This window comes from Aulonocara stuartgranti (assembly GCF_965226115.1).
Source record: "Aulonocara stuartgranti genome assembly, chromosome: 10".
NCBI classification, from domain to species: Eukaryota; Metazoa; Chordata; class Actinopteri; order Cichliformes; family Cichlidae; genus Aulonocara; species Aulonocara stuartgranti.
In genome coordinates, this window is record NC_138946.1 from 13,030,575 (window position 1) to 13,152,470 (window position 121,896).

The window sequence follows — 121,896 nt, forward strand, 5'->3', positions numbered from 1 at the left end:
TATACATTCCCTGTGGGTATGGGTGTCAAAACTGTTGTCCTTAAAATTAAGGAGTAGAGGTTGAAAGACTGAGATTAGTCGAGTTGCGTAATATTACTTTCTACTGAAATGATAGAAGCATTCCTCTGGCACACTGTCTATTAAATCAACATTCAGTCTTAACTGTTGAGCTTATTTCCTCACTACTGGAGTCCTTTACGAACACGAGGGAAGTGACCTTCACTGACTATTGTAATGGTGTGCATGGGTGATAAACCACTTGACAATTTAATGGAAATAAACAACACTATAAAGTCTCTCTTCTCTTCTCAGGTCTGTCAACTTGATAGCAGTCTAATGAATCTTTGAGTTACAGCTAAGACCGTAACCGTGATGAGAAGATTACGATAATCAAAGGTCGTTAGCTCTTACGGTGCTACATGACTTGCAAATAAAACGGTTTGGACAGGATATGAATTTGCTGCACATTTGCGCTCATTACGAGGGGGCTAAATTGTTAAGTGTGCCGTGGTTGCCTGTGGGCCAAATCATGATGGGTATATTCACATGCATCTTCTGGTTGGCAGCAGCTGTCTTCTGCCAATTAGACACTTTGTCTGTGTGTGTGTGTGTGTGTGTGTGTGTGTGTGTGTGTGTGTGTGTGTGTGTGTGTGTGTGTGTGTGTGTGTGTGTGTGTGTGTGTGTGTGCATCCTTAGATTCATCGCCAAACACACCCCAGTTCCCTTTGCCCCACAGGCACATGCTGCCTGAGCCCTGGCAACCCTGACGGTGTTCATACACAAACACACACTAACCATTAGATCCCGCAGTTTCCCCATACCCTGCCCCCACTACACCCTGGGTTTCTGTGAGGTAGACAAACACGCACTCTCTCTTTCTCGTCAATCCAGATCTAATACTGTCTAAATATGGAACAAAACTGGGTGAGGACAAAGGGGAGAAAGAGCAGAGCACGGGAAGGCTAAGATGTTATTGAAAATGAAAGAAAACACAGCAGGAAAGGATTTCATATCAGTATAACAGCACGCCTGTGTTGAATTACAACAGATATGATCTCAATATTACGTTGTCAGACATCATTCGTGGTTTGACATCAACGATTTTAATTGTGACTCACTTGGCGACACATGACACGAAACAAACTGTAGGTTTTTCGTAAGCCAAGTCAGGAAATAATTTTCCTTTTTCTCTCATTCTGCAAGTTACTATTATCTGATTTTATGCTGCACACAGCATGAGCATGCAAACAGCAGGGCACAGGAGAAGGAATTGGTTACCTTGCTGAGATTTTGGAGGTGTGCAGCCGGCCACCCGGCGCTCTTCATTTAACACTTCACTATGGTTGCACCTCCTTGATCTGCTACACACTGCAACATTTCAAACCGATCCATTGTCAAAAAATGGCAGAAGTACAGTAACTGATGTCTTATTTTATATATTTATTTTTGGTGAAACAGACAGATAAGCTAAGTTCACAGACATAACACATGATATTTCCCTTCTCAATAAAAATCACCAGTTAAATGCTTTTAATGTGAAGCACAGCTGTAGGAAATGCTCAGTTTGTATTGGCATTTTTTTAGGAATGTGACCGCAAGCATAACATTTGTTATATTGCAAAGAAATACAAAGACACGATTTTTCCATATTGGTTGAAAAGCTACCAAATCTTAAGAAAATCCCCTTAAATTTGAAGTTCCACTGATGCTCACACGGTTCTGGTTGGGATCATTCTCAAAGTGGGTGGTGAACCAAAAACCTTCTTGTAATTCCTTTGGTTCCTAGCAGATTGCCGAATTTTACCTATAGTTTGCATGGAAGATACCGACTTGTCTGCAAGCAGTTGAGAAACTTGAAAAAGTGTGACACAAACTGGAAACATAGACAATTTGCCTTTTAAAAAAGTGTACTTTACCAATAAGACTAGCACATTTTTCAAGGTGCAACTTTATTTTGAGCATGAACAGTCTGTTTCCTGTTTGCATAGTGCTCTTAAGTTAAAAAAAACTGCTGAGTGCTTGTAGACAAGTCATCTACAAGATAACTTCCATATAAACTATGGGCAACTGTAGAAATCTGATAGCTACTATACCAAAGCAAGTGCAATGGGGTTTTCGGTGCAGCACCTTCACTGAAACCAATTTCACCTAGCAACAGGGAGGAACTTTAACCAACCATTCGCTAATTGAGGAATACACTTTTTCTTTACTAACCAGTGGTAACAATGTAATCACTCATTAGTTATTTTTCCCCAGCCATGTGGTTGCCAACCGGTCTCTGTGGCTGTGTGAATGGGGCCTAACTGTGGAAAGTGATACATTATAATAGTCTTGATGACCTTTATTGTTGTGGACATGGCGCAATTCAGTTCTCGGCTTAAACTGGCTTTCTTCACTATTAAATGGTCTTCAACAAACATAATGTAACCACAAACGTATGGACAGTGCTATAGGACATGAATCAATTGGGTTTTAAATATAAACTTTCCAGAGCACATGGAGTCTAATTCAGGGGTCTTATTATGTCTAAAAGCTTTTCATAAAATAGTCGGATATGACGGCAGTGTTATTTTACCTGCTGCTGCGGGGGGTGGGGGGGGGGGGGGGGGGAGCTTTGTTTACCTCACCTTTAAATGGAAAGAAAATTAGTTTCAAATTTGGAGACAGTGAAGCGCTAAAAGCTATTTACAGACCCTTATCACATACACTCTGTGCAAGAGTACTCACTAATGGTTTTAGTCCATTTTATATGACTATAAAACAAAAAAACAAAGAATTGTAGGTAAACATTCATCAATCCATCAAAAGTAAATGCTTATCGTTTAACCAGGCTGACATTGGGCAGAGTACAGCCTTGACAGGTTGCCAGACAATCGCAGGTCTGACACCCTGAGAGAGACAACCTTTCACACTCACATTCACACCTACAGGCAATTTATAGTAGCCAATTAATCTCAACTGGATGTCTTTGGAGTTATAGCACCAACAGGAAATCCACAGAGGTGAAGCTGAAACTTCACAAAGACAGGCCATTGTTTTTCTTACATGCATACAAAGTAGCAGTGCCATTAATGCCAGGGGTCATTTGTAGCAACAATAAATGTTTGGCATTGTTAAAAAGGAAATCATGAATTGCAGCGAAAAACCACTGTCGTTTCTGCCCTTTTTCTGTATATGGACAAAAAGTATTTGATGCCCAATACACTTGACTTTTAACCCCAAAGAAGAAATAATGGATGGATAAAAGCTTGAGTGCTCCTGAGTCGGCTTGCCAGAATACACTCTTAATCCCAAGGCGAACCATCAGTTGGACAAAACTCACACAAGCAAATGTGTGTGCACTAATAAAGATTGTGTGCCAGTTTTGACAGCTGTGTTTGTGTGAAACCTTTGGGCACTGGGACCTTAACAAGGCTGCCTGCCCATCCCTGCTGTTGGTCTGGTTCAAACTGATGCCACGCATGCATCCAAAAAAGAAAATGAACACGAAAAACAACTCAAACAACACCGAAATTTTGGACAGAGTCAAAAATTATGACATTTTCTGCTTCTTAAAACGCCGTTATTCCCCCATAACAGAAAAAGGTGACCACCAACCAACCAAAAACCGCCATCTCACAAGAAAGAGAGACCCAAAAATGACAGCAGTCGGTTGGAAGGTCACAGTCTGTGCACTACATATCCATTTGAGCTTTTTGGCATGGCGATCTGCTATGATAATGGCTGCCCGGAGGGGGAACTGGCTGGATGGATGGAGCTGTTTTAATCTCAGAGTGGTAGACCTCTGTGACCTTGTCAGGAGGTGTCCTAGGTCTGGGTGACTGACGAGACTCCCCACAGGCATGGCACATAGCAGGGAGCGTGACTCGGTACCCTCATGCAGTAGAGACTGGTGTTAAGAGAAAGATGAGAGGCAGAGTGTGCAGAGCTCATGTCTCAGGCTTAGTTACAAGACAGTGAGGAGCAGCTGCAGAAAGTTACAAGATAAGGTCAGTATGTGTCATGAGGAAGAACAAAAAAAGAAGAAGAAAGGTACTTCTTGGAACGCATCTTTTCTTTTAGCAGTTACTTGCAAGAAAAAATCCAACATATATTTTTTTACCAACAAGACTGATTTCTCAGCAACAGGCACTTCAAACCTGAGAGACTACAAGACCGAAAATGGAGATTGTGCTGTAGCCAAGCCACAGTCTTTGAAAAAACAAGCCAACATGGAAGTGGTAACAACTCTAATAACCACTTGAGGTCAACTTCCAAACAGAGTAAACCTTAAAGCAGAAATAAAGATGTTCCTAGCCTGGTACAAAAATTGGTCTCTATGTATGTTTACCTTTCATATGGTTTTTTTTTATTTTAATATAGCTCACCCTTTTTAAGTTCAATGATTGCTATAATTTATGCATGATCAAAGGCATGGCATTTTGGGTGCTAGCACAGACAGCTAAAGCATCACCTTAGGCCTGTTTCGCAGGGCTAGAGTGACCCCCTAGCAGAAAGTGTGTACTTCATTGTGATCAGTTTCACCTACCCAGTGACAGCTAGAGACCTTCCTCAGTCAATCGCCAAACAGTCAGAGAGTAAACATTTTTCCCATCAATTGGTTGTTACCAGGGGGTCACTAGCCCACCTTTAGGCCTGCATGATTGGGGTTTTATAAATTGATTTAACGGCAACTACCAGCAACCTCCAGCAGCCACAACCAGTCATTGAATAAAAAAAAGCGATTGGTGGTTGCCGGTTTTGATACTTGTCAAGAAAGGGAGGCATCAGCTTTACATCCAGCCCATGAGTTTCTAACCCCAAACAGCTTGAGATATTTTTGTAGATCCAGCTTTTTGGAAAACAAGAAGTCTTCATTTAGGAGTGCAAAGTCTAAAAGGTCACGAAATTATTTTTGTTGTTGCAAAATTGAGACTGATTACTCTGAGCTACATAAGTTGTGACAGGAAATGTTCAATTCTCAATCATTTTATTTGGCTCAGTAGCCCCTTTATCTGTTTGTACAGAGTTTATTATCTTTTGTGTTTCTTGCTGTTTAATATGCCAAAACAGCAACCTTGCTTTTTCACCCAGCTCTTAGTAAAATTGTCTTAGTTTCATCGATTTTCTGTTGCATTCTCTTTCAAAAAACAACAGTTGATAGGGATTTTCAAAGAAATCTGTCTCAGTCTACCTTGTTCTGTTTCGTGTGGCTTTTTTTGTTTGTTTTTTACTGTTCCACCTACAGTCTGGAACATTTGTGCTTAAAACTTACAAGGCTGTCATCTAACCTCTTTTAAATGATAACTTTCCCAGTGCAAAGCAGCAACTAACAGGTCTGTGTTATTTTCAAAATAATAATCAAGTCATGCCCCCAATTAATTTCATGAATTCTGGATTTTTAAGCCAGAGTGGTAGGTGATGGCATCTTGGAGGATAATGCAAGGGTATAGGTATGTTCACAATGAGGGAAACCAGGGAATCATCTTTAATCATTGTACTATCATACCAGCAGTGTATAATTGTAGACATTAAGGTTGAAGTGACCAGGCATTAGTCAATTCTGGAAAATGTATAGTAATTAATGAGAGTAATAACAAAAGGTTTTCCTCTCACCAAGCATCAGTTAACTCCTTAATATAGTTTACTAACTAGTTTCAAGTCTACTGATAAAAAAAATTGCTTTTCCTGTAGCTTTATATCAGAGTGAAGTCTTAGATTAAAATAGTCCCCTTTAATAAAGTTTGGGGCAAGGTAGCGAGATAAAAGAACAGTTGTTTGAAAAAGGAGGGGTTGTCTTATTAGGTCTATACATATTGACCAGATTCAACCTGAGAGAATTTCACACTGAATAATCAGATAACTACCAAATCAATTCTCCTTAATGCTGATAAGGTGAAACGGTAGCGAGTTATGTATGAGAGTAATTATCCCACATGAGTGTAACGTAAAAGAAGCTGGGAATACTTGGTCCGACCATCACGTCGTCATTCTACTGATGGGTATCTTGGAGATAGATTATTTTAATATTTAGTTGGCTTATTCTGCTCATGAATTGCTTTAGCTTGACAAGTTTGATTAAACCTCTTGTATTTCATGAGGTGAACTGAAGTTCAGAGGACACCTGATTTATTCACGTGATATTAACCGAGTTAAGTGGAAACAAAAAAATTAAAGAGAACAAAAAGAACAACACTGACAGCCATCAGCTGCTACCCCTCAGCATCCTAGCACATATGGTATACATTTGAAACTCCTATGTTGCTTTGTTCTCATGTTATCACATTCACAAACTTGGGTGTCCATGCCACCTGCATGCCTGGTGGTGTGATGACAATAAAAATGACATACCATACAACACTGAAAATATAACTGAGTATACTTTCCCAACTTAAATGGACCTTTTCTTTCTGGAATAAAAGTATCCAAAAAGCCTTTTAAAAAGAGCCATCCATGCCATCATCACAGTATGCCCTAACAATATGGACATCCAGGATGGAAAGTGTGGCCAATTTTCTTCACTTCATTAAAGATTTCCTTACATTTTATCAGTGCAGCTGACACAATGGGTGCCCAATGAATGAAACCAGTCGTAGATATTTGTTTAATATGCACACTGACATTCTGGTTAAAAATGACTCCAAGATTCCTCACATTGTTACTGGAGGCCAAGGTAATGGCTTCCAGTAATATGTCTTTAAGACATGCATGTAGATTACCTCATTGATCAGTATCGTCTGGCTTCATAGATGAATCAAGCTGGGTATCATCTGCATAGCAATGACAATATATGCAGTGTTCTAACAATATCGTCTAAAGAATGTTTGTATAATGTAAAAAGTATTGGTCCTTGCACAGAACCCTGTGGAACTCTGACTAACCCTTGTGTGCAAACATGCACAAACTGGAAGCAGATATGGTTCAAACTAGGGCTGGGCCATATCATACCGTTCCCGGTAATACCGGTATAATGTTGGGCAACGATTAGAAAATGAAATATCGCGATGGAATATTGGTAAAACGCGCATGCGCAGTGCTTTTATTTTCATACGCACATGGCGGAAAAAGCATGGCAGCGACGCAGAATGAGAAGAGCGAAAGCGGATCGTTGAATGAAACGGATGAACCAGAATTGGTTTGTAAAAATGCTGCAACTTCAGTGGTGTGGAACTGGTTTGGCTTTTATCCATCAGATACACAATAAAGCACTATTTTTGGTAGCGCATGCTAGCGGGCTGTCGTTATTTGGAAAATACGGAACACTTAAAAATCAATCCTTTGACAGTGCCCCTTATTATCCCGTGTGCCTTATGTATGGATTCTGGTTGTTTACTGACCTCGAAACGATTTATGTGGTACACAGCACTCGAAAATCTGTCATATGTTTTAGTACGACTTTGCTAAGCTACGAACCCGCACCGCTTGATGGATTGTCGGAGCATTACGGCTATCGTAGGCAGGAGCCTCGTGGAGTGATACGTACTGTGCTTCAACATAATATTACCGTATTGTGTGTGTATAACCTCTTTTTAAGTTTTGTGGATATTATACATGGTTATGCTGAGGATATGTCGGCCAATTTCCACTGGAAATGTCTTTTGGTTAAACTGTCAGCAAGGATTTGCATTTGCACTGTTAAGTTTTTATATAACTTTAATGCACATAAAAAACAGTTGCTTGTTTAAGTGAAATACATTGATGTTTGTTTGGTTTGTTTGACTGCTACTCTTTCACCCATTTTTAATATAAATCAAAAGTTAGAAATCAGTATAGAATCAGTTGACACAGCTGGATCAGTTAAGTGCATTTAAGTAATGGTGCCTTAAGAAAGGTAGATTAATCACATTTAAAATTGAAGTGTTAACTAATGGAGAAACTTTTTTGAGTAGCCTTGTAGGAATGGGGTCTCAAACATGGTGAAGATATTGACTATCTATCTATGGAGCTATGTGTGAAGCCAGTATTTTTTGAATGTTAAATACAAACTTATTTTGGTGCCACATCACAGTGACTAATGACAATATACAATCAGTCAGCTTGTAGCAAAGAAATGGCTCTAACGAAGGTAACGAAAATATGACACAGACAGCAAGGCAGAATATTTTTATTCATACAAGCACACAAAGAGAAGGCACACAGAGTGCTCTTTTTAATTTCTGAACTACACTTTCCCCAAAAGACTGAACCTGCAATGCGAAAACAACCTTTCATAACCCCAAAGCATATTCATGCAGTGCAAAAAGCAATGTCTGTCTGGTAACCTGGCAACTCTCAGCAAGCAAGGCAGGGTGATAAGACTGAATCTACTGAAAAAAAAAAGAAAAACAAAAAAAAAAAAAACTTAATTTCCCTCTACACACTCATGAGCCAAAAGATATGCATATTAAACTATTTTGGACACACTTAACCTGTAAAGGAACCACAAAAACAATGTCAAATCCACTGCTGAGACCATATTATAGCATTGCCAGCTCTTATAGTATGGTCTCAGGCTATTTCTTTAGAAAATGAGTTTTGGGAGCGCAGGATGGATGGAAAAGTCAATTATTAAATAACTGAATGATGGATGTGGCGTACAACAGCTCAGTTTGGCAAAGCAGTAACACATCACATCCTCTCACTATTAATGTAATGTCAAACACACTTCCATGTGTCTTCACATTTTTGTGCAGGAAAGTTGGTCAGCAGACAGGAGAGCCTTGAGACTCATGTCTGCTCTATTCAGCCACTCAAGTGCTGGTTACGCTGTGCTGTCTTTGTCCCCTGGCACAGCTGTTGCATCACAGCACTGGCAGAGGATGGGTTGTAAGGATGGGTAGTGAGTGCTGTTACTGTCTCCCACCTGTGTCTGTACTGGCAGGTTGGTTTTGGCATACATTATAATTTTGCCTCTCCTCTGGTTCATGTTTTACACTGAAAAATCTTGCTCTCAATTTGTTCCAAATGTGCAGATTGAGCAAGTTGTTTTAAGCTGTTCCAGTCTGCTTCCACGGTACTACAGTCAAGCCCATGCTGTACTGTGAAGAGGCATCTAAATGACGTTGACAAGATTTTATAACGCCGCACTGGATTGGCAGCAGGTAAACAGAAATGTGAGACAGGAAATGATGAGACAGGAAAGTAGATTATATGCCAAATTAATATCAATCACAAGATCCTCAGGTTGCACACCAATACCTGGACCCCTGTAGAAAACCAAGAAAATGCAGCAGGCATTCGAATTACTCGAATTTGAGAACTACCTTTCTATGAGACATTCATTGGGATAACACTGGTGTTACTGCTGATTATTGAAAACTGAAAGCAGTCAGGGTTTGGCTTAACACGTGCTTACACAATTGACTCAGGCCAACAAAATAAAGGAAATCCTTTTCAAACAGCTATCAACAATTCAGCAGCTCTGGTGATTTAATATGATGTTTATGTCTATAATACTGAGATAATTACATGGCACTGTGTCATTCACGATTGTGAGGCATGAAATTTTTCTTTGCATTTAGAGATAATTACAAGAGCAGTGAACAAACGATAATGCATAACGAATAATGAGAAATCAAGTCACAACTGCTGCTGAATGTTAATCTGATCCAGGCGCTTAACTTCACCTACACATTCACTCATGCCTAATCTCCATGTTTGCAGAAGAGGAACAAGAGTAGGCAGCTGCATGGAGCTTTTATCGGCTCTTTGAAAGTGACTAAGCTTGTTACAGCAGGGCCAGGAAAGCACAGCTTGAATTGCTTCTAAATAAATAGATGTACAAACAATGCTGACATTGAACATACTGCTACGATTTTGGAGTAATTTTGGCCAGATTGCACCGACCAATATAAAACGAGTTTGGTTGTTTAGACCAAAATATTCTTTGCTAAAAGCAGTTGCATAACTGCAGATATATTTTTTCCATTCCTATTCATTATGTGTGTTTATATAAGTTATTATATAAGATTTCTATTTTTTAGCAATTTAATTCTCTTCATTCTTTTCAAGCTCAGGTATATTTCTGCATAAACTGAGAGAAAATCATGTTCCCACTGTGGGCAGGCAGCAGGGGCAACACATTTAGAAACCCCATTCACACCTGTGAGCAATTAAATCTGTGGGACGAACACTTCAGTGAAGAAACCACCGTGACAAAGTTGAGAGTTAAAACTGCAATTAAACGGCTCCTGTTGCTCCTTCGGTAAAAGCCAGATCTAAACCACATTTTTAATGATGCTCCCGAGTCCCGAGCACAACAGCAAAACACACTCAACCAAACATGCATGGTCACGCAGATGTAAGAGAGCAAATTACCGGCAAATCCCTTAATAACACTTAATAAGTCTCAGTTTATATTATCACCTACCGGGAATGTAACGGTTCTCCAAATCTACGGTTTGATTCAGTCGGTTTTGTTTTTGTTTGCTTGGGTTTCTTAAGTTGTTTTGCTTTAGGAGACAAACCCATCATGCAGTTCCATAATGAAGGGCATTGGGCATTAAAAAAATATAAAGCTAATAATACTTATATTTTGGCTAAGTATCATTCAGCTAACTTAGTCCTTAACTGGTATTCTTCACCCTATATTAGCACACATGCTATATACACACACCACAGAAAAGCTCATAATTTATAAACAAAAAATTAAAAAGTATGTTTATTGAAAAATTGTATCTCAAAGAAGGTATGTTAAGCGATGTAAGTGCAAATAACCATGTGGGCAGAGAATGTTTTCACTTTTCTGGCACATTTCACATAATGTAAGTTGCTTCCAGTAACTTCAGGACAGTTTTAATGTCCATGTTTAGTTTAAGACCAATTCACACTTATTCAAATCACTTGGATCCACTTCACAGTAGACGAACACACTGTCGTCATTCGACGTTACTAAAATATGAGTGGGTTCCATCTGCAGGGCAGGATGCCCCGTCAAATCAATGAATTGACGCAGCACATTATTACACAAAACATTTTGAACGCAAGCTTTCACACTATCAACAAGCTAATGTGAGTCATTGGGGTATGACGCACAATAACTTGCTGGTATAAAACACCGTTCCATATTAAAGTGATGGTTTCCAGCTTCCTTGGGAAGATAAAAAAAAAAAAAAGACAATTTTCACACCATCCTGTTTAGACCAACCTAACTATTTTTCTTGTGTCAGGCTGACAGTTTCTCCTCCCCCCTTTTTCCCCACAGCTACCCACTTGTCTCTCATTTCATCTTCGTCTCTCTGCATTTTTCTTTTCTTGTTTTGTTTTATCTACAAAAACTACAGTAACGTTTACATCTCGTGGATGATTTGGATCAACTGAGCCCATTAAGCTGAAGTTAGTCTTATAATGACTGATAGGTCAAGGCATTTAGACATTTTGTAATACAACTCTTCAGCTTTTGCACTAGTACCATTGTGCAACCAAATTTCAGTTTTCCTAATGCATTTATCAGCCTTCCATAATTTCTTACTTTACAAAGTGACTCAAAACTTGATATTTGCAATATTTATTGATTTCAATATGAAGTTTTCCATGAACAATGACTTACAATTTAAAAAGAAGACTACTAGACCTCGGGGGACACGAGTACCTAGGTTGGCTAACCATTTGACCTTGACCTTTGACCTTGATTTTTTTTTTTTTTTCGAGAAATCATATTGAGTAATATGTCATATGAAAGAGGATGGAGAGAGCTGTGCAACACTTTTTTTTCTCCAGGGTCACAGTGACACCATAACAGGCTGACATCAGCATGTTGCAATCAAAACATCAAAGTTTTAGTATAACCCTTGCCCTTCAGGTGGAGTTGTGCTCTTGTTTACACTGCCAACAAGTTATTCATTGGGGTATTAGCTTGTTGGGATGCAACATGGTCCATATTAAATGGATGGCTTACAGGAGCTGACTTTTTTGCTTTCAAACCATCCAGTTTAAAAAAAAACCAACTCTATTTTTCTTGCGTCGAGCTGACAGTTCCTCCTCCACCCCTTTTTTCCCCACATCTGCACTTGTCTCCTGTTTCACCTCTGTCCCTTTGTTTTTTCTTTAAGCATCTCATGGGGAGCTGATGAAGCTTAAAGTGACAATGACACCGCCCTGTCTCATCCCTCAGAGTTCAACTTCTGTTCCTCTACCCAGGCCACAAAAACTCACTTTAATCTGACAATCGAGTTTGATGTTATTAATCTAAATCCATAATGCTTTCCACCTAATATAATTTTTTAATCTTCATTTGACTTGAAGCACAGATCACAATCAGTTATTTAAGTTCAAAATATAATTAACAAAGCATAAATATAGCTAGTGTGATGTACAGCATATTCATCTGATACAAAACGCAGTGATCGAGGTCAGCAATCAGCATATGACTCATACATAAATCCTGGCTGAGAATAGAAGCACTGAATACTTTCTGGAACAGTTAAAGCCTTGATATTTATGCAAACATGTGGCACAGCTTCATATCTATACATTATATACACGTCACTAACGAGCAACAGCAGGACCCCCCTACTCTGTATGCACCGTTCAGTGCTTGGCTACCAGATTTCATTCATTGTGCTCAAGGTTAATTGTTTTCTAGGGGAAACACAAATGACTTGTAAGTAGCATGTTCATGCAGCTGTTGGTACATGTTTGGGTTTGTGTGATGCACATTTCCGTGTGCACCAGTGTCAGAATGATTTAGCATCACAATTAACAAGCAATTGTGAATAAACAGACATGCATATGTTTACCCATCTCTTATGAATATATATAATATGTGGCAAAAAATAAATAGTAGATGCCCAGCTGTGTTTTCACGTGAATAAACAATCATCCATGTCAGCCACTCACATATCTGCACAAACAAGAAGAAAAAAAAAAAAAAGAAGCACAAGCGCAAATCAGGAGGGATTATGTCACTGTGAAACCAGTGATGAGAATTTCAAGGTTAAGGTCCAAATTATGAGGTGGCAGTTTGCCCACTCAGTGACCTAACAGCCTACCTGGCACATTAAATTATTTTTATGAAACATAAAATCTTAACTAGCAAACATCTGTCTATGCATTCTTGGTTCTTGTAGTCCCTGGAATTACTGAGCAGTGAATAATGAATGCATATACTAGGCTTTTTATAGTAAGAATATTTATATTTTATTATTTTATTGTTTTAAAATGATACAAGAAAATGTAGTTTTGAGTTTGGGTAAGCTAAAAAAAAAAAACTGATAAGATGTATATGAGGCATAACAGCAGATCTGAATTTTGCAGAACTCCTCTTTCCGTGAGTCTCCTTGGACAAACAGCTGCTACCTTTTCGCTCGATAAAGTCTTGTTCTGACCAATCGCAGTTGTGCATATGTAGTGCCCTTGATCTCAACTGAACAATATCCTTCCAGTAGACATCTGCATTGTTAATCTGACTATGGAGGTCACTTTACTGTGCAAAACCCTTTGAATCCGGAAAAAAGAAAAAACAACAAACGTATTTCTGATTGTACTCCTGACCAAGCACCAACTTTCATCTTGGACACTGTAGACAGCTGAAAACCGCTGTTTGGATGGCGAGTCATAGCTGAAGAGCAGGTTGTCATGACAATGATTGCTGCCATGGGAAACCCAGCTGAGTTTGACACAGACACAGAAGTTGTGCAAGATTTGCTTTTAGAAAACAGACATTTTACGCCTGTTTTTACACCTCTGCATGTTATATTTTTGCTTAAATCAAACTCAAGGAGCAAACTCAACAAAACCATCAGCTGTTGTTTTAACTGTCTTGCATATTTGTCTCATGAACAGAGACTTCAGTGAAGCACAGATAAGTCATTTTCTTTGCAGGGAGCAAAGGTGATTGAGTGACTGACGGATTGACGCAGGTTAGAGCGGCTGAATGTGTTTGCAAGTTGGGATCTAGGCGACCGTGTTTATAAGACGGCCTCCAAACACATAAATAGGAAGGTGATGGACAAACTGGGTTATGTAGTAAAACTAGCAGATAACAAGGAGGGCCTGATTACCACCATGATAGTGAAAATGATGTGGCAGAGAACAGCTGCAACATCCAGCCTTTAAATACCCAGAGCTTGATTAGTCAACTCGGAACAGCTGTGGAAAGGACAGCCCAAGCTGGAAGCCTCCACCAGAAGGTGGGCCTGCAAACGACTCCACCTGAGACTTAAAGAGGAAGATTAAAGGAGGAGAGAAAGAAGGAAAAAAGGGGGAACCAAACCCCATCCCTGCCTCATTTTGCCAGTTAGTGGAACAAAAGTTTTCACATTTGCAATGCTGCCTTGTGGTTCACTGTGAACAAGAACAAGATTATTTCTGTGATGGAAAAAGCAGAATTTGTTGAACTACAGAGCAAAAGGTAATAACTGAGTGTAAAACAGCTCTATATTCCATGTGTGTTGCTACACATCCACGTTGCATTTGTACTGCTGAAGGTTAATTGCAATCCAGGGAAGGCACAAGTGGTTTTGTAACAGCGATGTCTTGCAGGTTGCAATTTTGTGTGCGTGTGTTTTTGGGTGTATGAGTGTCACACTAAATCACCATCACAATTAATATCCAGTTGGAAGTAAACCTGACATCTAAGTGTATGTTCTTCTCCTGCAAGTAGACACGCACACAAAAACAAACCCACGGTTTTACCATCAGCAGTGCTGCCCGAAGCAATTATGAAGGTTATTATGGCCCAGTTGCGAGTGGCACGGTGGTGCTTGTGTTTGGAGGCTGACTCGACAGGTGAATTCTTTATTATTTTGACTGCTGGCTACTGGAGTCGAACAAATAAATACACAAGGCGCACACAGGCAAGCACGCACACTCACACATGCCCAGACTGCCGGGCCTGACCTGACAGCCGCCTACCCTGTGGTTCCCCGCCAGGTCAGACTCGTTAACTGTATTCCATAGCCATTTAGAGCCACTTAGTGCAGGAAACTGCTCCCTCACTTTCTCTCCATCTCGGGTGTACCGCACTCCGCCACTGACTCACTAACTCTCTTGCTCTCTCTAACACTCTTGTTTATGACAGGCTTTTCCCCTACCATGAGTTTCTCCCCCATTGACCAAGTTCTGGCCATTTAGCAAAGCCTATTAGGGCCCATTGTCTTTCGTGTGCAATGGCCAGTCAAACCATCTCAGCCTAATCAGAGCACAGGGAATTCATCTCAATCTTAAGTGGAGAGAAGTGTTTGTTTTTCTCTCAGACTGTCCAAGAGGCAAAAAACACACACCACTCAGCTAAACAGCTCCACAGAGACAGTGATAGGACACTAAATTGTCAGCTTTCAGTCCATTATATTCAGACAATCATAAATATACAACTGTCACACTCCAACAGCCTGCAATCAATCACATTTAAGCTGTTAGAATATTATAAGCAATTGTTACAGAGTTGCTCAATGATATGCAGGTCACAGCGGGATGTGTTAGCATATGTGAGTGTAGCTGTCAAAATTAAGCCGTATTTTGTCACTGCTAACTGCCACATCTGTCACGCACACACTTAAATTGAATTGATCATGCCAATCAGTCAATCAGGCAGTCAGTCATTTAGAAGGATAAACTGCCGGGAAGCCAGCCCAAAAATAAATAAATAAATAAATCAGGTCAGTAAAGTGCCAAGTCGGCACACAAGACTGAGCAGTGCCACAAAACAAACCAATGCAAAAAGTGAATAATGAGTTAACAAAAATATAAAGAGAAACATGCGGAAATCAATTATGTTAATCAAGTAGACAGTGATTTCCTAAATTAGCCCTCCAGACATCCATTTAATCGATGACAATAATTGAGATCCGTAACTTCTTTACAGCTTCTACATATTCCAAATTCTACGCTGGCCTCGAAGGTTTGACAAATGGAGGAATTAAAACTTAAATATGGCCAAATGCTGAATAAAAGTGGAGATGACAAGCCCGTTTGTCTTGGGATTAATTACAGGATGCTCAATTACTTTTCATTAGTCATGTAATTTGGTTAAATGGCCTTGGGAGTGGAAACCTTTTTATTTAATTGTCTACAAAAACTAGAGAAACATTTAAATTTTGTGATCTGGACCAGCTGAATTCAAAAAGCTGAGATTATTTGTCTCATATTGGCTTGTACATGTAGGTATTCAGAGATTTTGTGACATTGCGCCACAATAACCTTTCCAGTGGTGACACTGGTGCAGCCCGCGTTCAGTTTTGCTAGAGCATTTATTTATTAACCTTTCATTGGGTCTTACTTTATAAAGGCTGACGGTGACTAAAGACTTGATATTTGCTAGATAGATCGATAGATATTTCAACATTAAGTTTGGAGTGAGCATTAACTAACAAATTTGAAATACAGCATATGACAATATTTATTCAATAATAGCAAAATGGAGTATTTATGTTTCTAACTGCTGTAAGGTAGACTAGGCTAGTATTAAATGGATAGGCTGGGGGGTCTGCAATTACTAGAAACAGTTGGCACCTCTTTTGCTGTGAGTACTCTCTTAATTCTTTATGATTTAGGTTCAATGACATGCTGGAAATATTCCTTATAGATTTGAATCCATATTGATGTAATAGCATCACACAGTTGCTGCAGATTCTCCTCACCACATTCAAAGGTGCTCTGCTGAATGGAGATGAACAACACTCAGCTAGGTCGTAGTATTTAATCCAGGGGTCTCAAACTCCAGTCCTCCAGGGCCGGTGTCCTGAAACTTTTCCCGTGTGTCTCTGTTGCAATACAATTAGTAGGTCATTAGTGAGACTGTATAGAAGTTGAATGCATGCTGAGGTGGCAATTCAGCCATTGGATTCATGTTATAGCAGCTCATGAGTGAATGAACATGGTGCAATAAAAGTACTTTTAGAAGTACATTTTTCCACTTAAATTTACTGAAGTAGCGTTAGTGGTTGCCACTTCAGTATGCAGTCAAGTTCTACACGCTTGCTAATGACCTAATTTTATTCAGGTGTGTTGCAACAGGGACATGTGGAAAAGTCTCAGGACACTGTCCCTCGAGGACTGGAGTTCCCTGATTTAATTGATGCTCATTTGGTGCTAAGGGGCTTACCCAAAGAAATATCACCTGCACCATTACACCGACACCAGCAACCAGAACAAATCCATGCTTTCACACCAAATTCTGACCCTACCATCCTAATGCTCCGAGTTGTCAAACCAGGCAATGTTTTTTTCAATCTTCTCTTCTTCAATTTTCATGAGCTCGTAAACTGTAGCTTTAGTTTCCTGTTCTTGGCTGTGTGGAGTGACATTGAGTGTAGTCTTCTGCTCCCATCTGCATCAAGGTTTGAAGTGTTGCTCCGAGATGCAATCATGCCTTGTTCAGTGTCACTCAAATCACCTTTCTTCCCGAATCTAATGCTTGATTTGAACTTCAGCAGGTCATCTTGACCCAGTCTATTTCTGCTAACAAGCAGTCGGACAGCAGCCAAAAACTGTATATTTTCCAGTAATTGGTAGCCTTTCTGTCAGACGTTAAGGTGCACAAGGGAACAGCAACAGGGGATGCAAAATTTGTAACAAATGCAAGCAACAGCTTCTGTTATGGGGCTATGAGAAATTTACTAAAATAATTCATACTAAAGTAGACAAAACAAAAACAGTAGTCCTCCACTGAAATTCATGCAGTTTTGCTGTTACAGCACAACAGTCATAAAGAAACAAACCACATCCAAGATCGTATAGTCTGATACAGCAAGAAAGTCAGGAAACTGTAATGCAGAATAAAGACAATTGATTATATTTGATCACAAGACAATAAAATTCCTATGAATGAAAAAATAAAATAATGGTCAAATTTAAGTCATTTTTTTTAGTTGTTTACACTTGCAACCAATCAGTTTCTTCTCCTATAATAATCTTATTTGTACAGTTTCATCAAACCATGGAGCTAGAAATGCATGACGAATATGTTAAAGGGACATGCTGAATTCTCCTTCTAACCTATTATTTAATAAGCCCCAGAGCAATTAATTATTTTTTCTTGCTGTTATCATCACATCACAGGCCCTGTGCTGTCTTTATTGTGTTCATCATTGTTTATGGGCAGTGACAGGAAATGTCACATCTGTCACCTATTATGAGGCGCTAATAAAATTTGTGTGAATTATTCTCTCCCACTGAAGCTGTACCTCTCTAAAATAAGTTCAGGTGTGCTAAAGAATGGCACATAATCATGCAGTATTCACTCCATTTTTTTTTTCTTATCATCATAGCCTCTCCAATCACAAACAGTTCCTCCCTTATTAATGCAACAGTCATAACTGAGCTTCATTCATTTTGAACAAATCACAGCATTCTCAAGAATTTTCTAAACTTCCCAAATGTTACCGGCATCAGACCTACGGGAATCTGGACCGGCAGCAAGTGGCACACAGGCTAGAGAGCAAACAAACTGGATTAACAGAGAAAACACCGAAGTAAGCGTCTTGCTCAGGCCGCAGTTCATTTATTTCTGCAACATATACACAATACAAATCACACTAAACCATGGATTCTTCCCATAAAATAACATATTTCATAAACAAAAACAAAGTTACAAAAGGTATCCTCTCAAAAGCAAAATAAATACAAACTAATTCAAAATAACTTTACATACAACTTAATCGAAACACTTACGGCTAAAGCATAACAACATACCAAAATAACCCACCTTCACACAACCTTTCCCCACATTCGCGCCATATACTTTTGAACATGGCGTCCCCCGAACGCAGCACAACATAGCGGCAGACGACTTCAAATGTTGTTTCATCAACTTACAACTTTCCCCTTAACACATGTACTCAGTACTGCTTGGCTAACACTAAAACAAACACTACAACACATTTTCTGAAGTCGCAGGTTGCCACTGTCATAGCATATACTTATAGTGCTACGTAACATAATAGCATTATGCCGATGATACACTAATGCTCATTACAACAAAATACCACAAAACGACATCATCACAATCATCTCAAAATATGGCCGAACAGTTGTTACTCAACTTACATGACATTCAGAACCAGTTCGGTAACATAAAAGTTTGTTTGTCAGTACTTGTGTTTTAATAGAGAGGACACCGAAGTTAGCGTCTTGCTCAGGACGGAGCTCACTTATTCCTGAGCTGCGCATGCGCAGAGCCTATAGCGAGTCTCTGGTAGTTCCACAGCAGTGCAAGAGCACCATCTACTGGCATAATGAGATATAACCTTGGTCTGGCAACGCATAACAATGTCAAAATAAGTCACAATAATAAACCAAAAAATAAGGGGGTATTTGGTTTCCTTACAAAACTAAACATGTAGCCTTTTCCAACCTGCTACACAAACATAAATCCCCCCACAAAAACAGCATTGCTGATTAGGTTCACCTACAAAGTCAGGCAGTCTATAATAGTTAAATTACAAGCATCAATTAGTATGTCAATCTACCCATCCATTACTATTCAATTCATCCAAATCATTGAAATTTAATCTTTTATTAGGTGAATATTAAAATGCAGCAGGTTCACATTTGGCATTCAGTTTCTGACAGAGCACTGTGACACAGCAACTGAGATAAACTGAGGAACATATATAAATCCATGACTAAAAGTACAGTATATTGTCAGAGCCAAACAGCCTCCAATGATAGTGTGGTATAGTGAACAGAGATATGCAGCAGGAGGCCTGCACCGGGATGACTATGTATAAATTAAACCCAATTTCAAACCCAAACTATTCCCCGTTCCCAATCTCATTTTAACCCAATTTTAGTGCAGGGTTGCATGTTGAACCACAACTGAGGAGGTCATAATGCATGATTACCTGTCGAAACAATCTGGTTCTAGTGCCAGTGTCCGATATGTTGTCCAAAAACAAATGCTGAATACATTTAGAGTTTGAACTATAAACAGTTTCCTAACTTTCAAAAGAAATGGCAGTCTATTCCTAATGCCTCACAGTCAGCAACAGCAGAGCGTAACCTTTTTACTTGCGCTTTTATACCTTAAATGTCTTGGTAAAATCTGTTTTGGTGATTTATATTTACAAAATAATAACCATATAACCCTCCATATTTTTTAATTTGTTCATCAAGGCTGTGGAAATCAATCTTTCTCAATCAAAGAAAGAAACTCCACCCTTGTGAAAGCATTGAAGTAAAAATTTTGGTCAAATCTCTCTTAGCTCGATTCATCTGTATAGTGTAAATAGAGACATTGTGCTGCGGAAACATTAAGTAATGTGTAGTGTTCAATGCTGGCAAGCAGACATGTACAAACCGAGCGTCAGAATAGGGGAAGAAAAGTGATTTAAGTGATTTTGAACATGGCGTGTGGTTGTTTGTGCTAGACGGCCCAGTCTGAGTATTTTAGAAAAGGCTGAACTGCCAAAGGAAACTTCAAATAACTATTCTTTACAATCAAGGTATGCAAAAGAGCATCTATGAATGCACAGCATTCATTTCATATCGTATTGTGGATGTGCCATATTTTCAATGTACGACTAATAAAATGGCCACTTACTAAAGAGAGCTGATTTTTCCAGAGACTTCCTATGAAGAAATGATCACGTGTGTCACGTGATTAACCTAAAGCCTGTGTGAATCCTCAGATACATTGTCAAACAGGAAACCATCCATTAAAAATAAGCGCAACAACCATAGAGCTAACATTATTTTTTACAAGTGTTTAGCTGTCAGTTCAGTTTTAAAACTATGAAAGCATCATAACACAGTTGTCAAACCATCGCTAAAACAAAAGTTAGCTAAGCCGCTACAAGGACTTAATTGGCCAGGCTCGCATCAGACACCCTGACATGTTGAAGCAGGAAAAGCAGCGGTGTAATTAATAGGGCCTCGGCGGCTGTACTTCTACACTGGCACACACAGAATAATAAACATCATTGTGGTTATTAATTACATCTGCTCTTTTCCTGCTGTAAGTCAACATGCCTGAAGTGAGAAAGACAATTTGCTGGCATTATAAATATACATGTCACAAAATACATTAATTAGAAGGCAGCTTGTGAACCTGTTAGCACAAGAGGCAACTAACGCCAAGCAGTAGGCAGTGATGGGATGATTACTGTCGTCTCAACCAATAATAAATCCTTCTTTGGAAAGAGATCCTGCCCAGAAACATAAAGAAAACGCTGAAGCACTGACAACTAATAAGATATTCACCCCTACTTTACCTAGCTAATTAAGTGGAAGGCAACAAACTATGAGAGGAAAAGTCTGGACAGAGTGCTGACAAGGTCGGAAGTTCATTTTACTCTAACGTTTGATAGCCTTTTTTTTTTTCAGTGGCTGGCCAATGGATGGAGCAAACAATCCAAGGGCTACTTTTTTAAACCTCTGTATTTATATGCTCATTTTTATTATTTATTTAATGGTGGTAAACAACATGGTTTCAAGCAGTTTGTATGAACACTGTAAGTTCAGCGTAGGCATGGGTGTAAAATGATCACTGCTGGCATCAAATAATTAGTGAACTCAATACACAATAATTGCGTTTTTCATTCATGTAATAAATCATATTGTGGTTTGATGGGCTTTGTTGGATATCCCAGAAAACATGGCTGAAACCCCAATATCATCTCCCAGGGTGCAACTGCTGAAACATATCTGAGCGATGTTGACATTGTTTTGCAATGAGGTCTAGTCAGACAATGTTTTACATTTACATTTAAATTAAGCCATTTGCAGTTATGTACACAGGATTTCTGTCTCATTTGTTCCCTATTGTCTGCTGTCCCCAACATCAGCATAATGTAGCTTACACCCAGGGACCAGGACTGAACTGGTAATCAGGTATACTGGGTAGCTTTATTTTTATTTATTTTTTTGAGCAATTATGGTGGGCTGCCTGGATCAACAATGCCATGGCTGATTTCTTTGTCCAGCCCTGCCAGGGACACAACTAAAATGTTAATATTGATGTAAAGTCAAGTATCTCAGTAGGCTCAAAAGCCTGAGATCACAAATATTTTGTTTATTTCATTTTTATTTGATTTGATTTTTTATAAAATCACCAAGTACCTCGAACCAGTAGCAACGTTGTTTAACTGTCATAGATAAGGCAGGTAGACTCAAGATGCTGACTCAGGGGATCAACTTCAGTGTGTTTACTTACACTGAATGTGCAACAATGAATGCAAATGACGGAATTGTGAGTCAGCAGATCATTGGGCTCCAGATCAGGCAGTTCCACAGAAAAATATTCTCTCCCCCTCTCAATAACTTTTGCGGGGTCACCTTCATCAGATGCACAGATGAGAACAAATGGGTAAGAAAGGAGTATAAGCAAACACTATGAAGAGTGGGGCGGCAACAACACTGACTGTTTCCTGCTTAACGATGCAGCATAAATTGAATGTGATCCCTCTCCTTAGGTAGCAGCCAGCTGAGTTAATTGTCAGAGGTGTGCTGGACTGAAGGGCAGGAGGCAAAAGGACCCGCCCCTGCTACAGAAAGTGTGGTTAATCCAAACACACACACATACACACCTTAATACACAGACAGAGGAGAGGAGAGCGAGACTGATAGAAAGATTGAGCCAACACAGGAGGGCTGGAGGACCGTGGCATTAACTTTCCATCCAGCTATTCTCTTCCGCTTCTCCTTGTCATGGTCACAGGGGGGCTGGAGCCTGTCCCAGCTGTCTTAGGGCGAGAGGCAAACACCCTGGACAGGTCGCCAGTCTAACACATAGAGACAGACAACCATTTGCACTATGGGCAATTTAGAGTTACCACTTAACCTAACCTCACTAACTGCATATCTTTGGACTATGGGAGGAAGCAGGTGTATCTGGAGAGAACCCAAGCAGACACAGGAAGAACATGTAAACTCCACACAAAAAGACCCCAGCCTATTGGTGGAATTGAATTGCTGTGAGGCAACAGTGCTAACCACCATGCCACCGTGCTGCCCTGGCTTTAACTTTAATTTTGGAATTGTTTTTCAACAATAGATGTTGACAAAAATCCTTAACTGAACGTTTTCAGTCTCTAAAAGTTCACTGCAGTCCTATTTTAGAGCTTTACCAAGAAAGATTGTCACTAGCAGTAACTACACTGCTGTATAACCAGAATACAACCAGTTGGAGACCAGTTGCATGGAGTCCCCTACTGCAAAGAGACACATCACAGACCAGTTGCATTCATCAAGACAGGCGAGCTCAGAGTGATTGCAATGTTCTGACAATCTCTCTGCAATTATAAATAAAATGCCAATTATTTGCAAGCATTGCCCCCTCTCTCTGAGAGTGATGGATAGTCGTGTGCCACATCTACTTGCAATCAATCTCCAACAGCAAAATTAATCAGTGCAATCATTTCGCATTATTCAAGTATGACTGAGCCCTAAAGCAATCAAATTAGAATTTGAGCATTAGGAGCTTTAAATCTTAATCATCAATACCTTAGACATATAATGTCATATAATCCCTACCTAATCATACATACATACATTATATATTAAGTGGCCAGTAATAAATACCAACAATTCAACTTTTACAAGAAGTTATAATTTGGCTTCACAGAAATTGGGTTAGTCACTATTAAAGCTGGGTTAGTATGAGAACAATTAAATGCTACAGTAGATATGGATATCAACATTAGTATAATGATAATAGTCATATAACTGCTAAATAAATGTGCACTACTACGTAATTAATGATACTTAGAGTAATTAGGTGAGCACTGTTGCAAGTACAACTCAAGTAAAATTGTGGCAGTGGCTGCATTGTTGCACTGCCAGCAACACTTTTATTAGCAGCCACTACACTGATCCAAGTACTTGTGGGTCTCTTTTCATTTCTCATCTTTATAATTTTGTGTTTTTATTGTTGCACAAAAAATGAAAGGTCTAAATAGGATCGTACATCTCTATTTTTAACATCCTTTGGTTTTTTGGAACTTCTGAAGCCAGACAAGTGTGTCCAATTATTTGATTTAAAATGTATTTGAAGGCCAAGAAAGTTTAATAAATAAATCAGATAAATTATGTAATTAATGAAATAGCTCAAAGAAGCTCTTACATTATACAAAAAGCTTATAAGAAATTTTTACTTTGGCGTTTTATTTGAATCAAATTGAATAAAACCCACAGTTAGTAGACAAAATGGTTTAGCGAAATGAATGGTGGAAGACATTTGGCAGCTTACCTCGCTTTGCAGAGCATTAGATAATTGTAAGAGTTTTTCTTCCAAGTGCTTCATGTGGAAACTTTGCTTTCTCCCATATCAACTGATTTATTTAAGCATCCTAGATAGAGATAAATACCACTGGTACCACTGTTGTCTTTGCTGCACCCATAGAAAAACAGGTGAAACGATGCCTTTTTTGGAACAGTGAAGAAAAATCCTCTCTTCACAGAGTTACTGTTCAATCATGTAAGGGGTGAAGAGCCCGTGTGCTTTTCTATTGATTGCCTATTTTCTATACTTTTTTCCACCACTTATTGGCTTCATAGGGAAAGCACATACATTCAGTTTGAAAATGGTGCCCCCTGCAACTTAGGAGAGTTTATTTATAACCACACTAGATTCATTCCCTTAAGCATATTCACAGGGTGGAAACATAGCTTGATCCCTAGACCTGCTGCTAAACAATTGACTTCCCACTCTGTAAGGATGTGTAAATACCCACAAGGAAATGAAAAGAAATAAATTTCCTGTTTACTAAAATAGTAAATGTTTGAACCGATTTCTAATTTTTCTCATATGTTCATATTATTTACTTACAAATGTGATGAGTAAATCGTAGCATTTAGGAAACAAACTGGCTTTTGCCTTTTCTTTTCTATTCATTATACCTTGGTAAGTAGCTGGTTGGTGTTTTTTAGATAAACCTGTCACTTCCATGCAAACTACAGGTGACTGCAGACATTTTCTAGTGACCAGAGTAACCACAAGGAGGTTTTTGCCCACTGGTTAGGGAATACACATTTTTCCCTAGCAACAAGTGGGTCAATGGGAGAAAATGGGGGTCACTGACCATTCTGTAGCCCTGTGAGATTGGGACTAACAATCATTTTCCTTGGAGGTGCCATCGACTTACAGCAACCACCTGTAACCAGATGGGGAATATTAATTTTTCCTTCGCGATTGGTGGTTGCCAGATATCACAGACCAGTCTCTTAGCTCGGGGGCCTTATTCGATTAATCCTGAATTGTCAGCATGACAAAAACTGTTCTGTGTACATTTACACTGTGTGAATGGCCGATTTCTGTGTGTGTGTGAGTTCATGCACGTATTTGTGTGTTTCATTTAGTGTAGAACTATATTTATGCACTGTCAATTAGCATATCTTTCATTTGCAAAGTACTGTACTCCTGAGGCACCAAGCTCCCCAATATTTCACACATGGGACTATATCACAATGATTTAGGAAAAAGGTTCAGTTTTAGAAAACACAAAACTGCAGAGGGGGAGTGTGTGATGCAACAGAAACGTGAACGGCGATGACGCAGGTGGGATGCGGAAGCATTAACTGTGTCAGTGAAGCTATAATTAATCTATTTTAGTGTTGCTTTAAAATCTCTCATTATGAAGATGAAAACAAATGCACAGCAGCAACCCTAAAGCCCGAGGATTTTATTTATGGAGACTAAATCCACCATGTTATACAAGACTTAGGAACCCTTTCAAAAAGGAAATAAATGGAAATCCCATGCAATATTATCAGCATGCACACCCCAGAAAGCTGAATTAACTGGCATCATCTAAAAGTTTTTTCCGGTGCTTTTGGATTGTCACCTTTCATAGTCAAACACATGCAGAGGGGCTCTCAGTAGGTAAACCACAAAGTGATAATCTGTCTTATTTCATTTCAATACTGTAGGTCTAAAGACTTCATGATATTGAAATTATATACTGTAGATGTGAATTCCAGTCAGAAAAAAGCTTAAATGTATATCCAACATGTTTGTTTTTCTTCTTTTTGTTTTAAGGATGCAGGTCCATTTTTCAGTAGAGCACCTGCTCTCAGACTTGACTGGTCAGCCTCAGAGTGTCATGCATGTATGTCAGACATGCAGGAAGGAGCACAATAGCCCCTCGGGGACAGTCTTGTTTTCTATCCTGTTTCCCTCCACACCTTAGACTTCAGACAGTTTATGGCTGACTGCTATCATGGGCTGTATCAGCGGGGACCCGGCTTTGTCGAGTGATGTCGGCTGAACCACCTACAGCTCAGCATCTCTGAGAAAAAAGAAAAAAAAAGCTGGAGTGGAGTTTAGGAGAAAGGAGACCCCCTTTGCACCTGACTTCATGAAAGGAACGGATGCAGAGGTGCTTGAGGACTTAGATACCTGGGAGACCAATGCCTCTCATCTTTTTTAAGCCTCTCTGGATGAACACAGGAGTAACTTTGGCGTCAGACTGTTACCATTAAAGGGCAACACTGAACACTACAGGAGATCCTTCCTCCCAGTGGTCATCAGTCTGCACAGCTCCACTCTCACTGCTGGACTCTGACAAGGATTATTATCTTGCACAGCAATTGCGTGCTTCAAACTCAGTCCAGTGCTGTTAACACTTTCATCTCTCAGATTTATTTATTTTATTTTTTGGCGGGGGAGGGTATCAAATCTACTTGCTGTGTAGTGCATCTATTGTCATAAAGCAGCTCATAACTTAATGATCCTGCTTTTAATTGTTAATACTTCACAGCGTGGCTCACGCTTGTTAAGTGTATAAGGAACATATGTAAACGACGAGGAAGGGAAATGCTGGCGAATGATGGTTGCAAGGAGGGAGGGGCTTCTATCATGGCTTCCTCATGGACTGCTATGCAAAAAGAGAAAGAAATGGTGTGCAGAATTTACCACACACATTTATGTTGACAGAAAGTGCTTGTTGCATGGTTCCTGCATGCTGCAGCTAAATTATTAATACATTTGTAACATTGCAACGTGAGTTTTTGCTCACTGTCTGTGATTTATATCTGACTATAGTAATCTGTACATTGCACTGTCGCTCACACAATCCTCTTCCAGGTTCAATAATACTAAAATCCCTTTTTTCATGTAAAAGAAGGGATTGTAAGAGATTGTAGGGCAGATTGGGGGGCCTCAGACTGAACTACACAGCACACTTGGATTGCACGTCATGTTGTTTTTGATTGATTGACACACAATTTTACACTATTTTTCCAAAAGTATTTGCTCGTCTGCCTTCGCATGCATATGAACTTGACATACATCCCATTCTTAATCCATAGAGTTTAATATGATGTCATCCCACCCTTTCAGCTATAACAGTTACAACTCTTCTGAGAAGGCTTTCCACAAGGTTTAGGAGCATGTTTATGGGAATTTCTGACCATTCTTCCAGAAGCACATTTGTGGTCAGACAATGATGATGGATGAGAAGGCAAAGAACGCAGTCTCAGCTCTAATTCATCCCAAAGGTGTTCTATCGAGTTGAGTCCTGACCTCAACTCCAACGAGTTGAGGGTGAGGCCAGTCAGGTTTTTCCACACTAAACCTGCTCATCCATGTCTTTATGGACCTTGTCATCCCCAAACTGTTTCCACAAAGTCGGGAGCATGAAATTGTTCAAAATGTCTTGGTACAGAAGAAGCTGAAGCATTAAGTTCATTGTACTGGAACTAAGAGGCCAAACCCAATCTCTAAAAAAAACAACCTCAGAAGGCTCTGGTTTAAATTCTTCCACAAATAATGGCATAGTTTTTGTAGGACAGCAGTTCAATGGCAAAATGACAAAGCAACCTTGGTTTTAGATAGGAATATAACCGGAGTACAACCAGTTGGCAACCAGTTGAATCAAGTTTCCTATTACAAAGAGAGATGTTGCAGATGATTTGTGCTCAGAATAACTGTAAAATGTTGGCTGTATGCTTTTATAAATTAGATTGCAATTATTTGAAAACCTTCGCCACTCTCACTGAGATTAATTGCGGTCAGTCTGAGTTGGATTGTGATCATTTTGAGACAGGCCTTCTTCCACCAGGAAGCCTGTGTAATCAACTTCTGATCAAAAGTGGTTTCACAGAGGTTGAGCATGCACAACGTTCAGCCTATGGGCACCCAGTCGATCACTGCAACTACTTGCAATTTGTCTCCAACAGCAAAAAAATTGAAAGCAATCACTTTCAAACCATTTTTTTCCTAGTTGCAAGGAGGCTGTTGTCCTGTTTTTAGTCTAGTATATCTGAGCAAGAAAAGCAACCAAATTAGAATTTAAGTATCAGGAAGTTTACATCTTTGCCATCAGTGTCCTAGGCAAACGAACCTTATCATATATACCAAAAGGCCAAGTCATAATTTAAGTCATAATTTCCCTTTGATAGAAATGAGGCTAGCCATTATTAAAGCCTGGCTTGTATAAGAACAATTTTAAAAAAAGTCACTATGGATATTAACATTAGTATAATGATCTGTATAATTGATCAATAACTGTCCACAACTATAATGCCGATGATAGTTAGCTTAATTAGTAGAGCACTGTTGCAAGTACATCTCAAGTGAAATTATGGCTTCATTGTTTCTCTGCCAGCTTACAGCTTCATGAGGGTGCAGCAGTAAAGACATTTCTGTCACCTGTTTTCTTTTTTTTAATCATACGCGTAATGTTTCAAGGACAGTTGCTTCTTAAGCCTCATTAATTTTGGACTGTCAGCCACAGGGCAATTGTTTTCCCTGCTGAACAGGTCTATTCTGTGACAAGGCAACTTAATATTAAGAGAGTGGAGAGAGTGTTCACTTATTCACAAGGTTTAGAGTAAAACTAGGAGACACGCACACACATTCACACATCAGACGAAGGTGAATGAAGCAGCGTGGCCCATCCACTCTCACAGCAGTAACAGTTTCGGTCCTCCACAACACATATCCATCCACAAGAGCAGTTTGCTCGTGCGTCACACATTTGTCCTTTTTGCATTATTCATTGAAATGTGCTCATCTGTTTTAATATTCTAAGATCTTCCCATAGCTTTTTATTCTCTCCCTGCGTCACTTTAATGACAGCGCCGGTGCTGGAATTGAATGATTTCAAACAAACAAACATTATTATCGCAGCCCAGGCCATTCATTAATTTCTTATTCATATTTATCTGTTTTCAATTGTTCTAGCTAGTAATTGGAAAAAAAATTGCTGTGATGGCAAACACTTTTGAATACAATAACAAATGCGCTCCCATCAGTGGATAAACAGCAACTTGCCAGTCAAATACTGACTGAAAGCCTGTAAATGCTATTAAATTCCAATTCAGACAATACAAAAACATGAATGTTCCATCTAAAAAGCCTGTTACACAGCTATTGCTTGTGATTTCATTTGCAAATTAGAATGAAATGTGGATTTTTTTTTTTAAACTCTGTCATGATCTAAATTTTCATTAACTGGCAGCAAAGCATTACATCAACGCAAATACTCCCTGGTTGCTTTTTTAGAGTACCACAGCATCTCTGCAGCCACCTCCCTGGGGCCGTGGACACCAAGGGAGGGAGTCGTTTAAATCATGGTCTATTTAAAACATAGGCACATAGGAGGCAGGCTGGAGCTCGCTCGCTGGATAGTTGACAAATATTTTCTAAATCTTAAGCAATGACAACAGTGAGCTTGGGGAGGAAGGCAGAAGGAATGAAAGAGAATAAAAATGAGATGAGAACAAAATAGGGAGCCGCCAACCAGCCAAACATGGGAAATGTGCCCATAATTAAGAAATCTAATTTATTTTATCACAGCAAAATGTAATGTTGGAGGTCTGCAGTGTAATAATTCGCTTTAGGGTCTTATATTCCTCACACTCGACATTATCTCATTATTGTGATCTACAATTTGTGTCTTAAACGACATCTTGTCTGGAAAAAGTCTTATTTGAGTGTTTTGAAGAAAAAAAAAACCACCACAAGAAATGAACAGAACAGTTTGAACATAAAAAAAATCCAGTTGCTGAAGTCAATGAATATATAGATTTTACACATGAAATACCTTCTCACTTCAACCTGACAACATCAGCAAAAGCACATCTGTTTATTCGGTTCTTGGGTCAAAACCACCACACGCAACTCCCACCTCCCCCACCCTCTGTACAAGCTGGATTTCTATGCATGGACGGGCTGCAGATGTGTCCAACCAACAAGCCAGTAGCAAGTGAGTAAATTCTCAAACAAGTGTGCAAAGGACAAACGCGGTTCCACTGACACGTTCAGTCAGCGTTGTTGAATAACGGATTCTGGCTCGTGAAACTGAATTGGTCATGTTTTTTTAATGTCAGCGTGAACTTTGACCTTGCATGTGCTTTCCTAAAACACAACAAAACATCCTTCCCAATCAGAACAGAAACAGGCTCTATAATTATCATTGCAACAACAGATAAATGTGTCACCCAAATATTCACTGACTCGTGAATAATGACATGATTTTAATTAACATTTCTGCAAAGCTATAAAGAGTTCACAGTCAAATTATCAGCTACATGTTAGCCCACCATGTATTTCATTTGTTTTCCTCACGCTGTCTTCTTTTGCTGTAACTACAGCGCAATGCACTCAGTTATATAAAGGCAATAAATGCACTTGGTTAACAGTGGCTAGGAGCACAAACACATGGCTGTTTATGCATGCATTTTCTTTACAATGCTTAAAATACTAATATCATAATAAATACAATAGCCACTGTTTGGTCGTCCTTCCACTCTTAGCTGCCGACATCTCCTCCATTTAAAATTCACATCGTCGCTTCATTTGTCAAAGATGAATCTCAAACTCTACCGAGTTACATACAACCAGCTTTTCTTTTGCTGAATACGTTCATGCTTCAAGGTCAATTTTGAGCATTAAAAGGATGGTATAAAATGCTTCAGAGAAAAGGGGAAGAAAATACTCATAAAGCCTTTTTGTTAAATATGGCTATGAGATTTATACATTGGGTGATTGATACGATGTTAGGGAAATAAAGGATCCTCTATAACTGACAGAAAGCTGTATAAGAAAGTGTGCTTAAGGAAGAGTACAGGAAGACGCCAATGTAGACAAGCTTTTTGCTCAAGCTAAGATGGAAGCAAAACAAAAGGTTCATTGGAGAATATATCTTGAAACTGTTATTTTCCCACAATCCTACTGGGGTTAGCGTGAGGACAAATCCAGCAGAAGGCCATATTGAGTTAATGGGCAGAGAAGTCCCTTATCTGTTCAAGTGGGCCAGAAACATTGGATGGATGAATTAAAGCTCAAGCAAAATGGATTTGAAAGTTTAAAAAAAAAAACACTTAAGAGATGTACTGGGACGCTGTTTTGATGCGGAGCGTAGATGAATGTCCACAGACAAAGTCTTAATTTGTCCTGATGCACTGTGATGAACTCTATTTTCAGCATGCACTGCTTACTTCGCTACAGCCTTTTACCATCAAACACAACCCCATCAAGAGCATCTGTTGTTTACTGCAGCGAGGAACATGAGAGACACGTGTTCCCTGCCGCGTTCCATTTTTGATGTGGCCATTACTCTTGGTGCCAAAATATAAGAAACGCTGTGGTACATTTTCACTCCACCTGTGCTGATGCCTCAGTTCTTATCATGTTTGTCACACATGAAAGGCATGCCCGCTCATGCTTCCTCGGAAGCATGAGCGGGCATGCCTTGCACATAAAACTGTAACTTTCCACCTCAAACTTTCCACCTCGAGTCAGGAAAAATGAATCATTACTCTTCACCTCTTCCCCTCTTTTGGTCACATTCACACCCACGCACTTGTCATCATATTGTGATGAGCTGTCTAGCTTGCCTACAGCATTCTGCCACAAGTGTTGGAGAATCTTCAAGAAGAGAAGAAGTGCTGATATTTCACCATTTCTTGACCTTGCTATTTTTGACACATATTCGGTGAGCTGTACAAGCCGCCCCACTGGTGGTAAGGCATTGTGCAGCATATCACATGTCTTTTTAGCTTCAGATTTATTTTCTTGAGCCCTTAACTAAACAGGAAGGGTTTTATGAGACATATGTGCGCAACAACATACAAAAAACAAACATACTATTGATCAAGTAGCTTCCAGCTTCCAGAGTTCTCCTCAGGCAATAATCATATTATATTTTGGCTCACATTACCACATTAGCATCATGCACTTTGTGCACGAATTTGTTGGCCTCACATCTATAATGATATGATGAAGCTCTGGTTCCACCTCATCCAATAGGTGCTCTGCTAGATTTAGATCTGTTAACAGTGGAGACTTTTGAGTACAGTGAACTCACTGTCATGTTCAACAAACCAGTTTGAGATGATTTGAGTTTTGTGACATGGCTGCTTCCAGCAGAAAACCATCAGAGGATGGTCATAACTGGATGGACATGGTCAGTAACAACACTCAGATAGGCTGTTGTGTTTAAATGATGCTTAGTTAGTACTAACAAGCCCAAAATATGCCAAGAAAATGTCCCCCTCATCATCGCACCAGCAGCAGATGCCTAAACCACCGATACAAGGCAGGGCAGAGCCATGCTTTGGTGTTGTTTACTCTAAATTCTGACCCCACCATGCTAATGTCAGAGCAGAAATCGAGACTCATGACAGCAAGTTTTTCCAATATTTTGTTGTCCAATTTTGATGAGCCCGTGCAAATTGTATCCTCAATTTCCTGTTTTTAGGTGAGAGGTGTGGTCTTCTGCTGCTGTAAACCATCTGCTTCAAGGATCACTTCGAAGGTGTTGTGCATTCTGAGACGCTCTTCTGCATACCTTAGTTGTTGTTGTTGTTTTTTTTAGTTATTTTGTCTTCTTCCTATCAGTTCAAAGCAGTCTGGCTAGTCTCTAAACTGCAGAGAACTGCAGCTCACTGGGTATATTGTCTTTTTCAGACCATTTGCTGTAAACCCTTGAAATGATTGCGTGAGAAATCCCAGTAGATCAGTAGTTTCTGAAATACTCAGACCTGCCCGCCTGGTACCAACAACCATGCCATGTTCAAAGTCACATAAATCACCTTTCTTCCTAGTTTTGATCCAGGTTGTCTTTATTGTGTCTACTTGCCTGAATTCACTGGGTTGCTGTCATATGATTAGCCAGTTGATTAGGTGTACCTGATGAAGTAGCCAGTGAGTCTAAATGTTGCTTTTCAAAGTCAGTCTGGACAGCAAAATTCATAAAATCCTCCCAATAAACCTTGTTTGCATACACAGCAGGATATTGACTGATCATAACAGCTTCTGTTTTATCTGCATTTAACCCTCCTTGAACATGAAAATCACATTTGTATGATTATTAAAAATTTCCTTAATGTTGTTAATTTGTAGAGTAAAGACTTCAACATTATCTATAAATTATCAAATACAAGCTAAATTGTTCTCTTGAGGACCTGAGGGTAAAAACATATCTGGTAGAAATGTACTATTGCATACAAATGATCTAATCAATTGTAACATGTTGACTCATGTGTGTATCAGCCACTAGATGGCACTGTGTTGCTGCAATGTGTGTAATTCACTCGCGAGCAAGAAGCTCCAGAGGAAATGGAGAAGTAGACGAAATAAAGTGGAATCGGAGCAGAGATCAGTGTGTGCGTGCAGTTAATAAGAAGCTCGGTATACATACAAAAACAACACATGGTGTCAGAGTAGCGGATTCTACGCAATCCCTCGCCGTCGGACAGCGCAGACATGGAGGCTTACGGCGTTCCCACACCGCGTATGGATTGGGACTCCAGCAACCTGCCCGAGGCATGGCGGCGTTTCAAGCAGCACGCCGAGCTAATGTTCGCTGGTCCTCTTCGGGGGAAGGAGGAGGCAGACAAATGCAGCTACCTTCTTCTATGGGTCGGTGAGAAAGGACGGGACGTCTACAACACGTGGACGCTCACCGCAGACGACTCCCGAAAGCTTCAGACGTACTACGATAAGTACACTGATTACATCATACCGAAAGCTAACCCAATCTACGCCCGATATAAGTTTCATGAAAAGATGCAGGGTGAAAATGAGACATTTGAACAGTTTATTACGGAACTGAAACTACTTGCTAAAGACTGTGGGTACCCAAATACAGATGAAATGGTCAGGGATCGCATTGTATTTGCCACTAACTCGCCACACGTCCGAGAAAAGCTACTCAGCCAAGGCGCAGAGCTCACGCTAGAGAAAGCTATAGATATAGCACGATCACACGAGCTAGCAAAGCAACAGCTAAAAACTATGGGTCACTCCAGGGGCCAAGAAACTGTGCACGCCATCGGCAGGAAATCGCACAGACAAGAATATCAAACAAGAAGCGTGAGACCAAAAGAACACGCTAATGCAACACTAAAAACGTGCAGCTATTGTGCCGGACAACACAGTAATAAAGACACCTGCCCAGCAAAAGGGAAGCAATGTGCAAAATGCAAGAAAATGAACCATTTTGCGAGAGCATGCAGGTCAAGACTCCCTTCGCAGACAAAAGCCCACCTCAAATCAGTACACACTGTGAGAGAGAACATAGAAATGTCAACTATGGACACAGATGAGGACCAAGACTGTTTCTACATTGATAGCATCACCATAGAAAATGAAGGAAGAAATGATGAGCAAGCATATGCAGACATGCAGCTTGGTTCCCCCCCACAGACAGTGAGGTTTAAAGTTGACACTGGGGCGCAAGCAAACACAATTCCAGCTAACATGTTCCAGACACTCTTCCCACACGTGACACTGAAGCCTGTCACACACAAGCTCACAGATTATGGGGGACACTCACTCAGCGTGGAAGGAAAATGCCAGTTAAAATGCAAACACAAAGACAAGACCTGCACGTTGGAATTCCATGTTGTTAACACAAGCGCCCCACCTGTATTAGCAATGAAAGCTTGCCGTGACCTTAACCTGGTAAGGATTGTGATGGCAGTGACGGAGGAAAGAGGCAAGACAACCAACAGTTCACAGGCAATACTAGACGAATATGCAGACGTATTCAAAGGGATAGGAGAATTTCCTGGTGAATGCAGTTTCCATGTAAATCCAGACGTTGCACCCACAGTCAGCCCACCTCGTCGGATTCCCATTGCTTTGCGAGCCCGACTCAAAGACGAGCTCGACAACATGGAAAGGAACCAAATCATATGCAAGGTCACAGATCCTACGGACTGGGTGAATGCACTTGTTGTCGTGGAAAAACCCAAGACAGGCAGACTCAGAGTATGTCTGGACCCCAGACCCCTCAACAAGGCTATACAAAGACCCCATTACCCTCTACCCACCTTAGAGGATGTCACCACAAAACTTGCTGGGGCCAAGTATTTCAGTGTTTTGGACGCCAGATCAGGCTACTGGGCCATTAAGCTAAGCCACGAATCATCTCTGTTAACCACATTTAATACTGTGTTTGGCAGGTACCGCTTCCTCAGGTTGCCATTCGGCATAATCTCAGCTCAGGATGAGTTCCAGCGACGCGTGGACGAGACCTACGAGGGCCTGAGGGGCGTGGCAGCCATTGTGGACGACGTACTGGTCTTCGGAGAAACCAAACAGGAGCATGACGACAACCTGAGGGCCATGCTGCAGCGCAGCAGAGAGAGAGGTGTAAAACTGAACCCTGACAAGTGCACCATCTGCGTCAAAGAGGTCAGTTACTTCGGTCACACATTGTCACACGAAGGGCTGAAACCAGATCCACAAAAAGTAAAAGCAGTCCAAGACATGGCGCCCCCACAGAACAGGGCGGAATTGGAAACAGTGCTGGGGATGGTTAATTATCTAGCAAGATTTGCCCCACACCTGTCAGAGATAAATGCTCCGCCAGCTGTTAAAGCAGGACAGTGAGTTTGTATGGGACAAGAACCATGACAGAGCCTTTCAACGAATGAAGGAGCTGATCACTAAAGAACCAGGCCCAGTTCTCTCCTTCTTCGACCCCAAGAAAGCGCTACGACTGTGATGCTGCAGGACGGCAAGCCAGTTGCCTACGCATCCAAGTCACTTAACAGCACTGAGCAGAACTATGCCCAAATAGAAAAAGAGCTGTATGCTGTTCTCTTTGGTTGCAAGCGGTTCCACGAGTACATGTACGGTCGTCATGTGACCATTGAGTCGGACCACAAGCCACTTGAGTCCATACTCAAAAAAACACTAGCATCAGCACCACCACGGCTACAGAGGATGATAATACAGCTGCAAAAGTACGACATCAGCATCATCCACAAGCCAGGGAAAGACATCCCGGTAGCCGACACGCTCTCCCGGAAATCCATAGAGTTTCACGACAAATCACTATGTGACGGGATGGATGCGCAGATCCACTCAGTCCTCAGCAACATGCCTGTCAGTGATCAGAGACTCTCAGAGATAAGAAACGAAACAGCCCAAGATCCTCAGCTCAACAGCCTGAGACGGACCACATTGAGTGGATGGCCTGATAAACGGTCTCAATGTCCGCCTGACATTCAGGAGTTTTGGAACCACAGGGATGAGATCTCACTGATAGACGGGATCATGTTTAAAGGAGAGAAAATGATCATCCCAAACAGGCTCAGAAAGGACATGATAGAGCGGATTCATTCCAGCCATATGGGTATAGAAAAGAGCAAAAACAGAGCCAGAGACCTTCTGTTTTGGCCAGGCATGGGAAAGCAGATTGAGGAAGCAGTCGGAGCCTGCAGCACATGCCAGGAGAGACAAGCTGCTAACCCCAAGGAACCCCTGTTGTCACATGCAATACCAGAACGACCGTGGCAGGTCATAGCCACCGATCTGCTCACTTGGAACTCGGAAGACTACATCATCATGGTAGATTACTACAGTAGATTCTTCGAGTTGGAAAGACTGCGCAGCTGCACTGCAGAAGCAGTGATCCACAAACTAAAGTCAGCCATGGCTAGGCATGGTATTCCAGAGTCGGTGATTAGTGATAACGGTCCGTGCTATGCTTCCAGTAAGTTTCAACAGTTCGCAAAGTCATGGAGTTTCACCCACACCACTACTAGTCCCCATTACCCACAGAGCAACGGTCTAGCCGAGAAAACAGTCCAGACAGCAAAGAAACTTCTGGACAAGGCCAAAGCGGAACATAAGGATCCCTACTTGAGCCTATTAGAATACCGGAACACCCCCGTGGACAACTTAAAGTCGCCTGCACAACTACTCATGAGCCGGAGACTTCGCTCCATCCTCCCTGCAACACCAAAACAGCTGGAACCCCAAGTAGTTTGCCAGCAAACAGTGCGTGAGAGGAGAGAGGTCTGCCAGCAGCGCCAGCAGACTTATTTCAACAAAGCCGCCCGACCTCTGCCTCAACTATATCCTGGCACACCGGTCCGGTTCCGGCAAAAAGACGGTTCCTGGAAGCCAGCTGTGGTCACAAGTTGTGCCGACACGTCCAGAAGCTACAACATAACCACAGATACAGGACAAGTTTACCGGCGTAACCGCCGACACCTCCGCAGAAGCAGGAACAGCGTAGGAGGTGAGGAGTTCATTCAACCAACAGGCATCAGCGATGACAGCCCTGTGGTATCTCAGCCCCCTGATAAAGACATTACAACACCTGGATACACGACTCGTTATGGGCGTGTTACCAAACCAAGACAGGTCTTGGACCTGTAATATTGTAAAGGGTGCAGGCGGATCGCTGCCCTAAAAAAAAAAAAAAACAAACAAAAAAAACAAAACAAAAGCTGTTTACATGTTTGTTGTTCCAATGATGTCATTATATGCATCTGTTTATTATGTTAATGATGTAGCCAGTATTGAGACGAATGCTACGTTAGTAATGGATGTTGGTCAGGATGTTATTCCTGTAATTTCAGTTGCCTTAGGAGTTTTACAAGCCTGAGTTGTGTTGTGTTTGTTTTTAAGAAGGGAGATGTAACATGTTGACTCATGTGTGTATCAGCCACTAGATGGCACTGTGTTGCTGCAATGTGTGTAATTCACTCGCGAGCAAGAAGCTCCAGAGGAAATGGAGAAGTAGACGAAATAAAGTGGAATCGGAGCAGAGATCAGTGTGTGCGTGCAGTTAATAAGAAGCTCGGTATACATACAAAAACAACACATCAATCAGACTGCACTTGGCTGGAGCAAGCCTGTACATATCACAGTGATTTTCACTATTTGTGCAAAAGAAAGGCTCGTGTCAAATCACTGCTACATATAGATATATATCTATATCTAGATATATATCTATATCTAGATATAGATATATATCTATATCTATCTATATAGATAGATAGATATCTATATAGATATCTATCTATCTATATAGATAGATAGATATCTATATAGATAGATAGAGATAGATATCTATATATATACATACAGTAACTGAAGTTTGGTGCAATAATAGATGTGCTTTGAACTTGGATTTCTTGCAGTGACTGTCATTTATTTGGTTATATGCGTGGTCTCCAGGGAATAACACTCCTTTCGTATTAAGCTCTTCCCCCACTGAGCATCCTTCCTTACGCAGACCTCTGCTCCCTTTTAATTTTCCCTGCTTCCAACCCTTTGAACCAAACGTTGGTTCATTCATTAATATTTATTTCCCTTTACATCACTTTGATGGTGGAGCCTTTTAAATGTTTAATTTGGTTCAGGGCCATTAAACAGTAATGCTGGAGTCTTTTAATTCTAATGTACACATTATGCCACAGACTGAACACAAGCTGTGTGGACATAGCCTCTATACTCTGCATCACTGTGGCCAACTGTTTTTGCCTCAAGTCCATCATATATTGATGTTGGTCAGAACCAGTAGGAAGCACATTTGAATACACTGGATAGTTCTTTAAGACCATTTGCAAATGAGAGCAAGTAACCTTGTAAAAGGTGCTTAATGGTGTGAAGAGGAGTATATTAAATAAAAGTGTTAGTGAAAAGCTAAGACTAATGAGAAATTTAAAACAAAATATAAAATGAAATCAAGTGTGAAAAAAACAGTCTAGTCTGGATTTGAGCCTTCTGGTTGTAAGTCATGTGATTATGCCACCCACCATACCTCAACTCTTAATATTTTGCCTCCAAGGTGCAATAGTCCTCCAAGGCTTCTGACACATTGGCTGCTTTTTCAATCATTTTCATTTCAGTCCTTGTGCCGGAGCACTTTCAGAGGAATGTTTGTTTGATAAGCCATTTAACATTCACAAGCATGAAAAGTCATCTAATTCAAGGGTTGAACCAACATTGTGTCTACACATAACAGACAACTTAGCAAAGAATCGATTCAAACTTTGTCTTTACGCACTTTGTTACTAGCAGAACAACAACTTGGCACATCTGAGGGTGGTGTACAGTGTGTTCCTACAAATGTGAGGAAACCAGATAAGTAGATGGCCAAAAACTACAGCAGGTGAACAGTATCTGAAAATCATGACCCTAAGACATAGGAGGAAAGAAATATCGGCAAGACCTGAAACAGAACCTGGGAGCTGCAAATGTCTCTTTAGTTGATTCATCTACTGTCAAAGAAGCCTCATCGAAAATGGTTTTAGAGGAAAGATGTGCTGTAAAGAAGCAGGGGAGAAAAGGTAGAGGTATGCCAAATTACACAAGAACTGGACTGAAAATTCAGGCACCATCTTATCTTAATGACCTTGTAGTACCATATCACCCTATTAGAGCACTTCGCTCTCGCACTGCAGGCCTACTTGTTGTTCCTAGAGTATTTAAAAGTTTTCAGGCCCCTCTTCTGTGGAACCAGCTTCCATTTTGGATTCGGGAGACAGACACTATCTCTACTTTCAAGATTAGACTTAAATCTTTCCTTTTTGCTAAAGCATATAGTTAGGGCTGGACCAGGTGACCCTGGATCCTCCCTTAGTTATGCTGCAATAGACGTAGGCTGCCGGGGATTCCCATGATGCATTGAGTTTTTCCTTTCCAGTCACCTTTCTCACTCACTATGTATTAACAGACCTCTCTGCATTGAATCATATCTGTTATTAACCTCTGTCTCTCTTCCACAGCATGTCTTTTATCCTGTCTTCCTTCTCTCACCCCAACTGGTCGCAGCAGATGGCCGCCCCTCCCTGAGCCTGGTTCTGCCGGACGTTTCTTCCTGTTAAAAGGGAGTTTTTCCTTCCCACTGTCACCAAAGTGCTTGTTCATAGGGGGTCGTATGATTGTTGGGTTTTTCTCTGTATCTATGAAGCGCCTTGAGGCAACTTTTGTTGTGATTTGGCGCTATATAAATAAAATTGAATTGAATTGAATTGAAAATTAGTGGCCACGTGTCTTTTTTTTTTTCTTTTTCTTTTTTTTTTTTTTTTTGCCTGTCCCGTTTGGCTCTTTTGCCATCAGAATTGTTGTCTAAAGGCAAAGAAAGATGCCCAACGGATTTACTTTACCAAATTGACCATCCCAGCCTTGCCGTAATGGTCCATTTGATTCACCTTTTATTGTTTATTTTATTTTCACTTACTGAATACGGGACAGACTTGACTGGGGGAAAGAAGGGGAGAAAGAAAGAGGGAAAGAGAAACAGCTGAGAAGAGGGACGGGGGAGAAGGGCAAAAGACAAAAACCAACAGAACGGGCAGAAAAAAAATGCATATATCAATCACCTGGGTCACCTGCTGAGAAAGAAAAAAGAAAACAAGCAGAAGAGAACAAGAGTAATAGAATAAACAACATCACAATGATATATGGGAATATGACAGTAAATACTAAATATTAAACATTATTGTGCAGCACATAAGATCAACAGAACACAGTGTGCTTTGAGGTAGGAGCCAAAAAGGGTGTAGTTTGTGGGTGTGATCACCCGTGTGTACACCTGTGAACATGGACGCGCTTGTTTTTTGTTTTTTAAAAGGTTCCTTCATGTAATGATCTGCTAGAGGGTGTGGGGGGGCCACAGCCCCGTCCTCCAGGGCATGAAGCAGGTATGGAGGAGATCAAAACTCCAGACATCCAGAGGCCCCCAGAACACAAGAGACCAAGGAAGACCAACAGAGGGGCAGCTGCGCCACTGTCCCAGAAAGAGCTGAGGAGAGTCCCAGATGAGGGCTCACTCAGCAGCCGCGGAGCAGAAGCCAGGGGGAGTTGCAGTGAGCTCCGCCGGCAGCCAGCCGCGCCTGAGTGACCGAGCCCCAGGCCGAGAGGCCGGGGGCACCCCACCTCCGAAGTGGCCCGAGCGAGCCCCAGGCTCCAGGCCCCGATGAGCGGCCGCCAAGGAGTGAGCCGGTGTGTACCTGGACGCCCATCCCCGGACACAAAGAACCACCAACGCACCGATGTCTGAGGGAGTCCGCCACTGGCAGGGGAAGTGGTGGTAGGGGGAGATAGGCCTCCAAACCTTGGAGGGCCTGAGATGTCCCCAGAGAGGTGGCGCCTGACACCCAACCTGACATATAGACACAGACATACAGGCACACACAGATACAAACATCCATTCCCCCCCTCATGCTCTCATATGCACTTACTCCACACTCAACCAACGTGGAGACAGACATAAAGAGACGCTGTACACACGATCACACTCCCCAAGCGTACTCTACAAACCGGGTCTAGGTACCCTTGCCCCTGGAGGGGGGAACTGCACCCAGACCCAGGTGGTGTTACCCTTTTCCCTGCGGTGGGGGGAGGCAGACCGCCCCAACTCCGCAGCAGCAGGAAGGCCCCACACTCCAGACCGCAGTCAGACGGCCAACTCCTCCTCCTAGCCCCCCCGCTCCAGCAGGTCGCAGAGAATGGGGGTGAGAGAAGACTCCAAACCTCCCTCCACCCGCTCATTGTAGTGTTGATGCATATGTGTTCTAAGGTGCATTTAAAACCCAGGAGTAGGGATGGGTATTGATAAGATTTTAACGATTCCGATTCCATTTTCGATTCTGTTTAACGATTCGATTCCTTATCGATTCTCTTATCGATTCTTTTTTTTTTTTTTTAAAGGAGAACACTAAAGTCGATTAGCTTAGAACTGTGTTTTATATCTTCTCTTTGAACAAGATAGAAATTTAGGAGTAACATGGCCTTACAAACCCAACAGTGAGATCTAAAGAGAGCCACAGCCTACGGCTCTTCAATGGGGTGTCACAGGGTCCCCAGGAAAAAAAATGTATATGTAAAATAATAAAATAAATATTCTCCTGTAGCAATAACAAAGTTTAACATAAATTATTCTGTAGCAATTACACAAGAATATCCAGTAATGTCCTGCCTACAATTAAACACATTCACTTACCAAAGTGAAATCGGGGGCATGTGCTGTGGCAAATGGGTGCAAGCCTTTGACCACAAACTTAGACACTGCTCGGTGACATTCGTCTATCCTGGCCTGAAAGGAGACGCTGCCGGTAGACTGCAGCGACAACTGCCAGCATCTGAGCCAGCCAGACTCTGTCTGTCTCATCATGGTTATCTAAATGCAACGCACAGTAATAGCAGGTTTTGTAATAAGGTAAATCGCGCTAACATAATATGCAATGCTAATTGATTAGTTACCTGCAGTATTAACGGGAGAGGACGTGGAAACGCTACCGCTGCTGCTGGGTTGAGCTTCGCTAGTCCGGAGCGGATCAAAAACACGACATTCGTTGAACGCAATCGCGTGTTTTTTGAGCAAGTGCTTTTGCATATTCGTAGTGTTTCCTCCCTTTGATGAAATCTCTACTTTGCAAGTATTGCACGTTGCCCTGTTGTCATCCTTTCTCATAAAGTGTAACCAAACTTTTGAGCGTTTGTGCCGCTCAGGCGCCGTGTTTCCTACTGGGTAAAAGACGCTACTCAACGTGATGACGTCATTCGGGGCGACTGGAATCGATAAGGGAATCGTTTTTAAAAGTGGCAAACGATTCCAAGGAATTGAAACAGTGGGAACCGGTTCTCAACAAGAACCGGTTTTCGATACCCATCCCTACCCAGGAGGGCATGGAGCTACCTGCCAGAGAGCAGCAGGTAAGCGCATGGTCCCTCCTGTTAGCCCTCAATGTCTACGTGTATTTAAAATTGAGAGGTGGGCAACGACGCCAGGGGTGGGGTGTACACCCTGATGGTACTTTGGATTCCGTGTATCGTGCCCACCCCCAAGATCCTATATGTATGTGTAATGAGAGTGTGAGTAATGTGAATGTCTAAGTTGTGGGATAAAATTGAGGCAGAGGCAGCCAGAAGGGGACAGAGGGGGGGGTAGCCTCCTCTGCACCCTGGTGACATACCCCTACTCCAAGGTCCTGCATGTGTGGGTGGTTGTGGTTGTGAGTGGCCACATGTCTTATGGAGTGATAAATCCAAATGTGAAATTTTTGGTTCAAATTATCCTCAATATGTATCCAGAAGGTCAGGAGAGAGCATTCACAGCTTAGTGGAGGCTGTCTGAAACAGCATTTCAGCCAGTTGTGTTAGGGATCGTCAAAACTGATGGAATTATGAATGCATAAAAGAACCATCAGATTTTGATCCACTATGCAAAACCACCTCGGATTGGCAACGGCTTCATTTGTCAGCATGACAATGATACCAGATACACTGCCAATGCATTAAACATGCACCTGGATAGAAATACACACAATGGAACACTATCAGTGAGCAAAATTCCCCATAACATAAAGTTGAAGACATATAAGGCTTCCAAGTTTGGTTTGTGCTGCATTGCTCTCCTCACTTGTCTGCCTTTATACTGAAATGGAGGTCTTATTAGACCACATCAAACACATGTCCCAGCTCTCTGTTATCCCCACTCACACTCATTTCCATGTCTCTCTAACTGTTGGGCTCAGTTCTTTCCTACTAATGCATCCCCATCTCTTTTTACTTTGTAGTCCAACACATGACACCGACATCAATAGAGGTCCTTTAAAGAAATTACATTAAATAAAATACTGCTCAGAGGGAAGGCAAGAAAGGAGCATCTCACAGGTTGTTTATATATAACACACGTAAAGAATCACAATCAAGTAGTCACACAGTGTTACACAACCTGTGAAATGTGTTGTATAATGTGTCTGGTTGCTTTGGAGGAGCTTTGAAAAGTCATTTCAATAATGTTGTAAGATGTAGGAGTCATGACGCCTGACAAAAGATGTCATCATGTTACATTATGGAAAGTTTAAGACCCAATTTTTTGGAGCTTGAGCTTCAATGGTTTCAACTGTGCTTTTTAAACGTGTCTCTGCAAGTTACTGCACCACTGGAGTACTCGCTTTAAAAGTCTGCTGTGTTTATTCATAAACTTTAGAGACTTTTCAAAGAGCTCTACTTGCAGGGCAAGCGGTGAAAACATGTTATGGATTCTCTTTGACTTCTGTCTGCAGCAGGAAACCTTTATGTCTTTATTTATATTTTACTGGTGATCAATGTTTTGGAAAGGAATGATTTAGCTTTGAAAAACCATAACCATCACTTACGCTTCTGTTGGACCACATGTGTTTTATGACCCGCTGAAAGTCTCAGCTGGCCTGTGCGAATGAAATCTGTATCCAGTAACTGGATGCAGGAGGTGATCTGGTGGGACTCCAAAAAGATGACACAGTTACAGCAAAATCAATGAAGTCTTTAATGAGCTGCAGTTTGAATGAAACAACACATCTGTTAGAAAGTTATATCTATAAAATTCAAATGATTTGTGTAATTACTTCCAATCATTTCACTGTGTGAAATAAACTTACAAATCATCTGATTGATTTTCATTCATGCAGGCCTAAATAAATCTACATGTTTGCAGTTCGTGTGAGGATTTATGCTACCCTGCTTATTAAATGTTTCTTTTTAAAGGGACAGCATACACAGGGTTTCACAGCCTTTTATTTCTTCCCCTCAACTAACCCAGGAAAGCTAAATAAAAATGTAGAGATTACATTAAAATGTTGCCCAGTAACAGCTTATGCAGATATAAGTCAGGTTCAAACCCGTTCACTTTTTATTCACAATTTAAAGTTGAGTTTGAAGATCTTTTAGTATTATGTTTACTTATTATAGGCTCAACATATACACTATATACACATCAATTAAAACTGATATCCAACCCTTCATCCAAAAACACATTATCCTCCAAAAGATTTTTTTAAGTCATTCAAAATTCACTTTGAATGACTTTTAAAATCTATTAAATACAGTAGATGGTATTTTCTTCCTTCATTCTCATTTACCAGCTCTGTGAGTGAATGAATGATAACAGAAGCAAGCTGAAAAAAAGCTGAGGCAGGAATCAATTTAGCGTGGACGAGAGCTGTTAAAGTGCTGTTAGAGGCCACAACACTGTCCACCCATACATCACTTGACAGTATGTGCAGGGTGTGTTTTAAGCTGAGGGTAAGTACCAACAATGTACAGCATACTTTGCTCAGTAACTGTACAACAAGCAAGATTTAACATGCCAAGTTACAAAATTCTATTAGCACTTAAACCGACAACTCCGAGAAAACGTACAATATTAATGCTGGATTAACCTCCGAATATGAAATAGTAATTTTAACATTAAGCAATAAAACAGAGAAATATCCTGTAGGCAAAGTGGTTAGTAAATCTAATAAAGCAGTTGTCTGCTTAAAACTGTACACATAAGCCATTCCAACAATAAAAAAGACGTTGTATAAAGATCTAATAAAGTCAGCTATAAAATAATTCTGAAGAATGGGGGTAAAATCCCATCTCATTAAGTCACAAAAACAAATAAAAATAAAATTTTCATGTAGACACAATGTATCACAGATAAAGTGCACTACGGTGTAATTACTGGAGTAAGCTACGCAGCTGGAACAGATAACATGCATTTTGTTACATCTGTCGATGAATTTTCTCGCAGAAAACAACATAATCCTGATATTACAACTAACCCCACACAGTCTAGCAGCTCAAATTATATTTTCACTGCCAGATTCGACAGTTTTTTAAATATTCTAACTAAAGTTTTATATAATATATGCAAGCAGAAAACAGTAGCTGTGTTATTTTGAGTGGAAGATGTTTATTTTGTTGGTTTTTTGGCAGGTGAAAAATATGGTTATCTCACAGCTGTGGCTCGTTGCTTCGTGTCTTTTCAGTTCATGGTCATTCAGCGTGATTTTGTCACAGAGCAGGTATTCAGGTGTGCGTGCAGACGATACAGTTGTGTATCTGTCTGATGGAACATTTTCATATTCAAAGCTGTTGCGGTACAGATAGTGTTTGACTTAAATACCAGGGGGAGGTTTAGACACATATTTCAGTAATTTCCCTCATGCGAGCCACAGATATGCTTTTCTACGTATCAGTACAGCTGTTTGTACAGGCAGCATAATAAGATGCATTTTACTATACAGGTCTTAGCATGACCTCAAGCATAATTTCATACTTCCCATCTATTTATCCAGCATATATAAATAGTTGAAAATGCATTGTGATGATTGAAGCTCCTACAGTACTGTTTCTGTTTCTTCTTCAAAAAGCTTTCTATTGACACGGGATGAAAGTCAAACTTGAAACAGTCCCTGTATAATGATGAGGTGTGTAGTCAAGGTGGTGGGTGCCTTCAGTTGTAGTTTATACACTTTGGTGCCTTTGTTGTGGTTCATTGCATAGTTGGCTGCAGCTAGATCAAACACCTGGTGGTGGCTGTGGTGGTGGAGTTTCAGGGTGACTGGCTTCTCCGAGTGTGTTACCCTAGTCGTCCTTGAATTCCAAACTCTGAATTGCAGTTTTTCATTCACCCATTGGCCGGTGTTACTCAACAAAACTCATCAAAAGTTATGAATTATATAATGCTCAGTCATTTTAAAATGTAATTTAATCACTCTCTGGAGAAAGTAAGTCGTTACAACATAAAACCCGAGGCTACACTCGCGTACGTTGACATAAATATCTGTAATAATGATGATAGACATATGGGTTTTCTTTTAGCCTTTAACTTTGAAGACTGGCCTAAGCAGACTTCAGTCCAATGACTATTGTGTTTCTACTATAGAAGCATGTATAGGTAGAAATGGAGGCTACAATGCTACAAGCCTGAGAGCTCATCACCTGTAGAAAATCTGGCTGTTGGGCTGGGGTCAACATAAACTCTGTGTTATGTATTTAGTAAAATCAGTTTATAGTTTGTGGCACTACTTTCTGTTATTGAGTGTAGAACACAAAGTGTGGTGTATGCGCGCATTGATATGCCTGCGCCTTGTTTTCCTTAGACTGGTTATTAAAAGTAAATTCCTACGACTAAAGAAGGCGTCGTTACTTACCAGTTAAGTTATAAGAGAACATAACAGACTGGCGACGAGGATTAAAACGGATCCCCGATGTGCATTGGACGACAGAGAGGGGGAAATCCTTGTGAAAGTGGCCAAAAAGACACGAAAAACGGTTAGGGCCAAAACAACTAACCCTCCGTGTGGATGCTAGCTCACCTGCCTGGCTAAAGAGAGGACGTGAGTAACATCAATTATTTTAAGTGAAGGACGCTTATAAAAATACCGAAAAATGTCAGGAGGCGTTGGACAAATGGACGTTTTCGATAATGGCACAGAGGATTGGACAACATACGTAGAGAGAGTTGAACAGTATTGTCGAGCTAATAAAGTAGAGGACGAGAGGAAAGTTGCTGTGTTACTGAGTGTGATGGGAGCGAAAACATACAACTTGTTGCGCAGCCTCATCACACCGATCAAACCAGCTGACAAAAGTTTCAAGGAGATCACAGAAGTGCTCCAAAAACATTTCCAACCGAAGCCACTGGTTATAGCCGAACGTTTCCGATTTCATAAACGAAATCAACTAAAGAATGAGTCCACATCGGAGTACATCGCGGAACTCCGGCGGCTGTCGGAACACTGTCAGTTCGGGGAGGGGCTGTCAGATGCGCTGAGAGACCGTTTCGTCTGCGGCATGAACAATGAAGGCACACAGAAACGACTTCTCACAGAGGATAACCTCACTTTGCACCGTGCATTAGAGACAGCGATATCGATGGAGACAGCAGCAAAAGATGCCGGAGAGCTTCAGGGAAAAGGCACGGAGCCGTGTTCTGTAAACAAAATATATCCGCAGCGCAATAACAAATTACCGATGTGCTTCAGATGCGGCAAGAAGTCGCATGACGCTGCTAATTGCTGGTTTAAAGAGAAAGAATGCCTGCAATGTAACAAAAAGGGGCATATACAGAAAATGTGTAAATCAAAGCAGTATGATAAAAAGAAAAACAAAATGTGGAAAAGAGACAGAAAGCTGCATGAAGTAAACGAGTCAGAGCCAACTGATTCTGAGGAGGATTTGGCATGCCTGGAACTGTACACAATGCAAGAGAAAGATAACGATGCAATATGGCTCACACCTAAAATACAAGGGATTGAGTTACAGATGGAACTGGACACCGGGTCTGCTCTCTCACTGATTTCATATGAAGATTATAGAAGCAAATTCCCCAATCTGAAACTGAAGCACACCTCGGTGAAACTGAAAACGTACACAGGTGAAAGAATAACTCCTCTGGGAAAACTAAAAGTGAAAGTGGAATATGAGAAAAAGAAATGCAACCTGGAACTTTATGTTCTGAAAAATGGAGGTGTGCCATTATTTGGGCGTGACTGGTTGAAACACATCCGCCTCAACTGGAAAGAAATAAAGTCAATGAGACTGGAACGAGGCCTGAGTGCAAATTCTGTAGATGAAAGACTGAAACAGATCCTTAATAACCATGCCCAGGTGTTCAAAGATGGAATCGGCACCCTGAAAAATATTAAAGCACAGATCATACTAGAGGACAATGCAAAACCAAGATTCCACAAGGCACGCCCTGTACCTTATGCTCTACGCCCTAAAGTTGAAGCAGAGCTTCAACGCTTGGAAGAGCAAGGAATACTCACCAAGGTGGAATGGTCAGATTGGGCTACACCAATAGTATCAGTAAGCAAGAAAGCAAGTGACAGTGTGCGGATCTGTGGTGATTTTAAGGTTTCAGTGAACCCAGTTCTCCGCATAGATCAATACCCACTTCCACGGATAGAAGACATATTCACAGCAGTAGCAGGTGGCAAACACTTTTCAAAAATTGACCTTGCCCAGGCTTATCTCCAGATGGAAGTAGAAGAGACATCCAGAAAATATCTGGTAATAAACACTCACAAAGGCCTATATCAGTACAACAGACTGGTATTTGGTATTGCCAGTGCCCCAGCTGTATGGCAACGTGCCATGGATCAGGTCCTACAAGACATTCCAGGAACACAGTGTTTTCTGGATGACATAATCGTCACTGGTGTTGATGAGGAGACTCATCTGGCTAACCTAACAGCAGTCCTGGCCAGGCTAGAAAAATATGGACTGAGAGCAAACAAAAACAAATGTGAGTTCTTTAAGGATGCCATTGAGTATTGTGGACACAAGATCGACAGACATGGGCTCCACAAAACCAAGGACAAAGTTGAAGCAGTCCTGAAGGCACCAGAACCTAAAAATGTGAGTCAGCTGCGCTCTTTCTTGGGCTTAATTAATTATTACCACAAGTTTCTACCAAACCTTTCAACAGTTCTGCACCCGCTGAACTCTCTGCTGCAACAAACTGTCAAATGGAAATGGACAAAAAACTGTGAAGAGGCATTTAATGGCGCTAAGCAGCTCATTACATCAGAGGAGGTTCTGACACACTTTGACTCCAATCTACCACTTCGCCTCGCCTGTGATGCCTCACCATATGGCATTGGTGCTGTGCTATCTCACAAAATGCCTGATGGATCGGAACGCCCAGTTGCCTTTGCTTCAAGGTCCCTAAATGCAGCCGAACGCAACTATGCGCAGATAGACAGAGAAGCACTCCGTCTAGTGTGGGGCGTGAAGAAGTTTAATCAGTATTTATATGGACGACACTTCACCCTGATCACAGACCACCGACCGCTGGTGTCCATCTTTAACCCTCAGAAAGGTATTCCAACCATGGCTGCGGCACGCTTGCAGCGATGGGCCTTGTTCCTAGGAGCACACACCTACACCATTGAGTTCAAAGGGACAAAGTTACATGGAAATGCAGATGGACTTTCACGTCTTCCACACATGCAACCCACTGAAGAACTGACTGATCCAGCTACTGTGTTTCACGTTACACAAATGGAACCCCTACCTGTCACAAGTGCTCAGGTGAAAAGGGAAACGAGCCGAGACACAATCTTGTCCAAAGTATACGATTTTACTGTGAATGGTTGGCCGTCCTGCACTGACACTCAGTTCTCTGCGTACTCCACCCGCAAAGACCAACTATCCGTTTGCCAAGGATGTGTTATGTGGGGAACTCGTGTCATCCTGCCACCCAAACTACGTACAACGGTACTGGACTCACTGCACATTGGACATTTAGGTGTGGTTAAGATGAAATCTCTTGCTAGAAGCTATGTTTGGTGGCCAGGCCTTGACTGTGAAATAGAGAACATGGCAAAATCCTGCACTGGTTGCCAGCAGACGCTGCGTCAACCTCAAACAGCACCTGTACACGCGTGGGAGTGGCCATCCGCTCCATGGCAACGCATCCATATAGACTATGCTGGCCCATTTATGGACCAAATGTTCCTAGTTGTGGTTGATGCTCACTCAAAATGGCCAGAAATCTTCCCCGTAAAGCAAGCAACAGCTGCCAGCACGATCAATAGCCTTCGGTCACTGTTTGCACGCACAGGTCTGCCACAACAGCTCGTAAGTGACAATGGTCGTCAGTTTACTGGAGAGGAGTTCCAGTGTTTCCTTCGGAGTAACGGCATACGACATATCACTTCAGCTCCCCATCATCCTGCAACAAATGGACAAGCCGAACGGTTCATTCAGTCCTTCAAGCGGTCAATGAAAGCCAGTCGCACAGAGGGGAAGCCACTACAACAGAAAATAGACAATTTCTTACTGGCTTACAGGAACGCCACCCATGCAACAACTGGACACACACCTGCAATGCTCTTCATGGGACGAAATCTGAGATCACGTCTAGATTTGCTGAAACCAGACATTCGCAAGAATGTCCAAGACAAACAGTCTTCCATGGTGGACGCAACAAGAAACAAAACTAGATTCTTCAATGCCGGACAAAAAGTTCTCGCCAGGGACTACAGAGACCCAAGTCAGAAATGGCAGCCTGGCACGATCCTGTCACGGACCGGACCACTGACATATACTGTAGATGTTGGAGCCAACTTAGTCTGGCGTAGACATGTTGATCAGATTGTAGATGCGGAAAGCCACATGGTTCCACAGCCACCTGAGAGCACATCTACACACCAAGATTCAGAAGAGTTTGCCCTCGCTCCACCACCTGAGGTTCAGGATTTACGTGAAGCTACCGATGCTCACACACCTGAACTTACCACACAGAGCACTCTGGAGTCTGACCAAATAGGCAGACGGTACCCTGAGAGAAATCGCAGAGCACCTCAGAGACTGAACTTATAGGTTTCACGTTAATTCTGTAAGAAAGCAGTTCAAATGTTTAAGAGGAAACAACCTACCTACATGTTGTAAATCACTGAGTAGGTGTCATATTTCAGTTCAAGTTAAATTATTGGTTTACAACATTATCTGAAATATTTTGATTGTTTGGTACCTATTGTGTTCATCAAGGTTGGATGGGAGGAACTGTTATGTATTTAGTAAAATCAGTTTATAGTTTGTGGCACTACTTTCTGTTATTGAGTGTAGAACACAAAGTGTGGTGTATGCGCGCATTGATATGCCTGCGCCTTGTTTTCCTTAGACTGGTTATTAAAAGTAAATTCCTACGACTAAAGAAGGCGTCGTTACTTACCAGTTAAGTTATAAGAGAACATAACACTCTGCTTTAGTATCATTCCTCACCAGCATCGTCGCAGTCAGAACTCATTCAGTTGAAGACTGTTTGCAGACCGAGTCAACCACATTTCCATTTTATCACCATCTGGACACACCAGAGTGGTTTTGAACGTCACAAATCTGTTCCCCATGTTTTAGGCCATTTCAAGGGCAACAAGATTGCAGACATTTGCAATAATTTGGGTCATCAATAGTTTTATAATGGAGTTGTTTCTGTCCTGAATGCTGTTTGCACTCAAATTGTAGACCATTGTTGAGAGATACGTTTTCAATTCAATTCAATTTTATTTACATAGTGGCAAATCAAAACAACAGTTAACTCAAGACGCTTTATATTGTAAGGTGAAGATCCTACAATAACAGAGAGAAAACCCCATAAATCGGTTGGTGACAGTGGGGAGGAAAAACTCCCTTTTAACCAGGCTCAGGGAGGGGCACCCATCTACTGCGACCAATTGGGGTTGAACTTTTTAACATGTTACACCCAATATTGCCATTCGCACATGCAATGCAAAGCCCTTTACAGTACTGCAATAAGTTTTATAAAATGCTTTATATTTAGTATATTTTTCATTTTTTACTTCTTGCACCAGCAGCAACAAGTGAATTAAGCTCACAAAGTATTTAGTACTCTGAAGCTTTGCCTTTGCCGTGCACTTCAACAAAACAACCTTAAAATCGAATCAACCTAACATGAGTCATTCAAACAAAAAGGACGACACCGTTATCTAATCAGTTTAAGCTCAGGGTGGAGAACAGAGGATTTCTGAAGCAAAGTTATGCTGATGTTATAAGTAAGTTTATTTTACAAAGGGGTGGAGGACCAGACACTAACTCAACAGCTGCTGAAGGAAGCTTCTGATCTGGAACAGTCCTCTGTTTAATGAATTTGCTTTGCTGTGTTTCTATGACTGACAGTAAAATATTACAGTAATAAAACATGACTGCTGTTTGTTTTCTTAATACTGACTTTATCTTTGAGAGACTCCAAGATGATAAAAAGATGCAGGCGAAACAGATGTTAGCATAAACTGACTTTAGTGTGATAATTAGGATCCTGATTGTTGGGGCAGGCATTATTGCACAGCTGTTAACAAAACAACTTGTCTTCATTTAAAAATCGGTTGAATAACAATTATTTGATATGTTGAAGTAAATAAAGAAGAAAGGTCTGCTTACTGTAGATTTCAGTATTTTCTAAGTGTGTGTGTCCATCACTACATTAATGAGCACCTTCCAGGCAGGTTGCTGTGATGAGGAGGTGCTCTCCTTTCCACAGAGATGAGAAATGATGGTGGCAGCCCAAAGTCTAATTATAAAGTGGGTCTAACAAACCAGCCGTTCATATGTCTCTCACAGCTTAATACCTCAGAGGAGGCAAGACAGATTTTTCCTGTAATTTTCATTCTTTGTCTTCTGTGCGTTTTGCTTCCTCAGAAATGTCGGAATGCCGCGTGCCTCCCTCCTCCACCTACACAGTAGCCGCTGCAGCTCCCTCAGTCACTCCCCGAGAAGAAATAGCATCAATAAACAGTTGTTATGGTTTTCAACTCCACCAACAAGACTTGGTGAAATGCTGTTTAATCTATTCTTTAAAATACACGTGGGAGGATGTTTGTGCATTGTGTATTCTGAGTAGTGAGAATGCCTTCAGACATTCATCAAGAGTAAAACATTGTAGTTCCCCAGGGGTCAAAAAGACTTTCTAAACATAGTTTAATCATAGGAAAGAACAAAAATAATTAGAATACAGTTTAGTCCTTCTGTGCTGACAACTCAGTGTGACTGAAACTAAAATGCCTTGATACTTAAGTCTCTGACCCAGCAAACATGCCCATGCAGGCCCAAACCCCTGTTTATAGGGATGCTCACACTTGCAGATGATTAAGACCATATGGTTAGCAGCACCTGGCTGCTACTTGATTTTTTTTATTCCTAGTCCAGCAGTGAGTATCGTAGGTTTTGCACAAAGTTCAGTAAAATTGATAAAATACTCAGAGTTGGTAGAGTTTTACTATTGAAACTGATACTCAAAGTTGGCTACACAAATAGAAAGATGTAGCTTTAGATTGTGGCCCCCCGAGCCTGTATAAAAATGATTTAGTTGGTTCTTAACTGAGCTCAAATGTGAGTGTTTTGTTTTTTTTCCCAGCCCTGAATATTTCACGTGGGTATCAAATGTACTTCAGAAATTGTGAAGACTCAAAAATAAGATATAAAATAATTACGATTTAAAAAGCAGCAAATTTCAATCCTGTCTGGCCCTGCAGCATAGACGATTTTCCTAGTACGAAGGTAAAGCTTTGCATGGCTTCACTGGATGCGCTAAAGTGAATGTACAAGAAAAATCACTTGACTTTGTGGGATCAGGTGGGGACTGGTCACTGATTTGACTGATTTAATATGGAACGAATTTTGGAATAAATTCAAAAATCAGCCTCCTGACATGTTCACATTCTGATATTAAACTGGAGCAACATCATCAAATTCAGAGCCCCTTCTGTTTTCTTTTCTTTCTTTTTCTTTTTTTCTTTTACCGCACAGCTTGTTTCTTTTTTGGTGTGGATGTACAAATTTTTCCAGGTTTTATATACCCCATTAAATGCCCATTATTACTGGGTAATTATTCCCATAGTAGTGCAAGTTAGCAAACTTTGGTTCCCTATACTAGTTATCATTTCATCCATTGTAATCACCAACAAACATCTAGCCAGCTATGTAGCCTAGAATGTCCTTAAGTGACCGGCCGTCGACTGCAAAACAATGTGAGATGAGCGAATCACTTCCTGTGGGTACGCAGCCTGCCTGACCCTCACTATGGTTGCAAACGTCATGCAGGTTTCTGTTTAAATAAACTCAATGACAACAAGGAAAGCCACTAAACAAATATGCGGTGAAGTCAGGCTTCTGAAAGAGGAACTAAGAGGAGAAAAATTCACAAGACAAGTGGAGCAGATAAAAGTAGAAACTACTTTCAGCTCCTAAGGTTTCGCCACCCCAACTGTAGAGGAGAGACACTTGAATAACATAGCCTAGCTAGGAGAGCAGCCTAGCATGTCCAGGTGAGTCGACATGTTTAGCAGAGCATAGTTACCAACCAACCTAACCAATCCAGGGTAATGATTTAACAGTCATTTTATTGGACTGCTTTTCCAGTTGGTGTCACATTATTTATAACAATAATGGCAATGAGCTCTGTGAATTTCTTGCCCAGGGCAATGGCGACTCTAGAATCGCCACTGGCCTGTAAATTTTATGACAATCCAAATTGGTGAACTGACTGACATACAAGTGCTACTTTCCCAGGAGCTTTGCTGCTTACATGGCTAGAAAGTCATGAGATTCTACTTCGAAAGAGCTGTGCCTCACATTTTCGGGGTTGTGAATGAGTGCAGTCGACTCCTTATATAAGATGATGAGGCGAAGCAAGCAGATGAGAAACAGTTGGAGGGGTTTGTGGTGCAGCATGAAAACTCAGCAGCTGCAACTCCTCCTTCACTTCGGCGAAATTAGATCAGAAGGCATTTTGATATTTCGAAATGGATGTACAGCTGCTTTCATAAACCCAAACTACATTATGCATAGAAGTTGCGTGGGGGTGCAACAATGCAGATATCATATATGAATGGATCATTCTGATCGCACGGTTTTATTGTTTAGGGTACTTTATAAAATTGCTAATAATTCCCATAATGAACACAATTGTTCTGCCTAATCTCCACTGAATTCTAGATAACTGTAAAGAATGCCCTTGCAGGTACTACTACATAATGATATGTACAGTGGTGGACAATTAGCTGTGCAATAATGATTATTATACAGTGGGTGGTTTCAGCCAAGCAATCTTGAGCCATAAATTTTAATTTGTTTAATGCCTGAAGTAAACCCGCACTCAATACAGATCACACCAACATTTAATTCTTCACCCGAGGTGCTATGCAACAGAAAAAAAACGATTTAAATGGAAATTTGCTTATTCCATTTTAACTTGCATGAGACTAGTGATTAGAATTTAATTTTAAAGTTAACTGGCATTCAACAAAGGGTTCCACAAGCGCCTCAGCCAGTCAGAAAGAGACTGGAACCAAGTCACTCACACTGAAATTATTCAAATGAGTGAGCGTGATGCTTGATTTGTCTGATTAGGTAAACCTAAATAAACTGCTCTCACTGAGTAAATCATTGACTCTTTGCTTTCAGATTTACCAGCGAGATGCACTTGAGAGTTAAGGACGCGACAATCAAAATATAAAAGGTAAAATAAAATCCACGGCTGGCACTCCAGTCACAGAAGCTAATGCCGAGAGAGAGACACAGAGCAAACACAAACTAAACTGAGCACACATGCTAAAATGAAAAGGTTTGAGCTGGATCAAGGTTGTTTTAACATAAGCCTAAAAGGTGAAAGGCACCAGAAGAATCGGGGATAGAAAACTCATACTTCAACAATGAAAGCTATTGAGTTTCCAGAAATTCCTAGGCGACCGCTGCTCTGCTTCCAAGATGATTTTATTATATAATATTTTCCTCTCTTTGTACTCAAGAGAGCTTTTGTTCACTATCCCTTTTCACTTAAAGCAGCGCAGCCTCTGTGAACCCACACTGCCCCCTATTGATCAAAACCAGCCCCGGCATCAACACTTGGTGCTCTGTGATGAATAACAAAACTGCTTTCTGTGAAGCAACTTTCTCCTCTCCAGTGTTTTACTTCCACAAAAGGAAATGTGACTCACGCTTACCTCTGTAAAAGGACAAAGTGAGAGCCCACCGGAGGACATAATAGTAAAGACTAGATAATATGCAAGTTCAAACAGAAAACTTGTATGCACTCTGCAAAAGTATTCTGCATAAAACTGCACTCTGGTTATACTGCAGTGGGAGTGCACGGAAACAGCTCTGCACAATTTATTTATCAGTCAAGATGCTTGACTCATTTGCATATGCTGAGTTCCTGCATATATTTATGTAGCAATAATAGAAAAGACGGTGACTCAGTCTCTAGTGATTACCTCCTGCTTTTTTTTTTCCTTTTTGAGCAACAAAATTAACGATCGTCACTCAAAGAAAAGAGATTCTATTTGCCGTCTTTGGATTTAAGAAGACACGGACAGGTGATGTAACCTTCCACTGTTTTATTTCCGTCCATTATGTCTCATCAGACACACTGACTGTACAAAGTAATGGGACAACCTGCCACCTCTCCATTAAACAGCCCATGAAATTGATTGAGCTGGCCTCAATGTTATTACCTCGATGTTTTCCATCTTCAGCGTACAACCTTTAATAAAGGCGTAAAGGCAGGGGAGAAAGTAACACAGTGGGGGTTTTTTATTATTCAGATGGAGATGATGGTCAGGCTGTCTTCAACCCTTTCTTCTCTAACGCTTCTCTAACTATATGAAGTATTGCCCTCTTGAAGTTATGCATTAAAGCTGGGGTGAAACCGTACATCAGAGAGCCAATGACAGTAAGGTGCTCCGGAGGAGGAACAAAGAAAGGAATGTACTTTTATTAAAAAAGGTTCATGGAATGGGTGTTCAGTTCGGCATTTGATCTTCGTATCACAGAGATGATGAAGAAAATGAAAGAAAACATGACTGAGGTTAATGAAAATCAGCTGAATGGTGAGACTGCTTGGAACACCTATGAGCTGGCCTCTGTCTCCCCCCAGTGGTGGAGGGAAAATGCAGCGATGTTTGATGGCTCAAGTTAATTTTATGTCAGCTGGCAGGAAGTAAGCCTATTTGCCTTTAGTGATTCCAGCAGCATTTCGATGGCCAGCTTCCATTTACCCTTCTCGTATCTGCACTATGAAAAGTCGATGAATAAGTGCAGAATACACAGTCTGGTCTATTTTACTGGAAGCATTAAATATTCGGCTTGAACTGCTTTACTGTACGCATGTGCACTATGGGAAGTGTTCTATAGATTAATAGTACAGTCAGACTTTGAATACATTCTGCAGCAGAGCAAAATGTCAGATGTTAGCGTTTAAACATCATTAATGCACATTTTTCCTCTTGAAGAGCTTATTTAACTAACGCCTCTTGTTTTTGTTATGTCATATAACTTCAATTAAAGTGAAATGAACATATAATGATGTTGAGATTATGGACTTATATGACATCAATATTCATAATAAGTCATAAAATATGTCATCAAAGGATTAACCGGGTCCATTTATGAGCAAACCATTAAACATGAGACTAACGTTGGTTAAAAAGCTAGTTAAAAAGCTGACTGAGGCCTGTAATAGACTGGGGACCTGTCCAGAGTATACCCTGCCTCTCACCCTGGTATACCCAGCCCCAGGTGGAAAAAAGTGGACGACATTATAACAAACAAATCAAATATTTTCTTGTTTAAGCCTCTCAAATGTGAAGATTTTATACTTTTATCACCTTTATGTCTCTGTAAATTTTATATGCTTTAACCTTGCTGTCCTACCAATAACACCTTGAGTTCTTGGCATTGAGATGGACTTCATATGGACCAAATGATCACCTCGGTCACTAGGTGGATAAAAACAATTTGTTTTTATTAATATGATTTCCATTCCTATCTTCCACAATCTCAGTATTACTTTTTCCTCTCTTTTTTTACTTTACCTCACATTTATGTTTTATTTTCTTCACTCTTTATCACTGTGGTATATATAAAGGACTATTTTTCCACTATCTCATAGTACAAGGCCCTTACTATGCATCTGTGGCACTTTACTTATTTTAGAATACACTGTTTTTATTTTTTATCCTGCTGCTGTAAGACAATAGTTTCCCTTGTGGGATCAATAAAGCATGAAAAATCCTATCCCTTCAACATTTATGAGTGCAATGAATAAAATAAAACATGACGTTGAAGACATAATGTCAGCAAACCAACAAGCCCAGGATGACAGCACTAGAAGGGGGTACTGTGAACCATGCTAGAAAGCTAACGTTCGCTGCTTATCACTAATCTCAAAGAACAGTTGAGGCCAGCGTGAAGGTAATTAGATTTGTAGGTACTGAACTTTAAATGTTAAGGGATTATAAAATGTTTTGCAATTCATTCTCAAGAGGACATTTATGTCTTCACTTAAAGGCAAAAAAAATCAGAGTACCACCAAGGTCAGTATAATTCAGCCTCTGGAGGCTCTGTCTGGGTCGTGCATTCATTAGTTTTTAAGAGATTTTACTTTGGAACAAAATATTGGCCTTAGTAACAACAGTCTGGTTATATACTTAAAACTCATGGTATGAAACTACTGCAGGATGAGATCTGATAATCAGTGATCAATTATTTTCTCATTATCAGCCGCTGTCTGATAACAGCTGTCATCTATGGGGACTTTTTTTTGTACATTATGTCCAAAAAGGGAATTCCCAAAAATCTGGGCATGCCTATGTGAGCTGTAATGTGGAGGTGACGTTGCTCTAGAGGGGCCTCAAAAAGATCAGCCATCTCAGTTTGGCCCCAGCAGTGATCAAAGTCAGAGATCAGATGTGACTTTAGGCATATAATGTGCTCAGCCAAGTGCACAAAGCCTTCCTGACAGGACAGAGATGGCTCGGCGTTGACAATGATTTACGGTGTGGTGTGGAGCATTCTTCGCCTACGAGGGTAGACAGGAGACATAGGAGGTCTGCAGACGTACTGTAAATTCTTGTTAAACTGATCAGAGCAGACAGCACTCAAACATCACCGAAACATCAAGCTAAACATGTAGAGTCTCCTCTGCTTCCCACTTAAGATCCAAGAAGCTGAAGCCAGCGTACCCCTGAGGCTCTGTAAGTGTTTTCAACTCTTGTACAAGCACTCCGGCTTAACTCCCTTGTGATTTTACTATAGCACTGCATAATTACATACGTTCCGTTAAATAAAACTGTGTTAAAGGCAAAAAAAATATTTTACTGGGTTACTCAGATAGCCTAAGGTAAATACTGATGTGGTCTAGGGGAAAAAAATTGTCACTTGACAATTTGGGATTATTGGGTAAATCTAATCTATTTTATTTATTTATTTATGAAGTGAATCTATAGTCTGTTGCAAGAAACAGGAAAATAAATAAGCACAGATATTTTTTAAAGTCCATCTAGAAATGATTTTCACATGCCCAAAAGAAATTATTGGCTCTTTTATATGCAGGCTGTTAAAAAAAAAGACACCTCCTTCCAGACAGGTCTTTAAAAAAAAAAGTAATAAAGTGCAAAAGTTCAAGCAGTCTGAAACTGTGAAATCAAGTGAGTGTCACAAGTTACAGTGGGGCAAAAAAGTATTTAGTCAGCCACCGATTGTGCAAGTTCCCCCACTTAAAATGATGACAGAGGTCAGTAATTTGCACCAGAGGTACACTTCAACTGTGAGAGACAGAATGTGAAAAAAAAATCCATGAATCCACATGGTAGGATTTGTAAAGAATTTATTCGTAAATCAGGGTGGAAAATAAGTATTTGGTCACCTCAAACAAGGAAAATCTCTGGCTCTCACAGACCTGTAACGTCTTCTGTAAGAAGCTTTTCTGTCCCCCACTCGTTACCTGTATGAATGGCACCTGTTTGAACCCATCATCTGTATAAAAGACACCTGTCCACAGCCTCAAACAGTCAGACTCCAAACTCCGCCATGGCCAAGACCAAAGAGCTTTCGAAGGACACCAGGAAAAGTATTGTAGACCTGCACCAGACTGGGAAGAGTGAATCTACAATAGGCAAGCAGCTTGGTGTGAAAAAATCAACTGTGGGAGCAATCATCAGAAAATGGAAGACATACAAGACCACTGATAATCTCCCTCGATCTGGGGCTCCACGCAAGATCTCATCCCGTGGGGTCAAAATGATGATGAGAACGGTGAGCAAAGATCCCAGAACCACACGGGGGGACCTGGTGAATGACCTGCAGAGAGCTGGGACCAAAGTAACAAAGGTCACCATCAGTAACACACTACAACGGCAGGGAATCAAATCCCGCAGTGCCAGACGTGTTCCGCTGCTGAAGCCAGTGCATGTCCAGGCCCGTCTGAAGTTTGCCAGAGAGCACATGGATGATACAGCAGAGGATTGGGAGAATGTCATGTGGTCAGATGAAGCCAAAGTAGAACTTTTTGGTATAAACTCAACTCGTCGTGTTTGGAGGAAGAAGAATACTGAGTTGCATCCCAAGAACACCATACCTACTGTGAAGCATGGGGGTGGAAACATCATGCTATGGGGCTGTTTTTCTGCCAAGGGGACAGGACGACTGATCCGTGTTAAGGACAGAATGAATGGGGCCATGTATCGTGAGATTTTGAGCCAAAACCTCCTTCCATCAGTGAGAACTTTGAAGATGAAACGAGGCTGGGTCTTCCAACATGACAATGATCCAAAACACACCGCCCGGGCAACAAAGGAGTGGCTCCGTAAGAAGCATTTGAAAGTCCTGGAGTGGCCTAGCCAGTCTCCAGACCTCAACCCCATAGAAAATCTGTGGCGGGAGTTGAAAGTCCGTGTTGCTCGGCGACAGCCCCAAAACATCACTGCTCTCGAGAAGATCTGCATGGAGGAATGGGCCAAAATACCAGCTACTGTGTGTGCAAACCTGGTAAAGACCTATAGTAAACGTTTGACCTCTGTTATTGCCAACAAAGGTTATGTTACAAAGTATTGAGTTGTATTTTTGTTACTGACCAAATACTTATTTTCCACCCTGATTTACGAATAAATTCTTTACAAATCCTACCATGTGGATTCATGGATTTTTTTTTTCACATTCTGTCTCTCACAGTTGAAGTGTACCTCTGGTGCAAATGACTGACCTCTGTCATCATTTTAGGTGGGGGAACTTGCACAATCGGTGGCTGACTAAATACTTTTTTGCCCCACTGTATGTGAAGTGATTAAAGCTCCATTGTTCGCTTACTGAGCTGTGACCGATGAAGGGGAAAGGAATTTTGCACAAAAGAAATTAAACTTCATTAGTTTGACATCGATTCCTGAATTTACATATTAACTTGGCTAATACAAGAAACAAACCTTTTGAAACAAACCTTGCAAAAAATCAGTCAGGCATCATGTTTTAGTAACTTAACAAGTGTTAAAAAGGAGTTCAAGCCCATATCAGCTGATAGTTTAGCTGATTCATATAGAGCCTATGATATTTACGCTGCTGTAGCCAGCCTATAGTTAGTATGCATTTGCAAGCCTCTTTGCAACCCTCCTCCATGCTTAAATCTGTCCTATCTTTTCTTGCTGATGCATGCTCTTTTACCTTTCTCCAGTCTTATGTCCTCTATGAATTAATGTGAAACAATGCTGGAGGTCCAAGAAAGGAGATAAAAAGAAAAACTGATTTTAAATATCATTTTCTACGTAGTGCAGAGGTTTATTTTGCTGCCTTGACCAGTTTTACATGCAAAACTATGATAAAACACAAAGTGTCCAATCAAGAGAAGCACTGAAAAAGAATGGTAGCTTTCAGATTCTAGGAAGTGAAGATAATTGGGTAAATAAAGAGAATTACACCATATGAGGGAGATATAAAAAAGTACTGATATGTGCATCCCCAGAATATATGTGTGCATAACCTCTAGATCTTTGCACAAACTCAAACTAGTCTCAGTTTAAACATTCAGAGAATGAGGACAAGCAAGAGATATATGAGACAAACACCTGACTTGATACACTACATACTGTGTTCACTCTGCTAGTTACACTCTGTCAACATGCAGATATGCTGCTTGCTGTGACTGTTGTTTCTTATCAACATTCCTGTCTTGACCTTGGTTCAGACACATTGGTCAACTTTGAGACGACTGAGAGGAGAATACAAACACTTGCTGCCCGTGGTTTGTTGACTAGTGTAAGGTAAGGTTTGACTGGTGTATAAATAGACAGAGAAGGTCTAACGCTTCATTTCTGAGGTTTTCCTGACAGGAACCACAAGCACAGAAGCAGTCAGGAAACTGTGAGACACAAATGTGTTCTCTCCTAGAGCCGTTGTGTTGTTTGATTTTCTCTAAATGTGAGTGTAATTTTACCTCATGTTTGAAATATTCCTTTTATGACTCTATCTTGGGAGAGTGTGCTTATGTGATGGAGGAGAAAACTGGCAGACCAACAAAGATATAAGTATATAAGAATAGCATGATTTTAGGGTTTAGTTTTAGTTTACTAAAACTTTACTTTAACTAGCTGGAGACACCAACAGACTAAATAAACAGAACAGGAAGGCTGACTCTGTAATTGACTGTTGGTTGGTGTTTGTAGTGATTTTTGGTAGTTGTCATTGGTAGTTGTAGTGGTTGGTTGTTGTAGTTGGTTGCTGGTTGTTTATTGTTAGTTGTTATTATTGTTGGTTTCTGCTGTTCGTCAGTTGTTATTGGTGGTGATTGATGCCAGCTGTTGCTGTTGGTTGTTGGTATTGTATCATTATTCAACTGCTGAAATAAAAGAATTTGTGAAATAGGGGATTTTGTGTTTTCCATCAAATTGTATTGTAGTTGTATCTAAATGATTTAAACAGTTAGCTGTTAAAAATGTATTAAAGTTTCATTTGAAGATCAGTCTGAAGGCAGAAAGGCTGCTGATACAAGTGTTAAATAAAGATAACTGCAGCACAGCCTCTCACAGTACCATTAGTTATTGGCTAAAAAACAGATTTTAAATTTAACCTGTCATTAAACACAGGTGTTTGCCTTTATGGCAGCTGAACGTAGCAACAGAGTAGCAAATAAAAAGAATGACATGTGGCTGGTTAAACGCTGAAGTGCGTTTAAACAATAACTTAAAGCACATAGCAAGTATTTTATTTCTTCATGTGAGGGCAAGCACTACTTCAAACTGCTTGTCAGGGTTTCATATCAAAAGCAGGCTGCTGGATTAAAGAACCAAGCAACAAAAACACCTTTTACTGTTTTCAGTGTTTGGTGTCGTGGTTTTTGTTGCACAGCATCTTAATTTCACTTTTCTAAAGGCCACACAAGGTAATCTTCCTGTTCAGAGACATCACTCCCAGATCTGACTAAATGGGAGCAAAAGGGTCAGAAAACAGTCACTCCAAATAATAGTCTTATCATCCATCCATGGTTGGGAGACTGTATGAAATGCATCTTGGGTGCAATTAATCAAATTCTGCTGCCAGTGGTGACACATTGATGAATGCTCCCATGTTTTTACTGGTTAAAGACAAAGGTGGAAACAAAAGAAGCACATTTCTGTGTGATTTCTTACTGTCACACAAACAAAACATACATCTTTATACTTCTAGAGACTCTGAGAACCTTGTGTTGATTTATTCAGACATTTTTTGTTTCTTATTAAGTGCTTGTTTTACTGTAAAAAGCCCCACATAGGTGTGATTCATCATAACCGGATAAAACTAGAGGTGAGCTTTCATGAATTCTTATAATCAAGTATTCTGCAGATTCTGAGGGCGACTGAGGTAAACAACCTGCTGTAAAAATAAAAATGCTTTATTGAGCAATACTTAGTATGGATTGCAACATCCTGCGGTGTTGCAATACCAACGATGGGGTTTCATTTGTTTTTCTGAGGTTGGCAAAAAAATTATGTAACAGGAAATTTCATTTGAATGTGTGGCATTTTGATACCTGCATTCAGGCTATCGCATGCAGCAGATCCGCGCAAGTTGCATAGAAAGTCAAGTTGTTGTTTTTCTATGTTTTCCTGCTATGGTGCATGATACGGTAATAATATGTGTGTGTATATACATTCTTGAGCACCTTTATGCATCTAAATCAAACTCTTGAATTTGTTTTAAATACAAGTGCATTCCTAAATAGACTGCTCAAAAAATAAAACAACATTTTCAAAAAAAAAACAATGGGGAAAAAATTACCATGCTGGATATGAACTGGGTCGGGAAAGAAAGGATGCCACATCATTGGACAGAAATGAAAATTATCAGTCTGTAGAGGGCAGAGGTCATCCTGTTCCTCCTTGCACAAAAGAGCAGATATCAGGCGTGCTGATGGGTTAAGGAATGCCTTCCATGGTCTTCTCATAGAGTAACTGCCTGTCTCCTGGAATCTCCTCCATGCTCTTGAGACTGTGCTGGGAGACAGCAAACATTCTGGCAATGGCACGTAATGACGTGGCATCCTGGAGGAGCTGGACTATCTGTGCAATCTCTGTAGGATCACATCATACTACCAGTAATGATACTGACCCTAGTCAAATGCAAAAGTAGTGAAAAAAACACAACAAAAACGTCAGCAGCCGCCAAGTCTAAAAGCATTTCTGTTTTTGGTGGCTATCTCTTTGTTGCCCCTTTAGTGCACCTGTTGTTAATTTCATTGACACTAAAGCAGCTGAAACTAACAACCCCCTCTGCTACTAACTGCCCAGATCAATATGCCAGAAGTTTAACTGACTTGATGCTGTACTTTGAATAAATGTTCCTTTAATTTTTTGAGCAGTGTATTTATGTTGAAAGGCATAGCATAGCAGTCAGTATACACTAAAGCATGTATATATTTGTAATATCATTGGCTAAGCCATCTTTTCATTTGGATGCATACCAAATAAGGCTTCCATCTTCCATATATAGTATTTTTGTGTATTAAAAGTTGCATAGGCTTTAAAAACAATCCAGTGATGGCTGGGCTCTGTGTTTTTGATACAGAGAGATCAAATTCAGCTCTACTATATGGTGGTCCACTGCCTATCAAGCTAATACTTGATAGGCAAGCTAATACTGCTGCCAATGCTGTTCGTAGAAGTGGTTTATGTTTAAGATCGCAATTTCAGACTCTCCTCCATTAGGCTAAAACAGCTAAACTATAAGCTCAGACAGCACCAGATTAAACAGTGTTAAACTCAGCTAATGGCCCCTGTTGACCACCCCCAACACGTTGCCTCTATGCACACAACTTCAAAGCAAACAGTAAGACTACGCATGTCTACAGAGCTGATATAAAACCTGTAGCTAGTTCGCCAGAGTAATGCGATTGAGGGAAATTACAATTCTAGATGCACATTTCTCTCCGTGGTACATGAACTAACATTCATTTCAGCCATCACAAAATGTTAAATGCTACAGAGAACTGCAGGTTTCGGGCTTGTGGAAAGAATTTCAGGCAGATTCGATTTCAGGTTTACAGATTAAGAATGCAGGAGTAGTCCTAAAGGTAAACAGTGTCTTAGCGGTACATTATCCACAGTATTACCAAAGAAAACTTAACACAAAGAAATTTCCACATCAAGACTGCTGCACACTAAACTTAATGTTTGTTGTTCAGGTGAACTTTGATGTCAGTGAGAGAAAGGTTAACAAAACTCTTCTTCTTCATCTGGCTGCTCTCTTTAGGGGTCAACCATCTCACCCAATCGCTAGTGTCCTCCTCCTTCTCGCCACTTCTCTATGGTCTTCCTCTTTTCCTCCTGCCTGGCAGCTCCATATTCAGCACCTCTGCCTGACCTGAGACAAAAAGGCAAGACATATGGGTGCACCATCTAAGACAGATAAAAGGGGGCACAACCACTAAGAGACTTAAAGACATATTATTATTATTATTTTTAAATAGATTAGTAAATGAACTGGAAGACAGTTAAGGGAAGCTAAAATTGGGATGACATGCTCTGGTTGGTTGCATCAGATTAAAATCTAGCTGCAGTGTTTTGCACCAGTTGTGGGCGAACAATACATCGTAGCAGGTCTCACCACCATAATATAAACCTTCCCTTTTAATCTTACTGCTAACCTTCTCTTGCAAATCAGCCCTGAGACTCTCCAGCCACACCACTGTCAAACTAAAGATTTCCCCTTACTTGCAGGCATACATATTACACGTGTGCTTTCTATCCCACAACTATACAAAAGATCTACCTGAAAAGGTCCATCTATCCATTTTCACACACTGAGACCTCCTTGTCTTTATCTTGCTGGCCACCTCCTCCACCTCATCCAGGAGGGGGGACACCAAGGTGTCCCACAGTCTGCCAAGAGAGAGGTCTTCCCTGAGGCCTGTCCTCAGTAGGACATGCCTGAAACACCTCACCTAGGAGGCATCTTAAACAGGTCCCTGAACCACCTCATCAAACTGAAAAGGTCCAATTGTAAAATCAGACACAGCCACAGAGTTGTGCGGCTGCAGGATCTCACAGCCCTGTGGGGAATGAGCTGTATCAAAGGACTTTGGAGGGGAGGGGAGGGGAAAGAAAAGGGACAGGACCAGGAATCTAGCATCCCAGCAGTGAGAAGAGGGATGGATGGGACTCAAATACCCTGCGCAAATGGAAATATTTTTCAGGTAGAAAGGGCAGCTGCTGTTCATCCTTCTGCCTCTGTGCAGGAATGATTCCCACACAGGATAAACCGAGAGCAGCTCCTTATATTTCAGCAAACACCATCACTTTCTTGCTGCACACAGCACAAATCTTCCATTTCCAGAGCTCGCTCGCCCATTTTGTGTGACGGGTCCCGTATGTCTGACCCACTAACACATTTCCGTTTATCAGGCGGCGTTACGTCACGCCAGTGGGCGGAGTCTAGTCGTTCAAAACACAGCCTGCCTTCAAATCCTCCCAGATTTTTTTACGATTCCCACCTTTTTTTTATTTTAAATTTTGCTCTCATTTTACAGCCTCCCTCAGCTTTTTCGGTACTCGGCGCCTTTTTTACTTTTTAAAATTTTTATCTGCTCTTCGTATATAATGCGGTGGATCTCCGTGTATTCTTTCCGACCTGGTTTTTCTTCCGAGATTGACTTCACGAACAGCATCATCCTCTGTTGTTTGTTTTCTGGATGCTTTCGATGGATATGGATTAATTTAAAAGCCGTATAAATGCACCTGCCGTCGGAGAGACACTCGGCTTTTAAAATCGCAGAGGTAAGACTGTGCGAGAGCTAAAGCGGAGGGTTAACGGGAACAAATGTTTTTGTTTGCAGCAGCAGCAACTGTGCAAGAGGCTGCAGGAGCAGCTGCGGGGCATTATCCCGCCTGGAGCCCGTCTGCGTTGTGCTGCACGTACTGCACATCAGAACAAAGTCCATACTTTCAAATGATTTTGAATTTGCATTTTGTCAGCAGTGTGGAAGTCTGGGGAAATGGCGTTATTGTTGTCGAGCAGACTTGAGCGCGCAGTTCATTTCCTGCTTCGCTTCTTTTTCTGAGTAGAGCAGATTGTTTACCAAAGCAGACTAAAAATCGCCGCTGCAAATTTCGGTTTCGAGCCAATACCAAGTGAGCGCAGGCCCAGTGTTACCGACACTGATGCTTTAACCTTCTGTAGGCAATCTCAAAAGTACATCTCAGTTTTTCTGCGTGATGAAGAAATGCCCCTGTAGTAAAAGAAATCCATCTGTAAACACGACTCTCAGGGTTTAAACTGTAAGAAATGAATGTGTAAAATTACAGATTAAACTCTGGTAGCTTGTTGCCCAGACTTCCCTCTAATTATAAAACTTTCTTTTTCTTACTATGAAACAATTTTTAAAAAAACAAATTCTAAAGTAGAAGCAGAAAAACAGGAAATTTTGTTATTTAATAGTTGTAATTAAACATGTTATGTGACCCCACTGCTGAGGTCTTTATTAGGAAAACCTATATATCCTATGAAAATACTGCATTAAATAGCGGCATTTAGACAAATGTGTCCTTTCTGATTAATAGGAGAAATATATTGAACTTGGGGGGTAGAAACAAGGTCAAGTATCAATCCAATACCAATACTAGCATTACTGTCGATACTTGGATCGATTGACTCATCTCTACTGTGGATCGTGGAAATCACATTTTTGCACAAAACTGGTTTGTATTTAAAGAAGCTGCTCAAATTGCTGTTTCTACGAAACGTTTCATCTCCCTGAACTTTACTAAGCTGCTATCATTTTTCTTCTATTAATTAAATTAATAGAAGAAAAAGAATGTGATAGCTTCTTGTCTCACCCAACCCTCCCCCCCACCATCAGGTGTGTGTGCCCTGGGTGCAGCCTGGCCTGTGCTGTGGATGTGATGAAGAACCCAGGAGCCGCGGAGAGCCGTCGGCTGGACGGCCTGCTGGAGGCCGCTCTGGTCCGAGAGGCTCGCCTCTGGAAGGTACCAGTCTTCAAGAATGGATGCATCCAGGTGAGCCCATAGTTGTTAGGGGATGCATAAATGTAGGGTGTCATTTTTGCATTTTCAACTTGAGTAAAGGTGTTTTTTTTAATGTTTATAAAGCACAGACATTTTATAGGCAGCTCAAACCTTTTTTATGATATAAAAAATGGAATGATGCCAACAGGAAAATCAATTTTGATTCGGTCAGTAAAAGGAGCCATTCTTATGACAGGAACCAATAAATCTCTTCATCTCAAAGTAGTTCAGCTGGTATTATAGAAAGGCAGCCTGTCATCTGGTTTTTATGTTGCTGTCATTGTACCTCTTAAAGCAATAACCACAGCAGAAAACCTTACAGGTTCTGGTTCGCGCCTGGTTGCATTTTATTCTTTCATCTAAAATGTAGTTCTTTGCACATGTAAATCATTAATCTGTTTTATCCTTTGTCCGCTCAGGGCGCTGACATCTCTTCATCCCAACACCAAGAAATGATCCTTTGGCTTGGAGAAATGAACAGGCTGTTTCGTTTCTGTCCAGAGACCTTTGCACTGGGAGTGTGTGTCCTCAACCGTCTGCTGTCTACTGTGAAGGTAGACAACAACACGTGATGGTGGTGGTGTCCGACTTTTGTTTTGGTTTACAGCTTAATTTGCCCAGTAACTAAGGTTTACACTTTAGAATAATAGATTCTGTAGTTCTAAATTAAACTGTTCAAAGTTGCATTGCGCACATTTCACAGCTAATATTCTGTATGCACACCCTGTTAGTTTATCCAGTGCTGCAGGAACAAAGAGGTGAGAGCGAGGCAGATCTTTACTGTTGCAACATATCATGTACTTAAAAGTTATCAGTTGTGATGTTTGATTTAATTTCCGCGGGTCTTTCTTTATGGAGGCAAACTAAACAAATCCTTTTGTGTTTTATAGGCTCAAACAAAGTACCTGAAATGCATCGCTTTTACCTCACTGGTTCTGGCTGCCAAAATCAACGAGGAAGATGAGGTAAGAGCAAGCTTTAAGCTGCAATGCAAAAAGGAAACCAAGAGTTTAAGGCTCAGTCACAGTAGAGTAAAATTGGAGGGCAGCCTCCTTGCGACTGTGGGGGGGAAATCAGTGGTTGCCAGGTGACTGCAGTGAATTTATGTACTCTGATTATTGGGTTGGGGTTTTTTTTTTTTTTGTTTTTTTTTTACACAACTACTTGAGCGTGTGATATCCTCACCCTCCACATTGGATTGCAAGGTGATTGCACAGGTTGCCTGATGTGAGGCAACCTGTCTCCAGACAATCATGGTGTGACTCGGACTCACTGCAATCACTCTCAGACTGACTGTTAAACTGATTTATAAACGTCCAGATTTCCAAAACCTTGCAATCAATCTGATACAGTCTACGAAAATTACTGCAACTCCTCTGCAACACATCTCTTTTCAGCAGGAGACTAGTTAACTGTATGTATTCTGGTAATATTCTGGCAGCAACTACGTCACTATTTATGGAATTTTCAAAACTGAGGTTCTGACTGGACACTTAATTTAGCAAGTAGATGGCAACAGAATTGGATGTTCACCGATTTATCAGTTAATTGCAATGTTAATACAAACTGTATGTAGTTGCCAACCAGTTGCAAACTGATTGCAGACTGACTCCGACTTATTGCAGTTTCAAGGCAAAGGCGACAAAATCACAAGTTTGTTGCACATGATCACTAATAATGATTTTTAAAAATAGAAATAAATAAAAAAATAAACACCTCCGACTTCAGTGCATTTTCAAAACATTGTTTATTAATTTCCCTTTTTGTCTGTGTGTGTTTAACAGGTTATAGGCTCTGTTAAAGGCCTGGTTGTGCAGAGTGGATGCAACTTTTCAACAGCGGAGATTCTTCGCATGGAGAGGATCATTCTAGACAAGCTGCACTGGGACTTGTACACCGCAACACCCATCGACTTCGTTCACATAGTAAGAGAGAATTCAGCAGATTGACAAGCAGACAGAATTTTTTTTTTCTTTCTTTTTTGTAATCTGGACCTGAACTCGAAATGCTTCATGAATTCAGCTCCTGGTCTTGCATAAAAACACACATGGTACAAAAGCGCACATAAAACTGTCATGCTTGCATCATGTTTGCTTCAAGATGGCATTCACAAACCCTCACACCTTCACCTCCCCCTAAAGAAAAGAATTGGTCCTTGTAGTGATTGTGCATTTATTTGATATGACTCAATGTGGCTACAGTTATATATATTAATATAACAAACTCCATTCAGTTGATAAAGAAATCCTGGATTTCACTAAAAGCATATCTGGAAAGCTGGATTGTGTTTTTCTTCATGCCACTGTTTTAGAAATCAGATTTGATTTCTTTATTTTTAATGAGCAAAAATTCCAAATATTTTGTTTTTCAGGTTCTTAAATGCAGATTTTAAATAAATCCTCCAAAGATTTAATCCAGACTTTTTTTTTTTTCTCACTTTCCTTCTAATTCATTGGCAAAGATGACATTTAGTGATTCATAGACTATTAAATTTGTCCATTGCAGAGTAAACAGATGAAAGAATTAAACTTGACATTAAAATAAAGCTTTAGTGCCACTTTGTGATCTAAAGATTTGACTTGCAGATCTCCATAGTGGACAAAATCAAGTTTTTGTGTTTTTTAAGCAATAAGTCAAGCGTTATGAGGCTTCTCTAACACAGAAGGCTGCATGTGCAAGCTGCAAGCAAAGTAACATACGTTGCATATCAGGCCAAGGCACTTCTGACTAACCCTGCAGCCTCGCTGTGGAGACCTAAAAGATGAGCGGCCAGGAGGGTATAAAGATCAAGGATCTCTAAAATTATATCTGGGGTAACCGCTCAAAATCTCCGTGTTGTGTTTACGGCTTGGACCTGTGGCACTACTTGTTAAATCTTCCCAAGTCATTGCCTGAGGAGGTAACCGCTCACTGAGCTGTCAACAAACACACACACACACATTATTTGGATCCCCCCTCGTGCAGTTGGGCCTCGGGCTGTATTCATAATGCTTTTAAGTGAAAGTCAAAGAGCAAAAATTCACGGGACTGAGGTAAACGTCTCGCCTGTGAAGGTGCTCTAAAGAAAAATCTTTATCCATGTGATAGAAATAAAGCAGATTGTAGGCCAGAAGCTGGAAGCTTTATGAATACAGCCTTGACAAATGGTTAAACTGAATTCAGCCACATGCTTTACGAGTTTTACCTACGACTCGTGATGCACACTTTCAAATGCATCTGACTTTTTAGAAAAGTTAAATATTTTTATTTTTGTCTTCTCATGGATTCTGTCTCAACCCACACCTCAATGACCACCAACATTCCCAACAAATGTATAAATAACATCGTTGTGATTCTGAGAGCAGTGTAGGACTGCTTCTTAAAGCCACCAACCATAAACTGTCCCCCCCCAAAAAGCAGCTTGGCACATTCAGGCTGAATCCCCACTAAACTTACAAGAAAAAGGAAAAAAATGGCACTTCCCCTCCAGGCTGATATTTATGTCACAGGTTTACCGAGTGCAGTTCTTATTGTGGCTCTATTATTGTCCTAGCGCTCGACTTTTCAGGTATTACAAAATCCAAGACTTTTAAAATAAAGACATGATGTATTAATAAAAACTATAATAAAATAAAGACATTTTCTCTCTTTGTACTATTCAAATAAATACTTTAACTATACTTTTAAGTATGTCACAATTACATTCCCCCGGCCCTGAAGAAGTTTCCCTTCACTAAATAAAACTGTATTCTACCGTTGTCTACAAAACGGCTAACAATAGACTCTATCGATTAATTTGTCACAGACGCTCCACCATGACACTTTGATATGAATAAATAAGAGGATTTACAGAGTTTTCTTCGTGTTACCTCTCGTCGTTCAACATCCATGTGAAACTCCTGGAGAAGCACTATCAGCTGTGTGATGGTAAAAACCATCTTTACTGCTACATTACCCTGAAAAGGACTCCAGAAAGAAGTGTAGTGGTGAGGGGGGGACTCAAGAAATTATATTGACTTTAGCGCCACACCGCTGAATCTGCAGCTCCAGGAACATCCCACTTTCTTTAAATCCCATGGCTTATATTTGCTACGGCGTAAAAGACGAAATAAAGCAGATGAACCAAACGCTATGTGACTAAATGAATGACGGGGTTTGAAACAAAAGCTGGATGAATGCATTCCTTTTTTTGATTCTCAGGATGTTCATCTAAACCAAAAGACTGAGCCAGCTTATTCAGCCTGTACTCACTGGTTTTAAAAGTGAAGCAGATTAATTAGTTTATGTTGCTATTTGGAAAAACTGAAACCACCTTCTTTTTCCACTGAGCCCCAACTCAGGTTTGTCAGTTACCTCCCACAAACTGTAACACAGAAAAGCACTGCACGTACAATACGATACAAACGAGATTACAATAAGCAGTCGGACAAAGAGGAGGGGGGTTTGGCGGGCTTCATTAGCAAAACCTGCACTGCTAGAGCTTCAGGTTTGGACCTCTACACTCACCTTTGAAGAGTGGATGATCAATCGGCAGATTGATCACGTCTTTGTTGGTGAGAAATTTGTGTAAAAGGGATGAATGATGTGCAGTTAAATGCACTGGTATACTTGATATAAATCTAGCAGGTTAGGAGTGGGCAATGGGTGGACAGACAATGAGATAACAATGACATCGTTATGGTAACATTTTGGTCTCGATTATGTTCTTTCCCCCCCGTTGGTCCATCCTAGTTCCACGCCATGCTCGTCTCCAGCCACCCCCACCTCATTCCGTCCATCGGTCTTGGATCCGGTGTCGGCTGGTACCCTGCAACGGACCCCGGTGTCCCCCCCGTTGGGCTGGGGAATCAGAAGAGACCTCCTGGCCTCCAGGTGGCGTTGTGGACCAGGCAGGTGCAACACTGTATGGCTTGCCACCAGCTTTGGCAGTTCAAGGGCTCCACATTGGCTTTGGCCATCATCACTTTGGAGCTGGAGGCACTCACACCCGACTGGTTCTCCATGTTAACAGATCTGCTGAAGAAAGCACAAGTAAGAAAAAGCGCCTACTACTTTCTCTGGTCACGTTAAACATCTTAACGCAAGATATTCAGGGATTAACACATACTACAGCCCAACCAACAGTTTCATGTATTCTGCAATTAGTGGTTGATTTTTAGCTCAAGTAGATTTTACCGCAAACGTGATAATGGAAAACATGGGCAAAAACTTGGACAGTATTGGTCGGTTTGTTGAACTCATGCAGAGAAATGTAATATATGTTGAAAATCTAGCACTTTCAGTCCAGGCACTCCATGAGTCGTAGCAAAGCAGTCTCTCAAAATCCAACTGGAAAAATCCCAAAAGCTTGCCCATAGCTGTAAATCTGCAAGCTGCTTTGCAACCCTGTTTTTGTTTTGTTTTTTTTCCCTGATCGAATCAATGTCATGTCAGTCACTGATGTCCACTGTGCTCTCAGCTTCTCATCTATGCGTAAGAAATAAAGCTGAGGCCATAGGACACAGCCATAATGACAAACATTTGATTGTAGAAACTGTTGCACGTCAGGTATTTCTATTTGTATACCACCAATTCACAAAAAGCTTAGCCTCGAGATGCTTTAAATCCTAGAGCAGCGGTCCCCAACCTTTTTTGTGCCACGGACCGGTTTATGCCCAACAATATTTTCACGGACCGGCCTTTAAGGTGTCGTGGATAAATACAACAAAATAAAACTAGTACCGGTACCGAAAAAATATTTATTCATAACACACGTGAAAAGACCCAGGAAAACAAAGTTAACGATAAAAACGATAACAGAATAACGCTGAAAACCAATAAAAACCCTGAAAACCATACATTTCACACCTAAGCCTCAACTCTCGCGGCCCGGTACCAAACGACTCACAGACCGGTACCAGTCCGAGGCCCGGGGGTTGGGGACCGCTGTCCTAGAGTATTGGATTGAACTCTTATTTGCTGCCATGTCAAATCTTTAATTAGAAAAGTAACTTATTAGCAGTGACCCTGGCAACAAGCCTGTACAGGAAGTAACTAACAAAATGTTGTTTAAACACTATGTCTTCATTGTTTGTGTTCTGTTGCAATTTCCATTTAAAAGCACACTAACACACCAAAGTCACAAGAAAGACTTTCCTACTCTGGCAGTGGGACCATCTGAAGTATAATAGACTAAAGTAGAATCAACAATATAGTCTGTAGGCCATCATTTACATCATGCTTGTCTCTTCTTTTTCTTGTTCATCTCACACACATTATCATGCTTCTTCTTGTTCCCATCTCCCAGGTTGACAGTGCGGAGTTCATCCATTGCAAAGAGGTGGTGGACGAGTACCTGCACAGCCTGGAGTTCTCCCTGACAACCAACGCAGTCTACATTTTCAACAGCACTCAGATCCAGGAGGAAGAGCGAGCCCAAAGCCCCACGCGGCACTTACGAGAGTCCGGGAGGGACCAGGAGGACTCGGACGAGTATTACGACGGATTCAGAAATCTCTATAACGAGGAAGCGACTCCCGGGGCAGAGGGGAGCAATCGCGATGATTCGTTTGAGCAGGAGGACATCTCGTCGTGCCCCCCACTGCACCCTGCTGTCAACTAGGAGGACATTTTATTCACACCGTCCACCTTTCGTCTAAAAGGACATTGTGGGACCCAGATGCTCCTCGCTAACCATAACATTTCAAGATTTTGTTTTTCCTAAAAGATTTGGCTAATGTAAAATTTAGTATTATTTTAGTTTCTTCTTTGCACTTGTCCTCATTGACTCTGAAGGTGTCAGGATTTTTTGGGGGGTCTTATTCTGATCTTGTGGCTTGTTCTTGGCGGCTGAGCTGAAGCTGTGGGGAATCACTTACGTTACCAAAATTAGATTTGAATGTTTCTCTTTAGTGCAAAGTTACTGTTCTACCTGTAAAGGCCTTCTTCCCCTTACTTTACAACCTTCTTTTGGTTCACATCAACTCCAGATTTTTTGGGGGGTGTTTGTTTTGGGGTTGTTGTTTTTTTTGTTGTTGTTTTTAAGGCCTGTTTATTTGCTTCTTTTCCAAGTTTGACGGTGCCCCCCCTCCCGAGCCACATAGCACTTTGATATTAAAAAAAAGCTTTTTTTTCTTTTTTATACAAATAATTATATATTTTTAACCTCTTTTTATTATTTTAATCTTAACTCTACTAAAGTTTTCCAATTTTGTTAAATGTTTATTTACCCTTTTATTTAGAAAAGTTACATTTTTACTTAAAAGCTTTATTTCATGACTTAATTATGCAAATGTTTTTATTAAATTAAGTTGCAGCCTGAGTTGGTTTAAATTATGCAGCTGTTACATATCATATCTGAGTACCTTTGGGAGATTGATTCAACACTAGAGCAGAATAATAAAACAATGGTGATTTTTGACGGCATGAGATTATCTGATTGATGATGCAGCATCAGTGATAAATTAGCAATATTTTTTTTAAATTATGTACTGTATGATAATCTGAGGTTGACCTATGGGATTATTCTTTCCTCTGATGTGTAAACTGATGAAGGCTGATGGATGAGAACGCAGCGTCTCTTGAGGAACTTTACCTCCACCGCTCTACCAATGCTGGAGAGACTGATCTTTGATTTTATATATTTATTTTTGTTTAGGTGGCTCAAATTGTGTTCAGTCTCAGTAACATGACTTCTAATGTGAACAGGTTATTTTCTCATTTGTAAAGCCTGCTTTGATTCATCAAGTCGATCTGAACCAAGCAACACATATTCCTTCAGATACTGAGGCAGCTATATCTTATTGTCTACCATAGAAATAAAGCTATGATTTCAACAAATAAAAATTCATTTCCTGATATTTTGAATGTTTTTGGTTTTTACTCAATTTTTGCTTGATATTTAGAGGTTTTGTCAATTACTGCATACGAGGATCAAGTAGTTGGGATGGGGGGGGGTCAACAAAAAATCGGAAAAGTCAGTGACACTAAAAAGAAACAGGTGGTGAAACATTTTATAGCTAATATAACTGCATCTACAAACTGTGGAATAATGTTCCTCAACATAAAATTGCAAATATTTCATCGCCTACAGTACATATTATCAAAGGATTTAGAGAATCTGGAGAAATCTCTGTGCGCAAGGGAGTTTGCTTGTAGTTTGTCCATCCACAAAATCTGAGCTCACAATCAGTCGTAAGTAGGTTAAAAAAAAACTTATCTAGTCAAACCCCTGAAATACGTCATGCATCTCAGCAGCTATCACTTATCTGTCACTGGCTTTGATGTTGTGTCTCAGTCCAAGTATGTACATGGAGGCTCTCAGGGTGATTAGCAGGCAGCTTTGTTGGCAGTGTTAGTGTACTACAGCACAGAGAGAGCTCTGAACATATTGTAGGGCTGAATGAGGTCCAGTGAACTCTGCAGGTGGTAGACAGAATAATACCAATGCTGGCAGATCCTTCACAGTAAATGGAAAACAGTCTCAATTACCCAATAAAATATCTCACAGATTATTATAGTTTTGTGTAGTTTTTCATTGATAATAAATATAGCATTTATATACATGTTATATAAATTTAGAAAAGAAATGCACTTATACCTTTACCTGTTATATCATACAGCAGCTAGTTAACACTGGTAACAGGAAAAAGGGGGATGCCCCTGGGCTCATAGCCAGATCTGTATTCATGACATGACCATATTAGGATTTCTGCCTTCACTGACATCACAGTCTAGCATAGAAAAAAAAAAAAAAACAAAAAAAAAAACACACACAAAGTGAGTGTTTTGTCCAGTAAAAATACTATATACCTCATCTATCTGATATTTTGGTCATATTCAATACGAGCAAGCACCTCTGTAAATTAGGTTGCATTCAATTAGAAAATGTTATTTATTGAAAGAGAATGGTGGACGGAGTGAACAAAGATCCCGCTCACTTTTATGAGCCCAGTTGGTGGCCCAGAAGACGCTCACAGAAAGCAGCACCGATGACTGAGGTCGATGAAGATCCACCTTTTATGACGCATGACATCAATCGGGTGGTCAGGGATCCCTTTGGCGAAGAAGTTACCGATGGAGTGTCCAGAAAAGAAATCTGGAGAAATTCTAAACAATGAAAGAACTTAAACTGAAGTGGGGAAGGAACTGGGTAGGATGTGGCCGGCGTCAGGTCGTACGGGTTTAGTAGGGTGAGTTTACTTTAATAGTTTGTCATTTTTTTTCTTCCATTTAGATAGTCCTGGACAGGAATTGGGTCAATTCAAGCCACTCTGTTCCCAGTTACCATAGTTTATATTTTCATACTGGAATGATGAAAAAGCTGAAATGCAAAGTGAAGGGAGGACACACCTTTCCACCTCTCACTCCTTTGAAAAACACACAGCCACACCCAACAGAGGTGAGCAGCGATGGTGAAAGCAGGGAGGATTGTGTGCCGAGCACACAGCACTTTGTTCTTCAGTTAGAGATCGCTACACAGGAAACGCTGCCTCAAGCTGACAGCTGTTTGGTTACAGCGAGGGGCCGTCAGCCTCTGTGTGTTGTCTTAATGCGCACCTGAGGGAATGAGAGTCTTCACTTGCCTGTGCTTCACTTTCAGCTCCACGCTGGGTAAATATAGACAAACAAATCATGGCAGAGACGCATCAAAGTCAGGAGTGGAAGGGTGTGGGGTGGGGGGGGTTGCATTTATTTCCAAAAGACACACAGTAAATACAGCTGCTCTCTTCTACATCTGAGTGTAAACGCGTCTACATCAAGCTGAATAGTTTCCTGAATCCTGGGTTTACGACGATATACTGGCTTTGTGTTTGCGTCCACTGTCATAACAGTCACATCGAGACGATCAACTCACCGTTTACAATAAAGTTAAATCACTTACGGACAATGTACACAATCATATGTGCTTCTTATAACAATATCAGATTTAAAAACTAGTACATTTTGCATATTAAGCTTGGTAAGCTCTAGAAAATATTCACATACATTTAATGAGTTAAACTGAAACAGCACCAGAATATTGCATACATTTCTTTAAAAAAAACACTTAAGATTATTAGGTTTAGGTTGTCAGCACCTATGTGTATGCAATATGCAGTACACAGGTACTCAGTTATTGCTATTTAAGTATATTATTTGGGCTTAATTGATTAAAAAAAACAAAAAAAACAACTTTAACCGACTTTAACTTTAACCAAGTTTAACCGACACATTTTATCTGGGCAATTTTTCAGAAAGATCATGTATTTAAAGACAAAAATCTTTACTGATATCTTCTTTCATTATTTTTGTAATACTTGCTGAAGAGTTTAAAAAATGTTGCCCAGGTGTTACGTTGTAGTACCAAACAGTCAAAGGTTCGAATGGTTTTAAGCTCTTATTTCTTGTGTGGATAGTTAATGAAGAAACAAAAAGAAAACAACAAAATATTTAAATCACAATTAAGCAAAACAAAACGCATATACATACATATTTATTTTAAAAAGTGTCCAAAGGGGGGGAAGCAAAACAAACAAACAAAGATCCTGAATAAATGAGATGGCCTCTGATGGAACGTGAATATTTTTGCTCATCATCTCTCACCATCTTTCACTCTTTTCTTCCCTGTGGCTTCACCATCATCATCATCATCATCCTCAGTGTCTTTGGTCCGTGTGCACAATATCAAGATGGAATGTCGGAACAAACAAACGAAAACAAACAAACCAACAAAAAACAGATGTTGTCGCTGCTATGGTGATGGAGGACAAATCCATGGCCGTGTGAGGAAGGGTATACAGCGCCCAAAAATTAACTGAAAAACAACGACAAACAATAAACAAAATAAATCGAATGAACAAACAGCGACTTTACTGAAATAATAAGTGAAATAAAAGAGAGGGATCAGAAAAGCAGCACTGAAGCAAAGAAGTTAGGAAGCTCAGATAAAATCGTAGCGCGTGTGCTGGTGAATGAGGTGTGAACCTTTTAAACTACACTCTGTATGATGATTACTTCGAACACCAGTCCTGAGTGAAACGGCCAAAAATGATGTTCGGAAACGCACAAAATGGAAGATCTGCAACAGGAACAAGAGTAATGCACGTGAGCGGCCACAAGATGGAGCCATATGCCTGGTCAACTTGGTGGGAATGACCATGAAGACTTCACTGCCGTTCACCTATGACCAAAGCTTGGCATACACACAGAGATGCTTGCTTCACTCAAAGCCAGCTCTGATTGTGATACAGTGTGTAAGGGACCGCCAGCCAACAAAACAAAACACAGATAAAGAACTGAAAAGGAGCTACACGACAGACTGAAGTAAAGTGAAACCTGAACATTGTACACGTTTGACTGTCTGAAATGGCCTTGAAATCATCAATATGAGATTAAAGTGCAGACTTTCAGCTTTAACTCAAAATCCTGAATGAATGTGCAGGAATTACTGCTATTTGTTGATATATGTGCCCCATATTCACAGGACAAGTGACTGGCAGGTAGAAGGTTCGTGACCAGAGATGGGCAGTAACGCGTTACTTGTAACGCGTTACTGTAATCTGATTACTTTTTTCAAGTAACGAGTAAAGTAAGGGATTACTATTGCAAAATCGGTAATTAGATTACCGTTACTTTCCGGTAGGAACGCTGCGTTACTGCGTTACTAAAACCGTGATTTTTTGCGAGAATGTCTCATGACAGTGACGTAAGCGAGTGTGACGTTTGTGACAACAGCTGTGTGCAGATCAACAATGGCTCACATATCGATTGTGGGAGAGAGTATGAGCACGCAGCGTTTAAAGCGTGGAAGTACTGACCTTACTTTGAGTTTGATTCCATAAAAAGTGACAAAAACATTAGCGTCCATCGTGCGTGGGAAGAAAACTTCTTTTTACAGCGAAAAAAACCCCCCTAAACTTCCAAGCAAGCACCGAGTGCACAACGACGTACACAGAGAAACTCGCGGATTCTTCAACTGACCGCGGCACACGTGCACCAGGGTAAACCTCCACCTACCCCCAGGCCTGCTTTACAGGTGAAAATAGAGCAACAGGACCGCTGAGTCTTTGACTTTATTTATTTTCTGCTGTGTTTTACTTGCATCTATTTGAAAGAGTGAGTGTAAACACAAAAAATATTTTATTTTATGTGCTGGAATGTGTAGAAAATAGGTTTAAATGTTAAACTAATTTATTCAAGTCAGAGAATGTTGCATATAATTAAATTTTTGCTTGATGCATAAAGTTAAAAGATTAAAACTGATAAAACAAGTTAAAAAAAGAGACTTTTCCATTTGATTACATTTTGTATGATGGATTATGTAGAAAAAGTAGAATTGGGCTGAAAGATCTATCGCTTTATCACCTATTCAGGTTGTAAATCGTGTTTTTAAAAAGTAACTAAGTAACTAAGTAATTAATTACCTTTGAAAATAAGTAATCAGTAAAGTAACGGGATTACTTTTTTGGGGAAGTAATCAGTAATTAGTTACTGATTACTTTTTTCAAGTAACTTGACCAACACTGTTCGTGACCAGGTCATTTCATGAAAAACTGAGCAGATAAAAGTTGAATCCAAGTACTGAACTTGCATTTTGTAGCTCCTAATAAGGATTTCAAAACGTTATCAGCTTCAAGAAACTTCAAGCTAAACTTCTGTTTTACTACATGAGTTCATGAAGATCAAACTCATTTTATAGCTTCAACAGTCAAGTTGTACTTGACCAAGACTAAACCAGAAAAAAGCAGCCTCTTATCAACAGTATGTGAACAAGTTGGTCTAAAGACAAAACAAGCTGAAGGCTCCTAGAATGCAGCTTTAAACGAAGGAATTTCAAAACAATGCTGACTGGGCTTTGAAACAACCGCAGCACCTTGATCCCTGCTGTGATGGGTGAGCTATAGATCGCTATGCATGTCAGTCCAATACCGTACTTAAGAAGAAAGCATCAGGTATAAAGTGGAAGATTTAACAACGATGAGCACACCCCTATTGAAACATCAGTTTTGCCCTTTCTGAGGTTTTCACTACCTCCTGACTGAGTATCCTGAATAATTAGAGCGAGGCGAAAGGAAAGAGTGAAAGCACAGGAAATGTTAAGCTTGGGCAGGACAAAAAGGAGAGGAAGTTTCCTTAACGCATGCCAGGCCTTTATAATGGTTGAAATGCTTGTGTATTGGAGACAGGTCGACAACAGGTCTAAAGCAGCAAAACACGCTCTATTCAAGGCTCCATAAATCCAAGGGAATTAGCAGAATGCTAACCTCGTGTATCAGTGTTACTCAGCAAAACAAGAAGAGACAAGAGCAGCGGGGAAATCATTTCAGGTTCTGAAGGCACACAGTGAAAGGCAAGAGGATTACTTAAAGAAAGGAGTAGGGTTTAAAAAAAGAAGCAGCTTCCTGTTACTGAGAGAAGAATGACACGATTGAGTGACTTAGAGGGACTGCCTTACTTTTTCTTGTCCTTGTCTTTCTTGACGGGCTGAGATAAGGACAGTGTCTCGGCTGCCGCCTTCCTCTTGTTAAAGGCGTTCATCTCCTCCTCCAGGTATCCTCGCTTATCCTCCACCTTCTTCTTCTCCTCCTGGTGCATCCGTTTCAGCTGCTCGAACTTTTCGTGCAACTGAGGGGGAGAAGACGAGTGTGGAGACGGACAAATGGGATGAGGACAAGAGAGACGAAACTTTAGAAGAAAGGGCAGTTTAGGAAGAGTTTGTCTGACTAATATTTTTATACTCAAACTGAACTGAACATTGGCTTTTCCTATATTTTTTCAGTGTATATAATTTTGTCTTGCATGGTTATATTACTAAGAGCAGGTTAAATAACCATATTATGAAGTGCAGTGAAAAACAGGGCATCCCCCTGTTTAGTCATACACTGCTTCCCTTGTGATCGACAACACACCATCATCTGCTATTGCAGTGTGCAACACTTTGGTATGTATAACACTGGATGCACTGCAGAGCTGCTCAAAGTGTTTTTGAGGGCCCTGTATAGTTGACAAGTAGACACTCAAACAAAATAGAAACTATTAAATGCAGGTGTTAAAGACCTAAAGTGTGGCTTTTATGGTTACTGGGAGCCCTTAGCAACATTTTATGCACTCCTCAAGTACAACAAGGAAATAATGCACTTTTGTAGATTTCAATCGTAATACTATGATGGGAGGTGAAAACTCATCTCTTTCCAACACTGAGAAAGTTGGTGGTAAACTGTAGAAACTGCACAAAATGTAAAAATGCCAAGACAAACTTTCTTAGATCAGACATACAGTCAAGTTACAAACAATAATTTAAAGTGTTTGATCTGTGCATTTCTTTCTGTGTAGTCACAGCTTCCTAAACTGACACTGAGTCATAACTTTGAGCCTCACTGTAGGGAAATCGTGTGATGAGGGTCTTGGTACTTTCTCACAGTGGTGCCAGATATGAGTGATTAGGATAAACCAATACAAACAGAGTCGGTCATTCACATGTGCAGACACTTTGTCATATCTTAAAATGTGCTGAACTCAACAGGTTTTACAGATGCCATGCAAAACTGTGTGCACAATATTTCTGATCTTCTGACAAAAAAGCACCTGAAGTTGATGTGTGGACATGTCAGGTGCAATTGACTATCAAATAAACGACAGCTCGGCTTTTCCAGACTGACCTCTCTCTCCTTGTCTTTAAGTTCTGCTTCCGTCTCTTTTACTTTGTTGACAAACATTTGCCGCATTTCTTCCTCTTTGCGCTGCAGATCCCCCAAGAACTCTTTCCTCTTAGCCTCATACGTCTCCTGAAGGCTGCAGAGCAGTAAAGCCAGGACAGAGAACAGAAACAAAGAAAGATTAGGCACAGTCTTCAAAAGATAATCGTTTCCTTTCATTGCTGTTGACAGTTGGTTGACTGTGTGAGCCTTTCAATAAACGCATTGTCTGTGTTGCACTGGGTGTGTCCACCATCTACCTGAATGGCTCGCTGTCAGGATCTGTATCTTTGAAACCCATCTCCTCGAGCTTGCAGCGCCGGTACAGCTCATAATGGCGGGCATGTGTCTGCTCCCTCAGATCCTCCATGTTGACTCTGATCAGCATCTCTCTGAGCTTTACAAAGTCGCAGTGGCTCTCGTTCTCAACTAAAAGGACAAATACAGAACGCCATGAGTACAGCAGCAGAGACTCAGGAGGCCCTTTTAGTTATTCCCTCCACATTAGACTCTTCTGGTGTCCAAATAATGTTGTTTTCAGTCCTTGCTTCACGCCTTCATTCAGTGCCTGGCCATCATTTTCAAATGACTTTAACATGCCATCTGTCACTCCCTCAGCCTCTCTTCCTCTTAAAAGCAGGAATGTGAAGCCTCCACAGGAAACAGATAATTCGGCATGTACATATACGCCATCCTGAGTGATTAAATTAAACCAAATCAATTTTTTTTTCCAGCAGACTTCATATTCTGCACTTTTCGTGCTCACTTTGTTCAACTGGAGAGAACTTTCACTTTAGTTTCACGTTTGAGTGAGTCTCACACTTAAATGCCTTCATGGTGACGAAAGGGCAGGAAGTGTTTCCTGCCTCACAGACTGACAGCAGAGGAGGGGAGAGGGGATGATGGGTGCCCTGGGCATCCACTCTGTTGAAGCCTTCAGTCACAGGTCACCTCACCCCATCAAAACAATAAGGACTGTTCTGATAATAAAATGTGTTTCATTTTGAGGCCAAAGCTAAGATCTGTAATGGCAGGAAACCCTAAGATGACTGAACCATTTTGTACAGTAAAACAATCTCAAAGTTAAGATAAAACAAGTGAGTCATAAAGAGCTAATACAGGCAGAAAGAAAAGTCAAACAAGCACTTTGGGGGACTGTAGATCAGGAAGTACTATAAACCAGCTATATAAATGCAGTCCATTTGCCATTATTTACTGAAGTTCTGACGCGAATTTTGTATTTTAGCTAATACTGACAGTTTCCCACCATAAAACGATGATCTTCCATTCAACTATAGCTAGCGAGAATGCTTGCTACAGATCTGCTGTTGCTGAGAGAAATCTTATTAAAATAAAATAAAAACAAAAAGGGTTTAACTTGTATGCAACATCATTTGTTCGGATCAAACATGCAAGGCAAGACTTCAGTATATTAAATAAAAACTTTTAATACCTTCTGAGTTCATTCGATCTCTTTTTGTCTATATTGGAAACTAACTTGAACAACATCTTCAGTAAGCTTTTTTTGTTTTGCTTTTAAATAACAGGAGACGATTTGGAGAACAATGAATGGAGTATTAGTAGATCCCAAGGATATCTTAATAGAATGTTTGACTAAACTAAAAAAAATAAAAGCATAACTCATTAAAAAATTTGTTGAAAGTCAAGTTCATCAACCTACTGGCAAAACTCAGCAACCCCTTAAGATTACTTTGGTTGCTTCAGACCCGGTTTGTGAAGAAAGGTCACCGTGGTGAGAAAATACAAAGGCATTATGTTTAAATACCACCAGAAGCTCTAAGGATGAATAAACAACAGTGGTGGCATTCAAAAAGCACAATTAGCATGGCAATTAGCTTTTCCAGGTGGACACAGATGTGAAAGTCTGCAGAGGATGACGTTAAAATATAACAATGCAACATAAATATTTAAACAAAACAACAAAGGGTAACTTTAAAAAAAAAAAAAAAGAAGGCATTCCTTTATTAGACTTGGACAAAACACAAAATAAACTAACAAATTCTTTTGAAACCAAAATTAATTTCAAAAATCAGCAGTCATTCAGCTGCATGACTCAGTCACTCGTGTATTTTTTGCTCAAATTTGCTGGCTAACCGCACATCATTAGTGGAAAAAACATGGGTTTAAAAAAAAGAAACTAGCCGTTTACTGGGGCTGCATCCAGGCTACAGAAAATTATTGTTCATTTGGCATCTAATAGCCTCTCTTCTGCACACTACCACCACTACCACCACACCCCCGTGAGGACTGAATGAAGGCCAACTCTCCAACTGCCTGCAGTACTGAGCCCTCAAGATACAGAAGCACATGGCTCTGCTGGTACACAGACACAAGCACAGAAATACAGAAGCAAGCAAGCAAGAGAGATGTGGCTCCAAATAAAGTTATCAAAAGTAAACATTCATGCAATTAAAAATCTAGAATGATCGGTTTTTACTGGGTTGATTAACAGCTCCGTGAGTCTTTGGAAAGGCTTCCAGATGTTTGGAGTTTCAAAGATAAATATTACAGATTAGGGAAAGCTTTGCCTCATCATATACATCCTTCAGTCTCTGCTGAATCCTTGAATTCCTTACTGCTTTCCAAATATTTATTCCCTGCGCCAAGGAGCTAGGTAGGATTTTGATAGTGTCATTCTATCTGTAAACACCATAGCTCAAACTGTTTTGAAACAATTCTGATAAAACTTAGTAGAGGTGTAGAGTGGGGTCATGTTAACAATCCATTAAAATCTGGCTTACATCCACCAAGGTCTTCAAGGTCAACTCACTGACTTATTGTGCAAATATTGACAAAAATTGACAACAGTTTTTCACACTGGCAAGAAAATATTGGCATGGAACATTAACCCTAACCCTTTAATTTTATTACAGTACAGTAATGGGTTATAACCATTTAAATACAAAACAATTTGGGCACATGTACAATGATCTGGGTCATTTATGCTTTCTTCAAGAATTTTAAGATGGACAGATGGAAATATTCACAATTTGCTAATCTCTCACTGTCTTGCTGTGGGCTTATATACATACTATGTGTATATACTATTACGATATTTAAATGGTAATAAAAGCGAGTCATGTTGTAAAGTACATGCCGTACTTCATGCAGGGATGTGGGAACCAGCAGTGCTGTCTTTTACAGTATAAAGACGTGATCTCACCTCATATTACTTCAGTGCATGATCATTTCCTCTGGGGCCGTGTCTAGACTCTTCTTCTTTCTTTCTTTTTACTTGTTTGTATAAGAGAACATTAATAAATTGTGTTCAAATAATGCCCTTGTACAGTGAGGCTGTTTGGGTGGTGACGAGTCTTCAGGCGTGTTTGGTGGAAGTTCTGAATTTAAAAATCCAGGGTCACTGTTTATTTCTGCTTTCTGCTGAAATATTAAAACCAACGAAATATCAATGGACGGATTACATTCTCAGAAGAAAATAAGTCTGCGAAAAACTTGATCTATGTGATTATTTAGTAGCTTTTAGTGATACTTTTACTGAGTAGATTAATGCTGAATAATACATTTTTTTAAATCAAGAACAAATGTACGTTTCTGAACTTACATAAATCTACACATTCTCAGGATTTACTGTTTATGTGATTAGGGATGTGTAATTTGATGCCAGAAAAATATTCTTAATTTTGTGTCGTTTTCTATCTGTGTGAATAGTAACACATAGAAAGCTGCAGAGAAGGTCTGCTACGTGTCACAGATGTCTGGAGTTCAGAGATAACAGCACAATGAGATCTTGGGGAAGATTAAATACACACACACACAAAGACCCCCTGAATAGCTCTTTTAGTCAGCAGACAGCCCTCGTCTGTCTTTCTTCAAGCTCATGGAAATTTCTCATGACTCTTTAAGAGGTTACCATAACCCATCTATATGACATCTGGCATCTACAAACTGTTTCCACAGATTGAGAGCCTCCCTTCAGTTAGCTGCATGTTATAAAACACAGAGACCTCTGTGCTCAGATACTGTGACAAGTGTGTTGTATGAATGATGAGCAATCAGTGTGAAAGCAGGGCTGAGTCAAAATGGAAGCAGCTTTGCTCTATTATATCCCATCAATTTAGACTTTTGATGCCAGACATTGATGGACTTTACGGATGAGACATAACCATGCAGACAACAACAAGCTTCAAGAGTCTACTGCACAAGTTATAGTTGTTTCTAAATACAAAAATAAACAAATACTACATACCTGCTTGCAACTATAATACATTATTGTGTGTTGTGTAATATATAAGAACACTTGTAAAAAAAAAAAAAAATAAGAAAAGCAACCAGGAAAGAAATGAGCTTACAGCAGGGCTGACAAAACTTTTTTGCAGTAAGCACCAGTCTGTCGGATGACTGGACTAGAGCAGCACAGTGACTGATAAGTCCAGAGGAATCCATCCCACAGGAGACACGCAGCAGGCTTTAGAAATAACCACAGTGTCCTCTGAGGGTTGGAGAATGAGTGGCCACTAGATAATGGAGAGAGGAGAGGAAGAGAGGATGGGTGAGGGAGGGAGCAGTAAACGAAAAAGGAAGGAAGGAAGCGAGAGATGGAGGGAGAGTGGAAGGGAGTGAGCGAGGTTCTCTGAGAGGATGACTCCCACATGAGCAGCAATATTCTCACAGCAAATCTGTGTGTGTGTGTGTGTGTGTGTGTGTGTGTGTGTGTGTGTGTGTGTGTGTGTGTGTGTGTGTGTGTGTGTGTGTGAGAGACATTATTAAATTAAACTGTTTACCATCATTGACAAACACAGAGGAATGAGCTGTGGGAAACAAAAACTCCCAAGAAACCCGACGTCTCCACGGGCAACGCATTCATGCCAATATCCAGGCATACATCCAGGCTCTGCACGCCTACAAACACAATGCATGAAGCTAAAGACGAGACATCGTTAACGATAAACTGTCTGCGTGCGCACAGAGACACTGTCAAAACGATCTCCATACTTCATTTTAGTGTCACTCCGCATAAAGTGACACTGTCAGCTGTGGAGGGCATTCTGCATTAACGGGTAAAAATAAACAGGAAAACTATGGGATGCACTCGCCACTCTGCCACGTGCAGGAAACATCCTTCACCAAGGATACTTAACTGAGTAAAACGTCCTTAACGAACAAAAAACAAATAAAAAAAACAAGAACAAAAAAAAAAATAAAATAGTGAGTCCAGCTACTAGTTTGTTTGTTTTTTTTATTTAAAAATGAATCATATGATTCAGAGCTTTGTCAGCCATATATTATTTTTTATGATTCCTGCAGGTTACTTTTCTTCCACTGGCTTTATTGTTTTTCTCATTCTACTTTCTCAAATACAGAGTTACTGCCTGGTATGACTTTTAATATTGCAAAACATCCACATGAACACCCAAACACAGGCACAAGGACACTGAGTCACCTACTTCCTCAGATATATAAAAATAAACAAAAGATAAAAATCCCACATGACCGATTTCAGCCACATTCACAGCACAGCAAAAACAAGAAAATCAAGCAAACTTATAAAACGGCGTAACAGCAACTGTACAACAGTTCAGCGTTTGTGCCAATATCCCAAACAGTCACCTGTCACACATTAGGTACGCCTATTCAAACGCTCAATAATGCAAATGCCTAATTAGCCAATTACAACTTAGTACTTTTAAGTAAAGAGACAAGGTCAAGATGCATTAGAAAGGGGAAGAAAGGTCACTTAGGCAACTTTGAATGTGGCATGGTTTTCGGTGCCAGAGTGGTTGTGCTGAGTAATTCAGAAACTACTGATGGTTCAAAAAAGAGGAAATATCTGATGACTAGCAGTGCTCTAGAAGAAAAGACCTTGCTGATGTCCGAAGTCAGAGGGGAGTGTCCAGACTTCTTTGAACTGATAGCAAGGCAAAACTAATAATCATTCACTACAACCAAGGTATGCAGAAGAGCATCTCTGAACACCCTGAAACCTTGAAGCAGCAGAAGAGCACACAGGGTGCCACTCCTGTCAGATATTAATCTGCACAGGCTCACCAACACTGGACAATGGACCGTAAAAAAAAACATTGCCGGTTGTGACTAGTACTTTATGGAGTATAACCATTTTCTCTAACTGAGGATATATAATATGTGGTATTTTACAAGAAAAAAAACACTTTCTTTTTGTAGTAGTCCTGAAAAATTAATCAAACAAGAAATGATCCTTTAACCCTTTATTGACCGGCCCTTCAAATTTACCTGTAAAATGGGCCCGCCGTTGGGCCCATGATCAATAAAGGGTTAATAAACCAGCTATTTGATTGTAAAATACAAACACAACATATTATGGTTAAATTTCTTGTCAGCATCTCTCACCTTGAACGACACCCCAGGGGTACTGTCTGGCCCTCACTGCTTTGTTCCCCACTTTGACTTCTTCCACACTCCCGACTACAGCAAATGGCAGATGGGCCTGCACAGAAAAACAGGTTAGTGTCAAAAAGGGGGACCAGGGTACACTGCCCTAAGGAGATTTTTTTTTTATTCTTCACAGAACAAGTCAATTTTCAGTAGGCTGTGGTGTAAACTGTACTAAAACGAACAGGACGGATAAGCCGTTTCACTGTGTTTGTCTGCTCTCTTATCCTTCACAACCAAACCACACCAGTGCAAAGCGTAACCATGTTTACATATGAGCTGCACCAGTGATCGGTTTCACGTTTTAAAACAAAATGGGTCTCCCAACTGCGGCTCAGATGGGAGACCTATTTAGTTGAAGTGATTAAACACACACGCTTTATTATTGCTCTTGGAGCTACTATGCTTCATTAAGACCAACAGTGAGGAGGCATCGCAGGGGAAACATGCCTGACACGCTACCTCAAAAATTAGATGGCGAGTTGAAACCAGCTGGCTGGTTACAGCTCAGAGGAACCAGCAAGCTGGCGAGTGTGGGTGCTGATGTAACCAACTATGAATAGACTGGGATACTGTACAAGGACAGTGCCTCGGAGAACCAAATGCTGTCTTGTTCACCATTTTTGTACATGCGTGGGTGTGTGTTTAAACATTATGATTATACATGAGAGGCATAATAAATTCTGATCTAAAAATAGACAGATATTATCATGAAAATGCACTTGTGCCTGATGCTTCAGCAAAGGTCTGTAGCATACGTTTAATTATAATCCTACTTGTAAGATGAAACTTAAGTTGGAGTAATATAAAGTTTATGCACTTTTTAAATTTTTTACCTAAACCAAGGAGGTTACATTTTTGGTAGCGCTTGCGTGTGTGTGCATTCAATTTTGTCATTCTGTCTGCAAACACACTTGCATATAAAAGTCTTGCATGAATTCTGATCAAACTTTGTAGGACTGTAGAGTCGAGTTGTGAAGGTCAAAGTGATAATAATGCTAGACAGAGCCATTTAAAATGATGTTTCTTACTGCTACTGTTTGTATTATTTTGTATAGGTAATGATATATGGTGAATCTAAATATCACGTCACTTTGGGCCTCTTCTTCAAGGTCAAGTAAGGTCAAACTTTCATAAAATGCTTTTTATCTTTTAAACTACGCTTAAAATGTACTGTCTTTGTCTGTATTGACAAGTGATACTGATACAGTGGGATGCAAAAGTTTGGGCAACCTTGTTAATAGTCTTTATTTTCCTGTATAAATCGTTGGTTGTTACAATAAAAAAAATTGTCAGTTAAATATATCACATAGGAGACACAGTGATAGTTGAGAAGTGAAATGAAGTTTATTGGATTTACAGAAAGTGTGCAATAATTTTTTTAACTTAATCAGGCAGGTGCATAAATTTGGGCACTGTTGTCATTTTATTGATTCCAAAACCTTTAGAACTAATTATTGGAACTCAAATTGGCTTGGGAAGCTCAGTGACCCCTGACCTACATACACAGGTGAATCCAATAATGAGAAAGAGTATTTAAGGGGGTCAATTGTAACTTTCCCTCCTCTTTTAATTTCCTCTGAAGAGTAGCAACACGGGGGTCTCAAAACAACTCTCAAATGACCTGAAGACAAAGATTGTTCACCATCATGGTTTAGGGGAAGGATACAGAAAGCTGTCTCAGAGATGTAAGCTGTCTGTTTCCACAGTTAGGAACATATTGAGAAAATGGAAGACCACAGGCTCAGTTCAAGTTAAGGCTCGAAGTGGCAGACCAAGAAAAACTCGGACAGACAGAAGCGACCACTGGTGAGAACAGTCAGAGTTAACCCACAGACCAGCACCAAAGACCTACAACATCATCTTGCAGCAGATGGAGTCACTGTGCATCGTTCAACCATTCGGCGCACTTTACACAAGGAGATTCTGTATGTGAGAGTGATGCAGAGGAAGCCTTTTCTCTGCCCACAGCACAAACAGAGCCGCTTGAGGTTTGCTAAAGCACATTTGGACAAGCCAACTTCATTCTGGAATAAGGTGCTGGGGACTGATGAAACAAAAACTGAGTTATTTGGGCATAACAAGGCATTATGCATGGAGGAAAAAGAACACAGCATTCCAAGAAAAACACCTGCTACCTACAGTAAAATATGGTGGTGGTTCCATCATGCTGTGGGGCTGTGTGGCCAGTGCAGGGACTGGGAATCTTGTCAAAGTTGAGGGACACATGGATTCCACTCAGTATCAGCAGATTCTGGAGACCAATGTCCAGGAATCAGAGACAAAGCTGAAGCTGCACCGGGGCTGGATCTTTCAACAAGACAGTGATCCGAAACACTGCTCAAAATCCACTAAGGCATTCATGCAGAGGAACAAGTACAACGTTCTGGAATGATCATCTCAGTCCCCAGACGTGAATATTATTGAAAATCTGTGGTGTGAGTTAAAGAGAGCTGTCCGTGCTCGGAAGCCATCAAACCTGAATAAACGAGAGATGTTTTGTAAAGAGGAATGGTCCAAAAGACCTTCAACCACAATCCAGACTCTCATTGGAACCAACAGGAAGCGTTTAGAGGCTGTAATTTCTGCAAAAGGCGGATCTACTAAATATTGATTTCATTTCTTTTTTTGTGGCGCCCAAATTTATGCACCTGTCTGATTTTGTTTAAACAATTATTGCACACTTTCTGTAAATCCAATAAACTTCTTTTCACTTCTCAAATATCACTGTGTGTGTCTCCTATGTGATATATTTAACTGACTTTTTTTTTTTATCGTAACAACCAACGATTTATACAGGAAAATAAAGACTATTAACAAGGTTGCCCAAACTTTTGCATCCCACTGTATATGGGGATTCCAAATATCACATAATAGTTTGCATCCAAATATCATGTAACATTTGACCTCTCACCTTATATCTTTAAAGAAAGCTTTATGAAGAGAAAGAAAATGAGCTGACTGGTTATATAGAAGTATACTTCAGTAAAATATTATATAATACGCAGAAGTTATTCATACCCAGTTATTTATAATTCAATTACCTACTCCTCCATTAAGTTTATATACAAAATACAATACTGCTCCCTTAAAAGTAAATAAGGCCCAGAGAGTGAGCTCCCATGGCCCAGGTTTGTGCACTCAGAGTGCCTGTTATGGTTATGCTTGCATAGGCAGACTAGTGCAGAACTTCTTTTTAGTTCTTGTTACGAACTAAAAAGAAGAATAGAAAAGTGCCAATCAGTGCAATCAGTGGGTCCAACGACATATGATCCTTGTATATAGCTACATACCCACGGTTAGCTAGTGTTTGCAAATATTATAAATATTTTACAAAGTATACAGTCAAAATTGTGAGACTGTAATTCATCTGCATTGAAACACTGACTCTTTATTTATGGTGTTTTAGTCAAAGCATGTGTTACCGTCATTAAAACAAAGAATGTTTTGACTTTTTAAATGTTTTTGTGCCAAAAATATTACTTACATTCATGGAGGCATTGATCTCACTGACAGTTTCGTCATCTGTTGGGAACTGATATATCTGGACGCCGTTGCTCACCAGCTCGCTCATTATCTTTATTTTGAATTTATGAAGCTCGCTCTTGGAGATTGTGTCCGCTTTGGCAATGATGGGAATTATGTTGACCTGCGGAAATAATGACAAAAAAAAAGTGAGATAGTTATTAAATATGCGGTGCACTGCACTGTTGTTGCTAATGTGGTGGAGTCTTCCAAAAATGATAATGCAAAGACGTTTTGTGTTACATTATGGAAGCATTTGGTTTAGCCTGGTTTAAACGTTGACATGACAAAACAAAAGGATGCACAGGAAACACCTGAATGTTTTCAGATCATGACAGATTACAGCAATTGCCATCTAACCATCATGAGCAAACACTGCTTAAAAAAAAATTAAAGCTACATTAAATATGTTGAGGTTTTAAACAGCTGTGTAGCGCATCTATAAGACCATGCACAGTTAACTGAATAGCAAATAAGCCCAATCAGAACCCCGACTGATAAATAAAACAAACAGTGATTATGAAAACAAACTCGGCTCCATCTACAATCAGCAGCAGATGTGAAGAAATAAACGCACAGTTTGTCTGCATTCCTCTGTACGGCTGCATTTCCCAGATCACCAACTGGGAAGATGGCAGGACTCCCACAGATCCACACAGCAATTCCACAGCGTGCCTTAGAGTATGAGTCAGAGCTTGTTAAAAATCAAATTTGAATCTCATCATACTTTGTTGGCTCGTTAATTTGCAGCGGGGTGGCCAGTATCAGGTTTTAACCCTAATATAACAAACTAATTTAACTAATCTCGGTGTTATATTTGCTCGCTTCCCACAACTGAGTTTTCCCAGCTGACCAAAGATCATTCCCAAACAGTTAATGTTTGTTCTGAGGGACCAGGAGCGCCAGCTGTGACCACATTAAAGCAGTTCACAGGAAAGATAATCCCTGAAAAAACAGCCCAATATTTTTGGCACTTTGTCATTTAATGTTATACAGGGAAATATCTCTGAGTGTGCAGGTGAGACCACGCTGATACAGTCTGAGCCTTAATAATGAAAACGCTTACACAACAATATAAAAACACCTAATATGAATGGATCCCATTATTATCGTTTGTGTTACATAATTATCTGGATAATGAGCTGCTTAACTCAGTTTTCATAATGAAGTTCCTGTAATTTCTGGGCTTTGGTGAACAAGAAATTGATGTACAACACTGCTGTGGAGTCAATTACTCACCTTTTTTAAAGGCTGGATTTATTTATTGATATAACACTGCTATGATAAATTACTTATTGCATGCCGCTCGTAATAGATTAGTTTGAATCATCATGTGTTTATTTTTTCAAGAAAAAATAAACACATGATGACTCTTGGGGACGCTCTGGAGTATTTCCTGATTTTTTTTTTATCTGATTTATGGACGCTGCTGGATAAGAAGATTCTGGGAAAGTCGCAATAAATCTACAAATATAAAAATAGATGTTTAGCAAGATGTTTTCAAGCACGCCTTGGAAGCCTAAATAATACCTGATGGCAATAAAAGCAGGAACACAACAAATGTCTCACAGACTTAGATAAGGGTTTAAAAGATCTCAAACCTGCAAGCTGCCACTGACTGTGGATAACGTCACACAGCACTGATGTGAGAACAGCGTAGGCATGGTCTCATGGTAAGTGGGCAGCATGACGTGTCCTGTCCCATGCACAGTCTACTCAGGCAGCAGCTTCTCTTGAACCAAACCGAGTATTTTCAGTACCACTGTGTGCTATATGTAGGGAGCGGACAATGCCCTGACCTGATTGTGCCAACACTGTTCAAAGCTCATGTGAAAAAACAGCACTACAGGAGTCAGGAAGCAGACTCCTTATTACTTTTAGAACCCCAGCATGTAATGTGTCCTTTCAGTAATGCTGCTTCAAGCCTCTCCCTCTATTTTTACTTTGGAAAACATCTCATCTGCCACAAACAGGAAAAACGGTATAACCAAAAACAGCAAAATGGAACCTAACCCAGCCATGTGACAGTGGATTACATCACAAATTAAAAAGGTATTCTTAAAGTTAAGCAGGAGGCATGAATCCTTTCGCCGAATAACCTCAATAAACTCACTCTTTTACATTCTTTAATTTATAAAGTTAAGTAGAAATGTTTCCCATCCGTTAACAAAAAGACTTAAAACCTTCATTTAAAACAAACGACACTCCTTTCAGACTCCTATCTCTCTTCCTGCCTTCATTTACTAAAAACCACATTTTACTTTACGGGCCTTGTGTGGGGAGGGCTGATTCGTTAACAAGAAAAACACCATTGTCTGGGTTAGACAGAAAAAAAATACACAGACTGAGGGAAAAGCTGTTTCTGGTCTCTTTCCCTGGTTTTTCTGTCAGAGGGGACAGATCTGTTCATTTATCTGTTTCATTTCCAGATACAACTTAAGATTTACACACAATGTAATGATGCTTTCTCTGACAAGGATATGTCTCTGCATTAAATTTGATATTAAAAACACATAGCCCTGATTTATCGAGCCATGAAAAAACATAACGATTTCCAGCTACTGGGATGGGGGGTTTTTTTGTTTGTTTTTTTAAAGCAATTTTCTTGGTTCTGCATGTTTAAGAATTAGATTTCAGGCTGTAAACGCGTCTGTAATCTGTTGAAAACTAACTGGTATAAAAAACTGAATGCAAAAACATAAAATAACTTTGTTAAGACTTCCGGTGGCTCGTAGCACCGCATGGCCGCATAGAGAGTGACCTCCGGCACCAACCGTGTGTTTCCCCGGACTCGAGAGCTGTATTAGGGCTACATTGCCATTTTTCGACTCAAGAATGAGTGGGGATAAATCTAAAAAGGGAGGATACGGGCTACGAAACATTCTTGACTGTGAAATGGAGAAGGACGCCGCGGCTAGTGAGGCAAGCCTCGCATCGGGACAAGATGGCGACCGAGGTGAAGGTCTGGGTTGGCTTCGGGATGCTGTGAGTAGCGTACTGGTGGCCGAAATGGCTACATTGCGTACCGAATTGAAGAGTGACTTCAAAGCATTCGGTACGGAATTTCGGGAGGATGTAAAGAAGCAAATGGCCGAACTCTCTAAGGAATTGAATCAAAGATTACACGAGATGGCGGATCAGGTGGAGGAGATGACTGGTCGGCTAAAGCACGTCGAGGACAACATGGCTGACTCGGAACGCTGGGACATTGGTGTTAGGGATACACTTGTGCAGCTGTTGGAAAATCAACGGGCGCTTCAGGAAAAGGTGTCCGATATGGAGGGCCGCGCTAGACGCAAGAACATCCGGATCTACGGCGTACCGGAAAACTCGGAGGGCTCGTCGGTGACTACCTTTGTTGAAAATCTGATCAAAGAACACCTAGGCGAAGATTTCGGCCCGGACCGTGCTCTCGGCATTGAGCGCGCACACCGCGCGTTGGGACCGAAACCACCCCGAACGCCCCACCACGCTCAATAATAGTGCGCTTCCTCCGGTTCTCTGTTAAAGAAGAGATTCTCCGCACGGCGTGGAACAAAGGGGTACATATCCAAAACAAACGGGTGTATTTCGATCATGACTACTCTCTGGAAGTGCAGAAAAGGAGACGGGAATATATCCCAGTTAAGAAGGCTTTGAAGGACAACGGGATCAGTTTCCAGACACCACTAAGTAAGATACGAGTGTTTTATGCGTCAGGCAATGTCCTATATAATACCGCGAGCCAAGCTGCCGAGGATTTAAGAAAGCGGGGAATAGCCGTGGGTAAGATCACCTTGGGGAACCAAACCAACAGGATGACAGAGGACACTATAAAGCAGCTACTTCCTTGGGAAACGCAGACAGCACACTGCGGGGGCGGCTTCCAGCAGCACGTGCGGGAAAAACTCCAAGCATTCCGGAGGGAGCAAGAAAAAGTGTCAGCAGACGAGTGAACAGCTGATGGCGGGACAACGGTGAGATAGCTGGCGGTAGAGTTTTGATAATCTAACCGCAGGAACACTGACTTTCGTATCCTTCAGAATTCATATTTCTTTAGGTTGGTGCCTACGGACATGGTTAGAGAACCACCACGTTATGTCTAGTAGCGATAAGAGACTGTTTCGTTTATTTTTTGCCCTTTTTTGGCTTTTTTGTCGGTCACTCCCCTCTTGTCGGATGAGGGGCCCCACCCTGTGGCCAGTCCCCTCAATGTCAAAGGATACTGTTATATCCTTTGTATTGGAAGCTCCTGTTAATGTTTTGTGTGTTTGCTGTTCAGTGAGTTCTGGTTGTGATGTTCTGAGGTCTGGGTTGATTATGTTGTATTCCACATATCCACTTGATGGCTTATAATTTCTATAAAATGCTGTCACTAAATGTAAATGGCCTGAATAGCCCTATTAAAAGAAGCAAATTAATTGCCAAATTGAAAAAGGAGACAGTAGACTTGGCATATTGGCAAGAAACTCATCTAGATAATGCAGAACATGAGAAATTAAAAAAGATGGGTTTCAGACATACATTTTATTCATCGTATAGGGCCGGGAAAAAACGAGGAGTAGCTATCCTTATCTCAAATAAAATAAAATTTGAACATATATCTACTATAAGTGATAAGGAAGGTCGGTTTGTTTTAGTAAAAGGTAGAATAGAGAATAAGACAGTCACACTATTAAATGTCTATGCACCCCCAGGAAGCAACGCAAGCTTCTTTAAGAAGATATTTGATTTGATCTCTAAGGAAACGGTGGGAACTCTTATTTGTGCAGGAGATTTTAATTTACTGTTAAATCCCAGATTAGACTCAAATAATAGGGACAGGAAAAGCACGTCTGGAGGGAAACGGGTTAAAGGAATGTTAACGGAATTAGGGCTTATTGACGTGTGGCGATCTATCCATGGGTCAGCGTCAGGATTCACTTTTTACTCTGCTCGACACTCAGTGTATTCGAGGATAGATTACTGTTTTATGTTTAATAGGGATTTACACAGGATAAAAGATTGCAGAATAGGTCCAAGAGATGTCTCTGACCACAGTGGACTTTATATAACGTTACATTTGGACGGGACACGGAAGACAACTTTGTGGAGACTAAATACCGGTATGTTAAATGACCCCGCTTTTGTGAAACAAATGACAGCCGATCTTAACTTGTACCTGCAGGACAATGATAATGGAGAGACAAATCACAGTATTGTATGGGATGCAGCCAAAGCTGTCCTCAGAGGTAAAATAATTGCGTGGTCGACCATGATTAAAAAGAAAAAGTCACAAGAATTGTTAAAACTGCAGAATAGATTAATGGCCTTGGAACAGTCAGGTCTAAAGGATAAAAATACTACAGTAACCCACCAGATCAGACAGATTAAGCAGGAGATAGATAAGATATTGAGCGAAGAAGTAGAGAAAAACATAAGGTTCATGAAACAGAGGTATTATGAGGCGGGGCCTAAGGCGGCGAAGCAGTTGGCGTGGCGGATTAGAAAACAGCAAGCTGAAAATAATATTTATAAGATTAGAGACCCGGTTGGTAACAATGTTGTAACTGACCTGGATAAAATTCAAAAAGCGTTTGAAAAGTATTACAAATCCTTATATAGTCAATCTACTCAGGGTGATGTAAATAAGATGACTGACTTTTTGAATTCCTTAGACCTGCCTACGATTGGTCGAGAAGCAAATAGTAAGTTAACGTCCTTAATATCTCGGGAAGAAATAATTAAAGCTATCTCCAGCCTTAAATCCAATAAATCACCAGGTACCGACGGGCTCCCTGCCGAATGGTACAAAACCATGAGGGAAAGCCTTCTTCCCCTGTTGGAAACTAGTTTTAACTACATTTTGAAAGGAGGTCTGGTACCTCCCTCTTGGAAGGAGGCCTTCATATCGGTTTTGCCAAAGGGGGGACAGGATAGACTAAACTGCAAATCTTATAGGCCTATAAGTGTCCTGAACTCAGACTATAAACTATACACAACTATTTTGGTGCGAAGAATGGATGCTGTAATGCCTTCTTTGATTGATGAAGACCAAACGGGTTTCTTGAAAAATAGACAAACCCACGATAATATTAGACGAGCTTTACACATCATCGAACACATTAATAATAAGAAAAAAAGCTCAATTATTCTTAGCTTAGATGCTGAAAAAGCATATGATTCAGTGAATTGGGACTTCCTCTTCCTAGTGATGAAAAGATTTGGTTTCTGTAGCGAGTTTATAAGATGTTTCCAAGCTCTTTATTCTCTCCCTACTGCCAGAATAAAAATTAACGGTAGCCTCTCCGATACTATTTTTTTAGAACGAGGATGTAGACAGGGGTGTCCAGCAAGCCCCTACCTCTTCAACTTGTTTATCGAACCTCTAGCCCAGGCTATACGTCAGGAAACATCGTTGAAAGGGATTGTAATAGGAGGGGACGAGTACAAGGTGTGTTTATATGCAGATGATGTCTTGGTGACAATCATGGATCCCAGCTCAGGTATACCAGTATTAATGGGGATGTTGGAAACATATGGCCTGTATTCAGGGTATGTCCTTAATGTCAAAAAAACTCAAGTTCTGTCATTTAATTTTTCTCCGGACCAGACACTACTGGCAAAATTCAAGTTTAATTGGGAGGCAACTGCTATCAAATATTTGGGAGTGTTTCTGCCTAGAGATCTGACACAACTGTACGATATTAATTACAGTCGTATTAATAGAGAAATATATAGCGATCTCAACATTTGGGCCTTGCTCCCTCTCGACCTTGGCAACAGGATACAGATAATTAAAATGAATATTCTCCCCAAACTACTCTATCTTTTTCTTGCTTTACCTATTCAAATTCCAGAGAAGCAATTCAGGGAATGGAATAAGCAGATTTCGAGATTCATTTGGCTTAACAAAAGACCACGGGTGAAGTTCTCTACTTTGCAGTTGCCGAAAGACAAAGGGGGCTTGGCTCTACCTTCATTAAGGAATTACTACTTATCTGCTCAGCTGAGGTCCTTGGTGTGTTGGTGTAATCCATCTTTTTGTGCGAGGTGGAAGACTATTGAGATGTCTCTCTCAGACACGCCAATCCAGTCTAGACTTGGTCACGCGGCTTCTGATTTGGACGATACCTTGACGCCCAGCCACTGGGTCACTTTTACATTAAAAATATGGAGGGGAGTGGTCAAGCAGGCGCAACTCCAGGAAGAGATAAAACTTCTGAGGTGGCCAGCGTATGACCCTGATTTTCTACCTGCTTCCCACGATAGTAGATTTAAACAATGGGTGTGGCATGGAATCACTGCTGGGTGTTTGGTTATTGTAAAATCTAAAATTATGGCTTTTGATACCCTATGCAAGACTTACGATCTCGGGAAACAAGACTTTTTTCGATACTTGCAACTCCGTGACTATATTGGCAAAAGACTGAAGAGCTGTGTCCGTGGAGACTTCTCGATTGTTAATATTTTCATTGATGCTTATGACTCTGGGAGTAACAGAGCCTTGATAAGTAAACTGTATAAATGTCTGACTAAGCTCAAAGGGCACTCAACGATTTACATAAAGCAGAAATGGGAAAAAGAAATGGACATTGTGATTACAGAAGATGGGTGGGCACAGATCTGGGAGACACAGTTTACCACGACTAACTCCAACATGTGGCGGGACTTCTGCTGGAAGAACATTATACGCTATTTCATAACGCCTAAACAGAAGTCTAAATTCAGTGCTACACCTGCGTTTTGCTGGAGGAATTGTGGGGAAGTCATGGCTGATTACGGTCATATATTCTGGTCCTGCCCACTCATACGACCCTTCTGGACGGAAGTTATAAAGATAATTACAGAGGTGTTGGGATTCCACGTGTCTTGTACATTTACCTCATTGTATCTGGGGTATTTTACAGACGATTTAGTTGCAGATGATGTTTACCTTCTGAAAGTTCTCTTGGCTTCTGCGAAGAAGGCCATAACAAAACGCTGGCTCTGTAGAGATCCTCCCACTGTAACACTTTTTACCTCTATAGTGGAAGACGTCAAATTGATGGAATGTAGGACTTTCACTCTGCGACTGCAGGGAGATTTGGGAAGGAGACGGTGGAGAAAATGGCTGGACTTTACAGCTTGTGGCAGCACCCTTTGATGCATAGAATTAGCAATGCAGACTTGTTGACGTATGTATGTGTGGATGTGCAGATGTATGTACAGGTGTATGTTATCTTCCCATGACCTCATACTGTTTCTGTTTTTTCTTTTTTCTTTTATCTTGTTGCATAAAAATGTTCCTAAACAAATAAAAAGTGTCAAAAAAAAAAATAACTTTGTTAAAGCTATTTGGTTTATTGTCTTGGTTTATGCAAAACAAAGTAGGCACTTTCTGTGGTCACCCTCCAGATATCCAGAGCCCATAAACATGAAATAAGACAGAAATCTCATAAATGTGCAAAGGTTGAATATTGTTTGGTTTGCAAGGGTCTTAAATGTTGCCTCCAAATCTATCTAGAAAGAGAACCCTGCACACACAAAGTCCATCTGCCCTGTAAAACACAGCAGTGTCACTTCTACATTGCAGTTACTCAACACTGGCTTGTTTTCAGATACAACAGCAAACACACTGCACATTGTGGAAAAATTGCTGGGACAGATCCACTGAGATCAGAGTGGTACTCATCGTGAACACCCGCAGCCTCACTGGTGGGTTCTGAATTGTGTAAATCTTTAAGGATAAAAAATAAAGCCTACATTTCTTCCGGTTTAATCCGGAAACACTTTGTGAATGTGTGCAAAAAAATGCTTAAAAGGTGTATATATAAAATGTCTCTGATTGTTACATCAAAAGAAAAAAAATGTTAATCATATGGATCTACATAAAGTTTAGGCTGTGGTAGCTGCTCTGCTACAGTATATTTAGCTCAGGTAAGTTGGATGAGTCAAAGCAGAGGCCATGGCTTGGCTGTGTTCACTGTGCTCATTTGGGTGGTATAAGGAGACAGTTGGCAAACATAGCATGCCAGGTTTTGATCGTTCTGTTGGCACATCAAGACAGCACACGGGCTTGGTGGTCAGCGCCATCGTTTCACAGCAAGGAGAGTCCTAAATTTGGATTTCTGTCCTTTTCTAAAGTTCGTATAGGTTCCTTCACAGGTTAGGTTAGAACTCCTGTATCCCTAAAGGACAGTTTTAGTAAAAAATACCAGAAGCACTGGTTTAATTTTGTATTAAAAAAGTACTTTGAAAAGAAAAGAATAAACCCTTGGGTTTTTAAGAAAGGGTTTAATATACTGAATCAAATTTGTTCCTGAAAGCTGAGGACTGAGTTAAGAGCCGTTGCATAAATTATTTATACACTTTTTCTGATGCCATAAAACTATTAAGTGTCCCTGTAGAGCGGCATTTGGCTGAGGTATCTAGTTTTTATTATGAAGAGTATCGAGAGACTTCTGGCAGAGATGGCTTGATTGTTGGCAGGGGAAAGCCAGCAGGGTTGGTCACAAGCTGACCATCTGCTTTATTCTGGATTTATTATTACTGCACCAACAGAAACAAACAGAGACAAAGCTACCACTTCATCAGCTCTACAGCAGTGCTATTAGAAGTTAAATAGACTGAAAAACTAATCGCAACCACTGCAGATCAATCTGAATGATCGAATAAAATTTGATTGCTGAACCTTACAGTGTATTGTTTTGGTATAATCTCATACAAATTCACAAAAATTGGCTTATGGCTTCCACATAAAGCTTTGTAAGTGAAATGTGACAACTCCTGTGTGAGTTTACTGCCTCACAGCTTTAAAGTTAAACGAGCTCCTGCAGAGCTGAAAATACAAATCTCCTCTTTCACCGTCATTCACTCTCCTCTGGGTTTTGTCGGCTTCATAATGTCTTACAGCTCACCTCCCTGGCTTTTAATAATTTCTTTTATTAAACTGTGAAAACAGGAATAAAATGACAAAATAAACAGATAATAAACAGGCAATGCCCACTTAATACAATGAAAATATAAATAATAAAATAATAAATACAAATGGCTCCAACTTAATGGCTCCAAACTGACTTATCTGGCTTGTCTAACTATGTACACCACAGTGACTCCGCCCCTTTCCCTTTCTTTGCCCCAAGTGCTGTTTTGATGAGATTTTTTTTCCATTTGTTATTTAATGAAGGCAATCCCAACGACTGCATCTCCAGTGAGATACACTCATCACATACAGCAAATCATAGATCCATGGAGCAATAATCTGTGCAGTAATACTCACAACAACAATGAAAAAGCCACAAATCAATGTGTTCCTGAATCTGACTATTGACTGTGTGCTGACCTGCAAACATATACCAAACTCAATCTCAGAGTGAATTAGAGGGTTGTGATGCTGATGTATTGGAAGCAGAGTAGTTTAAACTGACATAAATATCTTTTTATAAATAAGAACCTCTCCCTTAAAACACCAAATCAAATTTTTTCACTATGCTGGCTTTTTAGGTGTAAAACTAGTCATGGAGAGGTTCTCTTTTCCCCAAATCACAACTATTACAGTTCAAACCATTAATCCTTTTCCACAGAAATAGCCAAATAAGTTCAGCCTAAACACTGCCATGTGAACTCTTCTTGAAATCCTAAAAGATGAAATGGAAACTTGCATAGTCACTGGAACATTTTTGTTTCAACTTTACTCTTCTCTTTTGGGACACAGAGTCCACACCCTGGTAGGAAGATCAGGGATGCCCTCGTTTCAGTGAAATTCAAACCAGTCACACGGAAAGGGAAGTCTGACTTCAGACTAATATTATTCAAACACACTTGCATTTTTCCAGAGGGAAAATATAAATGCATGCTTGTGTGTCACATGTGCGTACCTTGCTGTCCAGTTTTTTCATAGTAACGAGGTCCAGGGACTTGAGGGAGTGTCCTGTCGGGGCAATGAAATAAAGGCAGATGTGGATCCTGGTGTCGTGGTAGTTAAACAGCGAGCGTTTGATCTTCAGCTCTTCCTGGAGATAGTTTTCAAACTGAGTGTCAATGTAGTCAACAATGGGTTTGTAACTGTGGAGAGAGGAAGGGAGAAGAGAGAAACCGTTAGGATTTATGTCTGTGGGTCAAAGCTAAATATTTGTCTTCTTATTCATGCGCTGGTAATGAATATGAAAAGGGAAAGGGGACTTTTCACAGGGAAAGGAAAAGACACAGATATGTTTTCAGTAACTGTGTGATCTGATTCAATGCCAAGATCTCAGCTTAGAATTGCACAGCTTAGTGCTGCATGAAATTTGTGTTCAGCTTATGGAAGGTCCAATCAAAGAGGCTGCAGAAAACAACGCGTCCTCTCTGTCACAGAGCTGTGACCGCTTTCGGAGCCTTTAAGTGTCACCAGTAAATCAGTGAAGGGCACGAACACAAAGTAACACATCGTCGTCTTTACAGCCTTTTCTCCTCGAGCATTTGCGAGAAAGGACAGGAGAGATGGGGAGTGCCTTTAATGCTACACCACTCGCTCACAGCTACTTGACTATACAGCTAAATGTCAGAAAATGTTACTTACATTGCATTAAAATAACACATTTCTGTTGGTTATTGCTCCAGTACAGTTGGTTTCTATAAGCTGTTTTCAATCTTTTAACCACAAAAGCCGGTGACCAGCCTCATTGGGATGTTTTGAATCACATTCACACCAGACTTGTTTATTTGAGTCTGCAGCTTTAACTCGTTTCATTTGGGAAGATGAGAAGAAAACCATTAGAAGGAAGCCACATGCTTAAATAAAAAACTAAGCGAACTGTTGGTTCATTAGTCATAGTAGATAACGTCACACAGTCATAGTCTGGTTCTCACATCAACACTTGTCATTTTCTGGCTATATATCTCTACAATTATGATCATCTACATATGAGATGTTCAGTAAATTTGTTTGTATTGAACAGATGTCTCCAGACGAATTCCTTCGTTTATCTCATGCTGTTATATTTGGACACTGCACAACCAACTCAAACACTGTATGTTTTTCTTGCTGTGGATAGTAGAAAGGCTTGAAAACAACTGCAACCAGTGTCAAACATCTTTAACACCTCCTGAATCCATATTCAGTCACATAGACTTCAAAGTGCCTCGGAGTGACCAAAATGCAACCCAGATGCTCATGTTTAACATGCGTCTGCAAAAGTAAAAGTGATAATGATGACATTTTGTCTTTAGAAAACAACGAACTCTGAGAAACAAGCCCAAAAAACAGGGCTACAAGGACATAGCTGTTTTGTTTCTTTTAGAATTAATAGGAAGCAGTTCCCTTGTGTGCTCTGGAAAGATGCAGTTTAACACTAAAGATGGAAAATAGTGACACAGTCCTGTTACGTTTAATCTAAGAGCTTGAATGTGATTTCTACAAACTCTCTGACCTAAAGCCAGTAATTCCAAGTTTTTCCTGTTAACCATCACCATACACTACTTCCATCTTTTCTAAACATGACAAATAACTGAAAATTACATCATCTTGTCCACTGTTCAACTCCGGATGTGCCACTTCACTGATGTTTTACAACTCAAAAGTGACACATAAGTAGAACAGGAAAAAAATGTATTCCATTCCCTCAGCTTGCAACATGTTTACAGTCATCTGTCCTCTCACTTCACATCCATCTTCAATCTTCTCTGAGGAATGCACAAACTGTGACCTTTTGAAGCTCTCTCAGTGTGCCGTTACACTCCGCTGCAGGCTCTGTCCTTCGCCATGTTGGTTTAAACGGTCTACGGAGAAAGCTGCTATCAAAGAGCGTGAGAGTGCTGCTTCCTGGCTAGGCCACAACAAGTACACTTCATTCCACAGCTGAATGTTAAAATAAACAAATCAACAATTTCCTCTTTATTTCTCCAACTTCCTTCAATTTCAGCCTTCGGAGACACCATAAAAGATGCAGAAGTCTGGACTGACAGTGGTTTGTGTGTCTGGGTCACTCGTTTGCCTACGTAAGCATCTTTTCATTAAAAATGTGTCAATGTCATTTTGGAGCTTGCCGATTTTTGGGGAAATACTTACAGGGAAATCTGCTTTTACAACAGACCAAAGGAAATCACAAATTCGTTTTTTTTACTTCTGCTTTTGGCTTATGGGATAATGCAGAGATATATTTGTGATCATCATTGTTAGTTTTTGTTGCTGGTTACCAAGCAGGTCTGGATACTTTGTGAGGCACTCTGGGCTGTATGTATGTGCACTTAGCTCACCTATCCTCTTTGTTGATCTGATCGCCGAAGCCAACCGTGTCAACAATGGTCAGTTTGAGGCGGACGTTGGTTTCTTGCAGGTCGTATGTTCGAGGCCGCAGATACACGCCGTTCTGGTAATGGCTCGCCTCTTCGTTCTCAAACATGGTGTTAAAGAGCGTGTTCATTAACGTCGACTTTCCGATACCAGTCTCCCCTGTGAACGGTCGGAAGCAGAGAGGGAGATGGAGAAAGAGAGAGTGCGTTAGCATCACTTGGGAGTACTTCATCAGCTTTCAGACATTGATTTTTATTGCTGTAACAGAAGTGTAAGCCAGTGTATTACGTTCATGTCAAGAAATACAACACAGTGCTGCTGTTTGTTATTTATCTTTGTAGCTAAACATGTCACTCAGTGCAAAGTAAATCAACACGAGGGCCAGAGGGACTCTGGAGAAATGTACAGTAGTTACACATTCTCTGTCCGATACTCACCTACACATAGGATGTTGAAACAAAAACCCTGCGTGACCGATTTGCTGACCAGCTGCTCAGGGAGGCTGTCAAACCCAACATGGCCACCCAAACTGAGGTTACGCTTCTCTTCATTCTACAGGACACACACAAAAAAAAAAAACATCAGAAGTGTGGCGGATGTCAGGAAAACACATGGCCGAGTCATTATTCAGAAGAGGATGGCACAGATACTGAAGCGCTCACATTCCAATGCGTGGAAACATCAAAGACCTTCTGCTCATTCTGCACATGTAAAATCCATCACATTATGATTTAGGTAATCGGGGCCTGCAGTGAGGATGAGCTTCAAGAATAATCACTCAGAAGCACAAAGAAGAAAGACATGCTTTAACAGACAGAGGAAGGAAGTGATTATATTTGTATGGAAAATGGAATAAGGCACTTGAAAACATGCAAGATGCAAGTTAGCAGCTTGTTTTATAGAAAACCCCAATGTGGACATTTCAGAACTCCACCAGTCCACCTATTCTCCAAACAAGCTCATGATCAATTTATCAGTTATTACACACTATAATAGAAATATATCGTTAATAGTGGGATGATAACAGCAGGTACAGAAGAGGCACCCAGGCTGCCTTATCTGCAACACCTTCGTCAGGTTTGATCTGTGGGATCCCCTGCCACTTCAAGAGCAGCTGGGAGATTTAATCCCTCTACTTCGAACCTCCGCCCTGCTGGAGGTGCATTGTGCACCTCTAAAAAAAAGGAGCACCCACAGGGCATCCTTATGAGAAGGCTAAATCAGCTCAACTGACTCATCTCACCGTTTAGGATCACAGGGATATTTCAGCAGGTTGTATCAGTGATCTTGCTCTTTCAGTCGTTTCTCAAAGCTCATGACCATCGGTGACATAGATCGAACAGTAAATCGAGTGCTTTGACTTCTGATTAAATTCTTTCCCCACTGCTGAGGTGAAGTAAGATGCCCACAGATGTCCAAAAAAACGGCCACGGAAGTATTTAACCTAAAACACAAAAGTTAGCAATGCACGACAAACTAAAAACCACCAGAAAAAAAAACAACAACAAATCAGGAGGGTTGTAACCTTTTTTCACATTTGATCTAGCTCATTTAACCAATCTCAGCCAAAGAAGAGAGTTAAAGCTGTACAAGAGGGCCAGCACCTTGAGATGAATAGGGCCACCCGATCTCATCTGGCTGAGCCACGAAGGACTGCATACTTGAAAGCTGAAGTCACCAAGCACAGGCAGCTGAGAGCAGAGCACAGCCAACAATACAGAACTGAGAGGTGGAGGCAGGCTCCGAATACACAGAAGATGACTTTTAAACCTAACTGAACTGCATAATACAGGCTGGAAAGAGTGTGTGTGTGTGTGTGTGTGTGTGTGTGTGTGTGTGTGTGTGTGTGTGTTCAGGGGTTTCGGGAGGTGAACGAGAAAACAGGGCTTAATGTGTCAGGCAACACAGCTGGAGTAATCCAACATGAGCTGAGATAGGCAATACTGAGCTGAGCTGCAGCACATTGGGGAGATTACTATACTACACTAACATGTGTTAAAAGTAATAAATATCCTATATGCATTGATAATATGAATATTATTTAAACAAAGACATCAATTTCACTGCAAACCCCACAACAACAGACAGAAACTCCCTTCATTACATATCGTTCTGAATTTATTAATGAACATTGTATTTATAAATGTGAAAGGAGCAATAACACAATAATTGTGCATTGTAATAGGTGCATGACAGACTGAATATATTAGTATGCTAAAACAAGGGATAAGGCCGGTTTCAGTTGTGTGCACTGTAGCTCCATAATCATCCTCGATTTCCAGTTCGAGCAGTTTATACAGCTCTTGTTCTTAAGTCTGAATACGTATATTGTAAGTCGCTTTGAAAGGAAAAAGCAATGAATAACTGCAACGTTTGCAGGAGTCGGTTTCAGGTTCACCGAGATGAATGAGAGGAAGAGGCTGTGGCCATTCTTTCTTTGTTATTCGCTGTAAACTCAGACCTTGTCAAACAACATTAGTCGGCCTGCTAGTCAGCATTGGTAGTCAGCCTGCTGAATGAATGAAGCCGGGTAGAGATGTTCAGATAGAGCAGTGGTTCTTAACCTGGGTTCGACTGAACCCTAGGGGTTCGGTGAGTCGGTCTCAGGGGTTCGGCAGAGCCTCCGCCGTGACATGTACGGCTCATTTTGTGCACCAGTAAAAAACATATGCATGTCTTGAATTTGAAAAAAATCTTATTTTATTTTTCACTAAAGAGGGGTTCAGTGAATGCGCATATGAAACTGGTGGGGTTCGGTACCTCCAAAAAGGTTAAGAACCACTGAGATAGAGGGAAGGGAGCAGACTATGATATTGTGCCTGTAAGCGAAACTAAACTCTGGATTCCTGAGTAGGTTTTAAAATAGGAGTTAAAAATTTACATAAGCCTGTATTTATCCAGGAAATTATAAATAAAGGCTTGCGTGCTGCTTTTCCATAAACATTTTTGTACTTTAAACTCTGAAAATGTGTACTTTAGTTTGTAAATGTACTTCTTCAAGCTCACAGTTCCTATTTAATACTTTTCTAGACATTTAGAGCATATCTAAGCTTAAGGAGGGTTTTTTTTACTTGTAAACCTGCTTCTGTGGATATTCCTCCAAACTTACTAAACCACAATGGTGAAACAAAAATTCAGAAAAACAACAGGGATTCTGACTCACTCTAGATCATTTTGGGTTGACCTCCTACACTGAACCTAATCACGCTGTCAGTAGCGCATGATTTTTGTGTGTGAGTGAGTGACACATAAGAAGCAGATGGAGCCCGTGAACGGCTGCTGCAAAATGAGCGCCCAGGCCTGACCAAGAGTGTTATCTTTTAGGAGAAGACAGCACAGAACTGCAGACGTGGACACAAACTCCCCAAGCTGTCACTCGACTGGCTGAATGTGTAAGTGTATGCACTGGACTGACTGCAGGAGGAAGCACTCAGTTTCCTTAGTGTCCTTAGTGCAGTAAAATGGCTATCCAGCCATGTGCAAGTACTCCACTTTAAGTAAAAACTTAACGAATCAAAGAAGTTGGAAAAATAAAAATGGACTGCAATGACATTTCATTTCTCAAAAAGAAAAACAGTGCAGAAATAGTTCAGACAGAGAGTTGAGAGTTGATAAGAAACTCATTCATTGCAATGAGTGCAAGATGTTGCAGAACTAAATGTGTTAAATAAAGCACTTTAATTTCAGCTGCCAAAACACTGCACATTATATTGTTAATATAGATTTATTTTAGAGATTATAGATTTAAGATAGATTTCACTTAAGCAAAGTGTGACGTACAGCCAAAAAATAATATTATGTTAAACATTTCTCCATCTTTGGTATTTTTCAGGGAGGCATTAAAGGATTGCCTAGTTCACTATACATTCTTTTCACCCTATGTAATTCAAGCCAACTGGATTTCTTTAACAACATGACAAATCTAAAAATAAACCTGCCCGTTTTTTTTGCTTTCTGGTCCATTTAGATTTGATGTCGAGAACATAATAACACCCATCAGCAAATACAGGATGTATAACCAACAGACAAGAACAGTTAGGGAAACTATGAGGTATCTGACTGTCCACCAACCCACCCGAGCTAGCTCGGAAGAAGAGAAAAGCAGCGGCACAAAGTATGTCAGGAATGAAAAGCTTCTGGTTAACTGTCTCAGGGTGAAGAGACAACACAGTTCCCAGGCCACCAGGAAATGGTTGCACAGAAGAGGCCCCAGGTGGCTCCAAGTGAAATGAGCCACAAACAATATGGGCTAGGTCACAATGCTGCTCGCTTGAAACTAGCCGAGTTACTAAAGCCTTTTATTATTGTTGCAGATGAAAATCCGATGTGAAACAAAAAGAATGGCACAAGTAAAGGTAATTAAAGGTAATCAGTTTCAAGGTCCTCACCGTCACATCTGCATGGTCGACTGGGTCACCCAAAAAGAGTTGTGATACGTTTTTTTGTTTTTTTTTTAATAAAACCTGTGCAAAAACTAAAAGAAAAGCTCTAATCTCAGTTTGTTCTGTAGTATGTGTATCCTGCACTGCAACCCTAAAGTCAGTGAAACATGTAACCATTTTCATTGTATATTCTGCCACATGTTTAGTTATGATTGTTTAAGCTACAAAATAATGAACCTCTGCACGGGATCACTTAATCAGGGACCGAAATACTGCTCGTCTGCCGCTCTTATCCAAGCTAGTTCTTTCTTTAGAAATGCAACTCAGTGCTACAAAGCTGTGGATATTCAGTGAATTTCTGGGCTCTAACCAAGCAAGCCGTGAGATCATTTTTTCAAACATTCTAATAAATATGTGATTCGGATCTGACCTGATATAAACTCAGGCAAAAACCAAGCTCTGTTTCATGTGCCCATCAGTCCACAGAAACACTCGGCCACCGGCCATCAGTCGGCCCCTCCCTCTCTAGCCATCTTCTTTTCAGCTGTCTTCCAGCCTTCTGGCCTACATCCCCGCCTGACTGGTGTCTGCAGCTTGTGTCTGCCTCAGTGAACCTCCACCTGACAGACAGCAGCAACCACGCACAAACACACAGTTGCAGCTCGTGTTTGTGGGCAAGAAAACTTCACACATTACTACTTTAACATCTTGATGTAAAATTTGTTTAGATATAGTTTGTCTGTTAGCAAAGACAGAATTCATCCACTTGAATTCGGCATGAAATGAAATTACTTTTATTGTGATTCAAACTGCATATACTGTATTAAGCTTTTGCAGGTAATGAAAGTGCAAATGACATTTTGGGGGCTTCTTGTCACACTTTGGGTTTGATTTGACTTAGCATCTGTGAAGGGAGGAGACCACAGGACAGCCTCAGTGACAAACCCACACACGCACACATTTATCACTCTTTAGCTGAAGTGGCTGCTGACTGGTGTTTCCTGTCCAATGTGTAAGTTCATGAAAGTGTAACTCTACTTTCAAACTGCCAGTACACAGTACTAACATGTTACACTTTTGAAATCAATAACGTACTTTATAAATTACGTTACAAATATTTTTGCATCTTATTCCACGTCAACAAGCATGAAATGCTGAGTGAGGTGTTTTTGCGTTACTGTCAGGTCGAACCACACCTACAGACTTCTGCTCCACCGGTTCTCAGCAGCTGCCCATGCTGGCAGCGATGTTGTAATGGTAAAAATGTTGACGGTTGAAATTTGAATGACGTGTGCCTCCTCTTGTCTTTTATGCTATTATAACCTGCCCCACGCTCATGAACATGCTTACATTACTACTGAGCCTCACCAGTAGTAACACCATCCATGCCGAACAGGAAAGACAAAAGGGAAAAAAAGGAGTGACAGATGGGAAGTTGAGACAGGAACCATTTTACGAGACAGATGGACAGCATACTTATCTTTATGGGGGTTCCTTACCATTAGAAAAGAAGAAAGTATGTTTTTGTTTTTAACTTATCCTATCAGCCACAAAAGCAATGTTTTGTAGGTCAAAGGTAAAAGTGGAATAGATTGGATTAGCTTTACTCTCACCCATGCATGCTAAGTACAATATAAGCCTTCTTGTTTTAAGATCTTATACTAACTAGCAAACACGATGTTGAATACTTCTGGTTGATACTTCAAAGTTGATTTAATTCAAAAATGTGGATCCCAGGGAAGAAAAACTCCAGAACGTAAAATATGTAATTTTCTTTGTGTGCTAATTTTGAATGAAGTAAGAGCTTGATTTGGCTAGTCATATAAAAGGAAAAGGAGCAACCAACTGCACAGTCCATAGTCCATACATAAATATGATTTTGACTTAAGAATCTACCTAACGCAGTTTTCTCTTCTGCCCTTCTTATTGGTATTTACTGATGAAACTGGAGGGACCCTACCTTCTGTTTTACCGTCCACTTTGCCAAAAATGGCCAAATCAGTTCTGGGTTAATGAGCTGATGGTTGACTTAATTTTAAAGAACACAAATATTCATCTGGAGCAAATTCCATAGAGAAGAGCAAAAGTTTGATTTAGAAAACATGATGTTTGGAGCTGATGCCAATTTGAATTTTTAAGGAATAAATATCACAATATTGATGTACTGGACATCATAACGTATACATGCAACAGCTACTTTTTGCTGCTCCCCTATTCACAAGGGATCACCACAGCGGGTAGCTCCACACGTTTAATTTGGCAGAGTTTTAACACCGGACATCCTTCCTGACACAAGCCCAAAGGCATTTGCGTTTCCTCCTGGGATGGAACTTGGGATCTTTCGCTTGTCCTGCGAATGTTTAAACCGCTACTCAAATACAATATGTGAGTTACACTGGAAAGGGAAAATAACTTCGCAGCAAAGTGGTTTACTAACCCGTTAGCATCTAAACACGAACACACTGCTCATCTCCACGCTGCCTGCTCAGCTGTGGTGTGCACCCTGCTCCATGTGCTGCAGGGTGCACAACTTAGCCAGAGAATCTTTTTCTACATCCAGACATATCAGCGTACAGTTTCATATATCAGATCGGCTGTAGGTATGGGAGCGTGTCTAGCCGCCAGTCTATCCGGTTCAGCTGTTCATTGTGGACCACACTTTGTTACATTTCACTGATATCTAAGAAAATAACTGAGCTACATACATGGTAATCCTCATTCAGCCTATGCTGACATTATTTTGCAAATTTAACCTCAGTATATAAAGAATTGGGAGACAGATATTGACTCATCACAGCTGAGGCTGCAGCTTGGATGTCATGATTCATACGATTCACCAGGTTTGACAAGCTCGCCCGAAGGCCGTTTAAGCCCCACAAGTTCTATATACAGCTTACAACGCTGATGGCGGTAAACTTGAGCCACACTTTGACCTAAACAATGTGATACAGGCGTGTTCCTTCTTGTTCCAGGATGTGTTTCATTAACAAATACATGTGCAACTAGAGCACCAGCTGTATGAAGACATTGTAAGCACAAGTTAAATAAGCTTTTAAAAGAGCAAGGACCTGCCTGCTCGCCTGCTTGAGTCCTTACTCCACATCTCTTGGCTTTAAGCACTTTATGGAGCTAATTTCCTTTCACGCATGCAGTCCTCACAGGAGAGACAATACTCTTCAGGGTCAGTAAGCACTGTGCCTCCTGAATGTGCTCGGGCTTTTTTTTTTTCTTTTTTTTTTTTAATTGCATCCAAATTAAAATGAACATCATTATTTTTATGCTACACACTCTAATGCAATCAATAATCGAGAACGACACACATTGTTAGGCAGTTGGCTTGTATTGATCACTTCATGTGGATCCGGCCTAGAAAGTTATCCCAGCGCTACAGGCTCCACCGGATGGGGCTGACGTGGAAAAACAATCCAACCAAGCACACATCTCTATCAATACCTGGGTGTAATTAAACAGTACTCCCTTTACACAAACTGCCAGGCCAGCAGGTCAGTTTGTTCAATGTGGTCTCACTTAGTTCAGGATGTTAGACAGCTGCGTTGCTGCCAACGCCGGCCTGTTTCGCTGCATTCTCAGCATTTTTCTCATTAATCAATCAATCCTCTAAATTTCGTATTCCAAATGAGACATTTTGGAAACTTCCACTGGGCTCTGAGCCCCCATTCCTGGATACCTTCCTAATTTAAGAAATGCGAGGAGTGCAATATCCTCTCTTTATTTCTGGATCCTCTCCTTTTCTTCGCAGACATGTGTTGCATCAATAAGTGGTAGGAGTGGCCGGGAGTGTGTCCTTAATCTCTTTATCCCTGCAAGTCAGCTCTGCTTACAGCCTAACACAGAGATCTTTTCAAGCATCTGCCAAAAAAGTTAATCACCTTCTCCCATTCATTTGCCACTTTACTACAACATCATCATCACCATTATTACTAACATCATTCATACACTCACCTATTCTTTGTCATGTGACTTTGTGGGAATTTACAGAGAATTTTCAGGTATGTTTTGCGACACTTCACTGTACCTACAGAGTCACACCTGAATGACAACATGGCATGTTACTATGGATGTAATCCAGGATGCATTCCACCCTCAACTGATACTACTCTGCCCAGCCTGCTACTGTGCCACTGTACAAAGCAGTATCATGAACTGACATACCCATGGCTGTAAACATAACATTTTGAGTCTAAGGAAGAAAAACACAAGTGTATTTATCACTCATCACTGCGATTAATACACCTAAAGGAGTCTTCAAGTGGTAATTTTATCCACTGGCTAGCCAGTGTACATGCCTTACTGTGATTCTCCATGGCGGTTGCAATGTTTGTTTCCTTAATTTCTAACAATCTCAACAGTAAATAGTTTAATGTTTCCATACGCTACACCCATATTTTCAGCAACGCGTCCACGCGTGTAAACGCAACCGAAGAGAAAAAAATGCATCACACGGCACGACATTAAAAATAGTCAGCTACTGTAGCGTACTTAATTTCCCCATAACTGGGAAAAACACAGTCACCATCACCGAAATCACTCCCACCATCTCGCCTGAGCCCACAGTCCAGGCTGCAAAAGCGGGGGAGGCTTAGCTACATACATACCCACACATAGACAGCAGCTAACACACACTTTTACTAATCACAGCCAAGTGTGCCCGTAGCTGCACTTGCAATGTTTACTGCTCCTAGAAAACAGAGAGGGGAAAAAACAAGGAGCTCCGGATAGCATTTGCTTACCGAAAACACGTCAACGTCCGTGGCAGCCATGGTGCGGAATGTATGGTGTTGGTGTGCTGAAGCAGACCGAGCAGAGGCGAAAGGGAGCAGCCCTTGTGTCTCCGTACTAGCCTGCTAAACTACTGACTGAGCTGAGCTGACAGTGATAGGAAGAGAGGGACACAAGGCGGAGAGGAGCTGCTGAACTGGGCAGGGAGGGCGCTAAGCTAGGTGACGAGAGGACTCCCTGCTACTTCGGTTCTGCTTCGCTCAGACACGCTACAGTTTTTCATTTGCTTTTAAAACGGTACTAGTGTAAAAGAACAACAGTTATTTTTTTTATTTTTTATAAACTGATTATATATAAGGGAAAGGGTGAGAGAGTCGGTACTTAACGGCTGTTTGACGGAGCACTGTTTGCGCATGCGTACGCACATTCCACATTTTTATACATTTTTGCTGTTTTCACATGAAGAAAGCTATTTTTAAGTAGCTTTTCATTATATTGATTATCAAAGTGAACTACAAAAGATGGTTGCTATGTAGTTTTTATTAAGCACTAAAGAGTTTCCAGGCGATATAAGAATAAATATTTATACCTAAGTTAAAGTCGAGCGTGAACTATCCCAAGTATAGTTGACATCTTTGGTTGTGACATATACTTTTTCAATATGGCCAGCTTTCTCAATCGCTGCAGGAATGTCATGTTGCACACTCTGCAAGCCAGGACAGGAGCGAGCAGCAGAGATATGTGTCAGTCAGAGATGGATATCATTTAAAAAAAATACCTAATCATTTGGATGCCAGTCAAAACATGGCATTCATATTAAAATTAAGCTAATTAGGTCAGAGATTGAGTTTACTAGAATGCAGATCAGCCAATCAGAGAGTTGGAGCAATCCGTCACGTGATGTCGCGATTTTCAATATTTTTCTGTTATCTGTCACGCAAAAAAAATAGAATTTGTATCTTGTATGTGTGTATACCAAACTGGCTTTATTCCAGATAAATGAATGGTATTACTATCATGAGTAAGAGCAGTGGTTAAGTTATAAGATACCGTTGCAATAATTAGGATTTCCAAAGAACTAAGTGGCAAACCTCCAGTACTCAAAAGTCAAGCTCGCACATGCCACAAACTGCAGTTCTTCTAATGTCCACTTGCAGCCTGCTCGATGAGTAAGTCAGTCTGTATTAATTACAATGTTGATGTTAAAGTGCCCAACTTTATCAGGAGAAATAGAAGGAAGGTCGGAAAGAGTTGCACTGCGTCTTTGAGGATCTCAAGAGCACATACTGGAAGAATTAAAAGAAGTTAAAGTGACTAAGTGGCATTTTAAAAGGCTGGTACAAAAAGGCTTTTGGCCTCTATGGATAGTGCCCCCCTTCATTGGGGAGATGCATAACTCATCCATGTGGATACTGGAGTTGGGTGTGTGGCTGTCTGATTGACAGGCACAGTCTGCCGTGATAGTGATGTGTTGTATGGCCATGTTGGTGGTGTTCCTGCATCATTATAATAATGTTGGTCCACAATGCTGATGTGATGTCATAGCTTGATGACTGTGATGAGAAAGGACAAAAAAATCCATTTGTTTATATAAAAATCTCTTCTGAAACAAATGTTAAGCATTTCAAGTGTTTTCCTTATTAATTAATGCAATTAAATAATAAAGTTAGGTTTGCTGTTAGCCACATTTAGGTTCCTCATCCTGGTTTGCTTGGGATAGTTTTTCATTGCTTTAGTTAACTTCTTGGTTAATGCTAACTGAATGCTCACACAACATGACTGACCAGTTGTAATGTTTATTCTGGAACAACATTATGATGAAGATATAAGATATATAAGATAGGAACAAAACTAACCTGGCGATATCAAATCGTATGTGGTGAAATTATCTGACAAATACTATGGCTCGCTGCGAGGTACAGACTATCAAAGAAGTCTTTGGTTCAGTTTTGTGGAGTAAAATTGCAGCAATTTATTAGCCCAATGCAGTCAACAAGATAGGATGGCCACAACAGCCACAACAATGATGCTTCCAATCAGATGGGTGAGGTCACGTTGCTATGTCCATCTTTTATTTACAGTCAGTGATGGTAACAGATTATATAACCTATATGACATTTTCAAAATACAAAAAAGAAATAATGAGCCCACATTTCATTATAAAATATATGTAACTAGATTGTAACCACAATGATTTATTAATTTATTAATTTATTATTTTTAATCTTTAAATTCCATTGTCACCATTGTTTACAACAACTTATTTTGTTTGTTTGCTTTTCTTGAAAAGGGGGAAATTACTTTTTTTAATGTGGCTGCATTAGTTTGTATATTATTATTATTTATTTATTTATTTATTACTTTATTATCATTATTATGATTAATATTATTTAAAGTGTAATATTTTCAGTGTTGAAGTATAACCCTTGCATATAAAGTATAATCCTTATTACAAACATTTCATGTTTGTGAGTACAGTACCTACATTTCAACACCTCATGTGAGCCTAATCCAACATTTTTAGCCTAATTACCAAATATTTTCTCCTTATCATTTATATGTACTTGTAGCCTACGAATAGGAACAAAGTGATGCTTTTTGTTTTATTTTACTGAGGTCTACTTTGTTGATTTACCGAAATTTTTGAGCATAAGAATGTTGAACTACTTTGCTCATAGTAAAATATGTACATACATTATTCAAATTGTCCACGTCCTCACTTTCCCCGGAAAGAGCCTCCTCCAGGTGTGGGGAGGAGAGGGAGCGTCCAGGTAAAGCGGTCTGTACCGTCACACGGATAAAGGTGTAACACACCGCGCAGCTGTAAGGAGCTTTCGCTTTTTTCTTTTACAGCTTTAATAATGATTTTGACACAAGAATCCATCCTGTCTTTGCTGGTAGCGGAGGGTGGAAGAGTGAAGAAATCCGACCTGGTTGATAAGTTCAGAGAGTCGGTGGACACCGCGGATCCCGAAGAAAGAGAACGGAATAGGGAGCTTTTCAAGACTTTTGTCAACAATGTAGCGTTTGTGAAAGAAATCGACGGCGAACGGTATGTTGTCCTGCGGAAAACCTATCAGCATTTGTTGGAAGGTCCAAAGATCCATGTGGAAAAGCCTGAAAATGAAAAGATCCCGCTGACAGGTGAGCAGCAGCGCCCACCTGCGCAGGCTGGAAGCTCTGAGGATCAGGGAGGTGTTCAATCAGCTGTTACTGAACCTGATCAGGAAGAGGCAAGTGAAAGTAGTGACCATCCCACAGAACTGCTTTCTCCCATACAGATGGCACTGCAAAGGAGTAAATTTGCAAGTGTACGACTTAAAAGGTCGCTGAATGCTGATGTCCAGCTGCAGGATAGAAAGGGAATTAACTGCTCAAATGCGCCTGTAAAGACCAAGCCATATGCCTTGCCTCTGAGGATGCCCCCCAGCGCCACTAAAGTGGAGATCCACAAACTTAAGCCTGACCCAGATGAACCCGAAGAACAACTAAAAACAGATGCTTTCAGGGACAAGAGAAACAAACTTAAGCCTGACCCAGATGAACCCAAAGAACACCCAAAAACGGATGCTTTCAGGGACAAGAGAAGGATGCCTTCGGCGGAGAGCAGCACCGGCTCACCCCAACTAAGGAGGGCAGCGAAGAGCACCAAGGCAGCAGAGGAGCACAAAGACACCAGGATTCCCTCTATGTTTCCCCTGGAGCACTCAGAGCATCAGTGGCTCGTCAATTGTGCCGCCGGCCACTGGAGCCAGGCTTACGGCCTGCTGCTCAGAGACAACCAGCTGGCCGAGAAGAAGGACTTCATGTCAGGGTTCACTGCTCTGCACTGGGCAGCCAAAACTGGGAACAGCGACATGCTTGTGAAGATTATCGAAAAAGCCAGGCAAGGAGGGGTTCACGTTGACATCAATGCAAAAACACACGGGGGATACACTCCTTTGCACATTGCTGCATTGCATGACAAGCAATATATCATTGGCATACTGGTGAAGGAGTACGAAGCCAACATAAGCATCAGGGACAACTATGGCAAGAAGGCCTACCACTATCTCCACAAAGACGTTTCTGAGTCTGTGAGAGAGATGCTTTGTAAGCCCAAACCCCAGCCGGCAGAGGACAGGGCCCTGCATGAGAAAGAGGAGCTGGATTTGTTCCCGGATCTCTCCAAGGGCCTGCATTCAATAAGCCGCCTCTTTCAACCAAACGTGACAGGCCACAAAAAGAAGCACAAGCAGCGGCCGGGCCTGTACTCCCTGAACAACGACCCCATCGAAGAGGGAGAAGACAGCGGCACCGGCTTCAGGCACAGGCCCATGTCAGATGTTTTTATGTGAAAGCAAAGCTCTTCCCTGACGGAAAACACACCAATGACCTTAAAAGGATTTGGTTAATGCTCTCTTTTTTTATTTTTAGCCTACTTTCTGCAGTTATTATTGGAGATAATGATACAAAAAACATGTGGAGGGATTCTATAGAAACACAATTTAAGTGGTTAAGATCAAAGAGAAAAGATTTAAAAAACCTCGAGGTCAGCAGACGCTGTGTGTGACGTTACCTGCATGAGGTGAATGTCAGACAATGGTGGCTCCTGTGAGTCGTCTTATTACTCACACAAGTGTGGGCTTTTGTAGGTGTGGCCCCTTTAGTCTGTCTGTTTTCAATTGAACTGAGCTTTAAAGTTGTACAGAGAATTTTCTACTGAGTCATTTCAATTAAGACCAAAGCATCATCACCTGAGAGGAATCTGCGTGTTGAGCAAACTGGTAATAAGGACTAATGTATAATATCACAGCATTACAGTCACAGAAGTTAGCATGTGGAACAATTGTACAGACAAAGTGGAAAAAAATAGTACATCACTACATAACTTCACAGACCAGCTGAAAAACAACAAACTGAATGAGTTGTTTCATTGTGTTCTTATGAAGCCTTGTCTTCATTTTTGTTGTTTAAGGTGAGAATAACCCTCTTTTTTTGTAAAAAAGGAGTAGGTCTCAATAAGTGTTTAACTTCTAAATACACCCGTTGAGGTGTAGTATGTATATAGTATGTAAAATTTAAGATGATTTCATATTGTGTTTATATATCACACATGGAGTGTTAGGATGGTTTCCTTGTTTTTTCTTCTGTTTATGTTTTTTATATGAATACTATAGCCAGAATTAACCCCTGGAGGGTCCTAGAAAAATGCATACACTATCGGACCTAGAGCCACAAATCGACCCAAGACCCTCCAGGGAAAATAAATGTAGTGGTTTAGACCAGTTTTCCAGTTCATGCCATTAAAAAAATTAAGGTGTCTGTTTATGTAATCGAGCTTCCATGTCCGATAAGTCGTGCCATGAATTCTCTTCCACTGTGATGTCGAACGGGCTGTTTTTCTTTTAACCACAGACTTTAATCTGGTTGATCTTTTTTTGTTTTTGTCAAAGTACCCGTTCTTATTCTTCTTTTGATTTCAAGCTAAAGCGTACATACTGACAGGAAGTGAATGCAGAATAAAGACATTCTGTTACTCATTTACTGAGATCAAGACTTGACTTGCTCTGTGTTTTCATTTATGAGCAAGAAATGCAGTGCAGTGATCTCACAAAGCAGGCATGCGCAAACAGGGAAAAAAAACGAGGTGTTAATTTATAGGGGAATTAAACTTCCAGTAGAGAAAAATATAATTGTTTTGGAAAGAAGAGACTTAAATATTTGTGCCTCTGAGGGCAGGTTTAGAAGACTAAGCTATTAACTGCTTCACTTTAAAATAGATTAATTATTAAAGGCTGTAAAGCATTAAAAAATTCCCCCGAAGGAAGCCGACTCTGGATTTCACTGTAACATAATCAAATTTACAACAAAAAAAAAAAGGGGGGGGTACAACTTGTATCATTCATTAAGGCCGCACAGGTGCTCCATAAATCATTAATGCCCCTGTATTTGCCAAGTAATTCTCCAGGCTTGGCTACATCTCCTGACTTGTCGAGACAGCTGTGATTAAGCCAGGTAAGCATCTGGCATTGAATGTGCGTGGCTGAAAGATCAGAACGAGCTTTGCATACACTTAACTCAGTGTGTGCTGAAAACTGGAGGTAAACGAGAGGCAGGAGAGAGCGGGAAGAAATAGCAACATTTAGAAATAGTAGGCCAGCTCACTATCCCGCCGTTCGCCTGCCCTTGACTCGTCTCCCTCTGCTTCTTGCGTGTCTCGTTATGTCACTTTCCCAGAAGCGTACATTGTTTGTACGTCAAGATGATGTTTCATCTCAGAGCCTCTGGGCTTTATTAAGCAAATGTTCTTTTCTGTGGCTGCTGCGGGGAGGAAACCCAACACGGGTTCAGAGAGCTAGGAGAGTCAGCACATAGAGCTGATGTCAAACTGTTAATGCACATA

At 40.6% G+C, this 121,896-nt stretch overlaps 3 protein-coding genes across 4 annotated transcripts; 2 read left to right on the top strand and 1 right to left on the bottom strand.

The window, feature by feature from the left end:
• The first annotated feature begins 62,245 nt into the window (after window positions 1-62,245).
• ccni2 (cyclin I family, member 2) lies at window positions 62,246-76,445 on the top strand. 2 transcript variants are annotated; one of them, XM_082549314.1, is made up of 7 exons: window positions 62,246-62,394; window positions 68,463-68,619; window positions 69,048-69,182; window positions 69,519-69,593; window positions 70,413-70,553; window positions 73,339-73,638; window positions 74,894-76,445. In XM_082549314.1, the coding sequence occupies exons 1-7, from the start codon at window positions 62,261-62,263 to the stop codon at window positions 75,206-75,208; spliced, it is 1,257 nt and encodes a 418-aa protein (XP_082405440.1). In that variant the 5' UTR covers window positions 62,246-62,260; the 3' UTR covers window positions 75,209-76,445. The 2 variants fall into 2 exon arrangements, with proteins under 2 accessions (XP_082405440.1, XP_082405441.1); XM_082549315.1 differs by lacking the exon at window positions 62,246-62,394 and adding an exon at window positions 67,042-67,380.
• A 1,813-nt stretch (window positions 76,446-78,258) lies between these two features.
• On the bottom strand, window positions 78,259-115,874 carry septin8a (septin 8a). Its single transcript, XM_082549313.1, has 10 exons — window positions 115,523-115,874; window positions 106,827-106,941; window positions 106,353-106,548; window positions 103,994-104,180; window positions 93,139-93,300; window positions 89,610-89,706; window positions 83,522-83,690; window positions 83,226-83,358; window positions 82,022-82,191; window positions 78,259-79,381 (listed from the first exon to the last, which is right to left on the bottom strand). The coding sequence occupies exons 1-10, from the start codon at window positions 115,550-115,552 to the stop codon at window positions 79,378-79,380; spliced, it is 1,263 nt and encodes a 420-aa protein (XP_082405439.1). The 5' UTR covers window positions 115,553-115,874; the 3' UTR covers window positions 78,259-79,377.
• A 2,336-nt stretch (window positions 115,875-118,210) lies between these two features.
• On the top strand, window positions 118,211-120,411 carry sowahaa (sosondowah ankyrin repeat domain family member Aa). Its single transcript, XM_082549312.1, has one exon. It carries the CDS (start codon window positions 118,373-118,375, stop codon window positions 119,846-119,848), a length of 1,476 nt encoding a protein of 491 aa, XP_082405438.1. The 5' UTR covers window positions 118,211-118,372; the 3' UTR covers window positions 119,849-120,411.
• Window positions 120,412-121,896: the final 1,485 nt, after the last annotated feature.

Coding starts and splice junctions, on each gene's coding strand:
- sowahaa (XM_082549312.1), top strand. CDS start 118,373: ATGATTTTGACACAAGAATCCATCCTGTCTTTGCTGGTAGCGGAGGGT.
- septin8a (XM_082549313.1), bottom strand. CDS start 115,552: ATGGCTGCCACGGACGTTGACGTGTTTTCG. Junction 106,942..115,522: donor CGGACGTTGACGTGTTTTCG/GTAAGCAAATGC, acceptor TGTGTCCTGTAG/AATGAAGAGAAGCGTAACCT. Junction 83,691..89,609: donor CCCCTGGGGTGTCGTTCAAG/GTGAGAGATGCT, acceptor TTGTCCTTTTAG/TTGAGAACGAGAGCCACTGC.
- ccni2 (XM_082549314.1), top strand. CDS start 62,261: ATGCTGCTTGCTGTGACTGTTGTTTCTTATCAACATTCCTGTCTTGAC. Junction 68,620..69,047: donor TCAAGAATGGATGCATCCAG/GTGAGCCCATAG, acceptor TTGTCCGCTCAG/GGCGCTGACATCTCTTCATC. Junction 69,183..69,518: donor GTCTGCTGTCTACTGTGAAG/GTAGACAACAAC, acceptor TGTGTTTTATAG/GCTCAAACAAAGTACCTGAA.